This window comes from Aythya fuligula, chromosome 7 (genome assembly GCF_009819795.1).
Source record: "Aythya fuligula isolate bAytFul2 chromosome 7, bAytFul2.pri, whole genome shotgun sequence".
Classification (NCBI taxonomy): Eukaryota; Metazoa; Chordata; class Aves; order Anseriformes; family Anatidae; genus Aythya; species Aythya fuligula.
This window is the reverse complement of record NC_045565.1, coordinates 6717168-6861346: the sequence shown is the minus strand read 5'-3', so window position 1 is coordinate 6861346 and position 144179 is coordinate 6717168. Positions and strand designations below refer to the sequence as shown.

Below are 144179 nucleotides of genomic sequence, written 5' to 3'. Positions count from 1 at the left end.
TTCTGCATATACCACCATCTAAAACTGAGTCACCACAGCTTGTTGCATAATAGATCCCTGTTTGGCTTCCTTGGTCTTCTCTGGATACTCTTTGGTTTACCTGTTCACCTCCACAAAATACAGGGGCAGGAGTTTCCTGCCCTTCAGTGGGTCTCAAATCACTGTTCACCTACAGAGCAGTTGCTTCAAATGCCCTGTAACACATAACACTCATGCTCTGCCACTTGATTTTACAACAGCTCCCTAGGTGAAAGGAGAGTCTGCCTTGGGACAACTGAGATTCACAGATCTTATGCATTCATTCTCACTGCATTTCATAAAAATAATTTATGCTATTTTTAGCCCTTAAAGTGTAACAGAAATGAGCTATACTGTCTTCAGTTACCTACTGATCTACGGACCTTATTTTTAAGTTTATTGCATATACCACTGTGCATAAGCTGTAGCCACTTAATTTCAAAACCAAAGCAACAGAAAAACTTGTTCTTCATCCGCTAATAGAGACAACCCTTAAGACACGCTAATAGAGGTAACACCGTTCCCCTACACTACAGCTGAGTAATTTTTGAATTTTCTCTTTAAATGTCAGTGTGGTGATGACTAACATGAGTTTATGGGAGTAGATTTTGTCCCACCCAGGCTTCCAGCTGTCTTTGAATGGCCAGCCAAAGTCTCATTTTGTACAGTTTGTACTCCATCGTACATTTTTGTACAAGTAGTACACACCTTCCCTTTAACATCTGAAAAATAATGAAGTCTTGCGTTGCCCAGATATGACCATCATCATAAAAGAATCAGACATAAGTAAGTTAAATCTCCTCCTTAGTATTACTGCCTTTGAAACGTTGCATTCTAAGTCTGACATATTTTAATGTACTGAGATTTAAACGTTAAAAAAAAAAAAAAAAAAAAAAAAAAATAAGACTAAAGCTAATATGAAGGAAATGCTCACTTATTTTGTTTCAACTGAAAGCAGCTGTATTAGAATGGCTTCTCCTTCAGGTACTTGAACACAGAGGTTTCTTTCATGATACAAAATCAGTACTGGACAAACAAATGATAAATCAGTTCAACATTGATTCCAGAATAGATGCCACCATTTCATTATGGGGTTTGCTGAAAAGCAAAAAAAAACACCGTTTCAAACTAAAAAGATTTCTTATTAAACTAAGGCCAACAAGATCCGAGAAAGTTTGGCATAATTTTTTGAATTTGTTGATTTTAGCTGCAAAATCAAATAAACATTTTCATACACATGGAACCTGAGAACCTCCACTACAGGTAGTACAGGGATCTTGATTCTTCTTTCCTTCCTTAGGCTACTGCCATTTCTCTCCAATGTAAATTCACTTAAGTCCTGGAATGTATTTCACATATCGGTACTTAAAAGTAAACTGATCAAAATAATTCAAGAGCGTAAATATTTAAACGTTTTTTCCTGATGAGATTAAAACATAGCATATTCTCTGTCAACTACGGTCTAGATAAAAATCTATTTCTTTTATAGCTGCAAATGAGGATTTCAAAGGCTTGTAGGAAATAAAGCAATATAGATGTTTATATTAACAGCACTCTCCCTAGATCAATATCACTTAGCAGAGATTAGCTCAGAATGCTGTTTGGTGGCTTTTTTATGTATCTGTTGAAGTACTGTGATTTTAAAGCATTATACAAATATAAACAGTAAGATGACTGCAGCTAAAACTCAACAAAATTCTTGTTCCTTCTGAGATGTGTGAGGAACACATTATTTTTATTCAGGATGGCCAAAAAAAAGTGGTATTAAAAGAGGGGATGAGGAAGTGCAACATCTTACACTTAAAAAAGAATCACTACATTAGAAAAATCTGAACATAAATTACCTTTTACATCATTTAAGCATACCTTATGTAGCCTCCCTTCATCACTAGATAACCTATTGCTTGGCTAGAAGAAAAAAATCTTGGTAGAGCAGGGGTAGTGACTGAGCCAGTCTTTCTCAGAACTCCACGAATATATCTATCCACACATGGGGTAACCAGCTCTTGAGGCAGTAAATAAAATTCATCCCTTCACTGGGTATGAAATACAGAGTACTAAGGAACTCAGCCCCTGAGCAGTAGCTGCACAGTGTGGAAAGCAGGGCCTGTCCAGAGCTCAGGGTGTGGAGATGACCCCAGGAGGCTGAGGCTTCTGCCTGATGCACGGCACAGGGGAGAAGCAGCTGGTAATTGGAAGATCTTGTGATGTGTCTGCTTGATGCATGGTGGCTTTCTGTATGATTTCCAGTATCTGAAGGCCTGGCTGGGAGCCAAGATGCTTCCCAGTGCATACAGAATCACCTGAGGAAATTGTTGCAGTTCTGGTTGTCCTGCTCAGACCAGCATCAGTTCTGTTGCTGCTTGCCCATCAGAATCACCCAGAAGAGGGATTTCCAAAATGCTTTAAGCAGTACAATATTAGACAAATAAGCACTGGATCTACTTTACACAGGCCACCAAAAGATCAGGAGTTGGTAAAATAAAGATTGGCAGCTTCTGCCACTGTCACTACTGATGCTGGTACCTAACAAGAACGCTTGGTAACACACTGCTATTGAGTTAATAAACACAGGAGATGGCATTTGCAAAATGAGCACAGCTCAGTGACTTACAGCACCTTCATGCCCCACCAGCAAGATTCCTGTGCCTGAAATCCTGCGTTTCTCCTGATCCTTCTGTCACCCCTACACATCACTGCAGTAGTAACAGACACAGGATACAGTAAGCACCCAGGGATTGCTTTCTTGTGTTCTCTTTTCTAGCATTATATATCCAAATAATCAGGGAGGTTTCTCATTAGGACAAGACTCAGTCACAGAGAACAATGCTGACCATGGGAGCCTGTAAACCACCTAGGTATGGGGTGAGCCCTTCAGTGGACTTCTATCCAAACCCTCCTGGGAGGCAGGCCCCATCCACAGGGAAGATGGCCAAAAGGCTGCTCGAATCTTGGATGCTCTGCCCTTGGCAGTGTTGGTGGTGTGTTCCAGGAAGGGAATGTCTCCACAGCTCTCCGATGTCCCTTTAGGTCCCTTTAAGTATTGGATCTAGCAGCATATTAAAATTGGTCACTACCATCTCTCTTCTTTGATCTTCTTATGAGACCCTATTTATCTTTCTGTATTCAGACAGAATATAATCAGAAAGTAAACTATGATACACATCAGAGTCATAAACAGTAAGTACAGCCATCACTCCTGTTTAAATAAATAATTTTGGGAGGCAAAAGGCGTACATAAAAACAGGGCTAGCAGCATGTCTGTGTTACCAGAACACCTAAAGAATGTTACAGAATAAGTCTGTTGGAAGGTTGACTGGAGCTATTTGCAAAACTCACTGTTCTATGTACTGATTTTACAACATATACCGTACTGCAAGCACAGGCAGCTAATCAAGCCTTTCCAAAGGCAGCATCTTTCCTTCAGAGATTTTCATATCAAGTCTATATAAACTATATATCGTCCTTTACATGGCCATGATTTTCTGAATGATATGTTTCCAACTGATTTATGTTCTAAGCAGTGTATAAAAACTTGACAGGAAGCTCTAAACCGATGAGGATTCCTACCTTGCGCTTACAGTGCTTTTAAAAGAAAAAACAACCCTAAAAAGTTCACTATGTGTTGGAGATCCTAAAACAGAGTCCAAATTTTAAGAGATTGCAAGGACCGAAAAATGCCTTTGCTTTGGTAATAGAGCATTTGGTATAAAGCAAACAAGATTATTAGGCAGCCTGTACTGAAATAAAAGAACTTAACAGGCTGCGCTCCGTGGCCAAAACTGTATCTGAAAGCAGCATGTTCCATTGTTAACGATCAAGTAATAGGCATAACTAGGACATCTATTCTGAGAACAGATAAACACAAGTCAGTCTAGCCATCAGTGCTAAAAGAGGCAATTTTTACATTCAAATGTGTATTAAGATACATAAATATTAACATCATAAAATACTTGAATTAGGGAACTAATTTATTCTTGAGGAAATTACTTCCTGAATATTTTCCACAACATTTTTTTTTCCACACTAGTGGCACCTGCAGCCAAAGACAAATAGTAGTAAAGGTAAGTACATTGCAATAACTTAGATGCACCAACTTACCTTCTCCAACTAATTAAAGGGTTTTTCCTCTGTGCCTAAAGCTATCTAATCATGCAAGAAGTATTCCTCTATCATTAGAGATGACTCTCTGGAATTAATTTTTGACGCGATGCAGACAGAATTTAGTAGCTGAAGTTTTAATTATGCAAGTTAGATGCAAATCTTCCTAAGTTTTATGCATAAACATAAAAAAAATTGCTATGAAAGGAAGAGGCTAACACAATTATAGTTACAGACCTAAAATCAAGTACTTAGACACAAACACCCAAGGATCTCTGAAAGTCCAGATAATACATGAGGCATATCTATAAATCTCTGCAAATTATTAATATAAATTTATTAATAAAGTTATAGATCTAAATGGCAATTTTATTTATTGCCTCACAACAGATCAGTTCAGCAAGCTACGTGGATAATGAACCCTAAGTATGGCTACAGAAGTAAAGGCTCACCCTACTGCTCCCAACAAACCTAAGTGCTACCCACTGTAAAAAGTTTCTGGCTCATGCAAGCACTTGCAGAAATGATTTCTTACTGTTGCCACTACTAAGTGGGACTAAGTTAAACTAGTTGCAACAAGGGTGGTAATTCATAGATGGACAAGCCAAAAAGACAAAGTGTGGGGAGGATCATGGGAAGAGATTACACTAGCCAAAAATGATCTGAACTCAGTTTTTCTGGGTACATAGCCACATAACCTGTAACATGTCAAGTAAATGAATAATGGAAGAATTGCAGATGTAAAGACGACAGGATTTTTTTTTTTAAGGCTACATGAGACTTCTGGTACAATTTTTAGTTACTCCTTTTACCTTATTTGTTCTGAGCTACTGAAATAACATATTTCCTCCCAGTTCTGGCCTCAGGCTTAGCCTAGCAAGATTTTGAAAGCCTTCTGTGAGTCCCAAGTAAGCTTCAAACCTGCCTCTGTTGTAAATTGAGGAGAGCACTAGCACGAACATGGACAGGGATAAAATCAAAGACTAGCATTTTATCATCCTGTAGAGTAAGACAGACACACACAAAAAATCTAACACCATGGAGGAGCTGCTGGAGACGCACATTCCAAGAAATGCAGCTTGCTGTATTTCTTTGCTAAGCTATTGAAGAATCATGCTATGTGCTGGAAAACAAAGCCCTAAATCACTGAGGAAAACATTTCCTTTGTGTTGCACGCCATTTGCACTCGCTGTATTATACATTAGCCATCAGTCAAACAAGTTAGCTGATAAAACTCTTTTAAATCATCATTCCACATCCTCAGTTACCAAATTCCTTCTATGTAATGTCCTTCTGTGAAATCTAGAGGATGTTCAGTAACACATCCTCTGGTTAATGCCATTATGCTCTTCTCCTTAAACTCTGCTTTCCTTTGCAAAGTAATCAAACCATTCACACGGCCATACTGTCTCGTAAATAAAGATCTATGAAAGCAAGAAATACCATTTTGCAGTGTACTTCACTGTTTTGTTGTCTGTAGAATTATTCTGAAGCTAACAGAAGAGTGTTATTCCAACAAGTGCTGCAGGCTTCTTAAACAGGACTGAGATTTCTCTCTCTTTTGTTATTTATAAATGGACTTCAACTGAGCAATTTTGTTTTCACAAAAGACAAGCATAATCCAAATGATTAAACACCTAAAAGTCAATACATACCTAACATTGCTTACCAAAGAGACTTTGTAAGCAAATAGACTTTCTAACAGTCACGGCTGATATGGGTATCATTTAGACAGTTTTATCCTTATTTTTTCTTGTATTAGAAGAAGAAAGAAGCAATTGAAAGGGTCAATATATATTTATATATCTATTGAGATCTAATTTCCTTTTTATTCTTCATAATAAATAGGATGTATTATTTTAATAAACTGAATTACATAAAAATGTTTTAAACCAATGTTGACTGATCTAAGTATGAAGATAGCAGCACATCCTCTATCACTTTCTTTACATGTTTTTCCAGAGACTGATTTCTGGAAATGTCAGCTATTCCAGGAAATAAAACTTGCCTGTAGTCAATGCTTAGGTAGCAGAGCACATTCCACTCTAAAACTCACTGTTTTCTTCTTTGTTGTTTTGAAGATCTAAACGAGCCTGTCATTTCCTCCATCCCTTTGAGAATCAAAAGGGCCCAGTCTATAGGAGATGAAATGCAAGTTTTAGCTGGAATCCGCCACCCAGCTGTGAAGAGCCACCTTCTCCTGTCTGTTCAGTGTGCCACTGGGGCACTTCTTCATTCTAAATAAACCCAAAGAGATCGCTCTCCTCTGATCTTACACCACTGCCCCCAGCAGCACTGCACCGCGCTGCTTGCAACATGAAGGACCTTCCAGCACAAGCAGAGAAAGCCAAGATCTCCCATTACCCCGTCCACATTCCCAGACCTGGGCAATGGCCTCAGAGGGCTTCCCGCATGAGAAGCACAAAAGTGTGTTCTGTCTTGATGCTCTTCAAGAAAAGAGAAAAGAGACCAAGTGAGTCTCTCAGGCTGAATTTGTTTCCCATTTCTCTTCAGAAATGACAGCAATCAGCGGGCTGTTCCCAGCCGTTTCTGTGCCTCCTGTCTCACAGCCGTTCTCTCTGCAGCAGCAGCGTTCCCGTGCCACCAGCTGAATAACCTCCCGATGAAACACAGACGGGAGAGTTCAAGGCTTAAGCTCTGACAGTGACTGTAACGCTCCTTTTTACCCGGTGCCTCGACTAAACAAATACACAGTGCTGTGTACACAGCAAGCCTTTTAGTTAACCTGCATTGTCTCAGCAAACAGCAGAGTGCTGGCTGGAGGAGCGCACTGCATTTTCCACTGCTGAAAACCACTTGCTACATGAGGTCAGGAGGAGAGGACACGAGAGAAAATACCTTATCTGCTGTGCCCATCAGAGCTCCTGTGGACCTCTGTCAGCGGCTGGTGCTAGCAGGGCACTGAAAACAGAGCATTTATGTAAATGCTAAGTTACTGAACAGTAGGAAAAAAAAATTGAAAGTATAGTGATTTGGGAACTTTGATGGAAATTGTAGAGGTCAGAGCAGCCTGTGCTTTAATTGTCATCAGCTGCATGGTGAAATATATAAAAGCTTTTACCAGCAAAGGGGATGGCAGCAATGAAAGTAGATGCTCCAAAGGCACTGTTGTAACTTTGAATTTTGTTCAAATAAACTCTTTATCTGACAGGCAAAAAAGGGAGGCCAATACAGACTTTAGTATTAAGAAATGTTTAGAATAAATTAGTTTAAGCTACTCATGTAGGAAACTGATTTTTGAAACTGCATCCATAAAGCTTACAAAATACAGAGGCTGTCTGGTTCATGTTTCTGTTCATACTCCACCTAAATTCTGAGCAATTTTAGACGTGAAACCTTTCCCATGTGTTCACAGGACTGTTCTCTTGACAGATCACCAGATCACAAAATCTTCCAGACTGCCTTAAAACAAGAAGTGGACAGGTCAAGCAAGAAATAGGGGGGGGTCTAATGCAGCAACAGAACTCAGGGGTACAAAAGTGGTCCTATAACAAGCATCAGGAACTTAATAAACTCTGGGATTATATTTCACTAAAAGGTGTTCCCTACAGCTTACTGGTGAAAAACAGAGAGCAGTTATTATATATACCCATTCAGTATATACCCATTCATGCTAAGGATAACCCTGGTTTCACAGCCCAACCTAAATTTGGGGACAATTGCAGCAGGAAAAGTGAAGTTCTCACAAAATCTGTCCCATGGATCTCATCCTCCCACACTGCCTGACCACTCTCCTGCATTGAGACCTGGATGAGGATTTCCTAATTCTTAACACCACCAGAACATCACTTCAGCTACGTCCAACATCAGTAGATGCCACCACACACACAATGTCTTCCTCAGATACCTTTAAGGGCACCTGAACATTCACATCAGCAATATTGCCTTGGCTGAAGTAGTTCACATTTAATTCTGTCTCTTAGGCTGGATGTATCACTGTATGAAAGTCGGAATCCACATCCTTTCTCAAAGAAGAGGCGGCTTACATCACCCTTCAGTAAAGTGCTCCTTTGCTGAAGGCTTTACTGAAGTGACCCTTCAGGACAGAGGAAAACTGATGTTCAAAATGCTGGTCAAGAGAAGATCAAGGCCAATCATTTGCTGAAGAGTAACACAAATGAACAAAAAAAATTGACGGACACCAATGGGAACATTTTTCATTAAAATGCTATCTAGATTGCAATGTGTGCATTTGTTAAAATAACTTGGAACATGAATTAATGCAGTATGAGAATTATTTAGTGAAACTCTTCTAGCAGAAGTTTTTGTAGTAGTAACTTGATTGATAATCAGCAATTAAATCATTGCATGAAAAGTTCCTACATTAGATAACCATATGAGATACAAAAACTTGTATTATAGATAATGTCATGGACTAGGTTTTAGTTTAATCCTGATTAAAATCCAACAGGTACAAATAAAAATAAATGTATTTTATCGGATTACTCCTCTGTACCTGTTTAGATTAAGGAATAATTGGCCAGGCAGGAGTTTTGTAAAATAGGATCTGTGTTTTATAAAAGTTTCATGTTCCAGCATATTTATTAAACAGTATTCCTTCTCAGTGTCAGGATCATACTTTTAATACCAACCCACTACTCAGAACTGAAAGGAAATAAAGACAAATACCACCTATAAAGCCTGAGAAATAAAAACTGCTTGAGCAACCATGTTTCAGCATTAAAGTCAGACACCGAGGGTTTGGAATTTTAGCATAAAAACCCTTGAATAGGACTGCCAATTTTTAATTTCATCATCATAATGTGCTACAGAATTTAAACAAAAAAAATCTTCATTGGGATTATTGTCATCACAGCTGCTAAATCTAGCATACTTTTATCATGTAATTCCAAAACAGTAAGTAAAATGGAATTAAGCAATGAAACTGAACTAAGATTACTAATCCACTTATTCTGCACTTTTACAAAGTACAAAAAGACATCTACGAGTTTTCTAGGTGCATTTAGCAATGACTATTAAAGCAGTCAAGTTGATTCTTAGTGAAGTACATGACATTACAATAGCACAAATAAGGATAAAATATCAACCCCTGAGAAATATTGCCACAGCACGGCCACCTGTGCAACCTTTTTTTGTCTCATTTGGGTATGTTTCCTGTGATATCATGTGTGGCTTCATAGTTCTGTTTCCATGGGACCTCTTCCTCAACAATTTTATGGGCTGTACAAGGCTAGGTTACTAATGAAGCTAATCTGTTTTCTTTAGAGTGTGATTATAGATTTTGTTCACTGCACAACACCGAGAAACTGCTGCATAGAAGTGCACACTCCCTTGAGTGCAGCTGAGATGCTCACTACCAGTACAGCAGTAGGGTGTCACAGCACCCAAGTCTTTCCGCAAACTGAACTTCCCAAGACACAGGGAGCAGCTTTCCCCACTAGACAGACTGAGTCAGAGCACAGATGAACAGTAGGAAAGGTATAGAAAGAGCAATAAGGATTCTACTGGTTTCAACATTCAATTTGAAGTGTTTCATTTTTCAAAGTAGTAGCTGTAGCATGCTAAGTTTACGTGCACTTCTGAGTGTTTTTACAACTCGGGAACCATGGAACAGAAAATAACTGCATAGTCTAGGTTAGGCAAGCCGCCCACCCTCTGTAGACTGACTTTGCAGTACTGGAGGAGGGAGAGAACCCATTTTATCAGCGTGGTGCTCAGGAGTGATGACAGACGTGGTCTTCTAGTTCTGTTTCATGCACGCCGTGTTTTGTAATTTCTAGCTAAATTGGACAACAATCCTACACAACAGCATGATCTGAATTTGGTTTCAGTGCATTGAAGCCCCTCATACTGAGTGAAATGGATATCATCTTTAAAATAGTATCCTATATGTAAGAGCAACCTGCTAAAACTTTTGAGGGCTATTCTCTTCCACCTCCAAAAAATATTTCAGGACATATTTGGGGGCACTACACGTAACACTGGCATTGGAGAAGGGTTAGGTATATCTCAAAACCTCTCATTTTCAGTTTGGTTGCACCAAATGCCTGTAAAAATGCTCAGAATAGCCAAACGGTGCGTTAGTAAGATGAGCTGTGTCATGCATCTGATATTTTGTTAATCATTTGAGTCATTTGTTTCATGAAAATTCACTTAATTTCATAAAAATATTTATCCTCTTTGCAATATATATGTACACAACTCCCCCAACCCCTCCCCCCCCAATTACTCATATCACAAACACACATCAAAACAGAGCACCAGTTCGGAGCACTGCACTCAACTGCACCAAAATAAAGAGGGCCTAATGGCAAGCTTAATTCCCTCCCAGGGTTATGCACGAGGAGTGCTTTGGTTCATCCGGATGTTGGAGCCGTGTCTGTGAACAGCAGTAGCAATCCTCCTGGCATGGCCAAGGACAGGCTGCTGGAGTGAGCTTGCAAGCAAGCTGCTTGCTCTCTGCACTGCCAGCAGCGACAGGCAGGTCTCCACGGAGGGAAGAATGCGGTCTGAAGAAGCATCCAAAGTGTCAGATGTAAATATTCTTGAAGTAAATTTGAATGCTTATTATGCCAGAGGAAAGCTGAAAACTTTGTGACATCAGGAGTTTATGAAAGTGTCTTGCCTTGACACATTTCAAATCTGTGATAAAAAATAGAGAGATTATTATAGTGTGCTGAAAACTAACTTTGGCTGTTATTTCGTGATTCTGAGTTTCACAAACAGATGACTAGCTAGCCTAGAAATGTCTCGTTAGCTCTACAGAGTGCTGTTTTCAACTAATGACAAGCCGTGTAGAAAGACAAACATTGTGAGAATGAAAAAAGTTAACTTTCTGAGTAAAGTCAGCTGAGGATCAATCTAGCATACTCTGCAGTAACTTCAAGCATCAAGTCAGAAAGTAGTACTTGTATCACAGACTGAGTGCTCTCACCAAGAATTCCTTAAATTCATTATTTAACAGTGGAGAGCAAGGGATCAGTCCAGGGGAGAAGAGGAAAACACTTCTGAACGACCATGTGTGCCTACTGCCTAGGATGAGCAGCAACTTTTGGTTAAGCAAAAGTAGTTCACAGAAAAATTAGCCTACATTTGCAGTGAATGAAAAAAAAACCCTCTGTATTACCCAAATATCTTGATTGATAAAGAAAAGCCTGTGCAGAACAGCTTCAGCTGTTCCTATGTCTTCTACAACACACCTAAATAAACCATGTCTCCCTTTTGTTCATGAAAAACAAAATTGAAACTCAAGTGTACTTGCCTTGTCCAGCTATGTTTCCCCGTTATTTAAACCTGTTTTTTAAACACCAAAACCAAGACAGATGGATTAAAAGTGAGGACTTCCTCCTAGAAATAAATGTTTCTAATCTATCATAGGAGGAGCCCCACCTGGCAATGACCTGCAAAACAACAGCCTGTTCAAGTTTTCTTGTATTTATATATATAAAGGATATTAGAAATTTGTATTCACATTCAGTCCTTCTATTTGATACAGACCTGCAATCTTAAAGAGGCGATCTGCTTTTATCTTCATTATTTCTGCACAATTACATTGTTATTCCTGGCATATACGTTAGACATTCATGGTCAAACTGTCAAACTTTATATTCTCAGAACAGAGTTATAAAATGTCAGACAAAAGAGGATAAATCTGTCTCTGCTCCCCCACACAACACCTTCACTCAAGGATAAACCTGAAGAAATTTCTCAGGTGTACCTAAACAGATGGATAAACGCAAAACACTTCATTATCCAGGAAATACAAGGTGCTAGCCCCAAAAGCTCTTCTCCACTGGAGAGTACAATTCAGATGAGATAACTAAAAAGGCAGAGCAGGTTTATTGCTGGAAATTGGAAGAAAGCACTCACATTTATACTGGAGTTGCATCAGCCCCAGTGAGCTCCATACAGCTCATCAGCCCTGAGGGTTGCTTCCCAATGGCAGTGTGCTTGAGGAAGAATTTAGAAGGAAGAAAAAAAAAGACAGCACATCTGCTAGAGAGAATATGCAGATATTTACTGCCTCTGAGAAAAGTACATCAAAAGCAGGAGATCACAAAGAGCTAGTGATTCATTTTGTAAGATGTGCAAGCCTAAAATCCCTTTGGTGATATTTTGACTCTCCACTACTATCAGAGCAACTGCATTACATTGCATGATGACCTCAGAGAGACTCGTATGTCTCACCCCATTGTGATCCATCCAAGTAAAACACCTGCAGAATCCGGCCTAATGATCTCAGCATTGTGAAGACAAGATAATGAATCTAACATCTCGTTAGAGACACTAATCAGGAGTGAAGCAGGAAAACAAAATCCAACCCATGTCTAGACCACACCTTGGTGCAGGGGAAGCTTAGTCAGGATCCTAGTGCTAGAAAATACTGCCTTATCCCCATAATAATTTGCATCCCGGCAGCAACTTTACAAAAACAAATACATAAAAAATGCTAAAGATGCAGAATAGTCTTACCTTTTCCTCCTTTTTGGGGGTCGAGGCAAGGGAGTATGGGTGTCTTCTTGCTTTACTGGAAAATTTATTCTAAGGAGCTCCTTCAGGACACAGTTCAAGGAAAAAAACAAGTATTGACTCAGCTTCTGACTTAGAGTTATTGCAACCAATTTTAAGAGGCAGCACAGGGGGAGGTAGCATTTGTTTCCAGCCTTCTCAGGAAGCCTTGTAAGCACAGGATCAACTAATTAACATTAACATCCATTCCCATGCCAAAACAGCAATAGCTTCCATTCATACATGCACTGACAGAATTTCAGCATCAGAAAATACCATTAGTATACAGTAAAAATTGCTGTATACAGAACTTTAATGCCTCCTTTAAATATTCAATAGAGCAAAAGGAGGCAACCAAGTTTACTCAAGGTAGCTGTAGCTCTAACGCCCTTGTGCCAATTTCAAAGAACAGGAATGTTATATCTCCAGACCATTTCAGAGCAGGGGGAAAATTGAGTAAAGTAGTGCATTCAAATCCAAAACATACTAAGTTTGGGGTGTTTTGTTTTATATTGGGGGTGGAGGTGGGGCAGCTAGTTTTATCTTTGGTTCTAAATAATGAATTTAACTTTATTTAGGGAAAAATGCTCTTACAAGATCAAGCAGTTTGACAATACAGTAACAAGACTGCAGGTTAAGGAGCACCACCAACTACTGCACGCTGTTATAAAGCCTAGGAAACAATTGTTAATCAGTGCTTCTCTTTAAGAGTTTTCAGAGTCTGTAATATCACACTGAAAATGTTTACTAAGAAGACATAAATTATCTGGCAAGAGCGATTTGCTGCCAGCCCAAATGCCAGGATGCTGTTTTGGGGAAACTTGCTGGCACGCCTTACAGCGTTTACTGCCTCACAGACCTTCATTTCTGCCTAGTTCCTTGGCAGAGGTTCTTGAGTAACATTTTATTTACTTTTTGTTAATAAACAGTTACTGCTTTCAGAACAATTATACGACTCTAGGCGGCATAATATTGTAACAACTATTTTCTACAGTTGTCTGAAAATGCATGGGGATTTGTGGGCCACTTGTAAAGGGTATGTCAAAAATGACTACTGAAAGCACATACACAGCAGTCAACACGTGTGAACAGAAAATACAGATTTGCACTTCACTAAAAAATATTTCCATGTCCACAGGCACTGATCTACTTTATCCATTTTGTTGTATTCCAGGAATTAAGTACTGTATTGTTGATGCCAGCTCTTTAATATTTATACTGCCATTGTTAAGTTAGTGAATACTAAGCCTAAGATTTAGCACTTCTGTTCTGAACTCTGAACTGAAAAAGAAGTCTATCACATATCCTACATGGATATTAAACCCTGCTCAGGTTTAATTCTAAAAATCAAACTGAAGAGTCAAAGCAGGCATCTCTGGGGTGACTACACTGAAACAGACCTAGAGTTAAAATGAGCCTATTGCATGCAAGAGGAGCTGTAGTGAACCACACACAAGGTGCCTCTTGCTGAGGGTCATACCTTTAAACAGAGCTAGTAAAGGGCCATTATGAAAAAAATTCAGGTCAGGGAATGTATAGAGTTATTTTCTTAATCCGTCTTCTAAGCATCTGAGAAACTTAATATAAAACCTCTAAGTTTATTCCAAGTAAAAGACTCTACACACTGTATTTTCTTGTGGCCTTTTAACCTATATACAACCGTATTTAATAACACTTGGAAAGTACAAATGGATCTTAAATTTAGAAGGATTTTTTTTTTTTTTTGTCTATTCCTTCATCATCCTTGATGCATTTCTCTATGGCCAGAACTGCAGAAACAAGCAGTTTCTGCATTCCCCCAGAACAGCACTGGAATTTAAAACTAAACCGCACTGGTGAGCCTGTGTCATTTTAAGAAATATACTGTTATTCTTTATGGAATGGTGTAATTTCTCTTAAAAATCAAAACAACAACAACAACAAAACAGTTAAAAGTGTTCAACTGCTAAAAAAAACAATTTCCAGCCTTCATACGGCACAGCTTGGTCAGGGCAGGAGGCAGATGCAGAAGACTGGAATGCACTTTTCTGCCAGATGTTTCTGGGTCTTTCCTGATCTCAGCAACCTTCTGGGACAGATTTACAGCTCCCTGCTTTGGCAACGTGTAGATCAACTTGGGAGCCTAATGGAGAATCAGTTTTATTGCCTGGATTTCTTGTTTCACAGTAAGAAATGCTTATCTGTACAACGACAGTGCTTTCTGGTATTTTTTTATTTTTTTCTCCGACAGCAGTATGAGTCTTACAATAATTTTAACAACACAATTTAAAACTAATAATGTGTATTTCATACATATATGTACAACTTCTAAGGCAAAGACCTGAAACCTAACTGAATCGACCAGTCATGAAAAGCAGGGTAAAAACTAAATGAAAGTTGTAAAGCACGAATCCTGTGTTCTGGAATTAGAATACAGGAGTTGACTCCATGAGATCTCACCTTGTGAATATGCTTCAAGTAGATCGTTGCTTGCATGTTTTCATGGTTGTCTGGTTTAGTCAAGAGGGTTATAAACCACACAGTCTTTATTTCCTAATATTTAGAAAGCTAATTCAATAACTTCTGCAAGTTCTCCCTTTTATTTCAGAACAAACAAAGCTTTCTTTAGGGCAGGCATAATGCTTTTTAGCAGAAGAGACAAAAATTGAATTTTACTGCCCTAAGGATATTAACAAAATAACATATTTTTTTCTTTTCTTAGTCCCAGAGCTGCAGCATGTAGTTATGACTGTGGACCTCCAGGCTCCAGCCTTCAAACAAGTCAGGATTAAAACGTCTTGCACAGGTTTAGACTAGAGTTTTTCATGGCAAACATACCCTCCTTGGTCCTCTTTTGCAGCCTCTCCTATATTCTCAGTCCCACAGTGCTGCCCTGATTGAGGTTCAGCTGCTCCAATCAACAGTTAGCCTGGCATTTTTCAGTAAACCTCTATTTCTTCAACACAGCAGTGTTTTCTTCGGAAAAAGCACCCCTAAGAAGTCATGGAAAACTACCCCTATGTTATAAAAGCAAATTTGCTGCAATGCCTCCAGCACAAACTATACTCTTGCATCTTAGAAATCAAGAGAATGATATAAATTTAATGTAGAAGCACAACTCTGCCTTCCTAACATGAAGCAACAAAGAAATGACCACTTAAGCAGTTATGAAAAACGATACGATGAAGTATTTGCATAAGGCAGTGGAGCAGAAAGTCATAAAAGTCCACTGAAAATTTTTGAGCTGCAGGGAGAACCACAGTTAGACCCAGACTTGGTACAATACACTGTCATTCTGGGAGTCCAGAAAACATAGAGTATTTATAATTTTACAGAAAACAGTGTCAAAGAAAGCCTTTCTCCTCTTAGCACTACAGTGCCCATTTCCCATTAAACTTTCCTATCTTTACATCCTGAGGTTGTTCAGGATGCCTGCAACATGCAAGTCACCTGACACTTACCAAGTGAAATGAAAGATACTTTATAGATAATTAACACATTCGAACTTCCTACTGTCTGGCATTCACATGGGATTAATTATGTACAATATCTAGAGTGTCCAAATTTAAATTCTGCACAGTGTTTGATTTTCACACTTGAGAGCACTAATGAATCATACTTCTATCCTGTCTGGCTTCTAAGCCGGAGTTAAAAAATTATGCAAGAATTAAAATGACCCACAATACTAAACCCCCAACAGCAAAAAGTGGGGAAGAGATTTTTGTTACCTTGACATACTTAGCTCTAGGAAATAAAAGCAGCTCCAGCAATGCCATGAAGCTTGTTTTAAAGGTCAGAAATATGAAACTTTCCTCATTCAGTACACTGGGATGCTTTAAGGCAGCACTGTCCAATAAACATTTAAAGTAAAAAACAAAAACAAACAAACAAACAAACAAACAAACAAACAAAAAAAGGAACAAAACAACAACAACAAAGTATTTTCATATTGCAAATCAATGACTTCACAGACCTTAGAATTTTACACCTATTGCACATTTATACATTCAAGTGTAACATTAAACATCTAAAGTTCTTTACCTTTTCCAGTTAAAACAACCTTCCAAACACTTCCAAGAAATCTATTACTTCTAGAAGTCTGTGAAAGTCTTCAGACTATCCTGAACTCCTCATTCTGAACATGCAAGAGATTCTCCCTAATTAGCACCTGCAACTACTAAGCACTATTAGGCATCAGTTTCAGGAAGGAGAAACACAGTAATATTATAATGCCCTGGCATTAGGTAGTCCTGCTACAAAATGTTAACCATCTACAGAGTAATGTTTAAGAAAAACAGACCTTCTCAACTAACAAGTCAATACTTGCCTCTTTTCCTACTTAAATTTTAAAGACCTTTCCTTAAAGGAAGAAATAGATTGGGTCTCTGTGCAAACTCTACTACACCTCAACATTTTTTAGAAGATTAATGTCAGAGAAATAAACAGTGGATAATCAAAAATATATCAAATAGCAATGCCACAAGTGAAAATCTTAAACAAGTTCACAAAAATAAGGACATATCTTTATTTTAATTCAAAAATAAGCTAAAATTTTCTCATTGTATTTTTCATTTTCCTTCAACATATTTACTTCTATTGCTTTACAGCCTACCCTATCCAAAACTTTGAAGAGTAAGCCTACGAGATTTGCCTTCACTCCCACCAATTCAAGCTACCGAGATATATTCTCATTAGAAATCCAAGCTCATCTTAGCACTACCCCTCAGTACAGCCAATTAGCATTACAAATAACCTAGCATGTAAAGCTTCATGCATTTAAAAGCTATATACTTCATTTCGTTAGAGTATTTTATTAAACTAGGTTGCCTAGACCTTCTGATAACACATCACTACAAAAATCAGAATGACAGAATGTATTTGTCCTTGTATTTATAAATCCAAGCATGTGACATGAACCCATAACAAATGGTTGACCCTAGCAATATACACAAAGGATAGAGTTAGTCAGAAAATGATTTTATAAGAAAAGACAGAATGCCAGCTTTTATTTCCATGTCCTTATGGTCGAGCCTCTTTACTATCAAAAAAGCTATTTTCAGGATACTTCCTTCAAGTGCTCTATCCTCTCCACAAAATAATTTCCAGCAGAAGTAAACTTAACAGAAAATCAAGTTAGGTACGTACTTCTGCATCTCTGAAGCAGTAATTCCTGCAGTGTCCTTAGAATTGACACAGACAGTTCTCTCGTCAAGCACACTTCATATTCTCACATTAAAATAAATCAGTAAAAAGTAGGGTCCTTGTGGTACAGAAATAGAAGTCTTAACCTGCTACTTGCCCCACAAATTATTTTTCTCAATTAGCAAGTACATCTGAAAGCAACTGTATGTTTGTGCAAAGATAAGGGAAATGCGTGCAAGGAAGATTCAGAGACAAAAAAGATGAATGTGGTATATATAGAGACACTTTTATTTTAGAAACAATTAAAAAGTCCCCAGCTCCAGTCCGGGTGCATTCCTTCCTCCCTGTAAGGTATAAGGCAAGTAGAAAGAAGGAAAAACTAGGGAAGAAAAGCAACGTGCAGTAGACCTACGGTAAACTAATGAATAATTATTCCCATCTTGTTTGTATTGGTCCCTACAGTCATCTTTCAATTTACATCACCAAAAAAAAACAATACGGAAGGAACATTTGGAACACAGTAAGGAAAAATGTTATTCACAGAACTCTAATTTATAAATTTCATGGACAGTTAATCCGAGTTAGAAACTACTTTCAAAATGAAAGATTTTCTGTTTACAGTTGAGTGCAATGTCAGCATAAACATAAAAGAAAAGAGAAAAATAAATTGAAAGATCTCCACTTAAACCTTGTCAACATTTGCACAGGCCTGCCTATCTGCACACACTATTTTATATTAATAAATCTGTGTCAAGTGACAAAAAATTTTAACTACAAATCACACTAAAAATGCTTTTTCACCTTTAAAGCAAAATGTAACCCACAGATCTGGCATCAAGCTGCTGACCCAACAACATTCACACGCCAGGACAAAGGAATCAATTTAATCTTGAAGTAGTTCTTCCATTACAATTATCCTTCTGTTATAAAAACTGTGAAGCATAGCACCCTATACAAAGGGATTCTGGATTCCAGTAGAAAATGCAATGCACAGAAAAATATTTTGTTCCACTGCTGATGACACTTAACTCAAGTACAAATTGCTTACTTCTAGACCTTCATGGTTACTTGTGAAATGTTTAAAATAAATTAAAAGTATATATCCTAAATATTGCAGTCGTGGCTGCTTCAGGATTAGCTATGGAATTGCATACCATAATACTCCTCGCATGCAAGTAACCTTTATGTCTTCAAAGACCAAACATTCAGCATCACTCATGTGCTGGTATTCACCAGTTATATGTGAATGCTACACCAAACCGACAACCGATCAGTTATTTGGGGTAGATAAACCCTATGTATGGACAGCAACAGTAGTACTTTAATTGCTGTGCCATACACACAATATTTACCTTCAATGATAGGAAGTACAGAACTGTGGTGACTAACTTTAGATTACAGGAACTGGTAGCAGAGAGGTCATTTCAGATACCCAGAAAAGGGAATCATACAAATTAGTTTGTTTCTCAGTCATGCCAGAGCTTCAGGAAGCTTTTACGATGTACTGTGGTTAAAAGCACTTTTTCAATGTTATATGTATAAACACTATCTCACTCCCACTAAAGTTTAAGCAAAAGTCATATTTTACTGTCATACACATTTCCCCTCCAAAAAGGTATGTGTAAAAAGCCCACGCATTTATCCAGTGTTCCGTAATGTAGTCTCATTAGAGAAACCTGGGAACTGGATCAGGCTCGTCAGTGCCCTGGCCAGATAGACTTGAAAATCTCCAAAAAGGGAGTTTCCACATCCCCTCTGGTGTTTTACCACCTTCATGATGGAAAAAAAAATATATAAATAAAATCCTTACATACAACTGGAATTTCTCAAATTCTAACTTGTGTCATTTCTCGAGTTAAAAGAGCGTGGACCATCTTGTCTATACCCACCACCCAAGACTTTGTTCAATGATGCGTGTAAAAAGCACTCACTTTCCCAACTTGCTTGAAGAAGTGAATATATTTCACTGATCATCATAAAAAATATATATATATTAAAAAAAAAAACTGGAATACCTGGTGGTATTCCAGTGGACCAGTGGAACTTTCTGAGTGCCATTCACATTCCAACACCATTCCATGTTTTCCATAGTCTCTCTTTTTTTTTTTTTTTTTGCTTTGAGGAGCAGTGCTCCTGTTTGACAGTGAAGAACTATGAATCATTTATCTAAAATGACTACATCAATGAAAGAGGAAAAATAAATAAAATGAAAGAGGGATTACAAAAATCAATCCACATTGAATAACTCATTTACTGAAATGTCATGAAGTTTGCATCTCACAACTTAATTCACCTGGGTAACAGAACCTAAATATGGCATCATACTTCTTTACAGGCTTTTGAGACACGGAGCCCCTGAATCTTAGATTGCAGCCACATTTCCTTTCATATATTCCTCATTTTATAAAGTTTAAAAACAACTGTGGATAAATAATATAAGTCACTGAAACAAAAGGCATAATATGAACACCATACTGATGTTCAATCTTTTCGCTGATCTATTTGAACCCTATATAGACAACTGTCATTATCAAAAAAAAAAGTAACATCTGCTCTTTACCAAAAGGGGAATGGCAAGGAACATTTTAGAGATTATCTAGAAAGTTAATAAGTCTAAAGTGATTAACTGTGAAAAGACCCAGGATCTTTGTGGAAATAGCTTTTAGATTTTGCTGCTTGAGTCCCGATCCACCTGCCTGCTTGTGGCAAATCAGATCACATCACAGAGAAAGCGGGACAGACTTTTAGATTAAATGCCAATATGTATTAGTGAGGATATAAAATAGATTGCATATAGAAGCGTAAAACTCACTATCTTCAAATATTCTGCCTAAAGCAATATGGGACCTCCTGGAAAGAATGCTTTCCAGATCAAATACACAAAAGCAATTTTCAGGACCAGTAGAGAAAGACAATTTGAAGGCTGAGCCTCCTCATAGCGAATGAACTATCCTTTTATTTTTAACAAGGCAATTCTGCTTCAGTATGTCTTTTTTTCCCACAGTCGCCACTGTAGGGCACAGACTACTGCTCAGATAGGTCCCTGACCACTTCAGGCATCAGAGTTCAACTTCCAAAATCACAGAGCAACAATCTAACATGCCTACCATAAAACTTCTCCCATTAACATAGGAGATACTCCATTTTCAATGTCTTTAGCTTTCAGCTGAGCCAAGGATAACCTGTAAAAGTTCAGCGAAGTAACCTGAATTCGAGGTAACAAAGTCATACATTTAACTTTCTGAATTGTTGAATGCCAATACTAATTGCCATTCCAGCCATCTCCCCTGCGTTCAATAGGGATAGACTTTGTGAACTAAGACTTTCTCCTTTGTTCTGTTTAAACTGTTCTCCTCATTTTCCTGTGGTGTTGAAATTGAACATTTTATTTCCCCTTAATCATAGAAAAACACAGTATTTCCAAATATATTATTTGTAGATGCAAACAACACACTCTAATTAAAAGCATTCCAGAAGATGATAAGAACAACAGCAATCCAAATATACATACTTCAGAAAAGAGGTAGAGTAGCAACTTACACAAAAAAATTCAAGACAAAGTAGTATTTGTAACAATGCAATCTGACAGCACAAGAAAAGTGAAGTTTCTTCTCCTAATTTACTCAAGGCCTTCAGAAAATTCACTTATATTCTTCACACTCAGTTATATCTAGGTCAATATCTAGTAAAACCAGTAAGGAACTGAGAAGCAAATGAAACTACAGACCTGCTGTAAAAAAAAAAAAAAAAAAAAAGAAAGTAAAAACAAGAAACAGGGAGGGGGAAAAAAAGTTTGTGTTCTTGTTTTGTTTTTATTTCATCTCAGCTTTACAAGGCAGTGAGAATAAGAACCACACAGAAGAAACTCTTAGGGCTCTGGAGAGCAGACCCTTCCCTGAAGATTATTATTTTTGAAGAAAGTAAGAAGTGACAAAAGTAACCACAATGTGTGGCATGGTGGCACTTCACAGGTGGTTGAGGCGGAGCAATGCAAAACAAAAACAAAAACAAACAAACAAACAAAAAAACTTTGGTGCAGCAAAAGAGAGGAACGATTCTGTACTTGTGCTGAGACAGACGGAACAGGGAAGGGAGGATGCTGGCTCATCCCACCCAGCTGGGTAACGTCAGGAGAGTGGATGCTGTGAACACTGCAAGCAGACCAGCAACTTTCTGATTTTTTGCACCCTCAGTAAGTTTGCAGATGACACCAAGCTATGCGCGTGTGTTGATCTGCTCGAGGGCAGAAAGGCTCTGCAGGAGGATCTGGATAGGCTGCACCGATGGGCTGAGGTCAACTGCATGAAGTTCAACAAGGCCAAGTGCCGGGTCCTGCACCTGGGGCGCAATAACCCCAAGCAGTGCTACAGGCTGGGAGATGAGTGGTTGGAGAGCTGCCAGGCAGAGAAGGACCTGGGAGTGATGGTTGATAGTCGGCTGAATATGAGCCAGCAGTGTGCTCAGGTGGCCAAGAAGGCCAACGGCATCCTGGCTTGTATCAGGAACAGTGTGACCAGCAGGGCTAGGGAGGTGATCGTCCCCCTGTACTCGGCTCTGGTGAGGCCGCACCTCGAGTACTGTGTTCAGTTTTGGGCCCCTCGCTACAAGAAGGACATCGAGGTGCTTGAGCGGGTCCAGAGAAGGGCGACGAAGCTGGTGAGGGGCCTGGAGAACAAGTCCTACGAGGAGCGGCTGAGGGAGCTGGGCTTGTTCAGCCTGGAGAAGAGGAGGCTCAGGGGCGACCTTATTGCTCTTTGTAAGTACCTTAAAGAAGGCTGTAGCAAGGTGGGGGTTGGTCTGTTCTCCCACGTGCCTAGTGACAGGATGAGGGGGAATGGACTAAAGTTGCACCAGGGCAGGTTTAGGTTGAATGTTATGAAGAACTTCTTTACCAAAAGGGTTGTGAGGCATTGGAATGGGCTGCCCAGGGAAGTGATTGAGTCACCCTCCCTGGAGGTCTTTAAAAGACGTTTAGATGTAGAGCTTAGGGATATGATTTAGTGGAGGACTTGTTAGTGTTAGGTCAGAGGTTGGACTTGATGATCTTGAGGTCTCTTCCAACCTAGAAATTCTGTGATTCTGTGTGATTCTTTTCCTTCTTGCAGTGCAGAAGGCATCACGGTGCCTCTCTGATTCTTCCACCTGTAAGTAATGTAGTAAAACCTACAGCCAAATGTTTACAGCTGGGCTAGAACTTCACGGCTAGCCAGTAAGCTCCTTGGATCCTGGTGGAGCACATATCTAAAAAGAAGCACTCTGAACTGATGGCATTACAGCACAAGTCATTGAGAGATGGATCTATTATAAAACCCATTCTGATCTTATTACCTGAAGAACTGGTGCACACATACACAATAAAAAAAAAAAAAAAAGGAAAGAAAAATACCTGAGTCCCTGAAAAAGGGAGTGCATTTGCAGTCACTCCAAAAATGACCTCTGCTGCAGGCTTATTTCCACTTCTGTTCAGCGTGACCTGTTACCACAGTACAAAATGCAGTGCTCCTGCAGCACGAATTAGCAGTGCCCGACTCCTCAGGCACATCTCTCTCCTTCTCCACATAACTGACAGTTGAAACCAAGAGATTAAGTATCAGAAAGATGCAGTTGATTAATTTACCCATATTATGGCATATATTATTTTAAGTATGTCCTATGGTCGCCCTTGTCATTTGTGCTAGGTTTAGCTGTAGCGAATGCAGGATGTGTTTTTCACTCATGGGGGTGTTTACAAAACAGTGTCTGATCTCAACTGCCAGACTAAACTAAAAAACAACCAAAAGGGTCTCATGTCCGTGAAAATACTTCACATACCCACATGCTCTGGGTTTCTGTCAAATCGAGATTCTATTAAAACTACACGGAAAAGGGTCAAAACCGGAAAGCAGTAAAAGACAATTAGTATTTCCAAGTCCTATAGACCTGAGACACTATTTTATATGAGTTTAGTTTACCTTATTCAGAGAGGAGTAAGGTCAGCCTGTTCTTCCTAAGCATTACATAAAACATAACAATACTGTCAGGTACCAAAAGAAAACTCATCTCGTTTGGCAGACAAATTAGGGTAGATTCAATTTCACTTCTTCCATTAGCACAGCACAAAGACAGAGAAATTTTGTCTAAAATCCACTGAGACAGGAAACAGACAGCCAAATTGGGACTGGGAGGTTCTGAATGGCATCTATGCTGCAGTAACTCCTGAAATTTATTTCCTAAGTGAAGCAATTAGCGAGCAAAAAGATAAACACAGTCATTTGGGTCCAAGTGACTATTCTGCAGTTATTTTCAATTGTATACTGATGTTGTATCAAGTTTCTGACTCCACAGGGATATGATATCACTAGGAGATGCATCAAACCTGTAAACATAAATCTCCACATGAACATCGTGCAGATTTTCTTTGTGTGTTATTTAAAATGTCCCTGATAAAATACTGCTCCTTCTCCAAGATCTAGTCTTGACAGGATATTTGTATCTGTAATTGTATTTGCAATGCATCTCACATCAGTTACTGTTCTAACATTTTTATGTTAGAAAGTTGGATGCCTGCTAAATATTATAATGATTTTAAACAAACTTCTCCCAAAGATTATAGTCTCAAGCCCATGCTCTCCTGCCAGAATGGCGCAATATTTTACATTTCACAGCACTTCAAGTGCTGGCAAGGAGCAGTAAGTGTATTGGAGTAGCAGTAAGCTTCATACAACAGCACGTGCTTTGTCTTTACCAACTGCATCTGCAAAGACAGATGCACACACACACATTTTTCCCTTAAATTTCCCTTATGATTAGAAGGGGTTCTTCCTAAGTCTAATATGTCTGTGTGCCACACAATGTGTTCAGCTAGTTTTGCAAGGCTCTGGTAAAGAGCCTTAACCAAGGACTTGGCAAAGGGAGAAAAAAAAAAAAAAAAAAAGCAACCAAAAGTCTTCCTATAGTAAGTTTGTCATCTGCAGGGTAAAACAACACTGCATAAGTGCTCTCCGCACATATGGCATAATAAATATAAAATACAGAGTAGTGGGTAATATACATTCACTTTATAACAACATTGTCCTTTATAATCCTGCTTTTACCTTGCAGCTACTTGCAATATGAAGATTTGAACTAGTAAGACCTGTACTCATATTTACAAAAGTTCAAATTTGAATGATTTTTTTCTAAAGTTTTGCAAGAACACCATCTTAGGGATGAGTACCACAATTAGACTGGTCCGTTCAGACCCAGAACCTTGACCTGGTGCAAGGAGAGCAAGGTCCTGACGAAAGCAAGGTGCAAGATCTTGGTATTTGAGACAGTCAGATATTATGTTACCATGCATTTTTAATTTTAGGAAAGGTACCAATAAATCAACTCTTTTACTTTTAGCAAGGAGATTGTCTTTCTATCAAGTAAAAGAATATGAAAGCTGACATTTTTCAGATCACTCCCATACTACACAATATAACCAATCCACTGGGGCTGTTGCTTTTTGACAGCTCAAGTTTATGACTACAATCAGTCCATAAGACTGGCAGAAGATCAGACAGATCTGTCTTATTGAAGTAGGACTTAATAGTATTACAGATAACAGCTATAAGACTAATTGCAAATTAGTCAATGTTTGGATAGCTCATTTATAAACACCAAGATGGTGTTTCACAAAATGATGGTTGATCAACCGCAATGATGACAATGACAAACCCATATGGAAGTTGCACATAACACTAGCAATTTTGGTAGTAATTTTCTGATCAAATATGGTGCTGGACCAACATACCTCTTTTGAACTCTTCCATGCAATGCTTTAGGGTAGACGCAGGATTTTCAGCATGCCACAGTGAGAGGATTAAGAAATCCATAAGGACTTGCTCAATGCACAACAACAGTCATGTGCTTGCAGCCTTTATACATACCGTAAAAAACTTCACTTAGAACAGTTTTAAATGGAAATCTGTGACATTTCATAGAACAGATCCAGACCAAGTCAGCACATTCACACAGAGGCTACAGTTTCAGTGACCTATTTAGTTTATCACTTTATGCACCCAGAAGAAACTGTTCCTCCACACACTTGCAGCTGCTATTAAAAACAAGAGGCAATACTTAGGCTAGAATGATGCACAGTTACAATTATGAAAGACATTAAGTGAACAGAATTGAATTCAGGAGCCCATTTGTTTGTGACAGGATGATCTACAGTAATGGGGAGAGCAGAATTAGACTATTCAGATCAATTAATCTAGACTTCTTGAATTGGCTGCTAAATAAAGAGCCGTTTGACCAACTGCCTGGTAAGACCTACCAGACACATCAGCTACAATACAGAAGACTTCTCTTTCACTCTTTTGGATCCTTTGAGTTCTTACTCAATACACAAGTCTTCTTCCTAGCCTTAAAAAAATTTAGGCCACAGTGTTCATTCTTCTCTGATTGACCTTCAACATGCACCTCTGCTGATGTTTAACTAACTGCAGGTGGCAGATTTTAGTGCCACCACATCCTTCTTGCCCGTTCATGCCACTGCTGAAGACATTTCTCCATGGAGCACAGTGTGGGTGTATATGAGATATGAGGCAATAAGATATCAAAAAAAAAAAAAAAATCATAGACTTTGCTGTTATGTGAACTATCAGGCTAAAACATTCTCCTCACGTTTTATGGGAATTTCATCACTGTACATGGTAATAGAAGCAGTTTGCAAAAGTGGATCAAACCATAGCCAGTCATTTCAAAAGAAAATCCACCATATATCTGAGGACTGGTAGGGAGTAGAAGCAGAAGCTGAGCTGAAATTATTCAAGAAAAGTGGCTCATGCAGGATTCTTCAATTATTCCAGTCCTTCAAAACACCCGATCAGACTGAAGAACGATTAAGTATACAATCACCACCTTTGTGTGGATTACTTTCAAATACTTCTGTCGCTTTTAAATCTTTTCTCTTTAATCTCTTTCATTTCTTGTCCAGCAGTTCATTCAGGTTTTCTGCAGCTACTTAGGGCCATTCATGAAACAATGTGGAAAGAAAAAGAGCTGAGCTGAAGTTAGTTAATTGAAAAGCTACTGTAAGTCACTCAGAGGTTGCTACCTAAATATGAGTCAACTTCTGTAGGGAAGTTGAAGGGAAGAGGCACAAGGTTTTGTGCCTCATTTATGTTACTGCTTTACTAAAATCATTTCTACCACTGAGATGCTTCTAAGTAATCCTGATCATTCTGCATATCAAATGGCAAACAGGTGGAACTGAAAAGTTGTATAACAGTGTCACACACACGGATTTAATACCGACAGTAATCTTCCAGCTATTTAAAAAAAAAAAAAAAAAAAAAAAAAGATGGAGATATCTGCATCATTAAAGGACACTTGCAGAGGGCTTTTACCTCCTCCCTTAGTCTGAGTAATCCCTGTCCTAAAATACTCTTCTAACCTTCCAGACGCTGAACTGTTCAAAAGGCTGACACTGAAATAAATATCATTAGCTCCAGATATAGTTATATACCCTCAATGCAAATATTTTATGTACAAAAATAATTTGGCCTGAGCCAGAGCCTCCCTGCTCTGAGCAGGAGGGTGGACCTGAGCCTTGCCGCCTGAATTATTTGTACTCCCCGTCCTTGGTTCCTCACTACTACAGCAGTCATCCTAGAAGCCAAAGGGATGATGAATGCTGCCCTGAGAACGTCTTCCTTAGAATTGCTTTCTGCAGAGCCCTTCCAACTTTCAGTCACAATGGTGATAAGTGAAGAATATAGTTGTACAGGAAGAGAAGCTGGGAATTGCCCAAGTGGTGATTAAAAAAAATGCCTAAATTGCTTGCAAGAAAGGACAGCAGAAGATGTAACAGTAGACTGTGCAATGAGAGTGGCCAATTTTCCTTTGCAGTAAAGACACATGAATTTGTCAGTGGCAATGAAATTATATTCTGTTTTACCAGCATGAGCAGCATATCATAGCACATTATTATGATCTAAAACTAAGGTAGATCTAAACAAGGAGTAACATAGCAACTCTAGCTGGGTCTCTGAAGTAAAGTCTGAAACAACTGCATACCTATCATTACAGCATTACAATGCAATGAAAAGCAGGGAAATAATTAAGAACTTCATCTCACAAATTTTCTCACTAAGCACGAAAATAGGCACATTTTATCACAGCACCTTGATCATAAATGAACTATAATATTCTTACTTATACAAGATAATGTGCTAATCACTGAGGATCATGAGTTCAGCATGAATATCATTTATGATATGAAAAGGGAAGTCAGATCTGACTTGTTACTCTTATACTTAGGAACAATAATACCACCATAGTGCAGAGCAGACAAGCTTGCCTACAGAATCTGTAAAAGCTAAGATCACAATTGTAAAAAGCCATCTTAAACTGTAAAAATGAATATATTAAAGACACAATAGAGTTATATAGACATAGAAATCATCCATTTTGAGCTCCAATTTAAAAAGACACAAGGAAAGATACTTGTCATTTTTTTGGCCACATTCTTGCTTTCTGCAGCAAGAGATAAAAGACATACATGAGAATACAGCTGCATGTTACCTATCAAACCTCTTCTATTTATGTACTAACATTTATGATATAGCAAACATCTAATTGTTATTATTTTTATATTAATATTTTATATATCTTGTGCAGAATTTCATATTTTTCAAAAATACCACTGTAATACATTTCCCTAGGCAGTTATAAAGCATGGCTTACTCTTAATTATTATATCAAAACTGCATTCATGTCAGTAAAAAATACAATTATACTACAGTGTTAGCCAGAACTGTGGGTTAATGAAATCTAAATTTTTATTTGAGCCTGAGTAAAATTTGTCAAACATTAAACAGCATACTGACTGAATTAAGCCTTTTAAAAAGTCAAAGGCAGCACATCAGTAAATCCTTAAAGCAAGACTATCAGGACAGTTTGCAGTGAAATCCCATAACATTTAAACTGACTCTACTAAGGTATATAGCTTAGCCAGCAATGCATATTAAACACAACTACTAAAGCTTGCAGATTGATCAATAAAGTTTTTACTTACACCTGTAAAGTCCAGAAAGAAAGAAAAAAAAAAATACTAGCAGAGCACACAGTTCAGGAATTTTAGCACATAACAACTCAACAGCATATTACAAGGCTGACAGAAGTATGCAAAAATGCAGTCAGCCAACTGTGCAAAGATGCAACAATAGTGGTCAGCTAATTGTGTTAGGAAGGTGAAATTAAACTTTTTTTTTTCTAGGTATATATACTTTGCTGTCACACAGGCTTGCTTAACAAATACATGTGGTCAGCGGTCAGTTAATGTGCAAAAAGAAAGGAATAATTAAGTAATCCTTACGAAACACTAAAGTATAATGAATAAATTAGTATTTATGATAAGACTTTAAATTAAGCTAACATCACTAGGGTACCTGCTGTTCAGCACAATAGTACTGACTGAGGAAAAAAAAATGCAGAAACTTACTCAGCTCAAGAAAATCCTGTATTTCGTAGTAGATATACACACTACACAAGTAAAATTCAAACTTCTGAAGTTCTCCTTAAATCTGTTGTAACATCAGTATCTTTTATATATCAATTTATCCTTTTTAAAAGAAATAACGAATTAATATTAATAAAATAATAATTAAATCCAATAAAGTGTTTGTACAATAAAGGAAAACAAGGGAACCAAAAGCCAAAATGTCTGTTACTCTGAACATGTATTGCACATATGCTGTATCCTACAAAGAATGGCCTAACAACTGAGGCAAAAACTAGCAGAAGAACTAAAAACTGTCATAGTCTGGCTCAAGGAAAAAAATGAGTATCTCATTGCAAAGACCAGAACCTGTAACATTTGTTGTGCTCTCTTATAGAATTATAGAATCATTTTGGTTGGAAAAGACCTCTAAGATCATCAAGTCCAACTGATAACCTAGCACTGCCAAGTCTATCACTAAACCACGTCCCTAAGCACATCTACATGTCTTCTGAAGACCTCCAGGGATGGTGACTCAACCACTTCCCTGGGCAGCCTGTTCCAACACCTCACAACCCTTTCAGTGCAGAAAGTTTTTGTAATACCCAACTTAAACCTCCCCTGGCACAACTTGAGGCCATTTCTTCTTGTCCTACCACTGGTTGCTTGGGAGAAGAGGCCGACCCCCACCCCACTGCAGCCTTCTTGGGGTACCTGCAGAGAGCAATAAGGTCTCCCCTGAGCCTCCTCTTCTCCAGACCAAACACCCCCAGTGACCTCAGCTGCTCCTCACAGGACTTGTGGGCCAGGCCCTTCACCAGCTTTGTAGCCCTGCTCTGTACATGCTCCAGGGCCTGCATGTCCTTCTTGTAGTGAGGGCCCAAAATTGAACACAGTACTCGTGATGCTGCCTCAGCAGAGCCGAGTACAGGGGGACAATCACTTCCTGGCCGCACTATTCCTGATACAAGCCAGGTTGCTGTTGGCCTTCTCGACCACCTGAGCACACCGCTGGCTCATATTCAGCCAACTATCCACCAATACTCCCAGATCCCTTTCCAGCGGGCAGCTTTCCAGCCACTCTGCCCCCAGCCCATAGTGTTGCTTGGGGTTGTTGCACCCCAGGTGCAGGACCCAGCATTTGGCCTTGCTGAACCTCACACAGTTGGCCTCAGCTCATCGGTCCGGCCTACCCAGATCCCTCTGCAGAGCCCTCCTACCCTCAAGCAGATCAACACTCTTGCCTTTAAAACTCACAGTTATCTGTTTCTGTTGCTTTAGTACTAAATCTACATAAAAGCAACATATTCAGCCAACTCCATAGTCAAATACCATTCTTGGTGTTGAAAGTACTGTTTGGTAGCTCAACCACGGGGAAAGGAAGAAAGAGAAGTAGTGTGAAGATTAGATTATATTTGTTAAATTCATCATTTAAAGTTATAAAATTCTTTTAAGCTTCAGTATTTTCTTCTTTCTCCCTCCACCAAGAATTCAAAAATATTTCAGGCATTTAAAATCTTATCAAAAATTGCATTCTTCGCAGATATGAATACAAATAGACTGGTTAATGCTCATCTTGTGGCTACATCGATAAAGGAAATGTGCTGTGGGCAGACAAGAGCTTGTTCTGAATTATTCTGTGAGCCCATCAAAAACTGCACGAAAGATCAGCACAGCTCCATGATTTTGGTGATAATTCACCATTCTGCAGAGTTTTAGCTCAGGTGCACAGCCACAGAAACTGTTTTTAGTTCTCCGGAGCACAAAGAGAAACTGTGTCTTTCCAAAATAAATAAATTAATAAATAAACACAACACACACACACTTTAGCCACATCCAGACTACATCTACTATGTATAAAAGCAACCTATGTGTATCACACACATATATGGTTTATATTGTTGTCAACTATTTCCGTTTCTCCTTTTTAAACACTTCATATTGAAAATATTTCCCTAGTTGCCTACATATTTATTTTTTAGAGTGAATACAAATAGCTGTGATGCTCTCAGCACAGCAGGAACTCTGCTTCAAATATTTCCATTAAAAAGTACTAAGAAAGATAACTTGACCCAGAAAATCAAGGTAAACACGAGACAGGTCCAAAACCACTGTTGTGTTATAGCTCTTTGACTTAGAATAAGATCCTATACTAATTATACTTACTACAGTCATAAATAAATTCAAAGGTGCAGAGAGTAAAACTTTAGGGCGTTGCATTGCATAGGAACTGACAAAACCATGGATCTCTAACGCATATTTATTGGGTGGGGAAAGGGAAACTCAGGCAGCACCTATGACTGTCATCAAAATATGGCAAACTCCAGAGGTCTCTGATTGTCTTCTGCTGCTCCTCTTGGTAGTTTTGCTACTTTTCTTTACTTGCTTGCTCTTGTGCTAGTAACAAAGCAGGGCAGCTCTGAATTTCATCTTTCAACTTGGATAGTCATGTTGGCTTAGATTCAAGGACAGAGGAGCAATGATCAAAAATACCTCCATTTCTGTGACTTTCTTTCTATGACTGATCTTTTTCTCACATCAGTTCAGACAGAATTTGTTACACATCTGAGTGTCAAACACTGCTCTGTGCAAAATAAATAAAAAACCATGACCTCTGCCCTTCAGCTGATACTGATATTCCATGAAGAGGCATCCTCTAACTTTCAGTTTCAGTCACCTGTGCCTCACATGTGATAACTTGGAAATGCAGGAAAATTTACTTTCTTCACATCTTTTCTGGAATTAGATCTTCCTACCACCTTCAAGCTAGAGAATTTCTCTGACAAAATTCATTAATGCCAGAAAGAACTTACAGAACTTCCAATCGAAATCGTTTCACACAAAACTGAGCATTTTTTCACATTCATTTTCCTCATTTCTCCAGAGCTCTTCTGCCCTATCTTTTGCACACCACACAAAACGTACAAAGAAGATCAATTGAGGACAGACCTAATGAAAGTAGATGATGGAAACTTGAATTATGAGCACTTTTCCATCTCTGTTACAATCTGCCTGGGTCAGTACATGTTGCACTCGTGGGCTGACGTGACACTGAAGCAGCCCCACTGACTACACTGAACTCTCCCTACACCATATCCATGAGATGTTTTTGCGTTAAGGCATTGACATGCCATGATCCAAGTTTTTCAGGGAAATCTGAATCTTCTTCACTGAAATGATAGCAGAATCTTATACCTGCTTGGGTTTGCTTTCAGGTCTTCCCTACTTAGACTCGCATACAAATTTAATGAAGAAAAAAAAAAAGACAAAAAAAAACAACACACAAGATGAATAAAACACCCCAAACTCACCATCATGGCCATTCTCGACACCATTTAGCAACTTGCATCACAAAACCTTCTTCCAAATTTATCACAGGGATCTTGTCCAGCTTGGCAAAACTACACCTCACCTCTTAAGAGTCACTCAAGGTTAATGCAATCAGTAATTCAGGATTTAAGTTTATGGCATTCAAGCGTATAAAAACAATAAAAGATGGAGCAAAACACACTATACAGTGCTCTGCAATAAAGTGAGGCACTGTTTTACTTGTGGAGCACCCTATCAAATTCTGACCTAATGACCTAATCCACCATATTTCTTACAGAATGTATACAACATCATATATATGAATTAAATCCTTTTAATGTGACACCTTCTGACCTATGCATACTTCAGCGCTAAATGGCTTTCCAATATAAGCTGTATCCATAGTGGCACCAGCATGAAAGTCCTAAAATACCACCAACATTTCAATTACTAAACAAAGCCCGCAAAACAACCCTGAGGAGGATGTATCTGATTTTGATTACATATTACATGTACATATCCTAAACGTAGACAGATAATCTATTTTTATGTATCATTCTAAACCGACCATTGTAACTGCACACCAGTTCGGGTTATTTAATTTCACATTCTATCAAGAACAAACAATTGGAGCTCTATTTAAAAGATTACTATTCTTTTGTAGAATATGTAAGAGAGATTGATAGAGTTTGGAGAAATTATTTTCCCAGGTGGGATTTCTTAGGAAGTTTTTAGAAAGGCAAATCAATAAGTGTTTGCAGATTGAAAATCTGATCACACTCGTGACGGTCCCAATAGAGAGCTGTGAAATTGTCATTTCAGTGAAAGGATCTCTGCAGAATTAGTTATCTGTCCCTGAAAATTGCTAAAGGATAGGGGACATCAGTGGGTGTAGCAAAAGCAGACAGAATCAATATAGGAGCACTCTTTGTTATTTATACTAGCAGACCTTTACCTTGTGATCTCTATAATAGGAAAGGTTAAAATTTCTTTTATGCTTCAATAAAATAGTTAATCAAGACTGTATGGCTATTTGGGGAGGGTCTAAGGAGGAGCTATGGATAGGTATACTGTGATATGAAGTTTTATTTCCAGTTCATTAAATCAAATCGGACTTCAGAGAACCAATACTGTCTGAAAGCTCTTGGATTTATTTATATTTGGTCTTATCCTTACCAAGACAGACAACATCTTAGACTTGTTTCTTTTTTGTTTTTAATAAAATAACAGTATCTGAGAGCATGCTACAATGGAGCCATATCCCATGCATACAAGGAAATCAGGAATGTACAAAACATATGGTTATTTACCAACGTAAACACATACAACTTTCTGTGTGCCTTCCTCACCTCAATGGAGCTAAGAGGAGACAAGGGAATGAGCCTTCTCCAGCTCCATTGTCGTAATTCATGGAGGTCTTCATGGAGTATTGAATGGTTTTGCATTTTAATCCTCCATGAGAAGCTGACAGTCTTTTTGGCTTTACACCAACCTGTTAGAAAAATGGATTAGAATCAATTCAAACAACAAAAATGGAATTTCCACATCTGGCTTCAATAGGTAGTAATGCTATTAGGGTATAGGAGCTTTTTTATTTTTTCTCCTTTCTTTCTCTGTTTCTCTTGAGCACTTCCCCATCTACCCTCACTTTACTCCTAACATGTGAGCATGTTCCATGTATAATGCAGCAAAATACTAGCTAGAACTGAAACTGTAATGCAAGGACTGACTTAAAGCTGAGTCTCTCCATGGGCTCAAGATGACAGTACAAAGAGAAGAACTGGACAGAGTACTAACATTATTTTCACAATAAGCAACAGTAGAAGACGTTAAGGTCCTGTAGTGGATGGCCTCTTTATTCTTTTATTCTTTTATTCGTGTTGCTTTTTCACATTAGGATGCTAAGAAATTAGATGATGTTACATACACAAATAAAAGTACCAAACTTAATTAAGAGTAGTGAAGTTCTAATCAGACTAACAGAATAGAGTAACATGAAGAACATAAGGGACAAGGAGAAGAAATGAAACCTTTTACTTGCAGAGATCTGTAAGTCAATCTGATTGCAGACAGATACATATGGTATCTCATGGAGAATAAATTTGTCTTACACACATTTTACCTTACACAGACACACACACTAAGACGGATTTGAACTAGTGATTGTAAGAGCTCTGCTATAAGGTGGTCTGCCCCAGCTTTCACCCAGACTTCATAATGTGCCAATTCGCAAATGCTTTTAAAACTTTTCTGAAATTTATCCTATGAATTTAGATGAATTAGGTATCAATTGTCTGGTATGTTTATAGCCTGTCAGTGTTCTCTGAAAAGAACACCCCTAGAATCCATTAATTTAACAACAACGTAACTCGGTTTATCCCAGTTTACCTGTTTATTTATTTATTGAAAGTGACTCCTGTGTCTGAAAACTTGTCAAGGACAACCCATACAGATACAAAATTGAAGAAGGTGAAGTCATTGAGTGCCAGCTTTTTTTTTCTTGGAATTCTTTGCTAGTGTCTGCACAGGAAAAAGAGAGATGCCACCATGCAAGGATGCTGGTCCCTTAAGACAGAGCTGCTCACGAATAGCTGAATATGGCCACTGTGAAATATGAGTCATTTCACAGCTCCAAACACACACCTATCCAAAAAAAAAGGTGTGGGTGGTGGTGGGGGGGAAGCAGTTCCTGAGGCTCCATCCTCTGTCCAACAAGGAAACAAACCACTTTCAATACTATAAAAAGGTCCCCACCTCTTTTCTTACCCAAATCAACATAAAAATTTTCAACTAGACTGGGAAGACTTTTTCTCCTAGTAAAACATGCCATATTTGTAATATGTTTAAAGGTAAAAAAAAAATAAAAAATAAAAAAAAAAAGGTTTTAAAGTATGGTAAGGAGGTTCTGAAGGATCACTTTTAAATGTATTTCCTATTGGAGAAGAAATAATGGAAATAACCCAAACTCCTCTTCGTACTTCTCAGAACCCCAAAAATCTCTCATTGCCTTGGAAATCCTGCTATAAACCTACCTCAATCCTGCTTGGCCTCACACTTTGTTTAATCTGACTGCTTTCACACTTCCCTTTAAACTTTCGCTCTGCAAATCTGATTTTAGCCTGTAGTGGGATTTGCAGGAGCTGAATGCAAGAGATGCGCCTCCGATGTGGAGCTCTGTGTAACCGCATTCATCAATAAATCCTTGTGAAACTACAGAGCCTGACCAATAAAAATGAAATTAATTATAGCGCTGTTTAACATGAATGTGTAGGTTTCACATCTCCAAAGAATATCTCAGTAACTATTTTAATGGGGGGTCATCATTATTCAGCGAGGCATGTAACAGCGTGCTCTATGTGGTTTAATCATTTAAAAAGAAAGGTTTCATCAACTGCAAAGGCAATTTTCATGTTTTCTATAGAAAATGTTTCTTTGCTACCATGAAATAAAGAAGACAACAGAAAACATCAGAAAGAAAAGGGAAAGCTCTTTTCATCACCTTTAAGTTCCTGCTGTGTATTGGGCATTTAAGCAGAAATGTCCTCTTTTCCCAAAGAGAATTTTAAATGCTCTTCTTAACTGAGCATGCATTAGGCTTAATCAATTGGCAGCCAGGGATCAAATCTTCAAAACTTAGCAGCACCCAGCAGCTCTCATTATGATCCAAACACCCACTTTATCAGATGTTCAAGCAACCAGAACAATTTGGGGACTTGAGACTGACCCTTTTAATAGGCAAGAGAAAATGTTTTGTAGAAGCATAATTTTGTCCCCCCTACCATTCTACTGTGGAGACAAAGCTGTCTTCAATCCTGGACCCTAAAAAGAGAATCATGAAACCTAAAATAGATCAAATTTCTTTTGTGGTGTTGTTCCCAATCCCCAGCAGTTGTAAGCTATCACATTTCACTTTCAGAATTGCAAGACACACTGAGAGCTTCTTCTATTCCCACTCTTCAATGTACAATCATTTTTTTGATCAAAAACGTCCTTTACATTTCCCACCTCATGAAAATGTGATTGTGAGAAGTCATACATCTTCGTACAGAAAAAAAAAACATACAACAGCATACAGACACTGATAAAAGTCATCACAAAACCTGGCTAAGATCCACAAAGATTAGGACAATGCTGATATATTTAAATATAAGTTTTGTCAGGACTCCTCCACAAGTTTCATAGCAGACCACAACTAGAAATGAAAATAAAGACATCATCTCTCCTCAGTGAGGACTCCTTCACTGGATTCCACAGCAGCTAGTACAGGAGGGTATCTGTATCTTAAAAGGAAATAGTTCAAAACAAATTGACGCAGTAACTTTTGTACTGGATGAGAAGGAGAGTTAGAGTCAACTGAGACAGAAGACATATAGACATGGCTGGAGGTTGGCAAGCAAAGCACTAGAGGAACAGGGTGACAATGACAAGGCAGAAGGCAAAAACAGCCTGAGAAGTGAGATGACATTCAGTACTCCTAACTATCACATCTTAAAGAACCTCATATTGGGCTATATAAACTGAGAATGTTATTTTCTTTATTTACAAGGATGTTAACAACAACCACAAATCAGTCTCTGTGAAATATCAGATAACACAGAGATAATCAATACAGGAAAGTCCTTAAGGAAGTAAATAATGTAATCTCAAAAGTCATATTTGAGTAGCATACAGCAAGCAAGGCACAATCCAAATACTCATTAAAAAGGGCTGCCAAATAGTGAGATAAAAACGATCCATTCTGTGCTAGGAGAGGCACAGGTGCTCCATAAAGGAAAAAACAAGGAGTACATGACTGATTGTGGAACACTAACACACATGTTAAAAAATAAACAAACTCAGACTGTGTAAGAAACAATGCTTCTTCTGGCATCACCACAGCATCTCCTGGCTTGATACAAACCTTAGTTCATTCTTTTGAATAGTGTGCTAACTTGTTAAAAGCAAGACTGAAACTTGCCTCCTCAATCCATTGTCTCTATGCACTAGTAAATGTGTTGCTTTGTGTGGGGGTCATTCCAAAGTAGCACCAGATGAGAATATTCTCCATTAATAGCATTAGTCAAAGATAACAGCACTGAGGCAGCTCTTGGGCCCTTCCAGAGCGCCAGGATCAGCACATTTCAAACTTCTGAAACAAGGTGCACATAGTTGGCACCAAGTTGCTCGCTGCCCTCTTTGCACATATATTCACGTTTGGTATTTGCAGGAAGGGCAAGTCATCCCTGGAGTCAGTACTTGCAAAGACCAGCTCTGTTTTGTATTTCTACTTGCCAAAGTACACTTCCTTCTACAAAGAAAGAACTGTTTCCCAGCCCTTTCTCCTCCCTTTGTATTACTCTCACCTACGAAGTAGTTAACAACAAATCCCATTTGCCTCCTATGCTGTTGTAACCATCCACAGAAATACCTTCTCTCAAATGGCATCTACAGTTTTTGAGAAAGACTGGTCAAACATGGACATACTCAAACTAGGAGACTGACAGTGGTCCGGAAAACCTTTTCATCATAAGAAAAGGAAATTAACCAAAAGAAACCAAAATTAGGCTGCTTTATTCTTCTAAACTGAAAAAGATAGTAAATAGGATTGCCTGTAACTATGACAAGCACATCAGTCCATTTTCTTTTTAAGAGGAATGAAATCAATTAACAAATGGGATTTCATAGTAGTTTACAGAGACAATCAAACTCAGTGGTCTCCTCCAATAATATTTCTAAGCTGTCCTGGCTGCTGTTGTTTGTGTGTTAAATAAGTCTGTTAATATTAATTAAAAGAAAAATAAAAAATCTCTTAAGTATAAAACCTTATATACATAAGGGAAAGGATACACAGTCTTACTGGACTTCCAATTATCAAATTACTATAATTGGTTCAAGGAACCTTATTATGGCCTCAGTGGTAGCTCCACTGACCTTTCCAGGCAAAGGGAGGGGATGCTCCATCCCTGGCAGGTGTTCAGGACCAGGCTGGACGAGTCCCTGGACAACCTGATCTAGTGGGTGGCATCCCTGCCCACGGCAGGGGGTGGGAACCCGATGGCCTTCAAGGTCCCTTCCAACCCGAGCTGCTCCATGATTCTACGCGGGGGCTAGAAAGCAGGTTACAGAGCAGGGTGCCAGAACAGAGATCTTGGCAGGAAGCAATTATCCTGTCTTCAGAAATAAATTCTGTATTTGACTCTGACATTCAACACTTCAGTTGTTGAAGACTAAAGACTTATGCTTAGAAACGTGGAAAACACAACAACTTTATGAGTGCTCTGGAATGTTGTCAGTGTTGTGTTTTAGACAAAGAAGTGTGTGATTCTGAACAATAAACAAAAGTATCTCTGGTACATTACTTCGCTTATTTGCCATTTCAATTCAAGTACTAAAAGCTGTGTCAAGCTGAAAAAGTAATCAAACATTAACTCCTGTAAAAAGTACTTCTACGGCTCTAGTCTTGAGAGATGAGCATAAACACTGCGCACTTAAAAATTTAATCTCTACATGCAGCAGAAAACTAAATAGCAGAGCTTTCAACAGGTATTTCCTATAAGTGCAAATGCATAACTAGGACTGTTTCAGGTTGCCAGTGAATAACCAGAAGAGGGAATTAGAGCTATCCATTCCAGGTCATTACTCATGGAAGCCAGGGAAATTTCCTATTGCTAGAAAGAAACTGGTTAATGAAGAACCATCATTTTGCCCTAGGAAGCATGTACTCCAGCTATTCCTCCTGCGTTGTCAAAGAAAACTTTTTAGAACTGGAACAAAAAAATAACACTGATACATCAACATATCTTCTCTGGATTGCACAATGCATATTTATAATATTACTTGATCTCATTTGAATGTTCAGGAAATCCAGTTTCCCCAGGCTTCAAATCTGTTCCCCCTTCATTGTGCTGAACAGAAGCACAGAACTGTTTGTTCATTGCCCTGTTTATTATTAGAATGCCTGCTGCAAAGAGAAAAACATCCAGAAGACCTCCCAGCTACAATTTTGTTCTGAAGTCACAGCAATAGCAGGCAGTATTTAACACATTTGAATGTCATCAAGATAACTTGCCATAGAATAAAGAAACTAAGCGAGTAAGAGAGAGGCACTGAGACATGGATCTCCAGGCTTCTCTCCTGCACAAACAAAGGACAATTTGTTTATACTAATGTAAACCCTGTGTTGCACCCAAAGACATTATTCAACTGTGATTTTTTTTCATCAAGTTTCAACTCTGTCTTCATAAATGTTAAAATAACAAACTGAATTAGGTCTTCACTCAGCGAGAAAAGGAATTATATTTCAACAGCCATAGATGAAGCAGTGACATACCTGAATCCTGTTGCTTCTGCTCAGTAAGCTCATTACATTAGCCACAGCACACCTTTAACCTCAGGGCTTGCTAAAATGTCTTTTAAAAATTTTTTTAGAACATTTTTCTTCTTATTTTCTCATTTTTCTAAAATCATCAAAGGGAACACTTCTCCAAAAAAAGAAATTGCGCACGCCATTTTTTGGCTTCCCTCCTCTGTACAGAGAAACTTAGACCTCAAAAGCCTACATAAAAGATAAGCTTCAAGTTTCAATTCTTTGTAAAGGAATAGAGTAGGTGACCTCAAGAAACCACAGGTTTTCCTCTTCCTGTCGAAAAGAGGAAAAAAATTCATTTCTGTAGCTACCATCAAATTAAAACAAAAACAAACAAAAAAAAAAAAAAAAAAAAAAAAAAAAAAAAAAAAAACACAAAGCCTTGTGAGCTGAAACATCAGAAATTCAGAGATGAGAAATATCATTTGCCCTGTACATCTACCAACAATAGCCTCACTTCAGCAGATTACAAAAATACATCAGTCATTTATTTTGAGTGAATAACACTCACAGAATGATGACTAACAAAGTAAGTGAGGGCAATGAGCGAACTAAATTGGATCAATTATGTGCCAAGAATTGCCAAGCTTAAAGGGCTGATAATCAACAACTGCAGGCAGAATTGATGGGAACACAAGTGCTAGGTGTTCAATGCAACTTAAGAAGATCAAACATTACTTTCCATATTGTTTGAAGTCAAGAATCTCAACAAGAAAAAAGTATAGGTAGTTCCAAGAAGAGTCATAACAATACAGTCAGGTGACAAAAGGTGCTCCATCTACTGTGGAGGTCGTATTTTGGAGAAAAAACGACAACCAAAAATCAAGCGTGACATCACACGTTATAAAGCTGCTCAACTGATGCTTTGTCCTTAATTAATAGCTTCATTACAGAACACAAGCTAGAAGGAACAAATAATAGCACACATATCCCTGGAAGGATGGCTTGAAAGAAATGAGAAGAGAAGGCTCCAGGAGACGTCAGCGGCCTGCCCGTGCCTAAAAGGGGCTGCAGAAAAGCTGGGGAGGGACTCTGTATCAGGGGTGTAGGGATAGGACAAGGGGTGATGGTTATAAACTAAAACAGAGGAGATTTATGTTAGATATGAGGAAGAAATCCTTCCCTCTGAGGGCAGTGAGGCCCTGTCCCAGGCTGCCCCAAGGAACTGTGGGTGCCCCATCCCTGGCAGTGCCCAAGGCCAGGCTGGATGGGGCTGGGTGCAGGGGGCCCTGCCCATTCCATGGCAATGATCCCAACTGAAGCACCTAAACACGAATAAATACACAGATTTTATTTTTTTTAAGTAACTCTTTTACTGAAGTTTTAATACTTTCTTTCTTTCTTTCTTTAGGTTAATTCAGATTTAATTCAGTCATAAGTGATTGTTTAAGCACACATGCCCTTGCACCATATGCAAAAATGCTTGCATATTAAATTCTACCTTTAAAGCTGAAGCCATCCCAGCCTGTAATGCACTAAAACTATGCTCAAGCACGTTACATTCATTAGAAGATTAAAACATGTCTTATTTATTCCTTTTATATTGAAACATTCAAAACAAGGTAAATTGAAAGAAACAAAATTCTAATGGCTAGCCATGAAAATAACCAGATATTTGAATGCTACAAATATCAAGTGATTTTGACCTTAAATAAAGGTAAGGCTGCCAACTGCTGATGATTTATATCATCATAATTGAACGAAATTGAAATTTATATCATCTGAATTGACAGAAATAAAAGACAGTCAGAAGGACAGAAAGAAGCAACCAGGCTAAGACTAGAAAAATCTGGTTTGGGCAGAAGTTTCTCGTGGGAGAAAGGACAAACCTAATGCTCAGCCCAACGTTATGTTTTACATGTAAACACACTTGCAAGTCCCTGTTCTGTGTATTTCCAGGGTTTGGAACAGTTCGCCTTAGGAGCCATGCTGTATAGAAACATATACGCCCTGAGATTACAGCCCTGTGTGTTTTCAGTAATTTTCAGTGAATCGGTGCAGGCTAGAAAATGAATCAAATCTGTATGCCTTATCTGTAATGTACAAATTCTGGTTGACTATTTTTATAAATTGGGTATTCCAATTCATTTCATTAACCAAGGATTTCATTTGTAACAGCACGTCAACGTAAAGGAATGCAAACAGAATTGGTTGGATACCAGAAGAAATCTGGCATGGTTGCATGCTCTCACTTCATCTTCTTGGACTGTTCACTGAAAAATTAATGTGCCCATAACCACCTTTGATGATTATAAAGATGTCATTTACTTGGTCTAAAACAGATGTCAGAATATACATTGTCTTGATGACAGCAATAAAGAAATCAAAAAAAAAAAAAGCATTTCAGTAAAAAAAAAAAAAAAAAAAGTGATGAAAATTGCTATGAAATTCCCATTACTTCTGGACTTCTGATAAAAATCATGACCTTGGCAATCAGCACATCTGACCCAGAAGCAACTGAAGTATTAACTAGGCCAATAGCAAAAAGAAATTGGCACTAATATCAACAGGAAATCATCAAGAAAAGTACTGCAGACTGGATTGTATTTACCGATTAACCCCACAAAAGTGGCATGTGATGCAACCTAGACTTCTAAAGCCTTAAAGAAATTTGGCAGGGACAATCTAAGGTTTGTTCTTAGCAATACCTCCATATGCAGTGCTGTGTGCTGCATGCTGTGTTACAGTTTTAAGGAAGGAAACTTCTGAACAGCATATTAGAGAGCCACAGTGCCCCCTTTTATTAACAGGGGTATGAATCAGGGTCAAAATTAATCCCCTGCCCTGCTTTAGCTACAGTGCTGGTTTCTTCCCACCTGTGGATGTGCCTTAGTGCTACAGGGCATGACGATGTACACGTTTGTGTTCTCTCTGACCTCTGTACTGCTTTATTTTCCAATTTAGACATGAATTTTGTAGTCTCTAAAACCACCCATCTCTAGAAGATACTACAGCATGCTAACTACTTGCAGATTCTCCTGTGTGTAGCAGCTCATGACTAGTTCCAACAACACAAATCATGTTTGTGCTTTTTTTCCCCCCCACCACTATTACTATTTTCCCTATTCTTACCATGATATCCTCCTCTAAAAACAGGTGCAGACCTTCAGGCTCTTGCCTCCAAGGTACTTGGTCTGCATATATGAAAGGTCACTTTTTTCCGTAAAATACAAACTGCATATATCCCCTCATGGAGCAGAGCCTAGCAAAGCACGAAAGGGTCTCACTACCACAACACTGTCCACAAAACTTTCCAAATCTGACAGCCACATTTGTGACAGACAAAATGAGACTTCTCTTGGACATGGACTCAACACAGAAGGAAAAAGAAACAGAAGCAGTAAGTTACTGAAAAACCTCTTTTGAATTCAAGCATATAGTTACAAACTGTACATCACAAAGTCTCTTCTGCACCTGAACCTTTTTGCCTGTATACTGTAAAGCTGTGCACAATCACAGATACCACAACAAAGCAACAATTCTGGTGTAAACACAAAGGTAACAATCCACAAAAGGTTTCTGAGGTTGTTATTACTGGTTTATTTATTACTCCTAACTGTATTCTACTTCAGTTTTTTGTAGGATACTGGGAATCGTTGTCGTTGGCACTAGCATATATTTTTCTTGCATGGTCAGAGGTAATAGAAAGGATTTTGTGTACTGCTTTCTTGCCAACAGCATCAGACCTAACTATGCTACCCCATGAATATGCCAGAGAAATATGCTTAGAGAAATCAACTTTAAAAATGCAAAAAAGATGGACAAGACATAAGCCCTACAACAAAATGTATACACATGAAACATGCATATCCACATACACATAGATACTAACTAATGGCTCTTCACAAACTGGAATTCAGGCTCAAAACATAAGAAAGGAGGCATCCACCACCTAGTACTGCTCCTGCACTGCCAGAATCTAACACATTCATTAAATAACATTTTCTTCTTCAATTCATACCATTAAAAGAAAGGAATGTACCACATGTATAACTTCTCTCTACATCAATACCAATACCACTAAATAAAGACCCGTTCTTCCCATGTTACAGAAGACTGAGGCACCACAGATACCTGAGAAAACTGCCCATTAGAAAATAAAGTTGATGCTGGAGCTGGGAACAGGAAGCAGTGGTCGAACCTCAATTCAAGCATATCCCATGTTGAGGAGGGATGAACTGGGAAATAAGAAATCCGTGTTTGTACTTGTGATCAATTATGGATGAGTAATATAATAATGCTTTGTGATAACACACTAACAAGTTGAATTGCTAAGTTTACCCACGTATCAGACTTTCACACCCTTGTCCAGCTTTCTAACAACTAAGCAGAAGTTATCAATGGACATACAGTAGGCATTACAGCTGGCCCACAAGAAACCAGTCAATCACCTGCACATATTTTATGCATATAAAAGCAATTTAGGACTGTTTCATTTTCCTGCCTCATCCTTTTACACATTGCCTCTCATTTCCAAACTTGATCCCGTGGGGAGGCATACATATGTGACTCCTGGACTACTGAGCCAACTCCAAGGCTCAAGAAGGTGGCAACTGTCCCTTGGTCTGCAGGTGACCCAGCACTTTTCTTGGCTTGGTTAGGAGCTCTGGCCTCTCTGCCACAGGCCTAGTGAAGTCCTAGAAGTTTGTAAGTAACAAGAAATTGAAGACATTTTTATTTAAAAAAAAAAAAAAAAGGAAAAAAAAAGATTTCTGAAATATGAGTGACCTATTGTCTCACTTTTAAAGGAGCAGCCTTCGGTGGGGAGGCAGTTTTTTTAAAACACACAGACAGACAGCCTGTAACTCAAGCTATGTCTGGGTACAAGCTTTTTATCAGACAATGAAGGTTACATGCAGCAAACTCGGCTCCCCAAAGTAAAGTGACAAAGAGATTTAGGTTGATGTTCTCAAAGTCAGAGGTTTGTACAAGATCAGGGAACAGACACTTGCTGTATATGAATGAAGAGACATCAAACATATAGTCCTTATCCAGTCAGACAAGGTATCTTATAAAAGCCTCAAAGGTTTTTCAGAATGAATGCTTTCCATTTCACCCTGCTTGTGAAATAGAGCATTGCTAAACAAACAGAACCATGTACAGGACTGTTCTTATTCAGAATGATTTCAATGGCTAATTTGTCTTTGGAAAGTTGTAACACAATGTTTACTGATACAGGCCCTTTGCAAATAAAAGCCCTTTTTTCACAGCACAACACTACACCAACTGACTGAAACACAGCATTCAGAATCAGCATTGATGCGCATTTCTGAAACATTTGATACCATCCCTCAGTTAAATATTCCCATGCAAGAAATGTATCTGTTCTTCCTGGCAATACAGCAGGAAAGCTGTAAGGACAGCAGCGGGATTTATGCCCTTATTGCACATCCTAGGTATTTCTAACGCTGACATTCTGCTTCCATTGAAATGCAGGGGAAAAAATGTCACACCTTAAGCAGACATTGTCTTTCTGGTACACTACGAGAGCTCTGAGGTGTACAGTTAAATTGCCTTATTTACAGAATTAATATGTTTTAAATGTTTTCGATTCCTTTTACTTCCTTAAGGAAGTGAAAGTGGTGATATGGGTGTGCCAATGCTAAACTGGACAAAGAGTATGCCCTGGCACAAAGATTTCATCCCAAATTGCCCTGAAACATTTACTGTGAGGCTTCCCACCACTCAGGCTGGGAAGGAAAGACTGGCACTGAAACTAAACCAACCTGAAATGCATCCACTTCCTTCTAAATATAATGAACAGCTCAAAAAACTTCTGACAAGATGATATTTAGGCCCATGAGCAGCACAGAAGTTGAAGGTTAAGAAAAAGCAAAAACCTTCCCAGTGCACCTGCATGAAGCCTCGCTGTGCGGCACGTCCCTCCATGGGAGCAGTGCCCTCCGTGGCAGCCGTAACCACGGCTCGGCACCCTTCCCTCCTGGGCACCATGCACCCGACAGCTTGAAGGGAACATTGGCCTTGATATAAGCCCCTAGAAAAAGATCTGGATTCTCAGCACCTACAACAATGTACAGAATTCACAATTTCTGGGATGAGTTGGAAAAACAACCTGATGCAGGTCATTTCAATCAATTTACAAAAAATGATCAATTTACAATAAATCAATTTACCAAATAGATTTGAAATGCCTTCTCAATATTTTCCATTAAAAAAAAAAAAAAAAAAAAAAAGTTTTCTATACTAAAAAAGTTTCTGTAAGAAAAGAGCTGGAAAGAAAAGATTTAGGAACCTACCTAGGAGCAAAAATCATGGATGGTAACATCTAAAAATGCCTGTAATAAGGAGTATTTTCTCTCCAGAAACTTTGCCATGCAAACCTGTCCTTTCTGTGTTTGTGGGCAGCGTGTGTGGCTGGCCAGCCCCCTGCCAAAACTCTCACAGAACAGACTGCTCAGTTCATAGAAGGGAGCAGAGCAGAGAATGAAGAGTTTGTTTCCTCCAACACACAGCACTTCCAAACACCACCACCCAAAAGGCAATTTGCGAACAGCTGATACTAACACCAGCAAAGGATTTATTGTTTTCCTTAGCCACAATGTCATATCAGTAATGTGGTATAAAGTAATCAACAAGATTAATTCATCCAGCAATGCAGAAGTTTAACCTCTAAGGAGTAGGCAATCCTGGTTTTGGGGGTTGTTGTTGGCACTGTTTTTGTGTTGTGTGTGTGTGTGTGTGTTTTTAATGTCAAACAACAGAGCATAATCCTGATTCTACAAGTCTAAATGAGATGAATGACATTTTCTAAATGAGAGTGACTTCCCTGTTGTTCAGGAGAATCAATCTACCTCTGTAAGCTTCAGATTACCTTCAGGTATATGTCAAACTGCAAACACCAGCCTGACATTTAGGATAAACACAAGGAAGGCAAAAGCACTCCTCTTCAGACATATGGCTACAGTGAATATGCACAGAGGTAAGAATCCACATCAATCAAAACTTTTTTTTTAAATAAACTGCAAAATAGGTAGAAAAGATAATTTTATCTTAAGCCTTCATCCATGGATCTTGAATCATCTAGTTAGCTCATCCTATTTAAGCTGTCACACCAAAAAAATATTACATGCCAATCCATCTTTTAAGGAATTTATTTAAGAAAAACATACACACGTACTTCCTCCTGAGATTCCTAACGGGCTTCATGAAATGTTTGCCCTCCTGCTACTCAGGCAGATCCTATGGCAATAGCAGCATAATGCAAAGAATGAAAAGGGCCGTGCTGGACCCCATGTGAAGAGCTGAGCCAGTGCCTCACCTCTGGTCTTGTGGAAAGCACAAGCCAGGTGAGAGGAACACCAACAAAGAAAATCCCCTTGAAGATTTCTCCGTGTTCAACCATTTCCTCATCAGGCATGCCTCAAGCTATCTCCCCCTCAGTTACTCACCAACTTCGAATGGATTTCTGCTCAAAACCACCCCTGCTCTTTCCTTCAGTCTGTGTGAACTTCCAGCACCCACAGCATCTCCCCAAACCCCAGTGGGGTGAAGATCCACCTCTCCTGTTTGCATTGAGCCCCATCTCCTGCAAGCTTCACCTGAGGTCACCCGGTTCTTCATCTCTAAGCAGCCATCAGTAACTGATTCCTACCAACCCTCCTCATGAAGCTTCTAAAATTTATTGATTGACATTTAACATGTTACTAGCAAATCACCCTTGTGTTTCCCAGCCCAAAGTGTCCCACCCTCCTCACATATCTCTCAGACAAAAGATCTTGCACACTTGTGTCTGGCTTATTGCCGTTCCCCACGCTGTTTCCACCCACCCACACTTCACATGGACAAGCATGGCACACAGCATTCAATGAAAGGGTGAGACAGCACTGGCAGCGATGCTCTGTCCTGCTTTCAACTCCTCTTGAATAATTCCTAACATTTAAGTTGATGTTTCGCTGCTGATAAATACTGACTGGATATTTTTTTATGGTAATATCCACTGTAACTTCAAACTCTTGTTCCCAAATGGTAACAATCAATTCAGAGATGAAGGCAGAATTATTTTTCTCCCCATGGACATCCTTTCCATTTATTTATACAATTTAATCTGTCATTTCAATGGCAGTCACTTTCATAAGGTCTTCTCCAGCTCCTCCTTGCCAGCTCATATCTTTAGTACCCGCTAAACAATTCACTAGCATCAGTAAATTTTCTGATCCCACACGCAAACATTTTTTCTAGGTCATTTAATGTTCCTATAATGAACATCAGAGATCCTGGTGGTATGCCAATGGAGAATTCCTTCGTCTCCAAGAACTGACTGTAGACTCTCAATCCTTGTCCTTGTATCTAATCAATTATTTGTTGGCACAAGGATTTCCCTTAGTCCTGGCTGCCTAGTTCCGTTAAAACACACTGGTGAGGATTTTGGCCAAAGGGTCTTGATACATAAGATCCTTCTCAACAACTACCACCACCTGCTGCCCATTACCCATCTCAAACAAGAGCATCCACACAGTCACTGGTCCTCACAGGGACAAATACACATAACAATACCTGGTAAAGCTGTATGACTGTGCTCTACAACATTAAAATATTGTGGTGTTTAGTCTCTGAAAGTCTTCCGAAGCAAGATTTTTTGTACATTTTACCCTAAATCAGTGCAGAATGAAGTTACTCATTTTCTCAGGAAGTTTGCTAATGGATATCCTCACAGAACACTTTGATTACTTCTAAGAGCCATCACGTACAGTTCAAAGCTTACATATGAAATGTTTCACAAATTACAAAACTTGTCACTCCATAAGCTTAGGGTACATTGCTTTTGAGTTTTCTTTTTTTTGTTTGTTTGTTTTGTTGTGGTTTTTTGTTTGTTTGTTTTTTGTTTTTTTTTTTAAACCTAATTTTTATCACTTAACACCTACTGACTTTGAATTAGATAAAAACACACCCCTATAAACACACCACTATGGATGACCTGTAGTGTCTGCAAAAGGTGTAGGCTACTACATCTGTTGACCTTTTACAGGCCATAAGGGACCAAGAAGAAACATTTTCTAATCTGTTTGGGCAACTTCAGAAAGACATACAAATCTTCATGATATATTGCCTTCCACAAAAACCTCTCTGCCTTGAAATAAGCCAAAACCAAGCAAACAAAATCAAGGGCCATCAGGTTGCCCTCCCCTTCCTGCCAGTGCCTAAAGGGGGCTGTAGGACAGCTGGAGAGGGACTGACTCTTTGTCAGAGGGTGTAGAGACAGGAAAAGAAGGAATGGCTTTGAACTAGAAGAGGGGAGGGTTAGATTAGACATTAAGAAGAAATTCTTCCCTCTGAGGGCAGTGAGGCCCTGTCCCAGGCTGCCCCAAGGAGCTGTGGGTGTCCCATCACTGGCAGTGCCCAAGGCCAGGCTGGATGGGGCTGGGGGGGCTTTAAGGGCCGTTCTACCCCAAACTGTGCTGTGACCCTGTGCTTGTATCATATATATATATATATATATTTATATATGTACACAGAGAGCACATGCATGTAAGTTATGTGTGATTACACCAACTGAAATCAACAGGCAATAAACACTGAACCTCAGATTACTTTCAAGTGGAGAAATAGACTACCAGGTTTATTGAACAGTGGTTATAAACCAACACTACACAGGCAATTTTGTCATTGCATATTCCATCACAATCCAACTTTTTGATTACCAAACCTCTTGAGCTGTTTTCAGTTCTACATTTTAACTTTCATGCCTTGCATGATAAGAAGTGCCATTCAAAGGAAAACAAGAAAATCCCTTCATGGCAGGCCAGGTCACAGTGAGCACGATTACTATCAGTTAATATACAGTCAGTCTCTTTCTGTAACAGTTTTCTTGTGCTAAACGCAACATTTCTTCTGTTGATAAAAATGGGTAAATCATTGTCTCTCCTCCAGCAAGAGCCTTATTTCAAGATAACAGAACAAACATTTGTTTTTGATATTTTAGATATCACACAGGAGACTGGAAACTTCACAGCAATCAGCATATAATCTCTTTTCATGCAAATAACATGCTAAATCCATTATTTAAACATTACATCTGCTTAAATAGAAGTAGGATGTAACATTTCCTGCAGCCCATTAATTTTACATATGCAAAAGGACTATATTGTCAAAACAACTCATCCGCATGTACACTTGTGAGCATGGATGCACGTATATATATATGTGTATGTACATCACACAGAAAGACCTACTTTTTTCACCTTTCACCGTACAACTCATGAAAAACCTGTGGACTTAAAAATTATCACCATAAAGACTGAGTTGCTGAGACTGTCAACACTGGCTGTTTCAGACTGGGTAACAGTTGCTAATTTTCAGCTGCCTGCAACACAAAACAATCCTTCAAACAGCTGAAAGATGAAGTCTCTATCTGTTTTTATAATGCTTTCTTATCTGGTTATACCTTACTGCATTTTTTTTTTAAATGTGCAATACAGCAAGCTTCCTTAGAGAAAAGGTAACGCCTTTTTCTCCATACACAAAATAACCAAAAAATACTTTCCCACCCCTACAGTGACTTCATTAAATCAATGTTCCCTTCCTCAATGAAGCAAATTATAATCAATCCACAGCTGGCAGTGTTTAGCTAATAGTATAATTTTGGGTTGAGTGGCCCTGGTCACCAGCTCTTTCACCACCCCTCTCTTTTTCTGAAGCAGGTTTTTATTATATTCTTATATTATCTAAGGGAGCAATAAATAGGATCCACTAAATAAATTTGCTTGAGACATTTATATGAAATTTGAAAGTTTAATGTAACTGCCAAAAGCTTCTGGAGTGCTGGCAGAATTAATCTTAATACTCATTACATTTATAGATTCAAATCAAGCCTGCGGACGTCAGCATAGGTGCCACTGCTAAGAAATAAGAAGTTTCCAGGAAATCTGTAAGTAAATTTAAAGTGGTTGCCAGCTTTGGAGAGGGAAGATTTAAAAAATGATGTGATGGATGTGATCTGTATGCCAGGAGATGCAGCACTAAACACACTTCTTGCTATAATTTTGGTGATGCTTTCTCCAATACAGGTTTTTATAACACAACAGAATTAGAGATTAAGCTACATACCTCAAGCCTGGACTTTTATTTATTAATTTATTTTTAATTAGAGGTTGCAATTCACTGGACAGCCAACTCCAGCTGTGAGATCATTCCACACCTGATAAGCAGGAAGAGCCTAATTCTGCTGCAGTTCCTGCCCTCGAGTGTAAGCAGTGGCTTTAATTTGGGGGATGGAGGAACATAGGGAGTGAGTTCTGGAGTACATTTATTACATTTGGTAGAGTGCACCTGAGCTTAAAAAACATGTGGAAAGTAGTGAAAAATAATGAAAGTAACATTAAACAACACAACCACAGAACTATCCACTTTACTACCCACCCCACAGCTGAGCCAGACTGTGGAGGACAAGAGAGGCACTTCTTGGGATACACATCTTGTGGAAGTGTTACCTGAAGACAAAGCCAGACACCTGAGCTGGAGTCTGCTCCACACTGTCTTCTTTATCTATAAATACAGTAACAGGAAGTATTTGCCAACTGCGGCTTGCAATTAGAGCCAGAAAGAGAGCAAGAAGATAGGAAGAGAGCAAGAGAGCTCATGGTATCCACTAACACAAGGGATGTATAAAATCAAAGAAAAAGCAACCATAGGTCGAACATTGTGTTATATCTGAGTTTCAGTATTTCTGCCACCATTACAATGACAATTTATCCAAGTCACTCTAGAAATGACAGGCCTGTATGCACCAAGTCAGCACCAAGTTTTCCCACCAATGAAACATGAACTTCATTTATCCATGACAGATGCTAACTTGAAACTGTTGTTGAACTACAATATAAATGCAAACATAAGGAGCAGGTGAAAGAACAAGTTATGGGAAGGGTGAAAATGGAATTACTTTGCTGCATATAATTCCACCTAGAAACCTCCCTTGCAGCACAATTACTAACTACAGATAATGCAACACTACGATCCATCTGGAATTTGAAAACAATAAGGTTAAGCATGGCACAATAAAAAAAAGCTTTTTTTTTCTGACTGAAAATGCAACTGGCTGAAGTAACTTAAAATTCACAGAAAATCTCCTGCTTAGCTGGGTAGGAAGTTGAGGTGACAAATGACGAATCAGGCTTTTTTCCTTTTTTTTTTTTTTTTTAATTTAAAAAAATAAAGAACATAAAGGGGGTCACCACCCTTAGAACATAATAACGACAGAAAGGACAAAAAACAAAAGACAAAATAACATAATTTATAGAGGAAGATATAACTACTAAGACATGATTTCTGTAATCTTATCTCTTTGCTCTCAGTTGGCAGTTAAGGACTAAGACCTCCTCTCTCAATAAAGCGTTTAGAGTGTTATCAGTTAGTACATGCTGCCTACAAATACAAATTCTGAGAAGTTGAGTCTTAGCTCCTAAAACACACTTCTGAAGACTAGAGCACTCTCCCTTGACTACCTGGTTTTGATTGCCTGAACAGATCTGCTATTTATTATCTACAAATAAAGACAGCAGAATACCAAACTGAGCAACTGGTGACAAAATAATTCTGATAAAGTTCTCATTGTTCTGTTTTTGTTTTTGTTTGTTGTTTGTTTTTTACAGAAGCTTGTAAGAATGGCTACCTCTTTGTAAAAGAATACAGAACAACCTGTTAAATTGACTGGGATGGTTCATATTTTAGAAATTGTTGATACTTAATGTTTAACAAAACATATACATGTATGTGTGTGTGTATGTATATATATATATACACATATATATACATATATATATAAGTTCACCATTTCTGAATGTTCTGCCTTAAAATTCAATTTATAACAGGAAAAAATTAATTAAAAAACATGATACCTTCTCAGAATTCTTTGAAGTTTGAAAATTTGCCCAAGAGATTATAATTTAGCTTTATTCTAGACAGTCTTTGCAGAATTACTTTAAATGCAAAATATTAATTGTGTTTCATCCAAAAAAAAAAAAAAAGGTATTTATTGCCCAAGTAATACCTAGAATGTTAACCTGGCAGACAACAGGATCAACTTGTTAAATTTTATATACAAGCTCTCTGTAATTCATGATGCTGAAGTGTTGCAGCTCTACTCCTGCCATAAATCAGTCACGGTTTTCCACTAACATGTTGTTTTACTACCCTTTGTAACTGAAAGCACAAAGTAGAATCATAAAATATGCAGTGTTTCTCTTGTCTATAAGCTAGACTGAACATGTTCATTGGACGCAACTGGGAATGATACCCGTGACTGCACTAAAAGATTACTTTTCATTAAAAAAGTCTGCCTTCGTGTTATCAATTGTTTGTAAAAACAAACAGTCAACCTCAGATATATTCATATATCCCACACAGAAACAAAAGCATTGAAGTTAATTAAGCACATTGATCAGCAGGGGAAATAGATATGAATATAGCAATCCCGTGCACTGGAATTAATTACATCAAGTTTCTGACCATACCACATATAAAGCTCAGGATGTACTAATGAGATTATCAAGAACACAAACTGTAAATCTCGTATAACATTCAATATCACACATTCCCCACAGAGCAGCATTAGCAGCCTTTCAGGCAACCACATCACAAGCACATATTTAGATGTCACATTCAGAAAATTACTTCACCCTTAAACATGAAATACCCACCTTTTCTCAGTGGTTGCAGAACAAGCTTATGTTACCAGTGAAACACGGAAATAGGCTCAGATTTCTGAATGGTGCCATTCCTAACACTTTGTTTTTACCTGGTATGCTTCTCTGCCCTTTTCTCTCTCCCCTTCAGCAGGCTGTGCTTTCCTCCACCATTTCCCCATTTAAAGCACAACAGAGAACACCCTAATGCACATATGACAATCCACACACTCTTATTTGTTTCTGTCTGAATTATTTCCTTAATAGGTCCTTCCTCACCTCTGATTACCATGATTACTGTGATTTTATTCACCAAAATTTAAATCGTATTTTTTTCAAAAATATTTAAAGTCAAAAATTTTTACTCCTTGTTTCTACTCTGTGTTTGTCTGATTTCAGCCTCCTACCAAGGATCCTGCTATGCTCCTTTCTGCATTACTCAAGTCTGCTTTCTTACTCAAGTTCTGCCTTCAAGCATTTTGTTCAGTCTACACACTTCTTCGGTTCCTGTCACTGAAGTGTCAGGTAAGAGTCATCTCCATGGACATTTTTAGTCCAAGGACATACAATCACTGGGATGGCCCTAAAATCAAATTCTAAGCAAACTGGTCAAACTACAGCCAATTAGTGTGAGTGCTTCTCCTGACAACTTTTGTAAAGATAGATATTAAAGACAAATAACCAATCTTTTAAAAAAGTGTCTTCCCTGAGAATCTGTAACAGTTAAAAAAAAATAAATCAAAGAACGCAGGAAAACTCACCTTTCGATCCTGGATGGATACGGTCTCTTAAAAGTCTCCAGCTTAACGTACTACATCCTTTCTGCTTTTCTGAGCAATCTTTTTCTTCTGTAACTTCCTGTCTTCTGGCTTGCTAGCTTCACTTTATTCTATGTACGTGCAAAGGAACCCAAGATGTTATCCAGAGCTGCTCACTTCTACTCTGTCTCCACAGTGTTCACGTCACTTGTAGCACCGAAGCTGCTGAGAAGCCAATGCATCAGCTCTGTGAAAGAGAAAGTCAAAATAAACCAGGGCATGCAGACCCAGCACTGGGTGATCAGCTTCATAGATCCTGATCATGATGCCAGAGTGAAAATAAAACACGGAAGGCTGCAATGATCAAGCACAGCAGTTTGGAGGTGCTAATGAAAAAATAACACAGCCTGTGAATACAGGTCACAAGCATGAAAACCTTCAGAAAATAAAAGAAGGAAGAAAAAAAAAAAAAAAGAAGAGAAAGCAGGATCTGATACCAGATAAGCAATTGCAGAGGGTACGCTGGATACAGAGCGCAGAACTTGTTAGCCTGAATGATACCAAGGGATGTGCCTTGTGAGACGATCAATACTCAAAGGCTCAAATAAAGGACTTGGTTGTCTTCCCCGCCCCCACAACCTGAAACAAATCTCCTCTACTTCTAGATATTTCACACTGCCTGCTACAAAACCTCTCACATTTCTTTCTAGAATTAAAGTTCTGCTCAGCACACTGTTTTTCAGATATGAACAAAAAAAAGCACACAGTAATTACAGCTTAAAACCCTGTGTTTCTTCAATAAACCCCAACTGATATTAAACAGATGTCCAACAGCATACATCAAAATACAGAAAACACAACTGGAAAATTTCAGAGCTGCACCATGCAGTGGGCAGGGCAGCCTTGAGCTGAGCAACAGAGAGCTGCTGTACGGGCAGGGAGAGAGGCTGGGGAGGAATTGCACCAATATATATATGTACTTATTTTTTTCTTACAGTCATTTTTTCTTAATGAAAAACAAATCGATTTGCAACACTCTTTTCATAGATAAATGAGAAAAAGCCTTGGTCTAAATAGAGAGAGAAAAAGAGATCTACACAATTCTGTGACTGAAACATCATTACACGCCTTAGCAACACAAACTACAAGGAGTTTTGCTGGTAGAGACACAGGGCAGAGCAGTAGAGCTTCTTTAACAACAGGTATTTCCTTAAACAAGTATTCAACTTCCAAGATGTTTTACATCACAAATGTGCTACAATTGCTATAAACCTTCAGTTGACACTCAGGAATATGACTTTAGTTCTTTGTCACAGCAATGAGTAAATACTCTTTGAAAATAAAAATAGAAATTAATGGTACATCCAGCAATTGCTAACTTCTGAGTACTTGAATCCCTAATAAATAAAATAAATAAAAAATTCTTTGATACACAATGCGTTTTCTTTTAATTCTTTGTACAGAATGTGTGCATACAGATACAGCCATGTATCACCTCTGTGTCAAGTGTTTTATAACTCAAAGATGGTCTCCCCAAAAACCTGCCTCTCCAAGACTTACTTCCCAAGAAGAAGAAATTCACCAATTCCCCTTCCTCTTATCAGTGCTATGAAGAAGAAAAGCCACCACAAATTGCACAGCCCCTTTCCTCCAGACAAGCACCATTTAGCCCACAGTTCCTACACCTCTCTGGCAATCTTCCACTGCTCGAGTGTGCTAACATTAATAAAATAGTTCAAGGTGAACACGAACTCTTAAAAATATGTCAAGGACTGGGGAGAAAAGGAGTATTAGAGAGGGAAAGCCATTATAGAAACGAAGAATAAAATCAAGTCAATTATGATTCTCAAATCTCAGGTCTACCAAACTGCCCTATTAAAATGGCCTGTAAGAAGGAAAACAAGCAGGGAAACAATTAGGAGAAATAGACTCCTGAGTAATTCTCCCTGAGAAAAAGGACTTGAAAGTCTCATTTAATTCAACAAAGATGAGAAATCACGCGACTTTTTCAAAGCGTACTGGGTTCTGTACACCTTTGCTACTTATACTAGTAGGCAGACAAAATTTCCTTCTGTTTTCCCCGCAAGTGTGTATACATATGTATGAGAGAAGAGAGACTGCAGCACTGCAGCTTTTGCTTGACATTTTTGTCATCTTCCCTATATTCATCCACCAAATCTCCCCCTCCAATCCATTTTTTCTTCTCCACCATCTTAAAGTAACTTTTAGCTACTGCTCACATTACACCACTGCTACATATCTCAAAAATCAAACTGAAACGCAAAAATTTAAGGATGGGAGTTGCCAAGGCCTTCAAGCAGTATGTTTTCCAGCACCTAAATTAAAGCGTACAAAATAAAATGTAGTTCAAAAATTACAAGTTATCGTTCTTACATGAAGTGAGGTACTTTATTGAGAATGGTTCCTGTGGGAAGAAGTATTCTAATATGAGCAGGAACATAAGGCACAAGCAGGAATACAAGGAACAACCTTATCCTGGTAGAGACAAATCACCCCATTAAAGCCTCGTGGCACTGGCAGGGCCCCCTGCCCCCAGCCCAGGCTGCTGCCAGCCCCATCCAGCCTGGCCTTGGGCACTGCCAGGGATGGGGCACCCACAGCTCCTCGGGGCAACCTGTAACGATGGAGCAAAGTTATACAGAGAGAGGCACAGAATCAAAAAGAGAACCTGGGGGATGGCATCCAAATGCCCCCAAAAAACAACAGCTACACAAGAAGTAACATTCCCAAGGAGCAGAATTTTCTGGCTCATTTCTTCTGTCTCCCATTTGTTCTCCACCTCAAGTGTATGTTCTGGCAGGAAACCCTCACAGAAAGCTGCTTGCATCTCGTTACTAATACATCTCCTTCACGCCAAGTCTTTTTTCTTTTTAATGAAGAATTCTTCATTAACAGAAAAATGCCAAATGATCTATTTTCCTTTAGAGGTGAGCCAAATCTGCATACTTGATTTCTTACCTAATGTGGTCCATTTATACCAACTACAGCTTCCAATTTCTCCCCACCATGACACAGGCTTCTTCTTCAGCACTGCGCCACTGCCATTTAAGTCACCAAAGAACATAAAAAGGAATATATTTGATTAATATCTGACTCACAGTAGCATTCGGTGCAACTACAGCAATGGACTGTTTTTACAATTCACCAAAGATTTGTATTTTTTAATCGATACAGCTCACGTAGTCAGAGAAGACTAGTATACTCTGGAACAATCTAGTCAATAATTGCCAAGACGATAACACTGCTGGACTGGGGGGTTCCAGAAAGGGAGAACACAGAAAGCAGCAGCCAGCAACAGCAGAGACTGAGCAGATCCTTTATGCCATTTCTTCCACTTTCTCTCCAGGCAGAGTACTGTTCCAAGGCCTGTTACACGTGAAAGTAGCCTTCATAACTTCCAGACACTTTTGAAAATAAATTGTTCTGAGAGTTTCTCAAAGCACATTGTATAACCTTTGAAGCTATGTATGTGATGCAATGGTTTAAATTCTGGCCCTAACACAGCCTGGAAAGCCTGGCCTATACTGTAAGCTTTTACAGATATCCCTTGGAAGTAATTATTTTCTTAATTGCAAACCCAAAAGATATCATAAGACAAAATACAAACACTACAAAGGCAAACCAGAGGGACAGAGAAAACAGCACAGCAGACATCAGCATGACATTGACAGAGCTCTGTAGCGTCAGCCTGACCATTTGGCTTGAAATAAGGATGCAAATAAGTGGTAGGCTGCCACTTAATTCCAGTCCTCGTCAATCTCTCCCCACGCCACTAAGGCATACATCAATGTGTGCTGTACTGAAATACATACATCTACAGATCTGTAACAGTACTGAAAAAATATTGTGGTTTTATGTTGCCTTGATGGAGGTATTAAATCAAACCATAATAATCCCATGAGCTGATGCATTTAGAAGTCATTACACAGAACAGTCTACAGTCCACTGTCTCTGGGATCTGCAGTCTTGATGCTGTTCCTCTGGGTGCAATGGGAATGCTTATAAAAAAGTTAAATGCTCCCATGTCTGCTCAATTGGTCTACGCCACAGACATATCCTCCAGATAGAGCAAATAATGCCATATCTTCTGTTCCATAATCTAGGTCTTCATGGTCTTGAAATGCCTAAGGAAAGAGGTTTTGCTCTGGAACAAAACTAAACAACTGTTGGCGTAGTAAGATATTTAAAGCAAGGGCAAAAGACTTTCAGGACTAGCCATTTTTCAACACAGACTACAACTGAAATACACACTCCCGTTTTAATCTAATTCAACCGTGCATCATGTTTTACATTATAAGATTTATTTGAAGAACACTGAAATGCCTTGCAGAATAAGCTCTGATACCCTAACGAGGAAAATTGACTGTTACTACATCCATTTTACAGCTGAACTCGCATCAAGAGTAGTGCTGCCACAAACCTCCACCAAGCAGCACAACCAGTGTGCTTCTCTTTGTGCCACCCAACGCCACAGCATTCTGCAAATCACGCCTCACAAGCCCCACGTTTTCTGCCCTGCAAACAGCAGCAAACCAAAGTTTAGCAAAAAGCACGATTACAGACACAGGATGGCTTTTATACATTTGTACGATTGTTAGTTATGTGACCTGACCTTCTGAAAAACATCACGACAAGCACAAATTAAGTTTTCAAGGACACCATAAAATGTACCGTAAGTACATTCATCCTCCTCTCGTTTCCTTGTTACATGTATTGCCTGATGGATTTGTGTTTCAGGTATAATATAAAACACTGAAGTTATATCAGGTAAAGTTTAGGTGGAAATCTAGAAATCAAACTCCCCCGTTTTTATCATATTCTACTTGAAACCGAGCTTTCACATTATCACTATGCTTTATACTCCTAATGTAGTTCAGAAAACAGTTTAACCTTGATCAAAGATTAAAGAAATCTGAGTTGAAAAGAATGCAAAACCCAAAATACTGCACCTCTTCCAAGCCAAAATAATGCATGATGTTGTCTATAACACCCTTCAGCACTGAAAGTTTTCCTCCAAGCTGCAATGAAACAAAAATAAATATTGGAATTCCCTGGGAGAACGACCACACACACACGTGCCATTCATTTACCTCTACACCACTTATGCATCAAGGTCTTGTGTGCAAACTTTGAAGGCTCAGAGTCTTGCTGTCAGCGCTAACAAGTACAGCCATTGAAGACTAAGAAATAGCTTCCTGAGGTTATTCCAAGGGATAAACTGGTCCTATGCAGTCTCCCATCACTCATAAACCGAGCAGAGGTACCACAGATGCCAGGCAGGGAGAAGTGAGGATGCTAGGGTTCTTTATGAGGTTGTTCTCCTTCAGCGGCAGCTCTGACTTCCACGCTCCTTACTGAGAGCAACAACACAGGGGCAAGCTATTTAAAGAGCTGAGCATTTCTAATTCTCTAAGTACCACATTTATCATATGTATTTTTGTTAATACTTGTGTTTAGTCAGATCATGGATACTTCAAAGTCAACTGGCTTAAAACAAGCAAACAAACAAACAAAAAAAAACCACACATTTTACCTCTGATATGATAAATTTGAGTTTTACTGAAAAACAATAATCAAAATAATGATTATTGAAATCGCTCTTAATCATGAGTAGAAACACACAGTTTCTCCACAGTTCTGCCTGTACGATTAATTAATGTATTCTGAGTCCATTCACCAGGTTGAGCAAATCTAAAAATATGCCAGTGCTAAGAATGATGATTTCTCTGTTTGCTCTTCAGACAGCTTTCCTGCTCGCTGTCTTCAGGGAATCCTCTGCCTGGTGCCTCCACATTTCAGATTCAAAAAGAGATTTCAAATAATTTTCTGGCAATTCTCCAGTATTAACTATGACAATATCAATTCAGCAGAGAAATGCCAGATTCCATATCGCGTCTGAGTGGGTGGGATTGACAGTACTTTGTTAATGCCAGTCCCCCTCCCCTCTTTTATTACAAATAATTTTTATATCTATTTTCCTAACAAAATTTGATTTTGTCAACATATCCAGTGGGCTTACAATACATCTATTGTTGCTGGAAATGTCAGTACTTCAAATGTGATTCTTGATGTAGCTCTTATAGGATATGGAGAAATAGCCAAGTAAATTTATTCTTTGTATCTAAATGTCACTTTAGGTATAAAATATATTAAATATCGTGAATAGAAGAAGTATGTGCACTGTATATCTAATGTGATGACTTGGATAGGAAACAAAATTAAATCTTTCATACAGACTACAGTATCTAAGTGGAGGATATCAGTGGCCCCTCTGTAAGTGGAAACGTACAGTGCAGATGCAAGTAATTTTACAAGATCCTTATTGTAATCATACAGCGTAGAAACATGATGAAATCAAGATGTTATAGTTTAAAATACAATACACTGAAAGCCATTATATGCCTAGCGTAATGAGTACTTTAGACAGAGACATAATCACAAAGTAAAACTTTATCTTACATCACTAATGTAAAACCTGTATTCTCATGAGACAGTTTTCAGCAAGCCTCCATCCATGTCCCTCCACAAAAGTCAGCAACGCCTCCATTTATGGAAACTGAGAAAATATTAAGGAAAATAAAGTGTCTTTGCATGTGTAAATGATTGGCTAAAAGACAGGAGAAAGAAAGTTGGAGTAAACAGTCCACGTTTTCACAGTGGAGCATTGTGGAGATATGGGGCAGGAGCTGTGCTGTCCACCAGGTTCCTAATTAAGCTGTGAAAAGAGGAAGGTGACACTCTGTGCACGATGTTAAGGTACGTAAGGCAAGTAGAGATGAGGACCACCTGCAGAGATCTGCAGATGGACCTTCCACGTCTCGGTGACTGGGAAATCAAAGTGATAGATGGAACACACCAGAAAGAAGTAACGTACTGGGGGGTGAAGGTCTTGGCTTTACACACAGAACGATGGGCTCTGAGCTGAATATCAACATGCAGGAGTAATAACGTGGGACTGCAGCTATTAGTTCTGTGACAAAATCGGCTCAGACTCCTTGACACTCACATATAAATGGCAATAATTAGAAAAGGAATACAAAACAGAGAAAATTAATTCGTCACCGTATAAAACTTAGAGTGCACATTTCTCAGACATAATTCTCATGTCCCTAATCTCAAAAAGGATATGAGAGGCTTATAAAAGGTTTGAGGAAGGAAGGGCTCAGGCTTTTCAGCCAGGAGAGAGTGATGCCTCAGCAGAGAGGGGGTGGAGGTCTATTAAGTCCAGAGGGAGATGGGAAGGGTAGAATCCCAGCATGCTGCTCACTGTCCTCAGAGAAAGGTTCAAAATGAAGAAAGGGATGTGGGGGGTGTCCCAGAAAGGGGGAGAAAACCCCTGTAACTGTGTCTGTGGCTACCCAACAACCTGAGCTTGCTGGTGGCTACAAGAATTTTCTCAGGAAGTTTTATGGCATACTTGGGCTGAACTCATACCTCCATATAGCACCTGCTTTTCAAGTGAAGAACCCTATCCTATAAATGATGGAGAGGCACAGAAATCAAGTGGTATCCAAGAATGGCAGAGAAAAAACATCCTCCTTGGACTCTTTGTGGCTGAGGCAACCGCCAAGTAAACAACATAGTATGTGAGCATGTCAGTGCTTCACATATATAAAGGAAAAAGAAAAAAAAAAAAAAAGATCACTTTCAGCCTGGTAGTTTTCCTTGTTCAGCCTCAACCCTCATCCAGTGGAGATGGCACTAACTGAGAACTGGTCTGTGACTCCACTGGCCATTTCCACCGCTTGACAGGGCGGCAGGACCCCAGCAGAGGCTCTTTGGTCACAGCAGTGCTCCACACTGATGCTCTGCAACTCCCACAAGCCCAAGCCCTGCCTTTTGGTCTCTGCCAACTGCTGTATCTGGCTTCTGCTCCCAAAACGTTCCCCAGACTTTGACCAGCCTTGCTTGTAACTCCCTGCTCACACTAGTAGCCCTTGGGGCAGAACATCTTTCCCCACATCAGGAACAACAAGATAACGTATATGTGAATGTGTATGCAGACAAGCACGTGATAAACAATAGACAGGGAGCATTTATGCAGGTTCCCCCTTTTCAGGATACCTGGCTCTCAGAGCCTAGCATCTACATTCTAGTCTAGACTGAGCCCAAAGGTCTAATTAATTTGCTCAAGGTTTAGCAGATAGCTGCTGCAGAGATGAGAATCAGATTCCAGTCCTATGCAGTACTTTAATTGCACAGTATCGCCTCCACAACCTGATTTATTTTCCTCGGGTCTGCTCTACTATAAATAATTAACCTTCCTCTGTAATGCCCAAAAGCTCATTACATGGTCCAGTCAAACCATTCATAATTATTAAGTTATCTGATGGTGTTTGCCCTATCGTGTACTTGAGCACCTCAGTGTCAGAGAAGGCTTTAAAGCATTTACAAAATAGGTAAATAATTTATTTTTACCTCTGAACATGATTGACTCCGGCCATTTGCTGTTTCATATTGCATATTGTTAAACGCAACCCGTCACCTAAATTACAGGATGTTACCACTTTCCATACAAATGTCTGAACGGCCAGCATATCAAGCCATAAGTGGGATTTTATTTAACAGCAGCCACTTCTTGTTTGGGCATGAATACCCTGTGCCTGTGTGAATGCAGATACCCACAGAATTAAAACTTGTTCTCTGAACACTCGCTAAAACAGAAACACATCATAGATGCTCACAAGGAGCCTGAGCATGACTGATAAGAAAGCAATATAAATCTCAGCATACGTCTGCAAACAATTCTACAACTTTCAGCTGATTCTAACTGCAGATTACTGATCTTCTCCAGGCATCCACGTTTTCATCTTCGGCTAAAAATATCCACTTACCCAGACCGGCAAAGAAGCAGTTCAGGGTGCCCAAACTTTAATAAATCAGAGCCATCGATTCAATCTCATGTAAATGAAGCTTCCCACTGTCCTTTCTAAACAAACAAGGAGGACACAGAGGCCTGCACATAATCACTAAATTACAAAGAACAGATGCGAGACATTAACAAGGAAACGCTCATGCTGGCAAGGAGAAAACACTATAAAACAGCACGCACTGTACCAAGCCAGATTGGCTTTTAAATGACTCATACTTAAGAGATTACAAAGAACAAGGAACAAAAATAAAATAGTTCATTTGACTGGGCCTAATACACTTTAGTTACTTTAAATTAACTGCTAATTGTGCCATTTCTTTGCCTTGCACTTTTCCTTCTGACATCCTGGTTGAAGTGTCTTGATGGAAGGGAATGTACTACAAAAAGCACATCCTAAGCCTAGGCATTTACCAGTTGCAAATTTATTAGTGCTCCCTTCAAAACATGCATTTGTTTCCCCAAAAAGAAAGCATCTCTCCCGACTGCCGGCCCAAGGCATCACTACACCAAGTGGGCACATGATGCATTTCTTTCTCAGTTTTCTAAATGTGCTGTCTGAAGTTTTATTCCATTCGTCCCATGCATTGTAAGGCCCATTCCTCAACTCCCACTGAGCACAAGGAATGGAGGAACAGGAGCCAGTCACTTCTTGCAGTGATCAGCAGCACACCTCTACAGACCTCTGTGCAGAGCTGCCCAGCGTTCCCCTGCGTGGCCAAGTCACGCCCCAGGACCCAGGGGAGCAGAGAAAGGGCTGCCATGAGGTGCAGAACCACGCAGGAAAAATTCCAAAGGCAACTGAAATTCCATGCACTTTAATTAAGATCTTAAGGCAGTTATGACAATTGTTTGGAATCAAGCTTTTTAAATATAAGATTGGTGTGGACACTGCCTGCCTCTCACACGCACACATTTTGTATTCCCCTGCTTGCCCTACAAGCTTTCTTTCCTGTTTGAAGCAACTTTATGGCTTATTGTCCAAGGACAATTTAATCAGCTCACCCAACAGCATATACTGAAAAATGCAATCTCGGCTTGCAACACTAATGCATGCAAATTCCCCAGGCCCACATGTACTCCAGCCATTATGTCCTGTATTCATATGCGAGCTGTATCAAGGAAATTGGAGTCTTTTCCTTTTCTCCTTGAACAAGGCTCTAATTCAGTCTCACCCTTCCAAAAGCCAAAGTCACCAGCCACTGCTGCTCTATCAGGTGACACAGAACCGGACAATTAATGTTTTGGGGCCACACACAAGGGCTCAAGCACTTTCCATTTGCCTTACTTAATAAACCAAAAAAATTACAATGTTCTTGTAATATTCTGCCTAAACCTTGTCTTGCAGGACTACTGACAACCAGAAATTTCATCTATTGCAAAAGAAATGGCAAAAAGCATCCCACATCAAATGCTGCTGGTGGCTCCCTCCTTTAGCTGCCCTTCTCCGACTTGGACCCAAACAATGACAGTATTTGTAACATCAACTGCACAGAAAGTTGCTCCCTTATCTTGTTTGTACCTAGGAACAACTTCAGCCCTGAGTGGGTCAAGAAAGCTCAAGACCCAGTTGGAACAAAGAAAGGAAAGTTAAGAAGGGCCTTGCACATCACTGTTTGGACACAGATCTACAATCCCACATCCAACAGATCCAACTTACAATTGCTGCTAGGGCTGACTCCAACACTCCACAAGAATTATTTCAAAGACATTAGTATGTTGGTGGAGACAACACACTGCACCTTACAGGTGGGAACGTCACCCTTTCTAAAGATTTCCACTGATGGAGAAAGCAACATCCTTCTGTAAACCGTCTCAGGGCTATTTTAAGCTGTTACAAATCTGGGCTTTGCCATCTGAATTTTATTGAATCCTTTTGCCAGGCTTTGTTACGTCTTCATCTAGTAGATTAAAGAGCATTTTAGTATAGCATGATGTATAGATACTTAGCCAGATAGAAGTTGTATTAAAACCCCACTGCATTAAATAGTGTTAAAGCAGTTTTTGTTTAAACAAAATGGACAATTTCTTCTTCTCTGAAGATTATCGGTTTCTGCAGCTCTTTCCTGTACCAACTCTGATGATGCAGATATTCAGAGCTGATTCTCCAATGCGGGAATGAACTCAACAGTACTTCATATGGAATAACACCCCTTTGGAGTCCAGGCTGATATTGCTCTATAATTATTATTACACACATCCACGTAAGTCTGTTCTCGAGAACACTAGAGAAAATACAGATGAATTTAATTGGCTGTAAGTATTTAGCTTCATTATCCAAAATGTATCAGTGTGTGAGGAGAGTACTATTTCTTGGTCTTTATAAAGAAGAGGGCTAATCTTGCAGCAGGCAGCTGGGAAGTGAAGTACACCCTTTGCGAACCTGAGAAAGCAATACATGGAAGAGACAGTCTTCAGAGGTGGTCAAAAGAGCAGCTGGAAACAAAGCTGAAGTTAAGTAAAGAAACTGTTCCATTCAATGTTTTAATCACATTTTTATTGAAGAATAAGAACTGCCATCTCAGAGCCTAATTACAGCATTTGCGATGAAGTCCATTGACTTAAGCTGCAGAAATGCATACTTTCTCTTCCTAAACCAAATACTTATGTTCATAATCCAGCTTTAACAGATTTATTCAAATCCATTATTCCTGCTCAGATTTCTTAGAAATTTTAAAGTAAAAGAAAAGGAAAGAATACAAGAAGAAGGTGGCCTCGCAGCTGTGAACTGTAAACCTCAATTTTAGTGCCAACATTGCCATTGTGCTCGAGGCGAAAGAAACCTGAGCACGTTGCCTACCAGTGCTTCTCCCTCTACTTTCACAACAAACTTGTGAAATCAAAGGACTGTGCTAGCACCTGTGATATTCAAGGCACATTTTCACTAGCAGCAGCAATGCACGGGAGCATTAAAAATAAAGACTTCAAACCAAGATAGAACACTTCGAAAATCACTATTTCTCCTGCCCACTACAAAGGAAAACAAACACAACCCTATTAGAATAATAGTAACAGAAGATTCTACCTTTTTAGGGGATACAAATGAATGGACAAGGACCAGAAAGTGATAGAAAACATTTAAAATGTGTTTTGCACTTCATTTTTCTATGACAAGGTCTATAGGGTTATAGTTTGAAGGGGTCCAAATATTTATTTTCCAAAAAAAGCAGAACAACTATTTCCTATAAAGTCACTAGGATTCTCAGCACATTTCATTCATTATGCATGCAACAAAGCACCACAAGGCAGGAACAAGTAGGTACTGCATTCACCAAGACCATGCAAGTCCCTCGGAAGGCATAAGAAATGCAGTGGTTGAGACCCCAAGCTGTTAGGAAATAGCCCTTTTTATTATTAGACATCAGGAAGAATTACTACTCATGAGATTACCTCCACATGACCCTAATACTCCATTTGAGTATTTCTGAAGGAGAAAAGAGATGCAAGCTCAGTTTTGATGGAACACACTCTGATGTTTGAAAGTCAAGGCGCACAAGCCAGATGATAACAGAGTAAATGTAGGCATCATCTACTTGGAAACCATCCACCGGTAAGGGACCTTTACCTTCAGGCAGACTAGAAACCAAGCAAAGAACTGGGCAATCAGTCAAACTGGCTCAGCTCTGTTAACTTCACGGAAGAAAATGCCATGTGTGTCTACTTTATCCATGCCTTCCTCCTCTAAGGTCTAGAATGGCTTGAGGAAGGTGATGAGTGATGTAGCTTATCCTGCGTACTTTGAAACAACCACTAATGCCATACCCCGAGAAGCACGTGGTGCAGGTCCTTCACTAGCAGCCCATTTAACACCTGGGAATTGAGAGCAGTCTCTGCAAGTATTGCTCCACCAACAAACCACGTCCATCTCTCCAAACATGAAGCCTAAGCCCCAAATCTGACTTTGTTTTAAGGATACAATTTCCAGAGAGGCCCAGGAGTGTCGGGTGCAAATCCGGTATAGGCACATAGCACAGCTGATGGACAGCACTCCTTCAGGCATTAAGAAAAGCACTGTCTTATCCCTTCCAGGCATTTTCAAAGTAGTGAAGGGCAGAGCCCTTGAGAGAGCCAAGAAGGAAGGACATGTATCTATCAGCCTAGGGTCAGGCCTCCCTGGCTCAGAAATCCACAAATAACTCTCAGTTACCAGCTACTAGGCCTAAGTTAAAAACATTTCAGTGACTATTCTTCCTTTGCCATGACAGCTTATTTTTTAGAAGTGAACAGCGAGTTTCTTGCTATTGTTGGAATATGTAATAATCACAGTTACCCTTTGCCGAGGGCAATTTCCATAGTCAGAAACACAGCCTTCCTGTGAATTAGGTGGTAATTGGATTCCTCTTTGCTTATTTATGTTCTTCGCTATTTATTTATGTTAGAACATTACCACCACGAGTTATTCATCAGGGTATGAACCGTGGAACACATAGGGATATGGGTAGAACAGGCTGACACATTTCAGCTCCAGGACAAAGCTATTCTTAGCTCAAGTCGTGCGTTCCCAAACGAAACACCAGTACAGCATCTGGGACCAGCCTCGTGCTGGGGGGCAAGGAAGGGAGAGTGGAGCTTTTTATGTTTGCACTTGAGCAATCATAGGCTGAGCTCTTTTAGAAGCAGGGGCAGCAGCAGCCGTGTACTCATGCAGAGCCTGTGCCAGGGGGGTCACAGACATGTGGCCATAGCGCAGCAGAAACGAGCTGCCCTCCTCACTGTGTCTGTGTTGTCAAATGGTCACTGAAGACACCAAAACCTCCCATTGCCCAAGGAGGCTTTGCCTATGAATAAGGCAAAATGTCCATAGTCTGCTGCGTGAAAATGATACAAATTGGTATTATCCTTCCTGCATGAGGAGAAAAAAGGAAAAGGATGTAAGCTACCTTCTGCTTGGCCTTGCCTCTGATCTCCCAGGCATCTAGGCGCAGAAATGGATTCCCCATGTCCTTTGATCTCCTCTATCACTCCCTTGCAATTTTGTGGCTGGTTTCAGCACTATGAAGTTTCTGAAATTACAAGGTTTTTGAATTATCTCCTCTAGGATAGGTCTTAGAAGACAGACAGAATATGCAAAGTAAAAAACAGAACCTGAACTGCAACACTGAGCAAATATTTATAATATTCCAGTAATCAATGCTGCAGTAAATTCTTCTGAGCAGAACACCACGTGTCTATTTGCCAGACCAAATATGCATCCCAATTACAGCATTGATCTCCTCTGTTGCAGAGAGAGAGAGAGAGAGATCAAGACGAAAAATGTTTGATATTCTTTATGTCCTGGTCATTTCTGTTCCAGTATGAAGGAAGCTTGTGTTAGCCGTCAAAGTAGGTTCAAGCTTTCGGACAAAACTAAAAAGGTGATTAAAACATTTAAACTAAGGTAAGAAATAAATAACCTAAAGCAGAAATAACACATAGAAAGAGAAGAGTAAAGCATGTTGCCTATTATTTCAACAAGTCAGAGCACAAACAAGCACATAGCTTGTGGTATCTGCAACTAAAAAAGCTTATTCTCAGCTATAGTCCTGCACTTCTGCAGCAAAATGCTACATACCCAAAGCAGAGCAATTAGTTCCTAATCATTAATACTCTTCAAAACTGAGGAACAGGTCCTTAGTAGCTATAAGACAATAGAGCTCAGGATCTGTTCTGCACCTCACCCCAGGTTTGGATGGGATGAAGGTCACTAGACCCTTCCCTTCTGGCTACATGGGCCACCTCAGATTTATAAAGAACAAATTAGAGTTTCATAGATCAGGAGTACTTTGAAGGTATGAGGCAGACAGCCCAGCTTCTAGTCTCCTAGGTGTTTCCTCCCAGAAAAGGCCTTCCAAATAGCATGCCTTGACCATCACCAAGCTTCTCAGATGCTGTTGTGCATCCTCTTTCTTTAGTGGAGATGGTAACACTCTTGCCTCAGCAGGGGTTGATTGTTTGGAACGCCTTCTCTCTAATACCACTAAAAGCTATTTCAAATACATTCATAGTACAGTGTCTCCTTTACTTCAATCATAAAGTTTATTTGGGAAGCTGTTCACAGGCCCCATTACACCTGGGCTGATTCCCACATTTCAGAACAAAGCCTTCAAACTGCCCTTCATGGCTCAGGAAAAGCTAAAAATAATAAATAAATAAATGATATTTTATCATAAGTACTACAAACCAATGATGCAGTAATCAAACAGCACATAATGCTTCACAGTATCAGCTGTTAACAAAAATTTGCAACAGAAAATCATCAACAGGTAGCAAAATGTTCTAAAAGTACAACATGCAGATCCCACATACTTCCAGTACAAGACATCATAATTTTATATATATATATATATATATATATTATTTTTTTTTAAGCTTTAAATGGGCACATACATCCACCTTTATGGAGAGCAGTCCATCTGACAGATTCTGTAATTCTAAGGATGCTAGAAACTCTTCAAAATGACCAACAGACTGATCCTAGTTAGGAAAACAATTACAGAAATTATATATATTAGAATGGTGAAATTATATATATTAGAAAGGTGAACCCAGGACCCATCTTCAAGAAAAGAACTACGATATATATCAAATTTATGACTCATAAATGTATCTATGTATGCTTTTCATTCTTGCCTATAATTATTCTCCAATACTCAAGTGAACAAGCATTTGAAAATTAAAGCACACACACACACAAAGGCTAGCATCAAAACCAATCATTAGTGTTCATTCTCATCTCACAAAACATAGCAAGACTTTCTGTTTGTGAGTAGCTTCTGGAAAAAGGTCTTTACCCTCACTATCTTTCTAATCAGCAACTTAAAAATACAGTTTTATGATGTATTCCCATTTCTAAGAGGGTATGATTTCTCCAGACGCACTGGATTGATCTCAGCAGTGTAAGGTGAATAAAGCCTTGATGATTGTACGGGTTGATAGCGAAAGGACAATTCAAACACGAGTATACTTAAATTTACCTCTACTCTTTTAATCCTCCTCATACTACAGTGATGGCAAATCTGAGACTGAGGAGCTGAAAGACAGCATCCCCCTGGTGCTGTAACTTAGGGCAAGGAGCAGGGAAACTGTACCAGCAGACAAGTCTGCTGCAAGTTTGGGGTCAGGATTACCTGGGGCTGATGCGAGTCCTGATCCCTGCTCCTGGTGCCAGGCAGAAGTGCCCTATACCCATGGGGGTCACCTTCAACTGCTTCACTGCACAAATCAGTCCTAAATATGTACCTGCAGTCCTCCCAGGGCACACTGCTGCATTTAGCACTGTGTTTATGGAGTAGTTTCTCCCCACCATGCTGATGAAGCGGGGCCTCTCCTGACATCTGAAAGATGTGTGGCTTTAAGACAGGCCACATCGCTTCATCGCTGAAGCTGCAGACAGCTTTTGGTTGAAGAACCACCTGAATTGTGTCAAGTCTAAACAGCCTGGTTCCTGCATGCAACAGCGGAACTACTTTGCAGCAACTCCAGATTAAGTTTTGCATGCATTTCTTAATAGCAAGCAATGCTGACAGTTACTTGTTGTAGCCTCTGGGGAAAATTTCTCTTGGGCAGCAGCTCAAGACATTGCTGAAAAATTTGAAACACAGAACACAGCACGAAAATATTGAACTGGCCTCTCTTTCTGCAAACAGAGTAAATGGAATTATCAAGGACTCCACCGGTGAGAAACAACAGGTTGCTATATACAGTGCTATGGGATACCAGGCAGTGACAGCAGAAGAAAAAGAAATCTGCTGCTCACTTTCATTGCTTGAAGACTTGGAAGTCACTGAAGAAGAGAAAAAGCAATGAGAATTTCAGCACTGGGCTTGTTTGTAGTGGAACTTCTCATTACAATAAATGAAAAACAAAAATAGAAAATGAGGAAGCCGGTATTTCCATCACCAAAACATGCTCCTTCAACAGCAAGCAGCAGGGAAGCTAACAAGATGAGAGTAACGATATAGACACTAAAGAAAAAAAAAAAAAGAAAAAAAAGATGCTGTGGGCTTTCAACTTGATTAAGACTGGATTCAAGTAGTAAGAAAGCACAGAGCAACACCATCTAAATTTCCTGTAGAACTATGTTGTATTTTCTGAATTTAACAGTGGGGCATTAATTATGGTATGAAAGCATGACCCAACTTGACTGCTTAAATAGGAAAAGGAAAAGGAAAAGATTGAAGGATGCTCCAGGACAGACCTGTCATTTACCGCATGCTCCTCTCTGACATTAATCCTAGTTGAATATTCCTAAAAAAAAATTATTTATTTTTTTTTGGCACTTACAAGACAATAACTTCATTTTTCAGATATGCTAGAACAATTTTTCTTTTCATTGCAGCATTCACAGACTCAGTAGATGGAATTTTTTAACAGCATGCACTCAGCATAAAAACCAAAGGCATCCAATAAAAGAAGACAAATAATGATGAAAATTGAGTATTATTAATTCCTCTGGGCAGAGGTGTGAAAAAGAGTTTTGCCAATAAAAATGGTTGCAACTGAACATCCAGCAATCAAAATTTTGTGGACTAACAGATGTCTAACAGATCATAAAAACCAAAGACAATCTTTATTTCCATTGAAACCGTTGCAGCTTGAAAAGGAACAGTGCCTTCACGAGAAGAAATCCTTCCCAAATGGACTTTGGAGAAGCCCGTTTCGGTAACGGGGGAGATTAAAAGCACACCTCCCTGAGCACAATCCATGACCACTCTGCTCGAGACACGGGCAAGCAGCTCAGCACCACCACAACATCATCTCCTGGCAGCGATTACCTACCTCGGGTACGGCTACGGAGGCACTGAAGGCTTCCACAGTTGCACATTTATGACCTGTGAAGTTGGAATTAACTTGATGTCCTACGGAAACATTTATACGAACCTCCCTGGTTTAACACAGCAGTTAAAATAGAGAACTTGCACTGGCCAGGAGAATAAATTACACTTGTTAACTTCTCGCCTGGGATGCATCACATCAGGCATGCATTTGGAGCCTGATTCCTACCCAGGGAAGAAGAGTTGCTGCAGCAGTGAAGCGAGGGAAAGATCTAAAATCCAGCGCTACGTTAATTAAGCTTGAGATCCACAGGCAGAGGGAAAAATGAGTGTAAATATCTTATTTCATTGTTTGTACTTAGGAGCTAAGATACCTCTAGTGACTGCCCGCATGGAAAGGGGAGCGATGTAAACCACCATAGTACCAGGCTTCCTTCTGTACATGGGGCACGCTCAGGAAGGGGATTTTGAACTGTTCCACCAGGGCAATTTCCCCTCTCCCTCCAAGCAACTACCAGGCATTGCATTGCTTCCTGTGCTAAGGAGACTGATTTCCCTTGTAAAATATAGATTTTGTGGAAAGAAAAGCACATTAAACTTCTGTCTGCAACCTAATAGAAGCAGGAAGGTGTACCCTAATAAATGTCTTCGCCATTACTGGCACAAACCATTAATTATCATGGTCCTGTCAGTGCAGGGCTTCAGGACTTGTCAAAACAAGGGAGCAGTATTTGCACTGAGAAAACATAATTTCATCAGGCATTTAAAAAGAAATTTGACAGAGAATTACAGGGCAATAAGCCGGCTGTTTGTGCAAAAGTGAAAGAGCCAAGGGTTCAAAGGTAAACTTAAGTTAACAAAGTTAAACAAAGGCAAAGGCAAAGTTAACCAAGTCAAACTCAAAGTTCTTAAATATCTACCACTGGGTCAAATTTGGTTGGAACTGTCCAATATTTCCACAAACTATTAACGTGAGGGAGAGAAAGGAAAATGGGTAAGTGCACAAAAGAGGCTGCATGACCCTATAAGCCTAATTTCCACACATAAACCAAACTAAGGATGCACAAAGGAGGAAAAACAGAAGGACCTAAGGGGAAAAAAAATAATAATAATAAAAAAAGAAACAGTCTATAATATCATTTTTGTTATGAACACAAGCGAGCAGGACTCCTGTGGAAACCCGAGACATATTTACCTGCAACAGAGTCTTCAAGAGGGTGTTTGAATGATGCGTCTCACAACAGTGCACTCTAGAAAACAAATAACTTCTCGGTCCAATTCCCCATGAGCCTACACAATGCTGCTAACTGTCAAGTTACATCAACAACAGGGTATAAAAAAAAATGTTTGATGAAATTAGATGAAATTTTGTACTTCAGGAATTACCCGAATATTCAATTGAAAGTTTTTCTGCAGTTTTATTGTCCAGATTTTCACATCAAATCACCTGTGACAGAAACCAAGTACTCAAGGGAAAACAGAAAACTAAAGTAATTGCATGACAGTGTAAGGCCAAGCAAACCAACAGAGTTGCAACAAGCAGCAGCCAGACTTTTCCTCTTCAGCCACAGCAAATTACCTCTTCTTTCAGCTCTCAAACAGAAGACAAACTCCTCTTTCTGAAGCAAAACGAGTATGTTGCTGCAGCACATGAACCACTGGATCACCTTGAGCCTGCTACAGCTTCCAGGCATGCTGGAAGCCACAGAGGCAGAAGCACCTGTAGAGGAGAGCTTTGACCATCAGTCCCTTGCTGGGACAGGGGGCCACAGGCAGAACCTACATAAGGATACATCAGATTTTGTTTTAACACACAATTTGTTACTTAAGGGTGCTAAATCTCAGCTAGGAAACACTGGGCTATGCAATAAGTGTCCACAGAGCCAGAGGAGCTTTGCCCTTCAGGAATTTCATCAACTTCTCTTATCTGGAGCATCCCCTCCTGCAGAGGGTGAAAAGACTGGAAAAATAATTTTTAAAGAGGAAAAAAAGCTAACAATGTGTTATGAAGTACTGAAATTAATAACTGCTCGCTTTCTTTTAATTGCAAAAGATGTTCCCCTTTTCTTTACTTCCACAGAAAAAAACAAACACCTCAAAATGTTCAGATTGTTCAGATCAAGGCATTATATATTAGAAAAAAATAAAACAACATCCCTGAATTTCTTAATCATGGTCTTTTCAATTATCCTCAGAAGAAACCACAGAAAAAGTAACAATGTTTTTCGATGTTGCTTCATTTTTCCTCTTCTTCATGCTTCACTAAGTACATATACACACTGTGTTTTATTAAACAAACAAACAAACAAACAAACAAACAAAATAAATAAAACCTGCTGAGTTTCGAAGAGCATTTTACAGTACAGCATTATTGGTTTCTGCTATGCTTCATATAAAAAAGGGCCATATGAAAAAGGCCCTTAGAGCTTACCACTGTGACTAATACCATCTACTCCTTAAAAATAATAAGTTTTAACCATCTCTGTCTATAAATAATGACGAAAGTCTACCTGTCCTCCTTCCAGAGCAAGTAGTAGGCAAGTCAGGTGGAAAAATGACTTGCAAAAGAGAGCAAAGATACTTCCCAGTTTCCTTTTGATAGGAAAGAAATAAATTTAACAAATGCGTTCTGAAATCTACATCACAAATATTGCACCGGAATATAAAATAATAATAAAAAAAAAATAAGATTGGACCTGTCTAAATATAGATGTCCTATTAATATATTTAATTAACAGCAAGCAAAAAACAGGACACACCTGTTTTTCCATCCAGGAAACACAGAACAGCATCTATGGTGATAAAAATCTCAGAAGGCTGTGTGTTCATGCAGGTGTTAACTCTAATGCCCACTGAAGGCTGAATGTTGTAGACTGTCAATCAAAACGCCGCAGTACCCCAAATTCCTTTGAAGTCTCTCAAAATGCCAGCATCAGCCAGCTAAATCCAGCAAAGACATCTGCAAGAACGACCCTTCGTCTGATGCTCAGCCCTTTAAAGTCACCAGCACTTTACCAGGACAGAAGGGATTGTGTTTTGGTTTCTGTAGCAGAGCGAGTGATGAACACCAGTTTCGTGTCCTCTTCAGCTCTCTGGACCTTCCTGGCCTCTCCTTTTGACTTGCTGCATTGATAAAACCTGAATAATAACAGACTCTCCCAAAATCTAGGCAGATGTGAAATATCACAAACAGGGATGTATTCTGAGGGAAAAAAAAAATACATCCAGGTGCTTCAGCAGCTTAAGCTACAGTACTCCAAAATGAATATACGCATCCGATGTGGAGAACTGCCAAGCAGCCTTTAAGCCCAATTAAAGAAATACCAGCGTGCCAAGAGGTTTATGACTCTCCCAAGACTAAAATACCAGCTAGTCCTCTAAGCAACCTCACCTGTGTTTTATTATGCTGTATTCGGTGAGGGAACCAAGGCCTTTCGCTTACAGTGGCCAACACCATTCCCCTCTGTTAGCCCTGCAGCACAATCAATGCCCAGGGCACTGGTACTTTGGGTCTCACTTGCTAGTTTGCCCTCAGAAAAATATTTCTTTGTCAGGCTAAACAGCAAAGGTAGCATAGTGGACAGAAAAGACATTAATAATAATCATTTCTACAATCTGGAAAACAGTCTCAGATATTCATTATGAAGTGAAAGCTAGCACATGAGTTTTCTGTCTAGAGGAATGGGACAACAGCTTTTCTAATATGAAGAGTAAGTTTTTGGGAGTAGTTTAAGCCCTTCAGATAGCAAGGGTTATCTGAAAGAAAAAAAAAAAAAAGTATTCCTTTGTCTCCTAATTACAATCTCCTATTTAATTTTTCAAAGGCATCTTTCGCCAGTCCTTTACAAAACCCTGCTGTCAGATCTTCGGTGCTGCACATTCTCTCCTTAAAGAATATGGCTCTTCTTTGGCTCTGAACTTTTTAATTCTCTGAAGTACAACATTTTTCTTCCATATACTGCCATTTAGTGGGTTTTGTTGTTGTTTTTAACGGAAAGAGGATATATGTAACTACATGATAACTATAGGAATGACTTTGTGTAGGACACTTTTCCAAGATACAAATTTTCATTTAATGTATTCACTGTTTATTTCAACATGACATACAATCTCAACGAGAGTAATGTATACCAGAACAGCACTCAAAAAGACATTTTGAAGCAAATAACAGAGCCTGCCATTTTCACATTCAGCCAGAACCTGGCCCGGAAAGAGCAGGAGCTGGAAAAGCCCTCGCTCCCTCTGAGCTAGCTCCGGTAGTCCAAAGACTCTCCGTCCATGCCACCCTAAGAAACCTTAACTGCATTGCGACCCAGTAATCAATTATAATTTGCAGTAATTACCCCATGAGCACACTTCAGTCATCATTAAACATAATTTTGAACAGCTATATGCACAGAGACATCCTTCTCTATCCATCTGCACTCACAGACAACATATTGCAAAGAACTGTTGAAATTTAGCAGGGTATAGCAGGGTATTTAGCATGGCAATTACAAACAAAGCAGACTCATCTGGTGATGTCCAGTGCTAAAATTAGGCCTAGGTGTGCTGTCAGGTGCTGACAAAATGACCTGAACACAAGACAGACAGACTAGATAGAGCAGGGAGATGTCCTCAGCCAGGGCTCAACCCCTGCTGCATACACAAAGGAATTAGGGTCTTCAAGAGCCAGGGAACAGCAGCTCACCCTATTCCTCCTGCAGCACTATCCTCCCTGCTGCTAGAGAACAGCCCCTTTCCTCCTTCCACCATCCAGTGCTGAAAAGGAGGAAAAATCAAATGATACTCTGCTGATCTTCAGTTTTCTCTCCTTTGCGCAGGGCAGCTCTTGCTCCCTAGCTTAGGTTTATGGGAAGAGGGGGAAAATAAAATGAAGAAAGCTGCCTGTAGGAGAGCCCAGGGCTCTTGAAAGAGAAAAATCCCTCATGGTGCCCTCCAGCAAAACCAGAAGAGCTCCAGCTTCCCTTGTGCCTTGGCCAAGGCAAGGCTGCCGAGTGGAGGAAGGCAGGAGAAGGATCACGCCCTCAGGCCAGGCCTGTGGGGAAGGTTCTGGAAACCCCAAGGGAGAGATAATCCTGTGTGCTGCTGCAATTCGGAGGAACCTATCCAAATCAGCAGAGACGAAAAGAGAAATGAAACCATGCTGGGTAAGTTCTGCCTTGGCCACAAGAGAAGCATAAGGAGGAGAATAAGCAGTGCTTTCCCTCTTTGGGCCTGGCGAAGAAACCCTTCTTGCCTCATGAATGGGGTGAGGACCCCACTGTTGCTCACCCACACTAATTCCCTCAACCAAAATTCCTGTCAGTACTTTGGAACAGCTAACCGGGGTGCAGTACCCAGAGAAGACTGCCACGAACACCGCAGCTCACATAGTGTCACGACTTTGAGAAGCACCATGACTCTCCTCAAGTCCACAGCTTCCAATATTTGACAGCTGCTTTCAAACACTCCTGCTGAAAAAATGTTTGCAGACTCCACTACCTCCCTCCCTTTCCACCCCCCACCCCTGTAACTCTAAAGATTCATTTCACCAGCAACCCAAGGGGCCCAATTGTAATTCTTGCTTACGAAATGTGTTTTCCCGGTCCTGCTTCTGCACAAGCTGATTGCAATTCAACCCTGAACACCTCCTGCCCTTCCCTCGGAGCTCGTGCTCTCTCTAACCTTGTGGAGACAGGCTTTTGGTCTTGTTCAGAGCTAGTAAGATTCATTTGCTCTCCCTGGGCGTCAGGAAAAGCTTTCTGGTACAAGCCCATAAAACTTGTTCCTTGACACGTACTGCATCCTGGTCCTAACACGCATTACATCCTGGTTTCCCCCCACCTCCCCTCAATCTGAAATAAATTACAAACCACACAGAATGAGGACATCCTTTACTATTACAGTGCGGAAAAACCCTGCTTTTTTTTCTTTTAATTTAAGGGAATGTTTCCTTTCTGCTGGCACATTTTAGGACTCCAGGGATGCATATAACTTATTTCTAATTTCAGTTATGGTAAATGGCTGGCAGGATAGTGTGCTCATTCAGTGCATGATTACCACTTGCTTTTCCTGCTGTTCTTTCTTCCCCTAAAGTTAATTAGGAAGCTTTCTGTGGTCATTTGACAGACTAAATTAGTATTAAGGTTTGGATTATTTTTTTTTTTAGTTTCCTTTTTGAACCTACAATGAAGCCTCTGCTATCACACCACCTTCTTACTCCTTTTCAGGTTACATTTCCTTACAAAATCACCAGCTGAAAGCTGTATGCCATGCCAAGATTTCTAACACCATTAAAGAATGAGGGTGGGGAGAAAAGAACGAACAAATTTTACATTATCACAATGAAAAAACTTTAGTGTGTGAATCCTTGCCATAAACTAAGCATTTCTTTCCTCAGGAACATGGCCTTGTAGAGCACTATATTTTTGTTGTCAAAGATGAGAAAGACTAGAGAACCCAACAGACTTTACTCTTTAGTTCAGGAAGAGTTGTTAAGCTCTGGTTTTCATGACAACACATATTACATCAACCTTAAAGCAAATAAAAATTTTGTCATAACATTTTCCAAAACAATGGCCAATATGATCCAATCACCATTTTCCTCAAATCCACCCTTTCATGGTTCCCCAATTCTGCACAGACAAAAAAATAAAAATAAAAAAATTAGCCCATAAGTAAAGCAAGTAGTAAATAAAAAGACGTTGTGAAAGACATCTCTGTATTTCAGCACTGCTGTGACAGTGTAAATAGCTAAAGGATCAGATTGCAGATAACATCTCTGTGTTTAAATAATTTATTTTCTTGCCATGTACTCTTTTAAGTCAATGTCAAACACATAAAAATGCAAAAGAAACTGGAGAAGCACTCAAGCAAAAATGTCGCTGTTAAATGAACCTTATATTATCAGATGCACTATTAGGGTTAGCAATTACAGCTCTTTAGAACATGGCCCAAACATTTTTATCTGGACCAATGTCTATCAGTAAACTTAATTAGTGCTGAAGACGTTTTTCTACAAACATCCAACATGTGCTGCTCACCCTGATTTCCATTTCTTTCCTTTCCAACAGCTTTTCCACTGTTTTTCTTGCATAGCCGAAAAAGAGATGAAGATGTCTTACTCTCCTATCTAAATCTAAAGTGTTTTACACTTTCAATATATGCATAGTCAGGAGCCATTATTGTTTTTTTTTAATAATTAATTCACAGTGTTCCAAATGAGATATACCCTTATAATTATTCTCTCAAAAAACACTGGTAAGACCCATTACATATTCTTAATTATGATCTTGAATGCCTTTGACAGCTTTTCCCCCCAACACAGATAACCCTACCTAGGGTTCAAAAAGGCTGCTGATAGAATCTCTCTAGGGTCAGGCAGGGGGAAGACAGCAGCAGATGTGATAACTGGTCCCCAAAATAAATAAATACATAAACCCACTTCAGATTAAACTTTCAGTGTTGGAAACCCTAGGTGAGAAAGCCTGACCTTGGTCAGGCATGCTAGCAGGAATTGAAATGGTAGCAAAGAGCAGAAATAGCCTGCAGATCAATAACCACAACATGTGGGGAAGAGTCAGCCCAGCTTTCATAAGGCGAAGAAGGTACATCTCCTAGATCTGGTAGAGTTTCCTGAATATAGTCAAGTATATGAGCAGGGGTGCAGTGGTCAACATAGCCTACTTACATTTTTTAAAGGCTCCAGCATAGTCTTCCAGCAAAGACTCCCACAAAAAAAAAGTACTGCCATAACACGTGAGGAAAGGCTCCTGCCTGTCTCACCAAGCAGCTCACTGGAAAACGAAGGGGAAAAAAGTTGAAATAAATGGCCATTGGAGTATCTCAGGTTTGGGGCTATGCAACATGTTCCTAAAGTAACAGAGAACAGAGGTAGGAGGGTGAGATGTCAAACGTTGCACCAAAACAAAGTTTCAGCTTATACATACTTGGAGCTGAACTGCAGAAAAAAAATCCTCTAGCTACTACAAAAGCCCTCAAAGATGCACGGGAAGCAGTAAGAAGTATGAGAACTGGAGAAAACTGTCCAATGGCTATGGCAGATTGCCAGTTCCACTGGTACATGATGGAAGGGGAGAGAAGATTCTAAATTGCAATTATTTTTCTCAGCTTTGTACCCTTCTTAGCTTTCAGTTCCTACCTCCACACAGGAAAGAAAATCTATGAAGTTAATACAAGCTCTTGGGTTCCCTACTATTCCTGGAATGCAAAAATCCTTGTTTTAAAGCTACAAGGTCTGATCGTACCATGCTGAAATCCAGCCTAAGGAATCAGGCCCCAAGATGCAACAGCAGTTGTGCATCTTCCCAATTTAGGTTCTAAGCTAACAGCAGGCTGACAAAGCTTCCAATACATCATACAAATTAAATAAATTTTTCTATTCTCCTCCTAAAATTAAATCAAAGCAGAAGTCTTACTTCAAGATAAGACTGTTAATTGCACCTCTGGAATATTGCATTTTTGCTGCTAAAATGAAAGACCTAGCATCAGAATAAAACCCAGGTATACTAATAGCACTAACCATGTATACTAATGGAAGCTAATACTCAGGGTTTTAACTTGGAAGGAACCCATGCCGAAGCACTCTTAATGCCAAGCATTTCCTGGCTGAAAGGTAAGATGAACTAAATACACTGCACAACATTGATCATAGTACAGGATGCTACACCTAATCAGAATAATGTTAGTACGCTTTATAAATATATATATATACACACACACATCTTAAAACTGTTATAATTTTTATTTTTAAAAAGAGACTTTCTTAAACCTTTACTAAACACCCAAACTCCATCAAAAAGAGGCCAGTATGATTTTTTCATTTATGATAAATTAGTATGGCAAAGATAACAAAGAGGCAGGATATTAGCAGAGCAACAATAATACACAGATAACAACTCTCCCAGATTCCAGCATGAATTCATTCGTTGGTCTGTCCTGCTGACAAGCAGTTGCACAGAGGACAAACAGCCCAACCTCACAGGATACCTAAGGGAAAAATGCTCTTTAAGAATAATCAAACCTTCAACAAAGGTACTCTAAATGAACAACTATCAATATAACCTGCAGACACATAGTTTTGATGTCTGTCCTTTCCTATATATTTTTGAAACTATGCTTTTGGGGTTTAAATCTATGACCAATCCTACCACCTGTAAGAAAAAAGGGATGGGCAAGCTGTGCAGTCTGGTTCCACAGTCACATGCAATTGTGTAAGAGTCAAAATGTGAATCCCAGTATTAATCACCCAAGAACCTGCTACAAGCAAGCACTTTAGCACCGGAGACCCTCATTAGAAAATACCTTGAAAAGCAGAGAAATGCATTTCCATTTTAGCAACTGGATGAAAGTTGACACACAAAATCTGATACTTAACTCAATGCTCCTGCCTGTAGCAGGCGTACCATTTAGCTTTCATTCCTAACCTATACTTTGATCTTAAACAAAATTTTTTACTGTCATGAATGTTTAATAGACAAAGAAACAGCAGGAGGAAAAAGGTGCACACTTGCAAAGCTGTAGAACACTGAGTAATGGTATTTTCAGGTTAGTCTTCATCTCAACCAGAAAGTAAATACACCTGCTGCAGCTTCTCTTAATCTTACAAGCCCCGATGCATGATTTAGCCAATTTAAAGCAAACCCAAATATTCAGCAAATAAAAGCTTTTCATATCAACAGAAATCATGCTGCTGTTTCAGATGCAGATGCATTCTCATTTAATCCATTACAGGCAGCTTAGAGGCAATGAACCTGAATACATCTTTCAGGACTGGCTCAAGAAATCATTAAGATCAGACAGATAAATCCTCCCACATGCCTTTGACCACATGACTGAGAAGCAGACACTTGTTCAATTGTTTTTGTTTTCCTTTAGGAGTGACGCAAGCTTGTTTTGCCTGTGATAGGAAGCACGATCTCCATCAAAGTCAGCCTACCGTACCACTCACCGTCATGTTATAAATGATGCAATTCCAAGAAAATAAATTCAGTAAGCAAATATTTGGGGGCTAGGCCTTCCAGTAATACTGGCAGGCACTTAACCCGTTGTGTTCTGCAGATACGTGTTTTTTGTTAAAGAATATATTAGTATCTTACCTAATAGCTTTTCTAGTAAGTTGAGACTCCTTTGTACACAAAATTGATTGCTGCTACTAGCTAGTGTGGGCTGATTGGAAAATTAGAAAATAAGAGTTACTATGCAGGTGAAACATGACAATACAAACAAAATTTAAGAGCTACAATTTAATTTCATTACACTGTACTCAACATGCAAAACTCCAGCTATCCTTTCCTTCTCCAGTGACTTCTAGATTATGTGCCATTACAGGTGTAAAACACTTGTGTTCAGCACAATTGGGATGTACGCAGAGAACCTTCCAGTGCATCTAATTCCTGTTTCAGCCATTATCAGGCAATAAATAAATCCAAGAGGCAATTACATTTTTCATTGCAAATCATGAAGACACCAGCTTGCCACATTCCCATTTCTCTGCATTTTTTACTTAACTCCTTCCAATTTTGCCTCTGTAATACGGTGCTATAAAAATACAGTATTTAATTTTGTTTTACTGCTGTATAAATATATAGAAGAGCAATCTGAATGGATTTATTTTATTTTTTATGATTCTGAATTTTCACTGGAAGCCTATCTGTAAATGAAATAAAAAGTAGCCCAAAAGGATGTTATCCAAAAATATGGGGAAAGGGAAGAAAGAACAAGAAAATTTATTGAAGAAGAGACAAATGAAAAACACTGTCAATCACAAATAAACAGCTATACAGTGTATCCCCTGACTTTTCAACACACAAATGACAATACTGCCAAGAAATAATGAGAACAGGATGTGGGAGCAGAACTTATTCCATGTAGACACAGCTTATTCCGAAAGCAAAGGCAGCAAAACGTGCTGCCAGGCGTCATGAGGCACATCTGGTTATAGCAGGGAAGCACAGCGGAATTATCCTCTAGGTAGAACCTGACAGTAATTACAGTTTTAAACACCTATCTTTCTTTCAAAGAAGGTATAAAAAAGGCGGAGGACAAAGCACTGATTCTCGGAGCACAGTGGGGACCTTACCAGGGGAGCCACGCGTTCAGGTTTGATTTTACCTATGGAGGAATGAACAGAACTTTAAGAGCAGTGACTTGAATGAAAGCGATTCTCAATCAGCAGAGGCTTGCCAAAAACTGAAGGGAAAATTAACAGCAACAGAACAAGAACAGAAGAACTGCAGGGCTGAGAGGTACCTACAGGTATTTCTTTCTTGCTTATAAGGTTAAGCCGGATCTAATAAAACACTCCTGAGCAGCAGCTGCCCAACCTACTGCAAACGCCTACATCAGAGACCCCCAGCCTCAGTAACTTACTTCAAAGCTCAGCTCTGACTTCTATTAGAACACTGTTTTCTTTCCTCTGTATTGTAATTAACACCTTCTCACCCCACCACACATACCACCTTTCTTTCTTTGCCAAGTAACACAGAGATCTACCTTCCAGGGCATTTGTACATAATTACCATTTTTTCCCCTCATTACAACATAAACCCAAATCTTACAGATTTGCTGGACTTGTAATATTTTTTTCTGACCTTTTCTTCAGCTTTTGGCAACAGCTTGGCTGTTGACTCACATTCAGTTTTCATGTACTGCATCTCCAAATGTTTTTCTCTGAAACTGATACCTAGCAGCCATTCGCCGAGCATATTTATGTGCATTATGTTTGCCCAAGTTCTGTATACTGTATATATCCCTTCGTAATTGCATGCTATTTATTTCAGGATAGTCTTAAATAGTGAAAGCCCTCCTGAAGCACAAACCATGCTTTCAAAATGCTTCTCTCTCTTTCTTCCTCAGTGCTCAATATTCAAAAATGTAGCAAGAGTATTCCACTAGAAAAGGCATTAATGGAAAAGCTGAATAGGACTGGACCAAAAGAGGCACCATTCAGTACATCACTGCTGAACATCAGCTGTGAACTACTGATAACCGCTCTGAATATCTTTTCCAAAAAGTTGCAGACTGTGAAAAAAGCTGACAATAGTTCCACATTCTCTGGTACTTTTTCACTGTGTGCCTCCTTGCCAGAAGGCAAGATCCACTCTGTCCTCATTATCTCACTACATTGGAAGTGTATGGGAGGGGGAACAATTTAGACCTCAATTATAAAGCCTCAGTGGTTGGAAAGCCCTGACTGAACAGACATTGGAAACCTCTGGGGACACTGGAAAGAAGCAGAGGAATGAAGGGAGGCACAAAGCTTGCTGTTCCCGAAGGAGAAGCAGAGCGATTCCCATCCAAGGAAGGAATTCCAGTATTAACATTGCAGTAGCTTCATACAGACCTGAAAATAATGTCATTTTCAGGAAACCAAAACCACAGCACAACAGCAAATGACTCAATGCGGTTTCACAGCACATTTGATCTAAGCGGGGCTGCCACCAAACAGAGCCATCTGTTCTCCCCTTCACCGCGCTCCGCGAATTCCCCTTCCCTTCCTGTGCTGGAACTATTGATCACGCAGCTGCCAGATGAATAATCAGCTTATCAATGGGATGGAAAAATCATCTGCCAAAAAAAAAATAAAAAAAAAAATTAACCAAACTGGTTAGCTGTGTTCTACAGGCCGGATGGTCAACCAAGACAAGGGGGTGGGATGTGCAGCAGGGCAGGAGAAATAGGGCTGCTGCCTCTGCTCATGTGAAATGCAACCGCAATTGCCTCGTGCCAGCCAGCATCGCAGAACTACAATGGCACAAAGACATACAGCTCAAAGTCTGAGGCACAAAATGAATTACTGCTGGCATGGGACATAACATTCAGAATGACAGCATCCTAAGTGCTTTAGAAGTAGAGACAAAAGAAGGCACTTATGACTCCTTAGTGGGGAAGATAAAAAAAAAAAGTCCTGTATGCCAGTCTGAAATGCTCGTACCTTTTTAGCATCATTCTTCACAAATAATAGACATTACCAGATCTTTAGGCCAAATAACCAGGGTTAAAGAAGCTCTAGCCCCAGAAGTTGGGGAATAAGTAGCTAAAGGATATTAAATGTATTAAAGATTATTCAAATCACTAGGACGAAGTAAAAATTAAATTATTTTAGAAACTAGTGGAAAAACACAAAAGTGACAAAGTCCCTGAGGACCAGAGAAGGGCAAATATAGGACTTGATTAAAAATGGGAAGAAGAAGGCCTTGAGGAATTGGAGATCCATCAGCTTAACTTTGCTACCCAGAAAGATACCAGAACATATTAGTAATCAATTTACAGGCACCTGGGGGATAATAAACTGAAAGCAAACAGCCAGCATGAATTTGTCAAGTACAAATCATGTCAAACCAACCAATTTCCATTGCTGACACAGTAACTAGATTAGTGCATAAATACAAAATCTCTTCACTCAGCCTCCTACCAGCGATGTATATATTTTCTTCCTTAAGAGAAGGTGAGCTAAGTTTCACAATTAGTTAAAAAGGCACAAGAGTCGTTTTTAAAATGTTCTCTTTCAACCTGAAGGACGTCTCAAGTACAGTTCTGAAGAGATACGTCCTGTGTTCTTTAATATCTTCACTAATGATTTAGAAGATGAATTATGGAGGAGACGTACAAAAATATGCAGAACAAGATAAAAAGGGCAAAAATAACCCTGGAGAACAAGATCAAAATTTGAAGCAAACGTGAGAAACTTGAAGATGTGCCCAAAATGAAATGAACAAAAAAAAATCCAGACCAAAGTTATATCTGAAGCAAAAACACATAGAGGGGACCGCATGGCCAGGGGGCAATGATGCACAAAGAGAATAAAGACTTTTTATAAGCAGCATATTCAATGTGTACATGACAAAGCAATGTTGCTGCTGGAAGTAAATAATTCACACTGGGCATACACCAACAGGGGTGCCAGATGCAGCAAGCAGAAGTGCAATCCCTGCTTTGTACTCTAAACGCCACACCTACAACTTGTGACCAGATCTTTTCACTGTGTTATAAAGACAACACGGATTAACTGGAAAAGTCCAGAGGAAAACAAGAAGAATAATTAAAGAGCACATTAAAAATTGCTGAAAGAACTGAATTTCCTCTTCAAAAAATAAAATGCAGTAACTTGCACACAAGACTTCAGCCTTATAAGGGTCATCATGAAGAGGAGAAGGATCAGCCCCTCCTTGGCTCCTGTGGGAAGGCAGAGACAGGAGCGGGCTCCGATTTCAGCAGGGAATGTGCTGGCTGGTGCTCAGGAAAAGCTTGCTGGGCACGAGGCCAGTGCAGCCCCAAGTCCAGGCAGCCACGAAGCCTGCAAATCTCTTCCATAAGAGCAGATTTAGGCGAACATCTGTCAACATGCTCGTTCCCGCATCCAGACAGGGAGACCAACTAAGATGCACTCCCAAAGAGCCTCCCAGTCTAAAGCTGAGCTAACTCCCTGTCTTAAAAGAGTGCAAAGTTTCAAGAAAGAGAATTCATCAGAATAATATTTTCAGGTGACTCGTTTGGCTTTACAGGATAAACCAGCTAAGCCCCAGGTTGCCAAACACAGCTATTCGTGAGCTGACAGACCAAGTAAGCATGAAGACACAGATGCAACTCCTTCATTTGAAGTGTCTGTGTTGACTAAAACTTTCCCTTCCATTTCAGCTTAATAGCTATAAAAACATACATCCACCTTGCATTGCAAATGCACGTAAGAAACTGTAGTGGGTTTATGTGGCTTCACTCTCCCACACAGCAGCTGGGAGAGTGAAGGGAGTGAGGAACAGCCTGCAGGTGCCAAGGTCAGTACAGTAGGAGGGGTAGAGGTGCTCCAGGCGCCGGAGCAGAAGTCCCCTGCGGCCTGTGGTGAGGACCATGGTGAAGCAGGATGTCCCCCTGCGGCCCATGGAGTACCACGGTGGAGCAGGGTTCCACGCTGCAGCCCGTGGAGGAGGCCACAGTGGAGCAGGTGGCCCTGCACCGACGGAGGCTGCCGCCTGTGGAAGACCCCTGCCAGAGCAGATTCCGGGCAGGACCTGTAGCCTGTAGAGAGGAGACCACGCAGGAGCAGGTGACCTGGCAGGAGCTGCTGCCCGTAGGGGAGCCAGGTTGGAGCAGTTTTCTCCTGAGGGATGGACCCCGTGGTACGGACCCATATCTGGAGCAGTTCTGGAAGAGCTGCTGGCTGTGGGAAGCCCACGCTGGATCAGTTCATCAAGGACTGCATCCCATGGGTGGGACACCACAGCACAGGGGACGAGAGTGACCGAGAAGGAGCGGCAGAGAAGAAGCGCTGTAGACTGACCATAACCCCCATTCCCCTGCGCCGCTCGGGGGGAGGAGGTGGAAGAGGGTGGATGGGGGGGGAAGGTGCTTTTGGTTTCTTTCCTTTGTTTCTCACTTCTCTAGCTTGTTAGTAATGAGCAATAAATCTTACTATCTTCTTATGCTGAGTCTGTTTTGCCCGTTACAATAATTATTGCGTGATTTTCTCGTCCTTATCTCAACCCTTGAGCCCTTTTCACATATTTTCTCCCCATTCCTCTTTGAGGAGGGGGAGTGAGAGAGCGGCTGTGGTGGAGCTCAGCTGCCCACTCGAGCAGAACCATGACAGAAACTCAAAGGGATACAGGTAGCTGCAAGGTTTTTGTTCCCGTCTAATTCTGAAACAATGCTAAAATGAAAGTTGCTGAGAGGGTCTGCCTGTTTTCAGCTGGAGTACATTCGAGGGTTCAGGTTACCAGTTGTTGGAATTCACCTGGCTTGCTGCTGTCCTCAATGTTTTTTTCTCCCTTTTTCTCTGAAAACAGATGGAAGGCAGTAATCAAACAAACTACCATGGTGGCTTGTATTTTCATGTATTATTATTTTTAAAAAAGGATAGAAAATACTGCTTGTGTCAAAAATTAACGCCACCTTGAGGAGCTGACCTATCAAAAAAGAACCTATTAACCACCTCCCTCCTCAGCCTCAAACAGCTCGATAAAGCAGGATTTATGGGCACTTATTAGTACCCATATGCAGTCCGGCTGACTGCTATTTTTATTTCCAGACGAGAACACACATGTCTCAATTTGATTTGGATCAGAGCAGGAGCTTTCAACCCCCCCAGTTTTTGTTCATGGGGGTTTATTGGGTATTCTTTTTCCTCTCTGACTATAGGAAGCGCTATTGATTTGTTTATATGGAAATGCAGCCTGGCGGTGTAACTTTCTCTAGGCTACCTTCACAGCTTTCATATTAAACTCTATCGCTTCACTCATTTAGTAAAGACTGAAGAACTGTAGCTGCAGCATGACTTCCTTACAGAGTATTTTATAGAGTATAAAGGGTCTGAGTTTTTTGAATTTTGAGGTTTTTTGGTTTTGCATTTTTGTCATTTTATGTTTAATCTTTCAATACAGACATTGCTTCTTAAGGATTTCAAGAACTTCTAAGAGAAATGGATTTTTATTTTTTTTAAACGCTTGGTGACTCAAGGCAGCAGCAGTTATCAGGTGGAGCCCTAAATTTATGCAGACAGATTACTCCTACTAATGTAACCGCTGGAAATTTCACCTCTCTTGCCATCCCTAATTCAGCTCCCCTGCATTGTTGAAATAGCTGGACTTGCATCGACTTTTCCTTTTGGAGAACTTCAGGAGCTCTTCAGTTCTGCATCATAAAATCAGAAACAGAGGGTTTCCTTGAACCACAGCAATGACTTCATGGTGGTGGGGTTTTTACCCTGAGTATTCACAGTGACAGGGGTCCTTCTATGCCTGCCTGCTGTCCAAGGGCTGCACCCACCCATGTTGAACAGCAGACATGGTGCAGTGAGGTTCATTCATGGGCTCGTGTGATGTGGAGGCAGCTTACCTCAAGCTTGGGGCACTCTGCAAAATGTTAAATATGCACGGCCCTCGCACCCAGCATTTCACCAACTGGATCTGAGCCCCAGGGCTCTGCAGTCTCACCCCAATGGGCTAATTGCCAGCACCAAGAGGGCACAGAAGATAACCTGGCAGTAAGCAAAGAGGACAGAGAGGCTCCTGATCCTGCTGGCGGTGAGGCACCATCTCCAGGAAGAAAGGTTCACACACAATGGCCATGAAGAATGCTCAGAAATTTGCCAGCTGGAAGGAAAGGTTTTGGATCAGATAAAGGGATGAAGTTTCAGACTGCTTCACACATCCCCAAAACCTTTTGTTCATCCTGGTATGTTAGAAAAAAAAAAAAAAAAAAAAAAAAAAAAAAAAAAAAAAGACAAGAAAATAGTGCTTCAGTCCGACTACACAAAAGCTGAAGAAATGAAATACATATGTAATTCTGTGAAACTTCAGACAAAATCCTTTAGTCACCCAACATGGTACTGGCCAGATAAATGAATGCTCAAAAGCAAAGAAGTGTATTTCTGAACTCTTGTCAAGAAATAGCAAGTTTTTTCAACATACACAAGGGGATTTGTTTTTCTTATCATCAAAAATTGACCTCAGAGAAAAAAGAAATTCACAAAAAAGCCCCTCCAAACATTTTTTTTTTTTCCAGCACTGATCACAAGTTTTTTGATGAAGGTATTTTTCAAAGAAAACCTGTATTTTGCACAGAGGTAAAAAGGAAGGTGTCAAATTCTCCAGTCGTGCCATGCCTGCTTCCACATCTCTCTGTCACAAGTCTGGTTTCTGGGACAAGTTTAGGAAATCAAACCTCCTGCAACTGAGGCACTCTGTGCTCCTTCATCTCCGACAGCATTAGCAGCCTGTGATGCTTCACCTCCAAAACCATCCTGTCCTTACAGAGAGATCTCCTTACATCTACTGGGTAAGTATGAAGTGTGATTTAAAGAGAACAAGAACAAAAATACCAGCTTAAAGCTTCAAGAGAACAAGATAATGTATTCTATTTAATTTAGCATGCTAATTACCAAATTACAAGCAGATGCAAAGTTAGGGGACTACATTTAAAGAAGATAAACTATTTGTTCTGATGTGGTGATAACGCAATGATTTTTATCTACCCATTCATTAGTAGTCATGGATTTGTTTGCTTTATGTTTATTTTTTTAGCTTGGCTAGTTGTCGTTTCATTCCCTCCTCTGCTTCAAACAGGAGGAATTTTAACCTTCAGAGTGATGAATGAAACACAGAACAGAGCCTCGGTTTTAATTCCCACTTGAGAATGTTTGAAACTACACTTTGGGTTTAAATTGGTGAAAGCTTTCTGCCTGCAGTTGTTAAGAGGTATAAGGAGGTGTAGGATGAGGAGCACAACGCGATCCCATTTTTAAATACAACCAATGCAATAATTGGTAGGAAACCACAACCTAGAGTATCATTTACGTGAAGGAGCTTAAGATTTCAGAGTGTGAATTTTCTGACAACCTTTACAACTGTCCAAAAATCCAAGCAGTTTGGTCCATCCTCTCTCCCAGGAGGCGACCAACTCAGCGCTGAGCATAAATTCCAGCCTGAACTTGGGGCCCTGCAGGTTGCCTTCCAGTTCAGTGAGTGATGGGTTCTTCAGGGGTTAACTCTGATAGCTACCACCATGTTTCCTAAATGCATGTATAGATTGTCAATCACAAACATTAAAATAAAAATAAAGAAGAAAATTTAAAAACAAACAAACCACCACAAGCTCCCAACATCAAAGAGGTAAAGCTGCTAGAGAGATGCACTCCAGGCAGAATGATGTAAATCAGGTGGCCTTGCTGGAGCGAGCCCTTTCTTGTTTTCTATTTTAGGGAACAGAAGAGATCACTCATTTCTCTCTCCCTTGATTCCTGTCTGTCTCTGGGAGTTGCATCACATAAATAAAGCATCAGTTAGCCAGTATCATAGGAAGCTGAGGTTACAGAAAAGCCAGCTCCAAAAACCAAGACTGTGCTCACAGCTTCACTTCAAAGAGGATCTGCACTCCCTAATTCACACATTAATGACTTCACCCAGTCCCTGAGTGTAACTGGAGGTGACAAGAATGTGGGCAGAGGAGAACATTTACTCGCTTGTACAGAGAAAGGGCAATAAAGAGAGCAAACCAGAAGATGCCCTGAGGGGAGGAAAATAAAAGTTGTCTTACAGTTTTGTGCCATGCAGTCGAAAATACTAAGCCACAACACAGTAATTAACTCCAACATCCATCTCCCACCCTGCACCAGGAAGCCAGGAGATGTCTGCAACCATGCGCCCATCGCCTAGGTGTGGCAGGAGAGCTGTCAGCAAAGCAAAGCTTGTCACCAGAGCACACCTTTGGATACCAAATGAGACACAGGACCACGTATGGAGCTTAATACATGTCTGCTACTTCCCAAAAGCATCCAAGATCACAGGTTCAGCAAGTGAAAGCTCAAGATATTACACTAACTTTGATGACATCTGCAGAAATTTTATTTATTTATTTATTTATTTAAAATCAGCATCAAACCTTTGCACACACTTTCTGTAATGCTTCTCTTCAGACGCTGAGCAAGTGACAAGAAAATCACTTTATCACCTGCAGCCTATTCCAGATAAAAATTCAAATCCAAGACATAAAGAAGAAAACCATCCACCTTGGACAGGTGACGTTTTAAAGCAGCAAAGCAACATGAGATCACTGAATGCAAATAAGCTGATAAACACATCTTAGAGCCCAACAGCACTCCCCAACTCCAAAATCAAAATAAGGTCTTGAAAAATACCTGCCAAGGTCTATCAACAGCCTAATCAAATGTATTTGTGTAGAGGTGACAACAAGAAAGGTGATTCTGGGAAGTGGAATTATGAAGGCAAAAAAGTTGCTGGTTTTTTTCATTCTGCTTTAGCATGGTGTCAGATGGGAGAAATGCATAGCAAATCTCCAGGAGGTACAACAGAAGCAAATAATTTTCCAAAGGGTGTAATCAATGTTTATTTAAGAAGAAAATATACAGACTCAACATCCTGATGGTATTGCAACAGAAAGCTTACAGAAGACTACCAGACTTTTTGGCAGAAATCAGGCTGAGTATTGAAAATAAAGAATAAACTGTAAAGACAAATACATTCCTCTTACTTCTCATGAGAATAAGCAAGAACAGAGAAGTAAGCATTGATATGGCAACTGCTTTTTTGAATGCAATCTTCACAAAACAATTAGAGAAGAGCTGCCAAAGTATAAGAGCCGTGGGCTTTACCCAAGTGTCGTAAGAAGACAAACAACATCTGCAAAGGTTGGGTTTTACTCCTACAGCACGCTAACTAAACAATGGTAAAAAGGTGCAACGACGATGCTCTGTCGTGCTGAAACACGACTTAGACCTTTCACCACAAAATGACACCTGGCATTTTTGTCCTTGTTGCAAAAGCAACACAATACAATGTGTATACACTGCCTTGGAGCTCGGAGCCTCACCCCTTCGACCAAGGCACCAGCCCCTCATGTCCTCCAGGTTCAATTTCATCTTATATCCCACTATCTCCTAGAGACCTCTGCCATATCCTACTGATTCTTCAGGCTCCTCCTCATTCGTGTCCTTACTTTTTACATTTTTTAATCTTTAAACTGAAATAAAGAAAGTAGACTGTGATGACCAAATTAGTCCTGTTTTAAATAACCTGTTGATACACATACCAAGGCAACTTATTACTACCAGCTGCCCCATCACAATTTACCTCCTTAGCTCAGATTTTGTGGAAATCATTGCACCCATATTTGTTCAACTTCTAGTATACTAGAGCATATTTCTAGTGTGCATAGCTTCCGTTTTCCACAGCAAATTTAAAGGGAGAAAGGTACAGCTAATGCGCAGAGCATATATAATGCATATGCAGAACACTGAGTAGAGGCATTAGTTATCAATCCAAAGACATTTAGCAGGCTACCTTGGCATCTTATTTTCCAGCAGGATGGCACTAGTGGCAACGGACAGATGTGTGGCTGCTACACAACCTTCCTCAAAGAGGCTGTCACTTGATAAATTAATGTTGTTATGAATATGCATGGCACCGTGCTGTTCCACTGCCAGGGTAGTGAGTGGTATTGAAGGGACAGCATAAATCAGTGACTGCGGAAGAACAGTGAGATCAGTGCCCTGGTCGGGCATCCACAAAGCAGAACTGAAACCCACCTGAGAGGTGGCACCTTGGGTTTCTCATCCAGTCTCTGCCACCAAGAGGTGTCCCAAGCACTCCCCAGTGCTGTGCGCTTACTGGAGATGACTCCTGTTACAGGACTGAGCTGGAGCTTCTCCCCTCAAGGTTTTTTTCTTCCCACTGGAAATCCTTTGGCAGATGCTCTCTTTGGGGCTGGAAAAAATTCCACCTGACCCACTGCACCGCGTATTTTCGAACTCTACCAGCAAAATTGTTGTTGTTGGGTTCCTGTGCATGCAACACACAGCTTGTCCATTTAAACAGCAAAATATTTACTCCCCATGCTTTCAGCAGAAAAGCAGCTGACAAACAGTCACAGCCCTTCTACACTCTAGCATGAGCCCTACATCCAACCTGCTGTGCTTGCAAGGTGTAACCCTTCCTCTCTGCTCCACCTGGAGCAGCAACCTCAGCACTTCCTGCACGAAGCCAACTCCTTACTGCCTCAGGGCTTCTTGTTTGCCAAGTAAACACAAGATTTCTTTTGCTGAAGTGTCTGACAGTCTAAGACTAAAAGAGCTCCACCTCACCTTTCGCTGATAGGTTTAACTGAGCTACAGGTTAAGCACCTTTATCAATTAGCTGGAGATGGCATAGCTCATGAATGCCATTTTTGTCAACTCTCGTAAAGCACTGACCACTTTTAATCAGCTCCCAAATGTCTGGAATTACAAAGAAAAATGTCAGATGCTATACAATTTACCTACAGAACTGATGGAAAAATCATCTTTTTAACTCAAATCCAAGAAGATTCAGCAGGAAGTCAGCATTGTTTTTCTTATCTTAAGAAGAAAAAACTGATTACATCTTGCTTATAGCTGCAGTTTTTTTCTACTGCATAATGCTACAATTGTACACATCAGTTTGATAATATGTTATCTGTCTCATCTGCCTCCATTCTCAAGTTTCCTATGCATATTTGCAAAAAAAAATCCATATTAATGATGAGTCTGGTATCAAAAGAGACTCTCATCTCTTCATTTAAAACAGAGTTGTTGATTTGACTGTTGAAGTCAGTAGGGAAAAAAAAGGCATGTATTTTTCTTTTTTTTTTTTTTCCATTGCTTCTGGCGCACCTCCTCCCAGCTGCCTTTCTGGAGCACTGGGTTTAGTGGCTTCACGGCCATCGCCTCTGTTACCTGTTCACAAATCGACCGTGCTTCTGAGAGTCCCCTGGCGGCATGCTCCAGCTCCAGGACAATGGATCCACAGCTCTTTAATGAAACATCACAACACTGCCAGAAAGAATGGGCCCCGTGTTGCCAAATGACTAATTTCTTTGCAAAGGCATTCTGCTACACGAGAAACTATGAATGGCCAAGAGAAAGAGATGTTTAGTGGATTTGGGGGGTTTTAATTAAGGCTGTATCCACATAGAGAACTGTTACTGTGCTGCTCCAAACACTGTACTTCAAATCATTTGATTGAAACTCCACAGACTATTAGAAAAATGCAGAATTTTCCCGATTAACTCAGTTATTTCTTCGCCAGATTTTGTCATTATTTCTCATTAAAAAGCAGTCTATTCCATAGCTGTCCTATTGACTGATAAAGTACTATAGGATGTAAGGACCTGGCACAGTATGGCTTTTCCAGGCACAAATACAATTGCTGGAATTCAATCATTTAATTTTAAACTCTTTTAGTAGGCTAAGTGTATTATCTATCAAAAAGATAATACCAGAAATAGTATACCATGACCACTGGAGACAGAAAATGACAGTGACATCAATCACGCTCAGGTTAGCAGCCATTAGAAACAATCGCAGGCAGCGCAGCTTTTGCTGGGCTCCCAGGGAACAAGACGAGGGGGAAATGTTAGAGGGGCACTCTGCAGACAGAAAGAAGGCCTTACCTAGTGAAAGGTTTGAGCAGCAACATAACTAACCCAGGTGACAGATGCTGCTTGGACCTGATTTGAATTCTGTTTGTTTATATATATTTTGGTAATTTTACTTTGGCCATAAAGAAGGGCTAGTGAAAGAAGGATTTGGCATCAAAATGGTGAAGTACACAAAATATTCTCTCCTAGAATGTAAATTCACCATTAATGTTCTTTAAAGTAATGCTTCACTCTGAAAATACAGATTCTTTCTTCCAAAGTTCATTTTCATTCTGATCTAGAACCAGCATAACCTATAACCACATAAAATGGATATTCCCACTCAAGTTTCCTATGTGTTGCATTGCTGGGGAGACATCCCAAGCATCCCAACATAAGGAAGCACAAATTCAATTCTTGCAGTGAAGTAAAGGAAGGTAATGGTGACCTACAATTTGGTTTTCAGTGGAGGATCTCAGCAAGCATGCACTGAACTGCAAAGCAAGAAGCATGACCAGGCTGGGACGGAGCTACCAAAGCAATAGTGTAGATCCAGGAATACAGGATCTCAGTCTTCAATTCAACTTCTATATTCCTGCAAGAGTTTCCAGGACAAGTTTCAAGCAAGACAGTCACAGCAGGTTGTATACAAAAGTCATCACCTTTGGAAAGAGAATTTCACTGAGAAAAGAGCAAGGCTGTGCCCAGCAAGGTTGAGAAGCTGCGTACATCTGGTGGCACATTAAGTCTTTGTGAACTGCAGCAAACCAAACCAGGCATCTTTCTACGAGAGTGAAGAAATAAGAAGGGCAATTTCATCATTCATCCCTAATCTTAGAGCACTTGCACCTTCATTAATCAGCATTGTATCCTCACCAGAAGGCATACACCATTTCAGACTATTCACACCCCTCTGAAAATCCAGCCAGTTCGTGCTTCCTTGTCCAAAAATTGACATTTTGCTGGCAGTGACCTGTGAAAGAAGGGAAGCTACCCCTCTCTCAAGAAATACTTTCCAAAGAGAAATGCTACATAAAAATTGACATGATTTTATAAAAGCTGATGTTAAATTTACTATCAAGCAAATTTTAAGGAAATAAATCCGTTCTGTAGATGACAGTTGTGTGCTGCTGGACACAGCTGCCTTTGTGTTTTCTTTGGCAGACTTCTTATGAAATTTATTTAAAATGTATTCGGCAGTTCAAAGCTAAAAGAATAATAAAATTTATATTGGTTATGTGCTTCAAAGTGACATTCACACACTGTCCCTATCAGAGGCATCTGGCACGCCAGCAAAAGCAGTCTGATGCGCGTTGGCAGCCAAAGCACACTGCTTATGCCCACACTAGCATTGCTGGTTTATGTATGTGTGATCTCTTCTCTTCTCTTTTTTATTCTTTAATTAAGCAGAAGGATTTGTGCCCCATTTAGGAAGTGGTTAGCAGAAAGTCACTCACACCATCCCATATATTCTGCTATAATCCTGGTTCCTGCCATGCCCTAACACACACATCTGTTCAGAGGGGCATAATAACAAAGAAACTCACCCATTTTAGCCACCATTCAGGTTTTTATGGAATTAAAAGCCCTATGTGGACATACTGCTCATTTAAAATTCAGTATCCGTTTCCCTGAATGTGGGCTGGAAACACATATAGGTTATTCACGTAGTTTATTAAGTCCCCTTCTGGGAAACATCTGTACTCTGCTTATGGAATAGCTGACTTGATTTTTCGAAACATGAATAGAAAAAAAAAAAAGCTGAAAATTAATTAGTTAGAGCAAAGTCACTTTAGAGCACATTAAAAGCTTCCCTTGTATATTTTTTTTGATTTTAAAATCCTGAAGAGAGCTCGGTACAGATCATGGAAGTTCAATATTCAGATGAACTAAGCAGCTCCAACAAACTGCTGCAGAACAATGATACCTTTCCTTAGTAAATAGATAACTCCTGGCAACGTTCAGGTTACCCTGTGCGTGATAACAATATTCTGTATGTTTTAACATACAACAGTGCAGATTTGCCTAAATGAACATGTTGTGTTAGATTTAAAATTTATCTTTTAGGAGTCTACTTTGATGAAAGCTCCTGGGATCATGCATAGACCAAGGTCAACAAGAACAACACACAAAATTTATGTCCGCTAAAGCACACTGCAGCTTGCATTCTTTTGTAATTTAGAGTCAAAACTTCTATCCTAACATTCCCTCTAGCGCTAAGGTCACAGAGTTTTTCCTTAAACATCTGGGTAGTTTCCCAAAAGGAAGACTGCAAACAAGCAGATATCCCCCAGCACTCAGCAGGCCACCTAAGGATACCACAGACACCATTACAGCTGAGCAGCAAGACCTTGGCATTCACCCATATTTTAGTTCTGAACACTGCACAGGATGAAGCATGGTTTACTTCTATCAATTCTTTTCTTTAATGAAGCCGTGCATTTGGTTTTCCCTAGCATTGTGTTTGTACTATCAGTCTGAACCAACAGGACTCCAACCTCATTGGCCCCAAAACAGCAAAATGTCTTGGCATGTGCAGTGCTACCCAACTAATAGGATCTGAATGGAAGTTGTACACTTAAAAATTAAGCTGTCACTGCTAAAATGCTTGAGTGGATCGGAGCCAAAATATCCAGCAGCATAAAGCAAGCTTACTTTTTATTTAACACTTTCACATAAACAATTGTGAGTAGCTTTCAGAAGTTACCTATATTTCACACAGAGATGCAGCTATTTTCCATTATACCCTCTTTCTGCAGATACATTTACAGACTAAAACTCCCCACAAGGTAATGAAATTTTAGTACTTGGACTTCATCTTGGAAAATCTGGGTTAGAGAGGTAATTGATGATTTATGACAAGGAATGTGGAGTTTCAGGGGGAATTTCTTTGGCCTCTGAACTGCAATAGTAACAGGAAATTTCAAGCATTTACACTCAGAAAGTCTTCCTCCAAATGGCGCTGCCATTAGCTAATTACCACCCATGACTCCGAGTTAACCCACTCTCTCCAAATGCGTCCCTTGGCTCAAGCAGCATGATGTTACGCTGGGAGAACACTTCAAGGACAGGTCACGAAGAAAACAGACTGTTTCTGGGAGAGGAGAGCCCCGGTGCTGCAGGGATGCGGAGGACGCTCCGAGGTGCTTACCCAGGTAAATCATCTCACGCTGGGCCCACACATCCACCTGCACATTAACCGTGTACATACAATGCTGGGCTCTCAGCAGGTGAAAACCAGTGTTCAGGAGGCGTTTCAACATCACCATCTCTCTGTCAATCCAGTCAAAGTTAATAAACTGCTCTTCTTTCTGAGAGAAAGGACGTCGTGGTCTCATTACCTCCTTGTTACTGACGGTAACACATGCACGGAGTGTGGGTAGTTAGGGTCTGGAAGCCAGAAGATGTGGCGCTGTACGGAAAGGTGGAGCCCCTGCCTTGATGGGCAGTAGCGTGTGGTCTGTTATGTAAGCAAGTGCAAGTGACGCTGTGGGCCATCTGTGATATAACCCCATGTGACTCGACAACAAGCGCCATTTGCCATCCACCACATTGGTGTCTGTGAGCCGATGGACTGAGCGGCCTGGGGTTGGTCGCCACTGCTCCCTGAAGGCAACAAGTGGTGCCGAAACCTGGGAAAACTCCTGGATTCGGGTGAACAGCGGCTGGAGCGGCGGGACCAGCCCGGCGGGGAGGACACTCCCGGACCAACAAGGAAGATGGAAACCCTTGTGAAGGTTGTATTAAAATTATGGAAGCTATGGGGTGGCTCAGCTGAGGAAGCCAGGGGCGCTGGTGGGGAACCAGAGCCTGAGGAAATCTGGGAGAGGCCACCGCCATGTGCGCCCCAGTACGGCGCCGAACCAGAAGACGAAGGGTGGGGCGAAGATGCCTCTGGCAGGAGCGGGGAACAAGTGCTAGGTTTGACTAACACGTGGAAATAGGAGGAGGAGAACGAGAAAGAGGATGGCTGTGGGGGCGACCGGGGAGTAGGTAGAAGCACGAGAGAGGGGCAGAGAGCTGATCGGAACATCCATCCGAAAAAATGCTGCTGTGGGGCAAACGCCTCGCCGAGCAGAAGGCAGGGCGAGCCACGAGGGAGAGAGCGGCCCGCCTGCAGGGGTGGTGGGCAGGGCCAGAACTCGACGGGAGGGTACCGGGACTCGGAGGTGAGCAGTCAGCCGAGCTCCGACTCCGGATCAGATACCGCTTCAAATTTGGAGGAGGAGGAGGAAATGGGGACAGACAGCAAAAATATCCCCATCCGAAATAAAGCAGCACCGCGAGGGGGAGAAATTCCTCTCAAGGATTGGAGGAAAATTAAGATTGCGTGTGCTGACTGGGCCCCATTGGCCACGCTAGTGTTCCCAGTCCGGGTGACGGACGGGGGCCAGAGGGTCCGCTCACCAATAAATCTTAAGGATGTACAAGCGATGGTTAAAGCCATCGCAGATAAAGGGCTTAATTCTGCAATGGTCTCCACCCTCATAGATGGTGTTTTTGGGGGAGACGACATGCTCCCGTTTGATATAAAACAAACTTGTAGACTGATCTTTGACGGGGGGGATGATCGTTTTTAAACAAGAATGGGAGGACAACTGTACGAGACAACTGGCCCAAGTAACTGGGGCAGATCACCCGCTATATGGCTCTAGCCTGCAGCGGCTAATGGGTACAGACCCAACAATGATCACCCCCCAGGCGCAAGCCCAGGGCCTGCGGGCCCATGAAGTTATGGCAACTACTCGTGCGGCCAGAGAAGCTCCAAACAGCCAACGCCCCAACTTCCAGTGGAAAATGCTGCCTTAAGGAATGATCAGCTTGCCTACTATCTGCCAGATCACGGTGGATCGGGCACTGGCGCCAGTTCAGCGCAGTGACCCGACCGCAACTATCATCCAATACATGGACGATATCCTGATCACTGCACCATCAGGAAGTCAAGTGGACCAGCTAGTGTCAACAGTCTCAGAAACAATAAAAACAAACAGGTTTGAAATTGCGAGCGTGAAAATTCTCAAGCGCTAGAAGAAGGCCCATCAGTTATAGTTAGAAATGAGCTGGGAGAATGGGAACAAGGGTGGAAATTAGTTCTGACAGGTGAGGGTATGCTGCAGTCAAAAAAGATGGCAGAGTCAAATGGTGTCCGCTGAAGTCCATCAAACCGGACCTTCAGAACAAAACGAATGAAAACTGTTAGTTTCTGTTCACAGGAACGAATCATCGGACACCCCCGTAATCTGTATACCCTGGTGACAAGAGAAGCCAGTAAGTCGGCAAGCGTCCTGTCTAAGCCTGAGAGTTCCACACTGGCAGAATCCATACAACAGCAAAGCGGCCTCCGTGGGTGAGGGGCTGCAATGCCTTTGTGTGATCTTATCTTTGGACCTTGTATACTAAATAAGCTTGTGTTGGTTGTTGGAAGCCGGTTAGAGAAAGTTTACATTATGTTGGTAGAACACCAACAAGTACTTTAAGAGTGTATTTACTCAGGGTTACCAGTTACCTCCTAGTTTTCTCCTGGTTATTGTGCCTTATGTTTTTTATTTAAGTTCTGATGTCTACCTCTTAAGATTGTTATATTTTAGATAATTTGGTTGTGCATAGGGAGGGGGGAAATGTGGGTAGTTAGGGTCTGGCGGCCAGAAGATATTGCGCTGTATGGAAAGGTGGAGCCCCTCCCTTGATGGGCAGTAGCGTGTGGTCTGTGATGTGAGCAAGCAGAAGTGACGTTGTGGGCCTCAGCTACATAACACCACGTGACTCCACAATAAATGCCATTTGCCATCCACCACATTGGTGTCTGTGAGCCGATGGACCAAGCGGCCTGGGGTTGGTCACCGTGCTGTTCCTGAACCAGGTCGCCACTGCCCCCTGAAGGCAACACGGAGGCAGGCGATCCAGCAGCTGTCCTGCTCAAGTTCATGAGTCACCACAGAAAACTAAGGTTTCAAGATTAAAAACCACGCAAGACCATTAGGAGATATTATAAATACATTAGTATAGCAGTAAGTATTATGCTTCCCTGTTCTTTTTAATTTCATCATCGTTCCTAAAAATGGTTAGACACAGAAACCAACATAAATAATCCATTACGACAATCATTTTAAAAAAACATTAACCACCTTGCCACGTTGTTCTTAAGGAAAGCTCTGACGGGTTTTTAAGTGCATGTTGTTTTTTTTTTTAGATTTTCCCCCAGCTAGCAGCTTGTGTCACTGCTGCAGCCCCTCACTCCACTCCCATCCAGCCCATCTTCATCTTCGGATGATCTTTGTCATCACCACGACGCCCATCTTCCTGTCCAGATGGCACTTTACACTCATTTTCCTCCTGCAGTTTTTATTGTGTGGCCTTTTCATGGGACTTAATCCAGGGTTAAACAACGAGAGCTGGCAGCTGCTCCTTTTTTTTATGCTCTGGACAACGGCATAAATTTCATTTCATATTGACTTGATCTGTTACTTAATATTATGGCAATGCTATTTGGCAAATACTCAAGACTGAATTGTCACCGTACTTTCCTTCTTACAACTGAATTGATCCAGAATCATTAAACAAATACCAAGAGATTTTTTTTACTAGCGTTTTTTAAGACTATGTACTCACTAATCACCTATTTTTGTTACAATGGATTCATAATTAAGCATTTTGCCCGCCCAGAAAATGCCAATACTTTTACAAGCTGCTTCTCAGCATGAATCAAAGGAAGGATAGGATGTGATTGTTTTCAATGGGCCCTTTCATTTTCCATTTCCATGAAGTAACCTGTCTCATTTTTCCTCAGGCACCGAAATAGGCAGGAGCCATGAGCTCCTCGGTACTCATTCAGGAACCATATCCCAGCAGCGCACAACAGCCCTGGACAGATTTCACAGAGCATACGCTACCTGACTACTCATTAAGCAACCAGCTGCTTTCACCACTTGAGCCACAATTTCTGAAGTAACCACAGATCTGTGTTTTCCACTCTTCCTGCCATCACCAGGAGCCTCAAAGAGCTCCTGAAATCCTAACGAAGATTTTCTTTCCTCTCAGACACTAGGAGGAGACGGCAGAACCAAGAGAGAACCTCAAATCCCACATCTTCCTCTGTGTCACAAAGCAACAACTTGCGTCAGTAACCCGCAGAGTGACAAGTCACATCAGGCTCTCTCTTCATATCAGGACTCTCGTGGGGACTGATGATGCATGCTGGCAGCTCGTGGGACTGCCTTCTGCTTCCTGGGAGAGTTATTGTGTCTGACGCTGGCTGACAGAGTAACACTCACTCCTTTCCCACCTGAAATGAGTTATCTGCATCCGCTTCGTCTGGCTACCTCCCGTGGCTCCCAAGGCTCCTGACGAGGGATTTGGCACCAAGCAGACTCTGTGCACACTCTGGGCAGGACCACTACCAGCATCATAGCACCGCAGAGATGACGCCACTAAGACTATTAACAGCCCACGTAAGGAACTAAGGCTAATTGCAGCTCTCCCTAAATGTAGCACCTAGGCTTTACCTAAAGGATAATACACCACAGAGACCACCGCAGCCCTCACTGTGCTAGAGCCCAGGTGAGGACGACCTCTCCCCTGACCCAAGAAATACACTGGAGGTCCTTCTCCTCAGGCATCAGCCTCCACGTTGACTCCACGACGGCATTCCTCACCTCCTCTAGAGACGCTCCCAAGCGTGTTTCCAGCTCCGGTGCAAACGCAAGCACAGACCCACACCCTGCATCAGAGCGTGGCTGATGGTGCAGGGACGAGGGCAGGTCGCCACCACAAGTCCGAGACTCCTGGGGAAGCCACCAAATCAGGTGGTGCAAGGCTCTTGGAAGCACAGGGGAGAAACAGAAGGCAAGAGGCAGAGGGGAAAACAGCCCTGCTACCAGCAGCCACAAACCGCAGGTGGTGCGATGAACAGAAGGGAGCAGCATGCTGCTCCTAACAGGCACGGAGGAGGAAAGGCAATGCACGATGTAGCACTCTTACACAACAAAACCAGGGCCAACTACTGGAATTTTCTCCTCTTTTCCAGGTTTTACAACTAAGAGAAAGAAAATGCATCAGATTCATCTGCATGCTGTGAGTATGCTACAACTGCATCAATACCAAACCACCATAAATCTGAAATAACCCCCTGGCTAAATGTATTCACCTACTGTCTCAATATAGCAATGAATTTGGCCATTGTGCTTTGTGATGATGCATATTTTTTTCCCAAAAATATTCAACCTGGCTTTAAAGAAATCAATTAGAAATATTATTTGGCACATCAGTAAAACTGAGAGAAACAACGCTCCCTTAATATTCATAAAGAGACCTTCTGCAGATAACATGGGGGAACACTATTTTCACCATGTAAGAATAATTCTACTTCACTGAGCTAGGCATCTCAGCACACATGCAATTATCATCAGTTTTTACATAATGACAGTACAACTACCTGACACTTTATGGGCTTCAGAGTCACTCCAGGAGAATATGTAAACATTTCTTGTGAAATTTTTGACTCCATCAATGTTACTGAGCTCAAAAAAAAAAAAAAAAAACACAACAAACATACCACATAGCACCTGTGGGACATGTTCGTTAACACCAAGAGCAGCCAAAACCAGAATGAAAACGTAGATGTGCTTTTCCTTGTGCAGAGAATCTGTAAGGGTCCAAAGCAGCTAATCTAGAAAGAGAAGATTAGAAGACTTACCTCCCTCGTTTGGTTGAGATCTAGAATTACCCCCTATCCACTTCCATATGCTACATAAATAGAGAGGACAGTGAAGAGTATTCCAAAACGCCTTACTGACAAATGCTTCCTAAATCATCACGCAAGACCTGTGCCACATCTTGTGCCAATGGAGAAAACGCACCGGCTGCTGGTGTGACACGACTGGCAGAGGAGCAGCAGCACCTGTAGACACTACAGGGCCTTCAAGATTTGGAGCTCTGATTGAGAAAGCACTCACTGGGCTGCACCTTTGCCCTGAAATGCCTGCTCCTCATGGGCTCCTCAAACGCTGCTGACTTCTGCACTCCTCCAGCTGTCCTCAGATGCTCCCGCACGCCGAAGCACACCAACGTCCATGGAAAATTTCCCTGCGGGATTTGGCAGCAGCGTAACTGCTAAATGAGCAGCAATCAAGTAGTTCACCCAATCAGTTCTCTAATTCACCACAACTGCTATAAATACCACCCATTATTACCGACTGTAGCTTTTAGGGGAAAAATAGATGCAAACTTCCCGCAGTATCTAATCTATGCGAAAATTATACAGAACATTACATTAAAATCTAAGTAAACACTTTGGCATACTCCTGATGTATGTGCATAGATCATTTGGGCGTACTTCTGGGATAAGCACCATTTGATGTTCAGATTATTGGCGGATATTTAAAGTTGATTACCCTAGAGGTAAGATATAATTGGTAAACAAGGAACATATAGAGAACAACAACAACACAACTACAAGTTGTATTTATTTCACAATTTATTCTTACACTCGGGACAAGAGTTCAGTAGAGATGCTAATTTTTTTTTCCCTTTTATCTAATGAAATGAAGTTCACTGAGCAACATGGTGCAATTGTCATCCCCTCTGCACCCTCCTCCTTCCAGGCTCCTGCCTCCCATCACTGCAAGGAGCTAACAAATTGCTGTTGATTGGGTTTCCCACCCATGACCTGCACTTACACATCGAGCAGCACTGGGCTGTCAGCCCTTGGCTGCCTCTCCCCATGCACAGCAGCTCCGTTTTGCCTGGGTATTATCACATGGGTAATAATGAAAGCTACATGAATGCAAATAAATCACAGTGGGAACCTCCCAGATCCGACAGAAGGCGTTGAAGCAGCAGCCTGAGCCCTCCTCCCATAAAGACAGAGGGACTCCAGAGCTCAGACCAAGGAGGCAATGAGGCACGCAGGGAGAAGAAACAGCTCCACTTAAATCCTACCCACGGCAGCCGTAGGGGAGAGCCTGGCTAAAGACCACTTCAGCACTAATGCAAGCTGTGGGAAGGTCCACACGCAGCTGTGAAGTACAAAACTTCATTCAGTTAGGCCATCACATTAGCAAGTAAGCAGGAAAAAGCACCATAAACTGGAGGAGCATGGAAAAAAAAAAATACAGCGCTGAGATCCAGAAAGCACGGTTCAAGGACACAGCAGCAAGAACAAAGCAGTTTGCAACCCTACATACATTGTTTTCTTAATGTTAACACACTCAGTACCTGAATTGCGTTTAAAGACCTGGCACATCTCTGAGAACACCCCAGGCTGCAGGACTCCTGCCCCGGGGGCCAGCTGCCTGCTCCCAAATCCCCCCACCCAATTTCCTTGCACAGTGACTGCTCTCCCCTGGGAGCAGCTTCCACTGCAGGAAAATACTGTCCATGTAGTTTGCCAAGTGTTTTTAGCATAAAGTCACTATAAAAACTCCTGTCTAAGGCAGTGGACAGGTCAAGGTTTCCCACCACAAGTTCAGGACACTGACCTTGAAGATGAAAAACACCTCTGGAGGCAGGGGCAGTGCAGCTTGCCATGCAGAGCCCAGCTATGGAAACAAAGAACACAAACTTTGCAGTTTTATATGCAAAGCAAGGAATAAGAATGCAACAGCAATGAGAAAGAAGAGGCTAGCTAGGCGGAAAAAGAAAATATAAAAGATTTCTTCAATCACTTTACATAAGATAGGATGTAAAACAGGAACAAGTGTATTCTACATGGGACCTAAATACGAGATTTCACAACTTTGAGCATCTCACGCATGCTTTTGTCTCCTCATTATTTTGATTTCACAAGGTGTATCATAAAATCATTGCGTGCTTCACTACCAGGAAAGTGAAAATGGAAAACTGCTTTTAGTAAGCATTCATTCATTCCTTACGTTTTAGTGGTAACAAGCACATCTGCCATCTGTCTTAAAATAATAGAATTTAATAGTGCTATTCTAATACAGCATTAGAAACACAGGCACGTTTCTGGTGTTACGCTTTTCAAGGCAGCACTAGGAGCTGTCCTCAAGGCAACAAGTATTCCTAAAAAAACAGCAAACACTTCAGTGAGAAGGATTTGGCATTGAGACACAAAAATCCTAAAAACACTTAGTGCCGGTGCGGCTTAACTTGGCCAGGTGCGATTTCTAAATTGTCCATAGAAGAGGCATAAAAAATCCTACTGTAACACAGCTTTGCCAGCAGCTCATAATTTCAAATAATTTGAAATATACAGAAGGCTTTTGAGAAATATGGAGAGCTTCTTCAATATCCTCTGATAAGTATGAGGCACAGATAATGGAAAGCAATGTAATCTAAAAAACCCTGTTATGCTACCAGAGCGTAAGGAGAGTTATCTGCCTGGAAAGACTAGGAAAAAAAGCTGAAAAAAAAAAGGGGGGGGGGGGGGGGAAATGTCTGTATCATGAAAGAACGATTTGCTGATGCATTGCAAGTTCTGAAAAATTCAGGATCTACTTAACTGTGTTGGCAGATCTCTGGGTTGCTGGACTCGAAGAGATTACATCAAGTGGCGTGCACCAACCATGACGTTACGTACACGTAAAGGCAGGATTTGGAAGTGACCACCCAACACGAAGTACCAGCCAGAAATGTGCAGCCCTCCTCACAACCCTTCATATGAACCCAGGGCTACAAAGCAAAGCGGTGCTCTGCCTACATAAAAGAGAAAGAGTGCCCTAAGGAAGGAGCCAGAAGCCTTCCAAAATGCTCCAGTCACTGTTCCAGTCACTGCTTCTTGCTCTCCCACTTAGGAATTGCTCCGACTGTCTCTGCCGCTGCCCTGCTGAAAGGGATTTCTGTTGTTACAGTGTGGGATCAATGAGCATTGCTCATTCCCAGTCTCACACTCAGTTAAGCACTAGTTATATAAAGCCATTTTTTTCTCTCCCTAAGAACAAGCTTTAGGGGATCTGAGCCGTTATTGCCTATTCTCGTGGGCTCTTATAAACAAAACATCTTTCCTTTTAGAGAAAAGAACCCTCGTGCTGGGAGCAGTAAAAACCAGGCACCGGTTACATCACCATGCCTACAATAATGCAATCGTAATGGCATTTTGCTTGACACTTTAGAACATAAAAATTTTACTGGTAGAAGGGAGAGAGGTTTTCATAGAATAATAAGTGCTACAATCCTAAAATAATCACTCCACTTGAATACACCTTCAAAACACATTCCACTTTGTTATTACTGGTATAAAAGGATTTTTTTTTTCCCTGCACTGGATGAAAACATCAGGTGTTCAGAAACATGGGGCTTTTTAGTTTTCTCCATTCAGGCCCACTTACAACCCAGCCATAACATACTCCATTATCTGTTCCACGCTAATTGGCAACAAAAGAAAAACAGCTATTTTAAGACAAAGCCTCTTTTTATGTAAAACAAGGTAAACTGTCATGGGCAACATAAATTACTCAAAGGACGAAAATGAAAAGGAAGGAAGACCACGAGTTGAGAAAAAAAACAAACTTATATTCTGAGTATTGGAGCAGAGGCAAATTTCCACAGCGTGCAAAAAAAGGTATATTGGTGATCACTGCCCCTCGTCTAGTTCCTTGCAACAAATGGTCCCCCACACAGATGAAGATTGATTATATTACTAGGATATTTTTTTTTTTTTTAACTTTGTGTTTCATTGAAGCATTAAATGGAGAACAAACCAGATCTGCCAAGCGGTGCCAAACTGGAATATGTTCATCTTTAGTGGAGCAAATGTTAACTAATATTTTCAATTAACTTGCTAAACCCCAGCAGTTTGGGAGTGCTGGCTCTTCCCTGGGCTTGGCTGCTCTGCGGCAGCAAACAGAAGGCTGGGCTGGCAGGAGGAAAAAAAGCATCCATCTCTTCTGTTAGGATCCAGCACACTGCTTCAGGAGCAGTGCTCTGGATAGCTGGAAGACGGAGAGCCTCGGTGCTAGGTGAGACACCAGCAAATGACTGTTCTAATTACAGGGGAAAAAAAGGTCCTGTTAATGTGAATATATCCTACGGCAACGTACGGAAATACAGGGAACTGGGTGTCCCAGCACAGCAGACTGCAGTCCTCAGTAAGGAGTACAAACCTGAAGCAGGGCAACAAGGCTGACAGCCCAAAATCACAGGGTAATTACTAACTCATGTGTGCACCAAAGAGAAGCGCACAGTCCTGCCCCTGGGGAGGAACAGCCCCAGGCACCAGGAGAGGCTGGAAAGCATCTGGGCAGCACAGGTCCTGGGGTCTTGGTGGGCACCGAGTGGAGCACAAGCCAGCAGCATCCCCTGGCTGCCAAGAAGGCAACAAGAGAAGAGGAGGCACAGGGGGATCTCAGCAATGTCCATGAACACCTGAGGGTGCAAGGGGGATGGAACCAGGCTCTTGGTGGTGGTGCCCAGTGCCAGGACAAGAGGCAGGGGGCACAAACTGGGGCTCTCAGGAGGTTCTGTACAACCATCAGGTGTGTGTCACAGCACTTCTGTGCTGCACAGATGATGGAGCGCTGGCACGTGCTGCACAGGGAGGTTGTGGAGTCTCCTCCTTGGAGAGCTTCAAAACCCATCTGGACAGGGTAATTCACTGTTGCTGCTCAGTTTGGGGTTCTCTGTTCATTGGGTCTCAATTCTGCACTTCCAAGACACAGCAGCATAAGAATTAATTTCAAAGTGAAGAACCTAACATTTTCCAAATTCTTACAGACTACATGTCTAGTGACAGATAAAACATTTCAAGTAACAGGAAAAAAAAAAAAAAGCTATACAAACCCATTCAATAATTCCTTAAATGCTGTTCTGTTCCCATTAGCATCCAAAAGCAGAGGGGCCAGGCTGTTTAGCACACACAGGAGTATCAGAAGCACTCACCCATGCGCTATTATCAATCAATATCCACTGGCATTCATGATGCCAAAGAGGCTGCTTAAGTGACCATTCATCAAAAATAATTCAGAAAATGAGGAGAAGAGAAAAGTGCCATTTTAAAGATAAATACTATTTATTGCTTCGGTTTAAAGGTTGTGTTATTTTGGTAATGCTGCTTGTGAAGGTAGCTTTACGTGCTACAGCACAAAGTTAATAGCTATGAAAACAGACAGGCAGTTCAATCAACAGTCAATTTCCCTTCACATTCATTAACTGGAAGAAGCAGTTAATGTTCCACAAGTGATGAAAAATTAGGATACCAGACTTCAGAGACCTGTTCCAACCTTCCTCTGCAATATGCCCAACTATCCCTCTGACCCTCAGGAACTTAGCACACACTTACCTTTCCCTACACATCTCCTGAACTCCCTCCATGCAACCCGTTTTCTCACCTTCCTCTAACATCCAGAAATGATTACTGTTTAGGAGGTGGCAAAAAGTGTGGCTGGTTCACATATTGAATGGTCAGACCCAGGTTAAATAGAGCAGGTTAACTCTTGAGCCCACACAGCAGTTCCTCTCACTGGACATAATCATTCGAGTATGTTTTCTACAGCCAGCTACGATTTTCCTTTGCAGTATGTAAATGAACCTTGAGACTCTATGTCCCTGGGTCAAAACGTATCAGAAATAGATGACAGGGTCAAGAATTACTGAAGAGATGATGACAAACAGTAAGGAAAAAAGGCAGTTAAGCCTGCAGGAAGAAACCTGGCTGAAAATGCTGTAAGTGCCATGGCCAGCAACTTGGTTTGTGCCACAGCACAGCAGGGAAGTACAAGCTGTACACTGACCAACCTCAGGCAGGTGTTTTTCATGCTCCTTCCTTTTACATTATGCACTGACATCAATAAGCTGAGTGCCCCAGGAACGTAGGAAGGAGGTATTGTGCAGTCCTGTGCTTGCTGCCAAAGCGCAGTAATCAGAAACTGGAAGATGCCAGTGATGTCTTCACTTGCTACTGCAGAAAAGAATCAAGAGCATAAATTTGAGTATTCATAGCTTTTGAACTACCAGCGTACCATGCAGACACATAACGCAAAGGCTTTGTTCCTCAGGAGCTGAGGAGGCCGTTCCAACAAACACGAACAGGCTTTCAGATGTGCTTCGAGCACACACGCTCCCCTTGTTCCATGACGACGCGGCACGGCAGCAACAGCCGGGTGCCTTTGTAAGGCACTCGAACTGGAAGAGCAGGGGAGGGCTGTGTTGGACAAAATCAGCCTTCTGCACATGAGCTTTTCTGGCACGCTGTTTACCTGACACGTGTCAGCAAACTGTTTACAGAAATATCATTAACACTGCAAAGGCACCAAGAGCACTCACTCCTCCTCAGGGCTCCACAGACAGCTGACAAGTTCCAAAGCCAAGCGCATTGTATGAGCTGCATCCACACCACAACACAGCACGTTTATCAGCAGGTCATCAAGAAACAAGGTTAGCGACCACACTGATCTCCACACTCTTTGTGGTGTCCAAACAGGGATGGCCAGGAAGCACCTGCTGCCTGAAGCGCTGAGAGGAGTTCGGACAGGTTCAGTCGGCATCGGCTTCCGCGGCCAATGTACGTCACACGAGGAGATGTAACCCCACCACGCTGATTGTTCATTCTCTCAGTGAATGAATTATATATCAAATGAGCCTTGCAGTTGGCACTTACCAACAGCTGCTTTTCTTTCCTGAGCAGCTGGCAGACAAAGCGTACCCTGCCGTAATTCACATCCCCGTTAAAGCCACCAGTGACGCTGCGCGATGAAAGCTCAATCTGGGCTCCTCAGTAGCTGTTTTAGCAGTTCCTGTGCCACAAGCACTGTCCTCTCCGCCACCCTTTTAAGACCAATTAGCATGGCAGGTGACCCAGTTGTACAGAAAATAAAGCTCAGCAGCAACTAGCACTTGAAGCTGTCTGTTCCTGCGGCACCACTGCTGGTCAGACCTCTGGGTCACCCCTCTGAACTCAGAGCTCGAGTTTGCTCTGTGCCCCAAGCACATCAGTCACCCTTCCCATCCTTCCCTTCATTTACAGAGAGGGGATAACAGCCCCAGCTACACCAACTGCACAGCAGTGTTGAAAGGATTAATTAGCTAATATCTGTACAGTCTTAAGCATGCAGAACATCACAGATGCAGAGTGTAATTACTGTTATTAGGGGAGTCATTTCTTTGACTCACTGGGACAACACACATTTTATCTGTCATTTTTTTTCATGGCACAGAAGTCTACCATCAAATAACCTCCATTAAAAAGAAACTTCAGTCACATGGCATAAGCAATCCAGCCCAAGGATTACCTTTTGCTAGCATCTATTATTTCAAATTAGTGGGCTGCTGATACCCGCGAAACCTTAAAGCTAGCCAAAAATGAGACAAAAATGATACTGATGCACTTGGTAAGCAGACTGCCCTCCTAGAAGCTATGCTCAAAAGTAATCTACGCTTGGTCAGCTTTCCCTGGCGGCTAGCAATGTCAGTAATGGCTTCAGCTGCTGAACAAAGCTGTGCAATAGAGAACAGCTCCAGACCTACTCACCTGACAGCCTCCCCTTCTCCTTGGGGCATACTGACACGGCTGGGGTCAGCAGGGGTACTTGAGCATCAGCTGCAGTACACTCATCAAATGTTTTGCAGAATGCCATAAAACTTACTCTCTCTCTTCTTCTGGTACATCATGTCTATAGCCTAACAGCTTAGAGACCTCCTGTAATGCTCAACTGCTTTCCTAAAACAAACCAGTGGTTAGGAGAAAATCACCATGGACAAACAGAGATCATAATCACCACAGACTCAGAAGTACAATAACCTAAACTGGAAGAAAACGATGAGGGTTGGGCTTAGGTGCAGCATCTGCAGGAAAACCAACCTCAGAGGAGCACCATAAAGCCACAAACTGTACTTGCGTGTGTCTGCCCAGTACGGTGCTACCTCACAGTCTGTATCCCACAGCGAGAATAAGGGGCGAGTGCAGGATGTTGGTGTTCTTTCTCTACAGCAGAACTCGCTGTTTCCCATTGAAATTTAGGTCATCACAGATGCAAGCCTCCTGAACACCCTGTAAGTAGCAATCACAGTTTAAAGCAGTGCTAACCCTAGGAAATACAGCACCTACAGACATCGAAGGTCACGGTACGTTCTTTCTCTCATAGATTTGCCATTGGGTTTACCTTATTTTTTTTTTGTTTTGTTTTGTTTTTTTTTTTTCAATTCCTTAAGAAAAGGACAGTAACAGAAATACTCAAAAATAACACTGCCACACTAGGCACATACCTAGTTGGGCACGGCTGCTGATGCCAATTATCATCCAACAGCACAGAAGCCTATGTGAGGTTGGTGGAGTGACAGGGGTTACATGGGAATCTCCAAGGCATGGAGATTCACAAAACTTCACTTCCCCAGGACACGTGCAGCACACCAAGTAACGCTGCACTCTCAGCAATTCTAGCTGAAAGCCCACCAGCACTGGGGACAGCCAGCTGGGATCACTGAAGCCAGCTTTAATGGGAACACTGCGGAGCCGGGTGGGAAAGCAAAGAGTTGTTCTCGCAGATTCTTGCTTTCACCAATCTGTCACCCACAGAAAGCTGTTTCTGCAGTCAGTCACAGCTGAACGTCTAACCTTCGTGATTAGCTAGCATTAGCAAACCCAAATCAATGGCCTGATTGCAGACTTGCCAAGCAAAAATGCAATATGCATGCATTACAGTGATTAGACAGCTTCCAACTTCATTATCTCTTCTGGAGATAAAGCATTACCTTAGAAGTGGCATGTATATTTCAAATAGTTTGGAAACTTGTATCTCATTCCAATCCCCAACAAGGAAGACCAGATGATGATTACCAGAAGACACGGTGAGACAAAGCCTGTCGTCACAGCCCCTGCAGCAGCATTGACCATGCCATCACAAGCCCACTTTTCGAGGCAGAATTCAGAAAAGCCAGACGCCAAAGCACCTTGTACTGTGTACCCCATCTGTAGGGAGATGCTGAACAGCCACATGGGAACGTACAGCAGAGTTACAGCACAAACAGTATTTGCAGCTAAAGCGCCAAAGATTTTTGGAGCTAAAAACAGTTTTCACAGACGGAAAATTGTTATTCTTACTCACCACTTGTGAGGTGAAAATTAGCAGTTAGACACAACTCCTACTACTGCTCGGTTGTTTAGGCGAAACCTCTGGCTTTTACTTTATGTAAAACCTCAAAGGTTTTACAACTTCAAACTGCTGAATCTCTGCAGTCTGAACATTAACCTGCATTTTATCAAACCACTATACTTACATTTTTAATGACAGTCTTTCCGTGTGTCCTCCTTAAACTGATGTTCCACAAAAGCCAGGGAGGTCCCACACGTACCCTACAGCAGGCATTCCATCATGCAACCAGCCCCTTGCCTACATGCAACCCTAAAACTCCTATGGAGTTGTATCTTTAGTAGCTAAAACGACAGCTGCAATGCTTAAATAATTTAAACTACGTGAATGGCTTTGTATTTAACAAGGAGAAAACCAAGCACTCTCCCATATCTTAAACAGCAAAAGCCACAGCGGGCAAACAGGGGACTACAAGCTCACTGTATGGTCTGTTACAGACAATAATTTGGTGTTTAATACAAGGGAGACCAGTGCCAGGAACACCACGTACTTACACACCTACACATGTGTTGCTGAACAACATTTTTTAAAACAGAACCCAGAAGCCTGAGTTGTAGTCCCACTACTCATTTATGCCTACCTGTAAATAAAAGATTGCAACGTATTTGGTTCCAATTAGGCGTCATTATGCTGCTGTATATTATGATTTTATTCATTACTGTTAATGAACTAAAGTGATACCATGTATCAATAATTACAGTGCCTGCAAAATGGTAACAAAAAACTTCCACAGGAAGATGACAATTCAAGCTAATAAAGCCTGACCAAATTCCCCTTCTTGAACAAAGTACCAATTAAGTGCTGCTTGGAGTCACGAGCCTTATGAAATCTTTCTTAATATTTACAAGCACAGGATAGAGTATACAGCAATGTGTACAGCTCCTGTCCTACTGAGAGGCTCTGGCAGGCAGACCCAGTAGCTGACACCATATAACGCTGCCATAGGTTACCAGCCTAGCTAAAAAGCACCTTTGTACAAACCAAACCTACCCTAGATGCCTGTGCAATCATGTGCAATTAGGTTAGTGCAGTTAGACTGAAGAAACAGTGCCGCACCACCGTTGGGGTGAAATCTCCCATCACATTCAATCTGACTGTCTCAGGTAGAAACCTATGGCCAACACCAATTTTGTCTGACCCAACCCAAACCAATTTGCTTCCATCCTCTAACTGTCCCCCATGCAATCCAACACCTACAATGAAGCCCAGTACACAATTAACACATCACCTCCTCTGTCACAACTGGAAAGCTTTGGACTGGGAGAGTCTCTCATTTCACATTACCTGGCATACAGACACGGAGCAAAGCACTGAACACAAATCTGTGTTTTTCTACCTCACTATGTGAAAAATTTTGAAAAAGCTGCAACTGTAACTTGTTCGAACTGACAAAGTGCCTCCCTCCAAAAATATCTTTTGTATCATAGTTGAGGTTGCCTTTGTAGTAAACTCAACAAGTAAGGGGTTGTTCCATTTTTGTCCACGCTTTTGAGTAAAACTTACTGCAGATGAGCATTCAGTACTTCTATGGAAACAGATTGCTTATTTATTTTTTTAAATAACTGAAGACCACTTGTATTGACTTTACTGTAGCTGAACATTTCAATTTGTTAGAGGTCAAAATACCTATATTTACACAGGAACATTTCTGATAAATTTTTCAAACGTACAAATAGGAACTTAAGGATGGTGTTATCAGTACAGATCCCTCAAAGTCCAAAACAAAGTAAAAAGCAATTTTTTTATAGTCCTGCACCTCTTCCTATGTCTGTATATGAAAAATAGTATAGGCTACTAGACAAAAAAGACACACATACTCTTGCTTTTCAAGTAAAAGCTTTCTCACCTTTAGTACAAAGCGTATTCAAAAAGCACTCACACAACACATACTTTATGCCAACCAGAAAACTCTTAAAATCCCTCTCTCTTTAGGAAGTGGTAGTCAGTGGCTGATTAAAGAAACAGATCCATCTAGTGGTAACACTAGCTTTATGCTAATGCCTGTGTCAAGCAGGAGCAGGGAGGCCTGGTGGCTCGACAGAGAGGCTCTATTATTCCACCAGAGCCCAGTGGTGATGCAATTTTTTGCTTTACGTCAAGTAGAGAGAACTTCTCCTCTAATGAGGGTGTTGAATGAGGGTTTTGAAGTAATTTATTTAATATTAGTACTTACAGTCTCTAGAAATGACAGGGCCTTCCTATCTAAACTTACCAGTCAATACCAGATTGGTGCTGAAAAGGTTCAAATACCTGGGGAAAGGGAACAGCTGGCATACTCTTCAGAAATTGTAATGTGAATTCAAAATATCCTTAACCACTTCAAAAGTTAGATTTGTTTATTATAATGACTTACATTACCTTGACGATTTTCAGTTCTCAGCAACTGTATGCTTTGCTCCATTGGTCTAGAGCTCTTGCATATGACATTGCTGAGCAAGAATAGTCCCAAGGGATTCAAAAACAAACCAAACAACAACGTGCCAAAAAAATGAAACCCACGCAATTTTAGGCCTGTCAGAACATTCCGGGTAAATAGTATAGAAAAACTAATTAGGGCTCATCTAAAAATGAATTGAAAATGACAGCAGAATTAGCATCACTGGTCATAATTTCACGGTAAATAGATCATGTCAAAATAGAGTTATGCAGTTTTTCAAAAGCAAAACCTCAGACTAGGTTGGTTACTTGGCACCTCAGGCCACCTCCACTGGAAAACAAAAGCAAGGTGAAGACGTACCAAAGAGATTAAGCACCACCAGCATGCTGCTGTAAAGGAGGACTGAGATGCACGTGTTGTTCCAGGGAACCCGTTTCCCACCTAGACCTACCCAAAATCTCCTCCATCCCAAACTCGGACAAGGCAGGGAAGAAAACACAGCATTATCAATGAGGAGGCTTACAGATAACACAGACTATGGGAAAACACTAGGGAGCTAAGTAAACAAAGTGGCCTACTGCTTCTGCTGGACTCAGGTGAACGCAAAGTATGTTGGTGAACAGCCAGCTGAGCAGATCTACCCTGATCTTTAGATGCATTTCAAATATTTACATTTTATATTAAAAAAAAAAAAAAAATATATATATATATATATATATATAACAGGTAAAAAAAAAAAAAAGAGAGGCCGCTTGAGCAGCAGCAGCCAGCTCCCAAAGGTAACTAACTCAGTTCTGAAATGCCCCACAGACCCAGAAACCAGAGAGCAAAGAGGAATTGGGAAGATATGGAAAGGAAGGGAACAGAAGGGGAGCAGGGCAGCAAAGAAAGCAGCCAGCAGTGGCTTTGATCCAGGAGAAGAAACAGAGGCAAGACATTGCTGCAAATTCTTACCCCCACGAACAACCCTTTCTCCCCAGTCTCCATCCTCGAAGAGAACCCTTCTTCCTCACAAAGGAAACGAGCACGTGTGGTCATTCCTCAGAGAGCAGAAGCAGAGGAACAATGCCCTCGCAACCCTAAGGCCTGTTCATGGAGTCTACTCTCACAGAAAACACACGCACTCACACCCCCTTCTTCCCTTGTGCAGTATGAAATTTGCTATTTAATGCTTTGCTGTGAATTCCAACTCTGACGTTGCCTTGCACTGTCAAAACCAATAAAAAATGCCCAGATCCTCACCTGATGACATCGGCGGTCAGCAGCAGAAGCTGCATCCTGGAGGAGCAGCATTCCCACTCCCACCCCAGCCTTTGGACCTTTTTCTGGAGCTCGAGCCCAGAGCCCCGGCAGCAGGGAAGCGCTGTGGCAGGGCTGCGCAGCCACCAACTTGTCACAACCAAAGTCAGGGGCACTTATTTAGGAGCCCAGGCTGGGCTGCAGCAATAGTTCGGATCTCCCCAATCTGTACCATCCATGCATTAAGCGAAGTCCTCTGATTTGATGCAATGAATATGCCTGATACGCATAAGATATATGAACTCAAGTCACAAATTAGTATCCAGGTCAAGAAGTCCCCTTTTTATATCTCTTTGGAGGTTGTGAAATTACAAATACAGTGTCTTCTGGATGAACCCTCGCTCAACATGGAGCTTGCTTGAAAAGATTCAGCCACCCCATGACAGCTTGTCCCTAGGCAAAGGCAAGTAAGGAAGCCAGTCCCGACCCCAGAGTGCTCTTCCAGTCCCTGGAATTTCCTAGAAATGTAAAAAGCCTACAGGGAAGTCATCTGGGAGTGCTGAGAGAAAGGCTCCCATCAAAAGCTGTCCAACGGATGATTTGTCTGCTGCAGAAATTGTCCAGTGCAGTCCTGGAGATAAATTAACTACTTAAATGGTGCCCAAAGGAAAACAAAAATGGAATTGAGCAACTGAAGTTGGAAGAAGGATCACGACCACGCTTTTTATTGAAGATGGATACTCCTAACATCCGCTAGTGAAACCTAATGCCCAAATAGCCATTTCTGTCCTTTTTTCTCTCAATTAAACTGGTGCAAGGCACCAACACCGTGGGTAGCAAAGCAGCATTTATTTATATGCAGCTAACGCTCACCATGCAAAACAAGTTGGAACCTCAGTGCTGGACCAGTTCTTTAAAGAAATTAGAAACTGAAGCTACTAACCTATGCTACCGTAGCTGTGGTGTCAAACCTGGATTTGATTTTTTCATTACCAATTTTTCTAAGTGTTGTTCCCAATCTAATTTATAAGCACAGTTTATAACAATAGCAATAGATGAGTGGCATCTGTTGTATTTACATGTGGCACGTGTAAACATTATTCACGTGTTGTCTTCTGTGCTAAGGGATGCACAACCATGGAGAGGGGCATTGGGCCATTATGCAGACAAATAAGCACTTAGCATTCAAATTACAGCTATCAAGGACTAAACTAAAATCAGTTTCATTAGAATATGACTATTAAAATTTCTCTGAAAGGAAAACCTTTTCATGCAGATGTTTAATAGGTAAGAGAAAAAAAAATGAAAAAAAAAAAAAAACACGTTACTCCCCCCAGTATTTCACAAGATGCAATCCATGGAAGAACTAGATGAATGCTGTAGCAGGAAAAAAGTAAGAAAAACTCATGTAGCCCGATAACAAAAATATGACGTTAGTATGTGACATCAATACAAACTTTATCATACCTACAATTATGTAAGAGTTAGATGAAAACTGGATTTAACATCCCTGTGAGGCTCCACTGGGACTCCTGCACAGCTGTGGAACTAAGATGCTGGGCCTAATTCAAATCAAAAGCCAAAGAACATAATGACAATAAAGAACAACCTCATAATTCAGCATGAGAACAGCAGAGCTGCAAAAAGGAAAGTGTTGAGCTGCAAACTGATTGACACAAGCTGGTAAAAAGCACTTCTGGGTCACTCGCCTCCCGCTTCAGGAGTTTTGAAGTACGCTTACCATCTGACTGCAATCATTCATGTACGCGGCCTTTAAGTGGCTCCAGGGCTAATTATGCAGCATCGGCTCAAGTGCCTGTAACACAAGGTTGTGAAAACTGAAAGCATAAAACCAGCAACACGGGGATGATGAAGGTCATCTTCTGCACCTGAGGGACGGCTGCAGACTGTGGCAGGCACAACCCACCAGCACTGTCACCCTGGGTCAGGGCTTCCAGGCACCATCCGACCTCCAGAGCCCGAGCATAGCACACGGCATAAGGCAGGGGACAAAGCAAGCTGCTCTGGAAGCTACACTGCTACTGTATACATTTTATATGCATTTATACGTACTGTTATGCTTAAGTCTTTCCACACACACAGGGGTTAAGTCAGGTGGAGTGTGGGCACAGGGAAGAGCTGCTTTCAGTCATTCCTTCTGTCATCCTCTTGCCTATACAGCAACCTCTGCTGTGCTTATGTATTCAATAAACAGACTTTGATTCATTCTCTTGGGTATGGAAGGTTGCTTTGTAAAGGCTGAGAACTCTAGTCACAAGGGTGACAGCATAGTAGATGAAAAGATTATTTTTTAACATACTGATCAATTATTATACAGCATTTTCTGATTTATAGTAACTTAAAATACTGTGTTTGATATCTTGATAAGCTGCATAAGCAGGTTCAAGCAGAAACCGGGCAATGTGTTTTTTCTTCAGATGAGCAGAGGGATCACTTTTATTTTCCTCTGTGTTTACGCACAGCAAGATAATAAAGAGATGGTACTGATGTGCTGACTGTCTTTCCTCTGGTACTGAGTTGACATCCACATTTAATGTGAAACCTGGAGACATAAACCAGTATGCAGCAAGGTGATGTATTTGTAAGGAATCTGGGTGTGAAAGCAAATATTACCCTTTCAGAAACAGGCCAAGAGTAAGCATAGCATCTCTGTGATTTTGCCCCTGAGCCTGCAGCACCTTGCCCCTGCTGGGCACCATGGCAGGTAAGCCCAGCCACGTGGAAGCACTCGCTGCAGAGGGCAGAACCCAGAACCCTTTATTAAAGCATTTTTGAACCCTTTATTAAAGCATTTTTGCCATCCTTTACACTGGTGCAGCACAAGCTCTGCCAGGTCCATTATATTAGTACTTATTCATTGTCACTTGATCTCTTAAAAAATGATTAAATGGGATGATATTTAATCACCGTCCTAAGGATTTAACGACACTCAGAAGTACAGCTACCCTGAAAAGGTGCTGGGGAATGTAGATGGAAAAAAAAGGCTTTATCTAATTCTGGCATTTCTTTTCTTCTTACTTAGCCATAGCACAATACAGGATCCTACTTTTTCAGAGTCAGAAGCACACAGAGCCTCTCAACACATTGCTTCATGTTTCTGAATTTTTTAAGCGATTTCCATACAGCTTCTTTGGGAGCATATTGTTTATATGCTCAGAGAACAGTGGTAAACTGTTCTCTGTGGTGAACCCTGTGGTAAAGGGAGCCTGTTAGATCAGCAATGATTTCTAAGGAAAAATTCTGTGCTCCCCCCGCACCCAGAGAAAGGTTGCTGGGGCTTTGTTTTGACCTCTCCTTTCTGTTGCTGTTGGCATATAGGTGAAAAAAGCTCCTATTTGTTTTTGCCTCTGGTCTCTCACTGACAGACAGCAGTGCAGGTCGGGGCCATTCAGCTAACTTTGCTCCCAGAGCTGGGTAGCCCCTTCAGGTGTGAATTACTTTTCTTCCAGCTCTCCTTCAGGCTTAGCTATTTGCGTTGCAATGGGATCAAGCTTTACCCTATTAAAGGAAGATGTCATTTTAAGTAAAGCTGCAAGAGTAATCCCCTGCATCAAACAGAAAGCTACAACTGGCACACTGTCATCCTCCACTGATAAACCAGCACAACCACAAAGCTGTTTTTAACTCTTGTCTTTGCACCCCTCCCAAAACCCTGCACTGCTTTGTGCAGCTGTGCGAGGTAAGGGAGCTGCAAAAAAAGAGGTAGCAACCATGACAGTCTAGCCACCAGTTACGGAAATAGAGGAAAAAGATCTCCGAAATAGTAATTTTGCATCTTCCATTATGACCACATCCTGGTTTTAGAACTTTCTGTGCCACTTCTCCATCAGCTGACTTGCTCAGCTCTATGCACAGGGATGCGCAGTGCACCTGCTGAATGCACGCTGCTCTCCCTGAGCTCTTTCTGCCTACTTTTTTGGCCAAAAAAAAGGACAATGCTGCAATATAAAACATGGGCTGCAAGGATATGGAAGAACAACAAGAATACCATAGAGCTTTTTTTTTTTTTTTTTTTTCCTCCTTTCTGTAAGTTTAAAACCCTTCGGGAAAAAAAAAGTAAAAAAAATTGCTCATTCACCATGAAAAATCATATTTCATCATTTCATCTCCAAGCTGAAAGACTGAAGCAGCCCTTCCCCTAACAGCTCAGTGAACTTGCTCTCTCCATCACATGATGCTGACAATTTCACTACAATCCTTCTTTTGCAATTTAGCAGTATAAGAATTTACTTTTCACAGAAATCAGAATTCATATCTATAGAGAGAATCGTCCATCTCATCTTTGCCAATACACATCACTTATTCTGCTTTGCAATGTTGGGTTAGATTTCATATTGATAGCACATTCAACACTGTTTTTATACCTCTTATTCACTACTGTGTTGATGTTTTCATAGTGGCTTTTACACTTGTCACTTATCTTTTTATTCAAGCATTACTTCCTAATTTACTGTCATCTACAGAAACAAAAATATTGTAAGGGTGTTTTTCATTATGTAAAGGTCTGTGGTGGCGGTTTGTTTTATAAATGGACTCCCAGTGCTTTGTTTTTTCACTTTTGTAAAGCTGTCTTGTATAGGAAGGAAATTAAGTCAAAATCATTACATGGGGTTAGACTGGTCATGAAGAAAGTCACCAGGCAGACACCAGGTAACTTAATTGGCTGCAGTGAGTCCTACCTTCAGCGTACTTGATGTGAGCTTCTCGGTACTTGCTCTGATGAAACATTTGCTCTACAAAAAGCAGTTAGGAAAAAACAAACAAACAAACAAACAAAACGCTAAATCAATCATTTTATTCTAAATTTGCCACTTACAGATCTAAACATCCTAGAATTGCTAAGCAATAGAGCCACTGATCTCTGACACATTCAGACGAAAGTAGCAAGGATCAACCCGTGCTGTCCATATACCTTCAAGTTATAAAAACCAAAGTATTCATATTTGAACTTACAGAAGTAAGTTCAGGGAGAGACAGGGGGGAGCTCTGAAGGCACAGGACTTCATTAAACAAATCCCTAAAAGGCGGTCAAGACTAAACCTACCCTGATTGTTTTCTCCACAAGACCTCAAGAGAAAAACATTTATGGACAGGAAAGCCTGCAAATTTCTACTCAGAAGACAGAAAGAGAACGGACCACCAATGTCAACAAGCATCAACACCCTGTCAGGGATTATTTGTTTATCACCTTGGACTCGGCTGAGAGCATCCGTCAGTCTCTGAGCAGCCTCAATCCATCATCGCGGGAAGATCTCATCCCCACAGCAGAAAGTTATAACTGTGTTCTTGCTCTGTCATCGCTTCTGAGCTCCTGCTGCCTCTCCTCCAAAAATTTAAATGCATGGAGAAACCTTGACAGCCACAATGCAGTGCCAGTCTTAAAGCCTGATGCTAGATCAGAGCTACGAACTGCTCAGACAATGCAGAGTAGAACTTCCCTCTGTTCCAAAAGGTCCTCCTCATCTGCTGGGAAGACTGCAAATTTTGCCTACTTTGACAAGGAAGCTTAGACAAGGAAGTTACTAGCTGTTATTATATTCACAGAATGATACCACTGAAAACAGATGGGATATGTGCCCTTCACTTCAGCATCAGAAGACAGAAAAGGACAAATACTACACCTGCTAATCAAGGAAGGGGGTTTCAGAACGTTGTCCTTTTCTTTAAAATAATATTAAAAATAACAAAAAATTAAACCATCCAGGTTTTGCTATTTTTCCCAAAAAAGGGCACAGCTTATAGCCTATCCTGCCTGCTCTGAGGCAATACAACAAGACGACAAGAAAGCAAATCCCCTACTGCGTATGACAGCTAACCACCCTTTGGGGAAGTCGGGTGGTCTACTGCTTGACCCTGGGCTCCTAAGATCCTTTTGATTTAGGTTTTTTCATTCTCTGCAGACCGTAACACAGACCACCCATAAAAGCGTAGAGAGGAATTTAGTGGCTGGATTTCTAGAGCTGGTTGTTCAGGCAACAACTGGGGAGTACCTTTTCTTAAAGTTGTGAAATTTTCTGAGAAAAACTGCAGGATCTGCTCTGCCTGGTTGTTGTGGTTCCGCTCGAGTGGGCAGCTGAGCTCCACCACAGCCGCTCTCTCACTCCCCCTCCTCAAAGAGGAATGGGGAGAAAATATGTGAAAAGGGCTCAAGGGTTGAGATAAGGACGAGAAAATCACACAATAATTATTGTAACGGGCAAAACAGACTCAGCATAAGAAGATAGTAAGATTTATTGCTCATTACTAACAAGCTAGAGAAGTGAGAAACAAAGGAAAGAAACCAAAAGCACCTTCCCCCCCCATCCACCCTCTTCCACCTCCTCCCCCCGAGCGGCGCAGGGGAATGGGGGTTATGGTCAGTCTACAGCGCTTCTTCTCTGCCGCTCCTTCTCGGTCACTCTCGTCCCCTGTGCTGTGGGGTGCCACCCACGGGATGCAGTCCTTGATGAACTGATCCAGCGTGGGCTTCCCACAGCCAGCAGCTCTTCCAGAACTGCTCCAGATATGGGTCCGTACCACGGGGTCCATCCCTCAGGAGAAAACTGCTCCAACCTGGCTCCCCTACGGGCAGCAGCTCCTGCCAGGTCACCTGCTCCTGCGTGGGCTCCTCTCCACGGGCCACAGGTCCTGCCCGGAATCTGCTCCGGCAGGGGTCTTCCACAGGCGGCAGCCTCCGTCGGTGCAGGGCCACCTGCTCCACCGTGGTCTCCTCCACGGGCTGCAGCATGAAACCCTGCTCCACCATGGTACTCCATGGGCCGCAGGGGGACATCCTGCTTCACCATGGTCCTCACCACAGGCCGCAGGGGACTTCTGCTCCGGCGCCTGGAGCACCTCTCCCCCTCCTTCTACACTGACCTTGGCACCTGCAAGGCTGTTTCTCACTCCCTTGACTCTCCCGGCTGCTGCGTGGCGCAGCGTTTTTTTCCCTGTCTTAAATATGCTCTCACAAAGGCCCAAAACAACATCGCTTATTGGCTCAGCTCTGGAAAACAATGGGGCCCTTCCCAAACATGGGGCAGCTTCTAGATCTTTCTCACAGAAATCACCCCTATGGCCCCCTGCTACCAAAACCTTGCCACGTAAACCCACTACACTGGTGTCTTTTGCTGAGGATCCCCATGAATGAAGATACCATTCCACAAAGCAATTAACATGGAAAATGCTGCCATGAAAAAGAAAATGAAATGAAACAGGAATAAAGCTTACCAGATATTATAAAAAGGCAGAGCTGGTGATGCTCCTTTACTTTGCTTGTTTATCCTGACTGTAGGCCATTTTAATCTCTCCTAAACTACTGCAATTTGTTTAATTTATCCCAGGAGTAAATGGAAGATATAGTGAATATCAAACACTTAAGCTTTTAAGAGGCCAAATGTTCTTCCTTTTTTTTTTTTAAAAAAGTGACATTTTCAGGAGAGACCATAAACACAATATGGTCATTTTCATATGGGTGTCCACAGCAATTACGTGAAAGAAAATGGTACTTAAATGAACTAGCAAAATGTAAAGCACTTCATTTTTTTTTCCATTTCCTTCCTATAGTAGTACTTTAAAACAAGAAGCATTGTGCTTCGTTATCAGTCTTTGTCTTCAGATAGAGCGCCTTTATTTTGGCAACAGCACAAAATCTAAGCGGCGCATGACAGAGGCCACACTAACACAAAAAAATCTTTTATATCTTCTATCCTCTTTCAAGCTATAATTTGTTTGATTTCCTCATTGAATTTGTAAGATCAAAAACAAATGCAGTTAGTCGAGTTCAACATTGTCTACTGCAATGAATTACTGCAATACAATTAACTTGCATTCCAAAAAAAAAAAAAAAGACATTAACCTGAAAGAAGAACACTCATTTCAAAAGTACAGAAAGGGACAGCTCTTCTACTGACATTTGTCAGTCTTTCAAGATGTTAAAGATTCCATTAAAATAGCTTTTTTTTTAAAGTAAAAACACTTAACAGAGGTGCAGAAAGCATCTCCCGAGCTAGTTCATCGAAATATGACTACAGGCAAAAAAACTACCAACAAGTGAGGAACGCACTAATCTGATTATTCACTTGACAAACCTCTAATGGCATTATTAGAGGAGTTTTTTCAGACATTTTTTCAAAAACAAGACATGAACGCTTTTAACTTGATGTTCTTAACTCTGTATTGACTTTTAAGGCCCCAAACCCTCACTAGAGGACGGGTTTAGGTTTGCATTTCAGCCCATAGTTAATCCTAGGTCTCGGGATCCAGTTTCAATTCCAAGAAGTCTGACAGGGGATGAAGAGCAGCCCATGAGCCACCAAGAGGCGGTCTGGTCTCCCCATGCTACACAAGACCTTACTAATTAGGAAGGATCTTGAAAAAAAAGCCCTTTATTTCCTTCATGCCATTAGAGCTCTGATGGAATTAACACATCATTAGTTAATACATACCAAAGTGTTTCCAGTGGGTGCCTCAAAAAAAAAAATTTAAACCAGTCACAATCCTTAGATGTTAAGGGCTGCTACTGCTAAGTACCCCATAAATGAGCTGGTTCTTGTTCAGTAAGCGCATATTAAAAACAACAAAAAAAGCATGATTCATTACAGCAAAGGAGAAATGACAAAGACCAACAGTTGAGTTCCTCAGACCTTCATTACGCCCAAGATGTTTGCAGGAACATGTTTTTTTCTCCAGTTCTACAAAAGGGATCATTATATTATGTATTTGTGGACTTTCATGTAAACAGCCTTCTGAAAGATACAGCAGGAACACCCAACCCACTCGCTCAAATTTACAGTGTCTCAATCCTGTGATAAAAGGAGCAGCAGAGAGCCCATTCTCTCAGAGGAAGCCAATTTCTTCCCTCTAACCATCAACATCTTTCATATTATGCAGCTTTGATAAGATCAATGGTTGCAGCTAAATTAACAGAAAGTTGATTTTTTAGTATGAAGCCCTTTAAATACTCTCCAATCTATAAATAAGCATCCTCTATGGCCTCTGGAAATTCAGAATACACTGCATCTCAGTATCTGCAAGGCAGAATTATCCCTGACAAGTTCATTTTGATTGAACTGTTACAAATAAGTCCAAAGATTCCATGGTTCAAGACAACTCGCCATGTATGCGAACAATGAGAGTACTGAGAAAAAATGTCCTATATTACAGTAGATATTTGGGGTCTTTGAAAATCCTAGCAAAACCCAGAAAAAAAATAATTAAATGGGGGGGGGGGGGGGGGAGGGGAAGGGGGGGGCGGAACACAGTGGAAACACAGTGACAGAACTTATAAGAAGGACACATGTTTAGGGAAGTCCAGAGCCATGGAGATGTCCATGCCATCATTACAGAGGCATTCAGTTCTCTACCACTAAATCTTCCTCAGATTTCAGTGTCACCCTTCCCATCACTCCCCAAATTCTCACTGTATTGATCAATTAAAACAAGTTATATGGGAAATAAGCAGCTAACCCTGTGACTTGCCATTTGCTCCCAAAAACTGGAAGGAGGGTATCGTCTGGAAACATTAAAAGGTCATAAATCACCATACACAGAGAGATTGTGAAGTTAGTAAAGGTTAATGACAGTTAAGGTAAAGCGATTCTGTATCAAAACAGAGCCTTTTGGCAGAATAAGGGTTACAGCTGCTGCTGCAAAGAAAAAAAAGAAATGCACTTCCAGCACTAGGCATTTGTAAGAATGATCTCTCTTACTTAACGTCACACGACTACTTTTTTTACCTTCTTCCAGCTGTAACATCCCTGTAGTGATTGCACGGTCCAGTTCTAGTTTGGATGCAGTTAAAGGTTTCAGATGTTGTTTTAATGGAATCAGTTGTGTTAACTGGTAGCATAACCCTACAAAATAACTTGTTTTTTCTTGAACCAATGTTCCCTGATCTACAAAAGATCCAAAGTAATCTCAATCTATAAATCGTTAAACTGTGTGGGCCTGCCAACAAGTGCTAATTATTCATAGTACCTTCAGACTCAAAGCTTGTTAAAATTCTAGAAATAATACAGTGCAAAAATAGAGAAATGCCAACACATGGAAAAAGAATTTGAAAGGGCACAGAAGACCAGAAAGGGGACTGCTCCACAAGCTGATCAGAACAAAGGTCTGATGGATAAAAACACTTGTCAATGCAAACCTGTAAAGCTATCTGTGGCTTCACCCAGCCACAGGATTATTTCTGAAATAAACAAATCTCACTGAAACACCACTGAAGGTTCAGCCCCTTGGAGCGGGTGATATACAGCATTCTCCTAAGGGAAGCCGTGAGCCTCAGTATCTAAAGATGGCTTGAGAAGATGCCAAATCTCAGACTGACACAACAGGGACCACTTGTGAACGTCAGCTAAGAGATCCCCCAAGGCCAAGGAACACCAGGACCACAAAGGAGATGGCTCTGTTAACCCAGCTGAGCCCTGCCACAGCCTTGGCAGGAGAACCACTTGCATGTCTCATCCTGTCCTTACCTACAAGGTGTTTTATTTTGTTCCTGGCACCCCATGGGAAATGAAACAACTATGATCGGGTCATCTGAATGTCCTTTACTACCAGTAGCTAATAAACAGCTTGAGAAAGGGTGATCCACCAGCACATTTTGGTCTCGAGACATGTCCTGTTGTTGAATGAATGTCACCGTGTTACTTCACAAGCAGACAGTGTTCAGACCAAGGGCTAAATTTTCTTCCAGCCTCTGACTGCATCCACCCATGAAGTTATTTTCAGCCAAGTGACCTCTAGAAAGTGAAACAAAGAGATGGAGCAGTGCATACCCTTAACAGATGCCTCGACTCTTCAACATTTAAGGAAAAGCCTTGAACGGTCCACATGCCACCCGGCAATGTACAGAAGATACTAAGGACTGCACGTTCAGCCCTACCAACGTCAAGCATTTCATAAATACCTTCAGTGTTATGAAGAGGCCAAATGAGGGCAACATGCATTTGCAGCTAGAAGCTCTCGCAGTGTATTTGGAGTACCTTCTACATGAAAGCAAGACTCCCCAAAATAGCAGCCATGTAACACAGCACGGACAAACTCCTCCTTTGAATTTTTTGGCTCTTTTATGTGATTCAAACTTCCTTCCATGAAAAATATCCTGATCATCTTGCCTGTCCTCAGACTTTGAAACCAATGCTGCTTTGAAGTTGCAGTACAGCACTCCTAAAGGTCCTCGCTAGACACAGTTGCATGGGGAATCTGAATCGGAGCGATGTTTGCAGTTGTTCCTCGTGTGGTAGCACTTCCATCTGCTCTGATGCCAAGCAGATCTCCTTGTAGCTCATGAGCCCCACGCCACATCTTCAGCATGAGGGCTTATTCAGAAGCCTAAATTTAGACAATGCGAAGTTACTAAATTTACCTTTGGCAGTGAAGACTAATTTGGTCCTTATTTTGGGGAAAGCTCTCTTTAAATTCAGATTTAGAATCTCAATGGAAATAATTGTTCTTTGTTTAGAAGTTCCAGTAATTTCCAATTCTCTTTTGCAAGCTGATACTGAAAATCTCTTCCAATCAGCCTTCTTTCTTAACTTGTCATTCAATGTCCTTTTGCAGACTTTCTTGGACCGTCTTTCACTGCACTGACAATTGATGACCATAGGGCAAAATACATACAGAACTGCTTGAAGGCCACAGGATGAGGTTGGGAGCCATCATCTGCTGTTTCTGATGTGGATGCCAAAAAAAAAAAAAAAAAAGACACCAACAAGCTGTCCTTCCCCAGGGGCACGGTCACTGCACCTCTGTGGGCTCGGGGAACGGCCAGTGATCCCAGCACTGGGGCAGTTACTGCCTGGAGCAGGAGGAAAGCAGCGAGGAGGAGGCAGGGGAGAGGCACAGGCTGGGGGAAGCTGAACACATCCAGAAATACTCCAAAGTGCTGCTGGGATTTGCTGTAAGAAAGCACAGCTGGTGGGATAAGCCATCTGACTTCCCGGAGGTGGATTCCACTCACCACGCATGCACTGCAGGACATGTGCAATCACATTCTCCTTACCTGGATCCTCAAGCAGGAATGAATAACCCTGCCCCTGAACTCCCTCACCTTATTTTTTGCAGAACAGGTTAAAAAATAACAACTCTAGATTATGTTGTGCAATGTATGGAGACAAGCACTCAACTCGACTGTCATCAGCAACAGAACAACCTAGGGTTCCCATACTTACTGACAAATAATATTGGGCTTTGTTTCTAATCTGAAGATATGCTTTCAGGATTACATACTGCAATGGAAAAATCCCTCGAGTCTCTTTCCTGAAGCCAGGGAAGCAGCAGGGACTTAAAGCAGTTCCACTGCAGCTGCCCAGCTGCCTCGTGGGGACCAAGCAGTGCCACCACCAGCACGGCTGGAGAAGACACGCTTTGGGGTTTTCATCCTCTCTGTGCTGTGTTCAACCACTTACATTGGCGTAGAGCAGCAGGCAAGGAACCACTTCTCTAAAGACAACTCAGCTTCTACTCAAGCAGCACGATTTCAAACAGTTCCCAACACCCAAGTTATTTTTCTCCTTAAGTGAAATACTTTTCTTCATTCTACAGCGAGTGAGCAGCTTTCATTTAAGAGAAATTGTTGTCCATTAGCAGAAGCATCATTTGGGCTGTGCTGACTCCATCCTGTGGCAATGCGATGGACCCTGCTGACATGTGCTGGACAGCACAAGCAAGCCAAGGTACAGAATATCAGCTGCTCTGCATTGCCCTGTGTTACCTTATTTCCCTTTCCACCCACGCCCTTTCTTTCTTTTTTTTTTTTTTAAAGCTGGAGGAAAAAGATTCTCATGCTTACTGCTGGGTACCCTGAGGACAGGTGATGCACAAAATATTTGCCACGTGGCAGATGATTGATATACCCCAAGCTCAGGCTTCACCTCACCCGGTCATAATTTTCTTATTATTTCTAGGGACTATTAGTTGTTCTCTTTGCTATGACAAACAAAAATAACCACAACTTCAACCTCTAAAAATATGCATCATCTGAAATTCAGGAGGCAGTCAAGATTTCCATCAAGTCTAATATATTCCAGGAATACAAAACCAGGTTGCATGACACCACCATGATTCAAACCAGATACCTGTTTCCATTCACTCAGCAATGCCATTTCACATCATTCCATGCTTTGGCCCTAAGATGGTCTACGCTAACCAGTTTTGCTGACCTTTTCCATTTTTCTCACAAGAATTTTCCTTCCAGTGCTACAAAGCAAGGAAAAACTTTACTTTTTTACATCCCTTCTTCCAACAAGTTTTCTGATTATTAGATTAAATCTTTTGCCACACATTATTCCACATCTGTGCTCCAACAATGGCAGAGCCAAGCTTCCATCCAAACACCATTTTCAAGGGGATGCTGCTCCTATAGCACAAAGTGCTCCTCATTCTGCACAGCTCAACAGCTTCAACAACTCTGCTGCTACTACCATGCTTTACTTCCCTTTCTCACACTGTTCCACACATGCTACTTTATATATATATTTATCTATATGCATACACACATGTATTTTAAATGAAGCAATGTTCTTTCCTTCTGCTTGGGAACATGGTCCTGATTTCAAAACTTAAGAGAACAATTGAATGATTCTTCTTTCGTTGGGTAACACAGCATATTATAACTTCATCCCTGCTCCATCCATAGTGTGATTTTTGACAAAATTATTATTGAGCTTGCATCTCCTAATTATGTTTTTCTTCTCATACAAGCAGCTTTGGCCTGGTTACTGTGAAAGTGAGGGATTTGCTTAGGCTTTATACTGAAGATGCAGGCATTAACTTGCCTTTTTGGCTTTTTTTTTTTTTTTTTGAAAGCATTTGAAATCTAAGCCCTTTAGTGCTGACAAATACACACCAAGAAAATGAAATAAAATACAATTCCAAAGGCATTTTAAAAATCCAAGTCTTTCATCCTCTACTACTTTCCATCCTAGCCATTCATCTAATGTCCCAGCCTGTGTTTCTGTTGTGTCTGTGAGCTGTCAGTCCAAAGACCAAGAAACTTTAAAAACAGAAAGACTCCATCTAAGCAGGTAGCTGAAGAAAAACAAGGGTTCTGTTGGTTTCAATGTATTCAGTTATAAAATGGTCCCAAGTCCTTTGCATGGACTGGAAAACTCTAGGCTATCACAGGGAGCAAGAAGAAAGGAAGCAGATGGTGATAGCTTTCACACCCTTCAAGCCCCTGTATGGGAGTCCAAGGAGAATTTCATACAAGCACTTCTTTGGCAAGCAATGCTAGCTGAACACATGAAATCCAGTGAACATGTAAACACATGTTCACCAACTTGACATCAGCAGAAATGTTGTGACTTGAAATCCCTCTACAGCAGGAGAGAGGCCAATGGCAAGACATACTACCAAATAAATGGCTCCTCATTTACACAGCCAAGGTTTCCTTCACTCCACAGGCAATTTCTTGCTTCCGCACATCTGATATTGTGAAAGCAAAAGAACTACTTTACTGCCTTCAGTTGAGCAAGACCTCACACCATCTTTTAGCGGTAGAAAACGTGTCCTACAGAGCTGGTGCTGCTGACTTAAAAGCCTTTGGATGACAACAAATGCCTCCTGCCCCCAGCAGTTCAAAGACATACACAGAGTTAAGCCAAAGTCTCACCCACCAGGTACACACTTGTTCTCAGCACGCCTCCCATCTTCACAGCAGTCTCTCCAGATTGCTCCATTCTGCATGTAGTAGACAACACCTGGTCCCACTGCAAAAAGTCTCAAGTTAGCAAGCTTCTTCTACAAACCCTCAATTCTTTTTATTTATTTTTTTTTCCCGGGAAGGGAGACAGCTGTTTTACTCCAGATTAGCACAAAACATGTTTGACATGCAAAACAGAATTTTGCCTCCTGGAAAAATACATGTTTCATTTTACCTTTTATACCATGCAAAGAACAAAAAAAATTCCATTATATACAAAAGGCAGCAAACATATAAATTGCTTTTTCCTACACCTTACCAGAATCTGCTCTCACTACAAACTGTAACAGAGAATGAGACCAAGATCCCAGCCAGCCTCACTAATTTAGCCAGGAGCAGCCTCATCCATCCAGAACTCAGAAATCATTTTTACTCAGGGGGTACGCCTCCCTCTGGCAGCTGAGATTGTGCAATTTTACATTTTCGGGATTCCACAGTGGTACAGTGCCTCCAGCACTGTCACTGCATCTGTGCCAGCAGGGGAGAAAACACATGTTAGCTGAGCAAGGAAGAGACAATAGCTTTTAGAGGTATCCTCTGAAAAAATAAAAAGTAATATATAGAAGAGGACAGAGAAAAACAACGCTACAAGTGCTTCTGTTTGAACATGGGAGGGAAAAGGTTCATTCCCCCTGGATGTCCAGAGCCAGGCAGGAGGAGAGCTCAAGGTTCCTTATCCGTCCTGTCCTTCTCCATTTCTTCATCTGCCTCATCCAACTTGGCTCCCGTGCAAGTTTTGGGTTGTTGTTGGTTTGGTGTTTGTTTTTTTTAAAGAGAGGAGAAAGATGATTAAAAATAGTAAATCTTGTGAAGTTTTTAAACCTTCAGGAAAAGATTTTGGCCTTTTAAATACACACCTATGCACAAGAAAAAAAACAAGAAAAAACAAAACAACAACAAAAACAAAACAAAACAAACAAACAAAAAAAAACTGACTCTGATGTCACAAAGCCCCAGATAATTGGCCTTTACTTTCATCTCTGAAGAGCAGCTTCATATGGAAGATCTCTAGAAATGTCTGGTTTAAAGCAAAGGGTATTTTTTTGTTTTGTTTCTTTATAATAATTTTAAATATCTGCATAACAGTTCAAAGGAGAAAAGTATTTCTGTCCTCAGAAGGACTTGAGAATAAAATTCATTTCTATTGAACTTGAAGGAACTAAAATGTGTAAAGTGCTTCTCTGAATGTCAGCCAAAACCTGCAAAAACAGTTGAGTGGGAGAGTAAAAAAAAAAATAATAAAAAAATAAAATAAAAAAAGGAAGAAAGGTTTCACTCCATACGTACCCTTATAAATGCCTCTGGCTTTTCCATGTAACATATCTGTTATCTGTTCAGATTTTGGTATATGCCAATATGGTCAGAAAATTGCCTGCCCTACTGAAAAGAAACCCAAGAAATATCTATCAGTCCTGCAGAGCAATTACTCAGAATAAACAAATAAGTGGGAAATGTCATGAAAACTAAATATATCCAGATCAATAACTTCACCCAGACACACAGTCACGTGCCACTGTGTAAAACAGCTTCCTCTAAAAGGTACAGCTGGGCTTCAGCAGGTGAAAATGGTTTCTCAAGAGGAATATGCTTGCCTAACTCCTTACAGCAGTGTCAGTAAGGGAACACATTACCAAACTTTCCTGTGCTGCAAGGTGGAGACAGAAATTAGAAAACAAAGCCCTCCAGAGCAAAAAGTCCTCCTGTGCTATGGTGCACAGGAGGAACGTGGAATGACACGACCTCCACAAGGTCTTCAGGAGTGAGGATCACGCCCCAGCCAGTTGATGAAGGCTTTGCCAGGCTGCTGCGGGATGGTACGCTGGTCTTCCATACGTGCTGCAAGGCTACGGCTAAATGTGATTCAGCTGAGTAGGGAAGCTGTCCAGAGTCCAAGACTGAGGTCACCACACTGCTCTAAATTAATACAACTTTATATGCATAAATGTCCCTCTTCTGATCTCTGTCAGAGTGAAAAGTTCAGGACTGTTATCTCAATTTGGGATAAAAACGCAGGTAACTAAATGGGAGGGAGTTCCAGCCACTCAGCAGGAAACAGGCATACAGAGAGAGAGTAACCACAACTCTAAACCTAACTCTGCTCAATCTTGCCCACATTTGTAAGGATCAAGCCAACTCCAAAAATACACACATGCACACATCAATTTCAAGGGGAAGGAAGTGTTGAATTATAATGGTGTCATAATGAAAGTAGCCTTTTGATAGCCGTCACCTAACTTGTCTCCTGGAGGCTGATTTTACAAAGGTAAGTGTACAGCGTACACATGTTCTGTCCCCGTCATATGCCAGTAAATCAGTTACAGAAATGTTATTACAGCTCCTTGATTCAGCCTCTAAGTGCTACATCAGAAAGTCCTCAAGCCAGAATTCTAACAGGAAAGGGTTTTTATGCAGTGAAATCTTTTTCCTGCCAAGCTGTAGGCAGCTGAAACTCTTCTCCAAAACCAGGTCATAAATGATAAACAGTTTCCACTGAAGAATGCAAGAGATTCTGCTTCACATATCAAAACTGCAGCACTTCTTGTTTTTAGGGACATCACTCATCAGGTTGCCCGACACCCTTGCACTTCATCTTCCATGATGGGAACAGCAACATGGACTGAGGGCACAAGAAAAAGCTTAAATCTTTTCCACCTATACAGAAGGAAAAAAAAACAAAACAAAAACACAACACCCTTAATGGGATCTCACTACCAGCACTAAAGCTATTGGAGCATGTTTTTTCATAAAGTAATCTTCTCCACCTATTTTCTTCCCCCTTAAATGTTTCCTTTTAGGTTTTTACCCCCTGGCTTTGAAATTCCTTCACAATTAGCCCATCTTCTTCCATACAAATCTTCCTTCCTCATGTGACTCCTGAGCACTTCCTCACCCCCAGAACCATTCATGTTCACCCATGCATTTTGGCAGGGGAGGATCTGCAACACAAACTGGAGCTGGCTGAGAACAACCGAGCTCCTCCTGCCCAGCTGGTCCCCCACTGAACAGCATCGGAGACTTGAGGGAACCCAAGGAAGGCAGCCCTTGCTCCCCAAGGAGAAGGAACGTGCCCACGCAGTTGGTGTTTGCCTGGCAGCAGACATGGAGTTTTATATCCAGAGCCATTTGCCTTGCTACATGGAAATGAGCAGCAACAGAGTAAGAGGGTAAATCAGGAACAGAGAGCATCATGTAATTGCACTGCTCCTTCCCAACAGTAAGAATTTAGTGCACTGCCTTGATTTTTTTTTGTTTTTTGAGACATGCAAAATACAGGGTAATTTACAAGAACTTTTTTTTTTTTTTTTTTTAATTTTCATGAGACCTCCTGCTGTTTTAATTAGGAGAGCTTGAGAAAAATATTACTGAACCTGATACTGTTACTATGGAGTTAACTATCCCTGGAGAAGCTCCCAAAGGCATTTCCTTAAATTAGCCAAGCCAGTAATAATCCTGTATTTCAAGGGTCTTCCGGAAGCAAACCTCCTGTTTCCTACCATTTCGAGCCACCTTTCCTTGCATGAGCTTATTGACATGAATTAAGCCAAGCAGGAACCCTGTGGAATTCACCCAAAGGGACAGTTTTCCCTCAAGAAAATACTTTGAAATATTATTGCTAGTTACTCGAGTTACATTCTCATGGTGCCTCCCTTGTTTTTAAACATTCCTCGTTTGCATTTAAGCATTGTTTACTTAACAATGATTACCTGGGCAAAACTGCACAGTGTTGCATCAAGTGAGTCCTTTCTTTAAGCAGAAGTCTTTCTGCAACTTACAGCACTTCAATCCAAAACTTGAAGCATGTGTGAAGTCAAAACTGACTTTTCTCATGAAGGTAGGTAATGTAAGTGATTTTTTTCCCCTCATTTTTTATTTTAAATACTAAACACTTCCAAACAGCCAAGTGCTAGCTTCATAACGGGGTGCTTCTGACCCCAGAAAAAACCCAGTCAAATGGCCATACAACACATACAAAATACCCTTAAACAACAGCAGACTGACGGCATGAGATCTCTACTTAAGATTCTGCATTACCAAACTTTTGTTTCGAGGTGAAACCACTTTTCAGCATCATACAATAAAGCTGAGAAATGCACAAATAGATAGATTTTCCTGTCTTCATAAAACAGCTACAGCGTAAAAGAAAAATTTCAGGAGACTGTGTTTTATGGCCATCCCTCCCAGCCATTAATTCACATTTCCAGCTTGTTTTTAGGCTTGGTTTTAAATTTATACTACAAAAGGGAGACTTCAGCAGCCTGCTGTGGGCCAGTGCAACCACAATACACCAGCCTCATGCGGGAAGCTCTCTGATTTCGCAGCCAGAGCACCTACCACCACTGAAAAAAACATTTCAGCCTGCTTGGTCTGAAGAAATGTTTATTTATTTATTTTTAAATAGCCTGAAAACACTAGAAGCTTATTTTGAATTGACAGCTGAAGATCACTGCAACTCTTGTTCGGGCAAGTTACAGCAGTGCATGCCCACTGCAGCAGGGAATACAAACCTGAGCTGTTCTCAGGGTGCAATGAATGTGCAAAATGCTTCTCGGACTGGTTTCGTGTTACTGTCCCAAAATTCTCACTGCAGCTTTGAAACAAAAGCAGTCTGTCTAGGATGGCAGAAAACTAACTTGCAGGAGATCCAGATGCAGAAGTCCAGAGGAGAAGGCGACTGCACCCAAACAAATAAATCTATATAACTGAAATGCTTCATCTTCCACTGAATCTAGCTTAAGCTGACATGCAAAATGCTTGTTGATATACAGATATGGATTAAGATCCTCCTTCAGAGCAGCATTCCTTATTCCCTCCCACTTCACTAGTTGGAAAAATATCAAAGGGCAAAATTATTAACCAAATCTAGCGAAGAGCACTAAGGCAAACAGCATCACGTTAACAAATTAATTCTGGTACAGCAGACTTTTTTTTAAAAATATATGCGTTTCTGAGTCACCAAAATGAATATACAACTAGGAGAGCTTGAAAGGCAGACTGCGCTTGCCTTGTTGCAAGTATCAGATGGTAGCTACATATGTCTTTGCCTACCGTGCATCTCTAATTATCCTGGGAACATGGTGACGATGCCAATCAGCACTGGCTGGCCGGTGGAGAACTGGTGAAACCTACGCTTCCAGTAGCAATTCCCTTGAGACCACTTGTGTGCTCTCTCTCAAACAGGAAACATTCACGAACAAATTCACTTCGACAGAAGGATTTCTGAAAATCAGAGCTGATACAGAACCACTAAAGGAGAAATTACTGCAGTGACTGAACCAGCTACTGCATAATTTCTCACCTATGAGAATAAAAAGCTTCCAACTTCTGCTATTTGGGTCACTGCTTCTAAGGAGGGGGGGGTGAAATCTTGACACCATATAAATCCAGCTAATGTGACACGATGCAAGCAGACCTGAGCAAAGTTTTCCTGGCACCTACTTCCATTGTCATAACTCTGAAGACTGAAATTCATCATTTTTAATTCTCATTCACCTCTGCTCTATCCTGTCTTCCTAAAATCTGTATGACATCTTCCCAGTGCAAGTACATAATTCATCTCCATGCTTATTTTATTAACTTACATGCTTTCTATCACAGCATTCCCCATGCTCAATTCTTTTTTCCCCTAATTTCACATAATGTAAATAATTCCCAGTATGCTCAACTCAGAAGTCAAGAGCTCTTCTTTCTGCCCAGCACCATCATCTCTCACATTTTAGCCCAAGTAAGGGCTCATGGGTTGGGTTCTTCCCTTGTAACAAAGGCTGCTGTAACCCCCCTGGTTTCATCTTGCCAACAGCTAAACATAGCCCCCTTCAAGTAAGATTTAAGATCAAGCACCAAAAGGAGAAAACAAGTAAGGGAAGCTGTGAAAAGCAAGTGGGAAAAGTATGGCATTTTTTTCCTTGTAAGAGTTTTGTGGGTTTTTATATCTTCAAATGATTCCTAGAGGGTAAGGCTGTTTTTTCATTGGGGGTGGTGGTGGTGGTGGTTTTTGGGGGGTGATTTCAATATTTTGAGTTGTCTTTTCTTCTTCTAAAACAATAATCCCAAATTTGGGATCCTTGTACTCAGTGGCAACAGACGATGCCCTTTGTTACTATCTTTGATGTTTTCTAAGCTCCAACCTTAATGCATTTGCTCCACAGTTACAATCACATGCCACTTTCCAATGCTACAACACCCAAGTAATTTCCCAGATGGATCATTTGATTAGAATTGAATCAAGTCTGGAAGCTCACAGTGCTATCAGATCAAACCAGAGGTGTCTCTGGCCTTCCTTGGAAGTTGCCAAGGGTGACCAAGAGCAGATGCCTCAGGAGGTTGCTAAGACAAGGCAAGCACATATTATTCCTCTCCAGTTGTCCACAGACTTCAAAACACTGCAGCCCACACCCTTTGAACAAGGGGTGGTATCTCTGTGTTTAACCACCTCAGTGAGCTTCCAATTTCTCCATTTGCTTTCAGGTGCATGTGGTAGTACAACTTCTCTCCACCACCTGCATGTGGTGCCGGTGAAGAAACAGCTCCTTTTGCGCCCTTCTGAACCTGTTAGTTTCACGAGGCACCCTCCACAGCCTCTCAGAAAAGAAGCTGTTTCTCTGCTCACCTTCCCCATATCCCTTGCAGCATCACAGGCCTCTATCACTCCTCTCCCCCATCTTTCTTTGGCAGACTGACAGGGATCGCCTAGCTAGCCGTGCTGCACAGACACCACTCTGTGCACAGGTGATGCCTCTCATCCATCTCTGAATTGCTTCCATTGCCACTGCTACTCTCCTCGACACTGGAAGGATGATAGCTGTGGAAAGATACAGGAGACGCATGGATTTATGCGGACATATAATGTTCCCCTCTGTTTTCTACTCTTTTTATAATAATTCCCAACACTTGAGCTGGCTTTTTGTCAGCTGCCAAGCACTGCTCTGATACCTTCATAGAAGTCCCTATTTTAACACAAAGATCTCACTCCTGAGCGATAACAGTCAGCTCAGAGCCCAGATTTGATATGATAATCAGGTTTCCTACATACAACACTCAACATTTATCTATACTGCATTTCATCTGCCTTTTTATCAGGCAGCCACCCAACACTTTCAGGCCCTCTTCTAGCTCTTCACCATTAGCTCTCATCTTTCTTACCTGAATAGTGATCATCAGCGTATTGCTGCTGCTCTCTTCCAAGGCACAGCAGAACAGCACAGGCCTGTCAGTGACTTCCCTGCACTGTGGAAGTTGGCTCATTATTTCTAAGATTAATTTCTTACCTTTTAATCACCTTGTATCAGAGCAAGAACCTTTGTTCTTATTCCCCTTGGTACTTTAACAGCCTTAGTTGAGCCCTTCAAAGGCCTCAATAACTACATTAGGATCAGCTTCCCCCTACAACAGCCACACTAATTCTTCCACACCTTACTCTGCTTCTGTGCGCCGATTAACTGAAGCCTTTACTAAAGGTTTGATCAACTTGCCTAGCACTGATGCAAGACCTGTAACCTCACCCAACACCCCTGGGGCTCCTGCAGAGCCATCACGCTTGTGACTTTTTGTCTCTGCAGCCTCTGGTCTCATATTCCTCTCACTCTCCTTTCTGATACCAGCCCAGCTGCTGAACTCCTGGTGCCAGCTCCTGCAAATAAGCATGTTCTGGTCCCTACCTGAACGGCTCTTGCAGCAACATTACGAATCACAAAAACATCTGAGAGCCCATGTCATCACAGCCACTGAAACTGGGCTCTGTTCAACCTTCACTATTTCCTATTTGCACTTCACATCTGCCTCGTTTTTTGATTCTGACTTAAGTTAAAAAATTTCTTCACCACTCTTGGACAATGCTTCATCCCAAAAGATGTACATTTCCACCCCTGTGTTTGGCTGGAAGTTACCCCTCAGTCTCAACTCCTTCCTTAAGCACCAAGGGTTCATTTTGAGCCTCTAAACCTGCTGGGCTGTTTCAGACGTTTCCGAACTCCTGACAGAGGTAAACTCTCTTTAGGGCATTTCAGGTTACCTTGTCATCTCAGACACCACGATTCAAGGAGACGTACAGCCGACAACCAAAACCCTGTGCTGCCACCCCATCCCCTCCTTGCTGGAACCCCTGTCACCAAAGGGGTGTTCTCATTGCAGATGAGCATGCAGCCATCAGCACGTGATGGGGAGAGCCTATTTACAGGACCATTTCTGCCTTTATTGCACTGATGATCTCCTGCACAGAGTTTTCCCTCTTCTCAGCAGGTCTGCGGCTGCTGGCCTAGAGATGAGATTGCTCCAGGACTCTTGCATTAGACAAAGTTAACAGTGCATGGCAGCAGCAAGATTGAAGTTCTGAATCAATTTCCTGCATGTCAAGTTGGTCAGTTATTTTAACTAAAGCTTGCAATTACTGAATAAAGCGTCAGAAAGCAATGAAATGAACAGACTTAAGACCTTCATACTGTTAATTTCTGTGTCTATCAAACTGTAATTTAAAATTAGCAGCTATATCACAAAGATACAGCTGCAGCTTTCAATTTATCCTTGAGAGAACACAGATGGAGAAGGATCACCCCCTCAAAACATGCTCAAACTAGCAAACTGTGAGCCCCTCTGAATACAGCTGCAAACACCCCCCTGGTTGACTTGCTAGGAAAGGCTCCTGCATTTACCCCTACCTGCGCCCTGCTGAAGCAGACACAACAGCCTTGCCACGTCGGCCACCCCTGTCAGAGGTGGCATTGCCCCCCAGAGCCAACAAAGGACTCTTTTAGAGCACAGTACACACATCTCTCAAATCCCAAAACATCAAGAGCTTTCCTAACGATATTTTAGAATGGAAGTGCTTTATTTATCAAGACAGTGAAGGAAAAGATGTGGTTACAAGACCAACAAAAATGCCAAGAGAGCAGATGCCATTGATTGCAGATGGCTACAGAATACCTGGACTCAAGCACACAAGCAGCTGATAACACAAGTGATAATTTTGCCTCTGAATTATTAGCATACATAAGAATAAAATTTTGATGGGAAAAGCTTTTTTAAAATTGAGAAAAAAACAATCACCAAGGTCACATGAAGTTCCAACTTACCAGCTCTGGAATTATGTTTGCTACATAAGTGCTGCTTACCTGAAGCAAAGGTGCTCCAGACCAAGTGTCTGGAGCTATCTGTGAAGAAAAAAAAAACAAAAAAAAAACAACTGGTTGTGAAGGTCCTATTTAATACTTGCCCAGATTATGGTGCCGTAATTGAAGTTCCTTTGCTTCAGCATTAGTAAGGTTAACTGGAGAATTGAAAAACCTCCCAAAGAATGAAAAATGTGAAAGTTTTCAAGTGGCAAGGCAGTATATCGTACATGCATTGTTATACTACAACTGCTTATACGGAAATACGCAGACACCCCTCAAATTCTTGCAGGAGGTGATAGCAGCTTTGGAGAAGAGGAATTTTTCTGTTTTTCTTTTGTCTGTTTCTGAGGAATTAAATTTAAAGAAGGACAAAATGGAGTAAGAAGAGAACAGACACTCATCCTGGGAGGAGAGAGCAGATGAAGTGGTAGCAGGGAGCAATCCAAATGCTGTACAGAATTACAGTATGTGATGTCCCCAGACTCTCTAGCTTGGCAGAGTTTATTTTATTGTCTCTGCCGACTCATTCCTTCATACACACACAATACGTCGTGTCTTTCAGCTCAGCAAACAACCACACAGTGCAGCCAGATGATTCTCCTTCCAATTGTCTGTAAAGGTGCCTTTCTCTGTTTTGTTTTTTAATATTGCGTTTCCTCTAGAGAGGCTCTTCACTAATGCTGCCTTGGAACATATTTCACAAGCTAACATGCCGTAGATAACAGCCAGTGATGTGTATTTTGTGCTGCAACCAACTGGCCTCCCACAAAGCATTTGGGATACTGGTACACACAACAGCAGATGTAGTATCGCTTACAATCTTGTGCAGGTTTGCACATACAGACATCTGAACTATTTAGCATCTTAAACGCTCAACTAGTTTCTAAGACAACTTTGCAACCCTCTCCTACCTCTTGGGCCAAATGATTAGTTGGCGCGTGATAATACCGTAAGCCAAACAGACAGGAAAACACTTACCCTTTCAGACAGGAGCTACCCTGTTAGCAAGACGCCATCAAAAACATGTATATGCTATAAAGCTATCCTCCCCTGGGACAGAACTTTTTACAGGGCATTTTCAAATAGACAATTAATCTCTTGAGATAAATACAGCTTAAAAAAAAACATTTCATGAGTTATCTCATGTTTGTATAAGTGGTGTTGCAAGGGAAAAGGATGTGAAATGACAGAGAGGTCTGTACCTTGGACTACAATGGCAGAGCTTCATATATAAATCATGCAGTTACACCACCAAGTCTCTGAAGCAAGATAACGCTGTTCAGATGTGCTGCCGTACACATGCAATTACTATGAAAGACTTTAAAGCTAACTCTTACTATCCTGTCTCCATCCTGATTTTAGCTATTACTTCAATTGCGCAGCCAGGGCTATCTAGCAGCAGGTTGAACTGCTTGAGCAGGGCTTCCCTATCCTAAGCAGCAAGAAGTTATAAAGGATGTTGGTGCTCCACAGCGGCTTCATCCACAGCTACAGCTGACTACAGTTGTGGTTTTTTTCCTCCCGCTAATTTGCACAGAATACCCAAAGCAAAGCAGAAAGCAAAACAACAACGTGGCCTTTCGAGACGTGGCAAGAAGTACTTTCCATAAAGGTTTTTCCCTGCAGAAAGGGCAGCTGCCCGCAGTGGAAGCACTGCCCAGGTGCTGCTGGGCTGTACAGAGGCAGCAGCCACCAGCTGTGCCTGGTGGCACAGGCACTGCAGTGCTTTGGGCAGCTGTTCCCTCCAAACACTGGCCAGCAAACCCCAAATGTCAGATAACCACACTGGTTTTCCATGGCCTCTTGCTACCAGCCACCCACGACGGCTGGGTAAAATTGCCTTGGTACTGCACCCCCTCCAAAGCACAAGGATCTTGACATTTCTCTCAGCATTTTTCAGAAGTTTCCAGCCAACAGCACTACTGGAAGAAACACGTACTGGGAAAAGGGACAAGGCTCTGGTATCTTTATTAACACAGCCGTTGACTTATTCTGACCTCAAAAATCAAGGACTTTGCCTCGGGGAACACAGAGGAACACTTAAAAGCATCTTTGCTCCTTCTGCTTAGTGGCTGTACCACTTGTAGGCACCCACGGACAGCAACACACCCCAGGGTTGCAGCTTGTATGGGCAGCAGTGAACAACAATAATTTAAAGAATAAGAGAACCGCCAGCATGCTAATCATTATGCTGAATGGATCAATCATTTAGCAAGAATTATATCCCAGATTTATTTGTAGAACTGAATCAATTCTGAATTTATTCTGCCTCACTCTACCATAACATCGCCGACATTCAAATCAATCCACATTAAAGAACTTACCCTGTGCAGATAAGCACTATTCCCTCAGCAAACAGCTAAACCATTTGCTGGTGTTAACAATTTACATATTTCTTGACAGCAACACTGCAACTTCTCGCATCGCATCACCAAAGAACATAGTCATCATCCCAAAAGCAGAGGGCCAGCTCTCTTTAATCACATACTGCCCAACACTTGCACACATTTCCCAATACGTGCCACGTTTGCAAGCTAAATATGTTTCCTATTTGGTGGGCTACTTCTGGGTTGTGTTTTTTCCTCTACAGTTCCATCTGAGTTGCTCCGCAGAACACAAGTTCACCGTTTCATTTAAGAAAATCCAAATATCCGCTTCATAAACTGCACTAGTCTATTACATCAGAGCATTGCCAACAATTTCATTTACTTGATCTGTTTTAAGAAATCATTCAGCATGTTCTTTAAAGAGAAGTTCATGCCAAAGAAAATTGCTTTCTGATATTTTACTTTATCCACAAACAAATGCTGGAAGACTATGAAAACATGCACCTGTTCATTCAACATCATGAATAGTCTCTGTCCTCCCTCCCTAATGGGAGGAAAAACATGAATAAAGCACAATTACTATGCCCTGCACAGCCAAAAAAAACCAACAAAACAAAACAAAAACAAAAAACAGGCAGATAAAGACTGACCACCACAGCTGGAAAAAGAAAGGAGAAATGAAATCCCAAACACCCATGAGCCTGAAACTTCTGCCCTGGAGAGGAGCTGGCCCCACTCACATGGCACAAGCTGAGCGTCCTGAAACCTACAGCATCAGGCTCTTCCAACACCCAACTTCTTATCTTGTTCTACAACGTAAAACTAGAAAAAAACCCTTTCAGCTCCCCCATGGTAAAGCGTGAAGGAGCAAGTTACTGTTTCCTGTAATTAGAGCACGTCAATAACATGTGTCCGTGTCTCGTTGCTATCTGTGATGTACAGCCCTGTTACCTTCTAGTCAGCTATAATGTGCTCGCTGCAGCACAAGCAGGTTCTGTTCACAGCAAATGAATGCTTCCAGTCATCAGCAGATTTGTATCATTAACTGATAAGTACAAGAAAACATACACTTTTCTGTGGGTCTTGCAATAAAACGAGTTTTCTTTAATCTGTTCACTACAGGATAATGATGTATAGGGCCATAGCATGCAATTTAGCATATGCTCTAAATCCTTTTGCAGTTGACTTCAGCAATCTGTTCCATTCACACAGGCTTCTTTTCCAGCCCAGACAACGCTACAAGTCAAGCCTCACTTCTGCAGACCATGCAGATATTCCACTTACAGAGAACACACAGCAGCAGCAGGGTCCAAAGATCCTCAAAACTGTCCAGCTGCCCTCCTCCGGCCCAAAACACTTCGTCACCGAGCTAACCTTCACACAGAGATAAGCTGCAACATGGAGATTATCAAAGAGCGAAAACGTGCAGCTAGGGCTCACCATGACAGTGAGAAACTGCAGTCACTTTTCTGGGTTTTCTTCTGGTTTCTACTTCGAGCAGCGCTGGTCACACCTCTCAGATGCGGTGGCTTCATTACAAGAAGCCACAGCATGGAAGGCAGAGAAGAGTGCTGCGTACTGAACAGCCTGCAGGTACCTGATCCACCACTCGTGAGGCCAATGCCCATGGGG

At 41.0% G+C, this 144179-nt stretch overlaps 1 long non-coding RNA gene across 1 annotated transcript; it reads right to left on the bottom strand.

Annotated features, from left to right (window-relative positions):
• Positions 1-33831: 33831 nt before the first annotated feature.
• On the bottom strand, positions 33832-131233 carry LOC116491211. The gene is made up of 3 exons (XR_004253475.1): positions 131031-131233; positions 54232-54475; positions 33832-33980 (listed from the first exon to the last, which is right to left on the bottom strand). It is a non-coding gene; the product is annotated as an uncharacterized LOC116491211 (long non-coding RNA).
• Between the last annotated feature and the right edge of the window lie 12946 nt (positions 131234-144179).